The sequence below is a fragment of the Saccostrea echinata genome, unplaced genomic scaffold, assembly GCF_033153115.1.
Source record: "Saccostrea echinata isolate AGI-Se365-2 ecotype Australia unplaced genomic scaffold, CSIRO_AGI_Sech_v1 ptg000065l, whole genome shotgun sequence".
NCBI classification, from domain to species: Eukaryota; Metazoa; Mollusca; class Bivalvia; order Ostreida; family Ostreidae; genus Saccostrea; species Saccostrea echinata.
The window spans coordinates 2,821,220-2,965,398 of NW_026889814.1; the positions used below are offsets into that span (position 1 = coordinate 2,821,220).

Here is a 144,179-nt window from a genome sequence, read left to right on the forward strand (position 1 = left end):
TTCATCTATATATATATATATATATATATATATATATATATATATATATATATATATATATATATATATATATATATATATATATATATATAAATTCAGCGACAACGAATTATCATCGGAACCTTGGCTAGCAAAGATTGTTTGCTCGTTTGTTTAACGTCCCTTAGAGAATTTTTGACTTATATTGAGAAGCCACCACTTGCCGGTGGAGGGCTGCAAATTTAGACCTGTGCTCGGCACTTACGGCCTCTGAGCAGTGATCGAGGGATCGTTTTCGTGTCAACACCTACTGCGACATGGAACCTCCGATAATACGGTCTCATCCGAAAGACCGGTCTTCGGGTCTCGCTGTGGGATTCGAACCCGTGATGCAAGAATCAACTCCTACTCCGTGACTCTAGAGCAAACGCTGCAACTACTGCGCCACGCAGGTGACAGGCTAGCAAAGAGGATGCATGATTAAATATTCAACGTAACCCAGTTTTTTCTTTTTGGTTCATATGACATAATCTACAGGTAGCATAGATACTCGTATATAAAGAATACCAGTCACGGTTCAGTAACAATAGGACAAAATGGCGATGCAGGTGTTACATGTAGATCCAACACAATATGACAAGTTGGAGAAGGACTTGGAGACTGCCTTACCTGTATCTCTGTGTGTATGTTTGACTGTTGTTTATTATTGTTTTATTTTATAGTCTATAAAAGTTTTGTATCCTTGTGTTCTTTGTTATCACTTACTGAAACTTTATGAATAAATTTTGTTATATCTCCAAACCGTATTGATTTTTTACCATTTAAATTTCCAGATGATGTACTTTTATAGTGCATTCTTGTAAAAATCTTCATTTTTTTCTTTTTTATAAATTAATGCAGTTTGTCAGGCATACTCATAATTTTCGTTGACTGAACACGACCATTCAAGATGATCTTTCAATAATACAATAATTATTATATTACAATCCGTTAATTCTATTGCCAGATACCTACTTGGATGGAAGTGTATTTTTAGACATACATGAATTGTCGTGTTTTTTAAGGCTTACAATCACTTCAAATTGCTGAAGAGAGGACTACTGACAGATAAATCTGTCCTGGTGGACAGCTGGCCAGATTTTTCTGCTGCTGTTTTCGTTGATAGCAAAGTACCAATTTTGTTTGTTTGTATTTTGTATTTCTGTTTTCTTTTCTGTCTTCTTTTCTGTTTTCTTTCTTCTTTTTTTTTTTTTTTTTTTTTTTTTTTTTTTTTTTTTTTTTTTTTTTTTGGCTGTATTTTTTCGCTTTTTTTTTTTTTTTACAGAAAAATAAGACTGTGCAATTGGCTATCATTTTCTGTAAAGGACCATCTTTCTGTCAATACCTAGAAAACCTGTTGCGCCATGCTTCCACGGCGATAGCATCTCCTTTAGTCATTGCAGGTGAATAGAGCCAATAAACAATTAAAAATGAATGGAGCCAATAAACAACTAAAACTCTGAGAACAAGATATTAATACACCGGTGCATGACAATTTATTTAGATAATTTCATTTTATTACACTACTGTTTTTTGTGAATACATCTAAAAAATTAAACAACTGCAATCTCGTCAATATGAATGATAAATTTCACACTTTCATGGCTTAATAGAGCAACAAGATTCCTTTTGTTTTAAGTATAAAGTATTCAAGATTTACATGGGTATCATTTGTCATCAATATGCAAGCTAAGCCTTTCCTTTGTATTATACTTCATTCAAAATTGTTTGAATGAAACAAAAAGAAAAGTTCTAAACATATTATTTCTTTTACAATTGAGGTACGTGTAAAGTGTAAGTGTTTTTATTATAACAAAAATGGGTCATATTTATTGAATAAAGAGAGCAATAGCTGTCCAGACAATTGTTGTTTCAGGTTGTACTCCGGATGTGAAGAATGCCTTGATAGACTTATTCAAATCGACAGAGTCTACTCCAGTCCAGAGCGGAGGCGGTGTTGATTTTGTTTTTACATTGCCACCTGATAAGATTCTTCCACTGTAAGTATTTATTTCAATTTCCTCTAAGTAAATTAAAGTTTAATTATTGAGTACCAGGTATGCTAATTATAAACTTAAGATTCATTATATTTATTATAAAGATTCATTATTATCGTACATATGTTTTTTTTTTTATTATTTTAATCAAAACTAAATTTAATTGGTATCTTTTTATCACATGTTTTATAACATAAGAAAGATTCCAGATGGATTCAAGCTATCCCATTTACGACAAGATCACGTGGAATATATACGCAATTCATGGCGCTGTAAAGATAAATTTGAACTTTATGGTGACCTCAGACAATGGATACGTCATCAAATTGATAATTTGCCAACAGTCTGTATTGAAACCGAGGATGGACGTCCTGTTGCCTGGGAGTTTCAGCAGGAATACGGTGGAGTCGGTATGTTACATGTAGAGTCAGACTACAGAAGACTCAAACTGGGAAGTGTTGTCACAAGGAAGCTGGCTGAGAAATTGTTAAACGATGGACAATTAGTTTTTTGTTTTGTTGGTGTAACAAATCAAGCATCTATTACTTTTCATGAGAATAATGGTTACGTATATTTGCCATTCAAACATTCTTTTGTATATTACAAATTGTAGTTTTTTTTAATTCTAAATTTGTAAAATTATTCATGTTCAACATTAAAACGATATAGATAGAAAAAAACTTTAAAGCATAAAGTCATTCACAGCTGTCTGTCTGTCTGTGTTTTTTTTTCATAATGCTACTCCTCCTACATTTTTGGTGTGATTTCAATAAAACTTGGCACACCAGAAGACTACACGGAGATACATAATTCTGTTTATTGTTTTCTGATTTTGATGAGGGTCTTACCATGGTTACTAAAACAGAAATCTCTGTGAAATTCTTTCAAAAGGCTACTCCTTTAACAGTTTTAGTCTGATTGCAATAAATCTTGTCACAAAAAGAGACTTTCAAGTGCAAGTGCTACTTTTCTCTTCCTTTGCTATAGGTACAAACCAGTGAAGCTACAGTCTCGTCAGTTAGATTTTTTTTATTCAGTTAAATTTAGATGTAAGCCATCACTTCCGTTTTTACATATTTGAAAGCTTTGCACTAAGTCTTGTTTACAAATATTACGAAAAATATTTCATACATATAAACTGATAAGTGATTAAATTTACTCACATTTTTATACTTATAATGGACCCCACCCATAGAAAAAGAAACTCTATGTTTTTTTGTTTTGTTTTGTTTTGTTTTGTTTTGTTTTTTTGTCCTATGCAGGTCAGTTGAAATGTTGATCATTATATAAATAAATGAAATAGAACAAAATAAAATGATTTGTTCTGATTCTCAATCTGTAGCTTGTTCCAACTGGTTTTATTGTTTTGTGGGTTTTTTTTTAATATTTTTAAAAGTGTCTCTTTTTATCATTAAAATTCACAGCATTGAATTCAAAGAGATCGCATCTTCTCGGGCCTTTTCCGATAATAGTTATTTTCTGAGCTTGCCGGAAAGGTCCGAGGAGATGCCATTGAGTTCAGAGTATGAAACGATGAATCTCTGGGCATAGCAGGTTATTAAACAGTCGAACTTTTCCTCGGGAACTGAATCAGACATCTTTGTTTCTTCCCCAGCATCCCAATCCCAAACAGTATACATAGAGTCGATGTCTCTAATTCATGCGAATACGGTTTACCAAAAGTAAAGTATCGAAAAATTCAATCACACGAAACAAGACAAATTGGTACAATGTGAACATAATGAGAATCCAAAGCAAAACAACTTGAACTGCCTCTGTTAACAGTAATTCTCTTCGTTACAGAAAAATTCTTTTCATTTAGTAAACTTGTACATGTATTTATGTTTGAAAATAACTTTTTCGGTAAGTATCAAAATAAATTATATTTTGAATGTACATGCATATAATTCTTATACATTAATTGTATATTAAAGGTAGAGACCCCCCCCCCCCTTTTCAAAACACACACACACACTTGTATATACCTGTACAAAATGTTATTACAACCATTCCTTTAATTTTTGTTTTAAATTTATCTGTACTTATATAAATTTCATGGACCGGTCTCCCACGTCCCTTAGTGGATTCGAACCCGCGGCACAAGAATTAGCACTTTACTCTGCGACTCTAGGCTAATCGCAGACGCTCAGAGTCTACCACTGCGCCACGCGGGCGCTGTTATATAAATTCCTTGGTGACATAGTGTAGCATAACTTGACCCATCTCTCTCTCTCTCTCTCTCTCTATATATATATATATATATGTATGTATGTATGTGTGTATGTATGTATGTATGTATGTATGTATGTATGTATATTGTGTATCAAACAATATGCTAATCACCAATTACAATGTCCATGTGACATTTCTTTTTTTATGACGATTTTTATACATACCCTATAAGAATTTTATATTGAATAGGTACAAATTCGCCCATTCATAACAAATACGATTTAAAGAATGTCAGGGACCTATATACTAGTTCCCTGAGAATGCAAACAGGTCCGCCATTGCTAACCAGCGGTTAATACACAATATTGATGCTTTATCACATACATGTACTGCATGTATAAGTGGTATCAGTGAGACTCAATTTTAGCGATTTGTCCGTATAAAAAAATCGTTATATTTCTAACAAAAAGTAATGTAAACGAATTTATAAAATAACGCCAAGAAAGATAACTATTACCTCTCGTTCAAAATGCATTTGCGGATATATTCAATTTGATAATGCCCAAACTGAATCCCCCTGTGTTTTTCTGTAAATGTGGAATGACTCATTTATTAATTATAATTGCAACATATTTGAATTTTATCATGCTTCTATTGGAGCACCACAGAGGGAAAACTTGTTCGTCATTGCATAGGATGTAGACACAACACCAGTTTTACCACAGCGACAGATGTTGTATCCATCCGCACATAAAAAGGAAGTTCCTACATCGTGAATTACTCCGCCATTACTACAGGTACCTGTGGGAAACAAGAAGAAATTTATATATATAATTTTATGACGGATTTTATATGTACTTACCAATACATTCACAAATTAATGCGACACAGAGAAATTGATTGTTTTCTGAGAAAAGTCTACTACTAATCATCTCGATAAATTTCACGAAATATCTAAATAAAATTACCACGCAATAATTATTATGCCCAAGAGATTATGCATTACTAACCTTCACAGTAAGGGCATTTGTTGTAGGCGGAGCTTAATTCCTGATCACGTGGACAGGGTGGGGTTTGGCATGTCCACCATTTACAGTAGAACACGCCTTCCGTAAAATCCTGGATGCAGATTTTATCGTCATAGCCAGCTTTGGGGGAGAGATAGGGGTTAGGATCAGAGGGCCCGTACACGTCACAATCGTAAAATCGAGTAATAGCAACTGAAAAATGTTTAAATACATGAGTGATTAACGGCAAATATTCTACTTTAGACGATATTCTGACTTTACATTTTTTATCAAACACACTGATGAAGTGCAAGAAAAAACTTTTTTGTGCTTTAATAGACTTCAAACCAGCGTATGATACTGTTTGAAAAATGGGTGTTTGGAGTAAACTTCTAAATTATTGAATTAAAGGCAAATGCTTCAAAATGCTTCAAGTATATATTACCAACATGTATCAAGGCTTTAAATCACTTGTTAAGATGAATGGCACTACAACTGATTTTTTTTCTTTTGTAATGTCGGAGTCCGGCAAGGGGAAAACTTATCCCCCTTTTTATTTTCTCTGTACATTAATGACCTTGAAAATTACCTTGTTGATAAAAATTTAATTTATTTAAAAAGCCTTACTACTTCTATAGAAAATGAATAATTATTATGCATGTACTTAAAACTTCTTATACTTTTATATGCTGATGATACTGTCATTTTAGCAGAAACTCCTGATGATCTACAGGATGCTTTGAATGAATTTGAATGCTATTGTAGGGAGTGGAAATTGCAAGTTAATACTGACAAGACAAAAATATTAATTTTTTTCAAAAAGTTCTTTATTCAAAAGAGAATTTTACTACAATAACAAGAGTCAAGAAAATGTAAAAAGAATTTAAATATCTTGGATTTTTTTTTCAAGATCTGGTTCCTTTTTAAAAGTCAAGAAATATCTGTGTGACAAAGCCCAAAAAGCAATGTATGGTGTAATCAGAAAAATTAGACAATTCAACCTCCCTGTAACATGTCAATTTGAATTGTTCGATAAAATGGTTGCACCAGTGTTACTCTATGGTTGTGAAATCTGGGGTTTTGAAAACTTAGACATTATTGAGCGTGTTCATTTAAATTTTTGAAACATATATTTTACTTGAAAAGAAGTATTCCAAATTTTATGTATATAGTTTTTGGTGAAACAGGACGCTTTCCATTATCTGTCCTGCTTTATTCCAGGATTGTTTCTTACTGGTGTAAATTAATTAACAGCCCCGGAAACAAAACATCATGTATTTTATATAAATATTTAATCTCTAATTCTGAAATTGGTAAGAATCCATGGATTGATTGTGTGCATCGTATTTTCGATTCTTGTGGACTATCTAATATTTGGAATGGACAGTTCTGTGATAGTCTTGATCAAGATTGGGTTACTACTGTTTTAAAGCAACGATTACAGGATCAATTCATACAAAATGGCATGCTGACATTAATAGTTCATCCAAGGGTTTTGTGTATAATAAACTTTTTAAAATAAATTTGAATGTCAAAAGTATTTAAGTATTTTGCCATTAAAGTTTAAAAAGAATACTTGTAAAATTCCGCACTTCTAATCACCGTCTACCATTTGAGCTGAGAAGATGGGCAGGTATACCATTAAATGAAAGATTATGTATACTTTGTAAAACCAAACACGTTGCTGATGAATTTCATTTTATACTTGAATGCACTGCATTGTCAAACATTAGGAAAAAGTATATTAATGAATACTACTTTACTAGATCAAATATACTTTAATTTTCTCAATTGATGACAAAACAAGATGCTAAGACACTGAAAAAACTCTGTACTTTTATATTAAAAATATATGATTTACATGTAGTTTGTCCTCCATGATTTTTTTCCTCATTTATACCATTATTATATTTATTACAATGTATATGTATTTATCTTTTTTTCTTCTTTTTTTGTCCTCTTTCAATTTCATTTTCTGAATATGTATATCATATACTTGTACCTCTGACCTGAATTTATATGCTGTAAATATTTTTCATTGTCTTCATGTACAGTACCATATATTTACCTGGTTTTGAGTGAAATGAACTTGAACTTGAGAGAACGTGTATAGGTGCATATAGGTTCATGTAGTATTTTTTTTCTCATTTAGTTCTTGATGAAAACAATATTTTAGAATCTTAATAAATCCAAATCTTTATATACTTGCAGTGGAGAAAAATAATATTCGACATTAAAATTGCTTTTGTTAAACTGAAATTTTTCGACAAATAAAGTGTACTTGTATGTAGATATAAAATACGTTTCATTAGATTCTTGTCAAAAAAAAAATCATGAATATTAATTATGCTTTTAATATCTAAAGAAATCAGTCAAACGCGACGACGAATTTAATTAAGAGAAACTTGCTGCAAGACCACGTTTTTCTATCGCATGAAAACTTTCAAATTCTATTATTTCATATCGCATCTGTTTTAATTTTCTAAACAAAGTACTTACAATGCTCTATTATTTGCTCCATACACTACCATATATACACGTGTATGTATGCTTCAAAGTGTATACTTTTCCCGGAGATTGTATTTTATAATTGACTTTATTTCCATTTTAGTCCCTGAGCTCGGATATTCAAATTTTATAATTATTAGAGGCAAGATGCATGTATATGTACATGTAAATCTGCACATCGAGTACTTTTTTTCTGTTGACATACTTTACTGACCATATCGCTTTTTTCTGGATTATACAAAGCCATCAGAGCCTTTGGATCGCTAAAACAGTGTGTTTGTTCCAAATGACTCGAACTAATGTAAAAATCCAATCATTTTTTTTTTCTTTATTCATTGACATTTATATCATTGTCTTTTTAATGAATTATACCTTAGTTAATGTGTTAACAAGACTGAAGTAATAGTTCTGAAGTCACTAGGTTTTCTTTTATCTATAGAAAACTGATACCCCTACCCAACTCAAGCAAAGAATAACAAGAGAAAGAAACAAAACAGAAACACAAGAGATACATAAATGTCTTACCTGATAAATGGCACATCGAAAGCAAAAGTAAAATACACAGATGCTTCATTTCCTGTAAACGAATGAAAATAATTTTAACTAGCGTGATTAGAATTTCAGACTCGTACATTCTATCACTATTCAACAAAAATAAAAGCATTTCTTAAACATATGCTGGGAGGGTTTTTCTCTTTCATTCAAATCTAAGCTTTTGTTTTTTTAAATTATTAACTTCATTTTATTTATCATTCCAAAATGTTTACTTTCTATATTATTTCTTTTCAAAAATTCAAAACCAATTAAAGAAATTAACGTTAAACATTATTTTTTGTCGATTCTGGCAATGCTTAACTCACTTTTATAATGGAAGAATTTTTGTAAAATAGATTTATAGTTGAATACAACTAAATTTGTTATTTACTCAATTATGGATGATCAGCTATATTTCACGAACTTTTTTTAAAATTCTATATTCATTTTTTTTTTAATTTGGGGTTAATATATGTTATAGGTTGTGAAATTAAACGAGACATATTTCTTTTCATTTTCAATTATGTTAAGTTTTATCAAGCACAATAATTATATACAGGTAAGTAGCATTGACGATGAAGCCTTACCTGAGCGTAAAGATGCCAATGCTTCCTCCGTTGTACACAGTGAATAATTCACCGGGTGTTGTTTTCAGTTTTATTGATACCATCTAACCATACAACAGAACAGGTGCGTGATATTCGTTTATGATAACGATGGCATAAATCTTTCTGAAAATTAATTAAAAGACCAATTATCTTTTATTTAATTGGTTTTTGCTAATGGCAAATTAATAAAGTCGTAATATTTTACATAAAGATCAAAATCTTATTGAAGTTTTATGAAAATGTTATTGCATGCAATAACTGCCCCGAGGATGAAATAAAACTAGGCCCGTAGAAAACAAATTCAGTTCGCGTGGGGAGGGAGCACAACTCAATACAAATTGTGGTTTTTGAAACAACCCCCCCCCCCCCAAAAAAAAAAAAATCAACCAACACGAACAGGCATAGTCAAAATGACATTGGATTAATTCTGTACATACATGTTCATTGTAAATATTTAAATTTTTCTTGACAATTAAAAATTAATAAAGTCTTTATATACCTGACATTTGTCTGTTGGTAGTATCTACAACATTTTTTTCACCAGAGAGTAGGTTTCCAAAAGTACACTAAAATTTTGTTTCCGTTCTGATTCCAGAACTGTAGAGAGCGGGTATAAATATACTTACATGCATGTAATTTAAGTTTTATCGCTTATTCCTAATACATTTACATTTGCATTTTATTTAATAGACAGTCCATCTCTAGACCTGTTATATTTTTTATTAATTTGCTGTTCCCAACACATTAGGGGTACTAGCTTTTAGATTGACTAATTTAACTTCTATCACAGTGACTAAAATACCCCGGCCAGCCCCCGGTGGGCAGTAACTGAACAATCTGAACAAGAGAAAGGAAGAGAGGTTGAAAGATGTCCACAAGATTATCCATCACCGAGTGGAATCTGGTTTTTTGTATATTTTCTTAAAATCCATTCTTTTTCTGTATATTCAATAAAGAAACTTTTCCGGATAAGTACATGATGCAGTGTATAATACAGAATTAGAATTACGTTTTCACATTTTTATCTTTAAATACAGAAGAGTTCTAGTTCGAATTTCTTCAAACCTTACCTTCAACCTGAGTTACTAGTGAAAATATTAACCCCTTCTCATGGATTTTGTTCCTGAGCGAGAAGGTGTTGTTAAAGATGAGAAGACAGGTAATATATTGGAACCTTTTTTGTAAAAAAAAGAAATGTATATGTGTGCATAACTTGAATTTTATCATTCTTTCATGGTTATCAGTGGTTATAGATAAACGAATAGCTTTGGCTTTGAGTCGGATGCTGCGCTACCGATTAGATGGAATAATGTTGATAATTATTTGCAATATGTGTGCTCATTTTATAAAGGAAAGCAATGATACGCCTAAATATACATAATTAAAGAAGTTTTATGTACTCGTCATAGTTCTTAAGTACAACTGATCCAAAGGCTCGCGTCTTATTTTTTTTTAATGGTCTGTGGCGGTTGGACGGTTCGATCGCCGGTGGCCAGATAGCTCAGTTGCTAAAACACCTGACTGGAGATTCAGGGGGCCAGGTTACGAATCCTGGTCTGAACCATCTCATTTTTTCCTTGCCTGTTAATTTTGTGCCACGCCATGCCCTGGAAGTGACATGAGAAAGACCTGCCAAGGAAGAGCCTGGGTTTGTCTTTGGGGTCCCAGACCTTTAAGGAGGGAGGATGGTCAGACGGATTTGATCGCTGTTGGCCAGATAGCTCATTTGGCAGAACACCTGACTAGTGATTCAGGGGGTCTGGGTTCAAATCATGGTCTGGTCTGTCACATTTTTACTCCTTTCCTGTTACATTTGAACCTCGGACAAGCAAGTCTAGGCACTCTATCGCTCAAGACAACCTTAACACACAGGCTTGTAGCTAGAAAACTGTGCATCTCATAGTACATGTACATGTAATATTAATAATAATAAGCACCGGTACCTGGCTAAATGTCCCCGTTTTGATTAACAGGAATCGCTGGCTCGAAATTCCTCTAGAGTAATGCACACAATAACACTGTTTTGAGTTATGTTCTGATTAAATTGTGGTTGTTTATTCAAATTATATAGTCCTTGTACTTTTCTGGGTTGTTAAGCAGAGGATGCTCTGTATATACACTGTAGCTCAAATGTAAACAGAAGTTTCGTGATGGAACGTAATTGCTTTACAAATGGCTATTATCCAAGGTATTCCAAATGTTGAGTATGTAATGAAAAATCAGAAGTGTTCCAAATGTAAACATGAAACGATCTCTTGAGCAAGCACCAATTTCAAGTTCATTTAGAAAGAGACCTAAATGAGTAAATCTGAGGGTATAAGGCTTCATCATGTTCTTGAAGCAAATATATTTATTATAAAATAAACTTTCATTCATGAAATTGAACAGACTTGATGAAACAGCAATGTAATTTGACAGATGACAGGAAACCTGGGTAGGCTACTGAAATAACTCACTCTAAGATCTTCTAAAAACAATTTGTATGTAATATGATTAGGTATCAAACCCAAATTTGTCTCGTCATAATTTCTAAATGTTGGCTTGCTTCAACAACTGTCAAATCAGTTAATTTATAATTGTGAAAGTGTATAGAACTAGAACTTTTTCAATAAAATTTTTGACAGGCTCAATATTTTAATTTATTTCTAGCTAGTATATAATCCAAAAAAAAGTCTATAGTATATGATTGAGCCATCTGTAAGTCTGCATAGGGCTTACTAGCCTCAGCTTTCTAATTATTAAATAATTAAATCTGTCACATATTTAAATATCGTTCAACCTACATTAATAAATCATGTCGCTTTTATCAATTTTGTTGACTTTATTTGCTTTGAATTTTCACATAAGGGGGACAGCTTTTATAGTAATAATCCTCTAGTCTTCCAGATGATCCCAGAATGCAAAAATTTGCACTTTTTTTTACAAAATTTTCTGGAAGGGGGGGGGGGTGCCCCCAGACCCCCCCCCCCCCTTAGGTTTTTCTTGCCCGTGGCACTTCAGTCTTGGTTGGATCCACCTCACATTTTCAATTCAACTGCCCAATTTTTTATATTGAAAACCCTGCATAGTACCATGCACATATTGATTTCTGTGTTTAAGAAAATTACTTTTAATTACCAGTACAGTAAATATGATGACTTCAACTTTTCTATCGTAAATTTACCTTAATTGAGTAGAGGTAATATCGAGTGCAGCGAGCTCGAAAGCAAAGACTGGGTAAAGAGAAAATTAAGACTGTACACATTGATCCAAGTGATTTTTCTCCCTAATTAACCTCTGGACCCACAATCCTTTGCAAAATGCATCTTGCAGCAAATTACGTTCTCGTGGTTACAACTAACGTACACAAATAAAATTGATTCAAACTAACTGTACTTTAGAGGAAATTGCAGATTAGATTGTATATTGAATGCTCTTTGATAAAAAAAAATTGCACTTTTAAGACTCTGATCTGGAAATATACAATTGACCTATGATGTAGTATTCAAAATGTCTTGCGGTTTGAAGGAGGGGATCTAATTTAACTTAAGATAAAAATGAATAGGCATCCAGTAGCTAGCCCCAACAGTCGCACTGTCAACATATCTGGCATTATCACTGAAATATATGAGGTTTATGTCTCCCAGTTGATTGGATAGGCAAGAAAATGTTGTTGTTTTTTGTAAGAGCATATTCTAAAATGAAGCAGACTACTGACAAATATATTGATGAATCAAGGTTATCTTTAATGTTGTTTAACGTCAACATTTCCCAATATCAATGGTTAATTCATTGACCTTGTTTGATGCAATCTGTCATTAGATTGTATGTTTACTGACATCTTTCTTACATTAATTGTTAGGCCATTTTTTTCATACTGGATTGTCTATGGATTTCTCTGTTTACTTGATCATGCAAAGGGGGCACACGGTGGTTATGACCAATCTTTAGGAGATGTTTACTCCTCCATTGCACCAGATCCCACCTCTACCTCTGATGTTTTCAGAATTGATGTGTTTCTTGGATTTGAGAGTTTAGGGGGCCTGGGTATAAATTTTGATCCATGGTTTTTTCTCCCTACTTGTTTTACACATTAAAATTGCTAATCATTTGACTAAGAAAAAAATAATTGATTTTGTATTGAAACCAATGCAAACAGTGTCTTCAGGAAACTCAGACACATCTGACAAGTTTATCAGTTTACCAGCTGGATAGAAAAAAATCTTTGATACACATCAATTCTAATCAAAACTGGTGAAAATCTATCAGTGCCTTTGGATTCAGCTCTTTCTTATAAGAATATGCAAATATCTGTTACATTTTCAGATATATCTTGTGTACAGTAAAACAGATGTATAAACATGGCCAGCATTGTTGTCCATGATGTTCAATCTATATTTCATATGCATTCTTCATTGTACATGAGAGTCAACCTTTATTAATTCTGAAGTACAGACTTAGTCTAAAGTGATGGAAAATTTATTACATGTATTATGCAGTGATGATTCTGTTCCGATATTAAGCGGAATTCCGCTAATTTGAATCCAAAAATCCGACATGAACCAGTTTTCTGATGTTTTTGGTACTTTCTAATTTTGCATCGATCCTGGTCCGTTTCTGTCCGGGGGTAGTTTATTCAGGTATTCGTTTATTCAAGTTGTTTAGTCCATGTTTTGTTCTAGTCTGCATCATTCAGACATTTGGTTTTATCTCTAAGTAAGGTAAACACAAGCGTAAGGATGATTCAAACTTCCTTACAATGGCGTGGCTGTTTATTCAGCCAGGTTAGGATGTAACAGTTGTTGAACAAACTGTCAAAATTCAATACTTGTCACTCATTTAAGCATTTTCAGGACTCCATAAAGCCCTTATTTTGGCACCCCCTCCACCTCAAAAAAATTTAAGACATTTTGGCCAATTCATAGAATCATCACTGATTATGATCCTTACTGAATGTTGATCATGCCTTTCTACATGTATGTCCTATCTCACTTAGTTTTTTTTTCTATTTCAGGTGAGCTTTATATCCCTGCCACACGTCGACCTGATGGAACATGGAGAAAGCCCAGAAAAGTTAAAGATGGATATGTTCCCCAGGAGGAAGTTCCTGTGTAAGTTCTATATAGCCTGTGTAAATTCTGTATAGCCTGTGTAAGTCCTTTATAGCCTGTATAATTCCTGTATAGCCTGTGTAAGTTCTGTTTAGCCTGTGTAAGTTCTGTATACCTGTTTAAGTCCTGTATAGCCTGTGTCAGTTCTGTATACCCTGTGTAAGTTCTGTATACCCTGTGTAAGTCTAGCCTGTGTAAGTCCTGTATAGCTAGCCTGTGTAAATTCTGTATAGCCTGTGTAAATTCTGTATAGCCTGTGTCAGTTCTGTATAGCCTGTGTAAGTTCTGTATACCTGTTTAAGTCCTGTATAGCCTGTGTGAGTCCTGTTTAGCCTGTGTGAGTCCTGTATAGCCTGTGTAAGTCCTGTATAGCCTGTATAAGTCCTGTATAGCCTGTGTAAGTTCTGTATAGCCTGTGTAAGTTCTGTATAGCCTGTGTAAGTCCTGTATAGCCTGTATAAGTCCTGTTTAGCCTGTGTAAGTTCTGTATACCCTGTGTCAGTTCTGTATACCCTCTGTCAGTTCTGTATACCTGTGTAAGTCCTTTATAGCCTCTGTAAGTTAGAACTGTATACTATGGTGTTCCGTTGGCGCCACTCGCACCTTCTCACACTAGCCTTCAGGGCGAAGATGCGAGATAGCGAAGTTGCGAAGGAGAAAGTGCGAAGTTGCGAAGGTGAAGAAGCGAAAGTGTGAAGATGCGACGGCAAAGCGTGAAGATGTGAAGGCGAGGGTGCGAAGGTGAAGGAGCGATACTAATATCGCACTTTTGCCTTTGCAACTTTGCACTTTCGCCTTGCAACTTCGCACTTTCACCTTCGCATTTTACTTATGTGGAGCTCTTTATCGTTATGAGTTAATTTAAGTGGGCTCTTGGGTGTTATTGGTACGCATGTACTAGATTAGTGTGACGGCACCAAAATGGATGGTGAGACTAAAACAGTTGTAAAAGTTAGGCCGTCCTGCTTATTATCAATTAATCATTAAAAATTCATTAATATTTTACAGGGTTATCTGACATATCTTTTAACATGTTAACCAGTGTACAACTAGGCTTGAACATTATCATGATTATGTAACTCTATTTTAAAACGTAATGCCCACTTTATATTTTGTTGTGATACTGTTTCAAACATTTCACTTTTTTAAAAAAAAAATTCCATTTATATGAGGGTTTGAGATATTGCTGTTGAACCCAAATTTTATAGCAAAGTTTCAATCTTTGACCCTTTTACATTGTGTACATACCTCCCCCCCCCCCTTTATTTTTTTTTTTTTTTTAGAAATATCCCTCATATTCAATATAATATTAGTGCTGGAAATAACAAAGTTCAACAGTTTTTAAGTTCAGGCAAATTTCAAATAAAAATTTTATGTTAACTTTGCAGCTTTATGTACTGTTTTAATTCTTGGTGAACCTTTGAATACAAATTTTGTTGTACACAGTATATTATTAAATTTCAACAAATGTTATTATTTTATGGGAAGCAAGTTTTATTGCTTATTATTTTTATTTTTGGACATTTTGTAGATATGAAAATCGGGGAGTGCAGTGGATGAAGAGTCGACCAACCCTGCCACCCGGTCTAAACCCAGATGATGTGGAGGCAACAAAAAAATCCGATAGCCAACCCATGTCAAAGTCTGCTAAAAAGAATGCCAAGCGGAAAGAAAAGAAAAAACAGCAGCAGGAATCTGGCACAGCAGGGAGGGGGGAAAGTGTGGATAACGTAACTCAGACTCTGGCAGCTTCTAAAATTTCTGAAGATTCTCAGAAGCAGGCCCCACCAAGTGATAAAGCAGCTATAGAAAAGAAACTTAGGAACTTGAGAAAGAAATTAAAACAAGTGGATGACTTAAAAGCTAAAATTGACTCAGGTGAACTAAAAAGTCCTGAAAAAGAGCAGCTTGCAAAGGTAGCAAAGAGACAAGAATTAGTGGATGAGATTGAAGACTTGGAGTTAGATTTAGAAGACTGATTCTGCAGTGAACATAGTGATTGTAAATTTTATCAAAATGAATTTCAACATGTACATGTTGTAGGTAAATTTAAAGTACATGTATAAATAAGACTTTATGAATTAATTATGGAACATTTTCTCAAAGGTCCATCATGTTTTTTTTTTTTAAATTTACTTGTATTAAGTTACAAAAAATATTGTGCATTCAATTTTCATTCATAAATTGTTTTATAATATGAAGCATTTTGAAAAATAAATAGGCTACATTAATTTTACAGCATTTAGATTATCTTTATTTGGAAAGAAGAAACATATTTCTAATACATGTATAAGTCATACATGTAAGTTAATAGATCTAGAGTTCATTATTATATTAAATTTATGAGTAGAGTTGGCATTTCAAAGTCAAATACTATGAATACATCAGAATTTGAATATGCAAGACTCTAAACAAATGAAACTGCAACATACGTGTATACGTATTTTACCGACAATTTCTAAGATGCAATGCAAAGATCGCGTAACTTTATGACTTTATTCTGTACATACTAGTATTTGATTTAAAAAAATAGTGCTGGTATTGGTATATGTACCAACAGAGGAACAATTATTATGAAGATCTTTTAAAGTGTTATACCTTAAAAAGATTTAGTATGATGGGGGAAAAAGTTTAGCAAAAATACATGTGATGGAATACAAAATTCTCTTAGTCCAAAGGCAACATTTTGACTTCCCAATAATATTCGAGGAACAGTCTCTTTGAACAGTGACTTCCTTTTTAATATATTTTCTTTTCTTCTTCTTTTTATCTCAATGCATGTATATTTTTTTCGTGTTTAGAATTATTTTAAAGCTGCCAATCTTAAAGAAAATGTAAGATATTGTAATTGGTTTCATTGTGTGCGCTGTGGTGTAAAAATAGAACATAAAATTATATAATTTTTGAGTGGGGATTTTTGAGATCTGTACTATGAAGAGAATGCATGATTCAAATTTTATGAACATTTAAAAGGTTAATTGAAATAGTTTTAAGAATTGAAATATTTTAAACAAGGAAAATTTATCCATGAGTTGTACATGTATATAATTGTAAAGTTGTAAGTATGATAAAATCTAAGAGAAAATTTAAAAAATCGATAAATGACGTCATCATATTTGACCTTTAGTATCAAGATATAATCTTGACATTCAGGTTTCTACTGTTTATAAAAGAATCAAAAGTTACCCTTCATTATTAGAAGTTAAATGTCACATATGTGAAATAAACACATTGGACATTTCCGATGTTTAGAATGTCATAATTTGGCAAATACCTATCAAAGTCTATGATATTTTGTTCAAAACATCATTTAGTTATAACATTATTAAGATTTTATTTATTTATTTAGCGTGTTGAGAAGATAGAATCTAAATCTGATTTAGCAGGTGTTTTGTAAGTACTACGTTAAAACTTCAATGACGTAACTCATTGTTATTTGTTAATATGTTAACTTTTCAACCAGCACTAGTCGTATATATAAAGTTCCAACTGTGAACCAATTGGATATTCAAACATCCAACTGCCTATTGGTTGGATATTCAAATAACAAACCGCATAAAACACATAGTCAAGCAATGAATAAATAGAGATAACTTGTTTTAAAAAAATGTTTTTCCAATGCACTAAAACGGTGAAGACAACAAACAGTGATCGATCTAAAAAAAAAAAAAAAGTACAAACGATAAATCTGTGTCAGAACCCCCGGAAATTCCAGAGGTGGGATCAGGTGTCTAGGAGGAGTAAACATCCTCTGTCAACCTGACACACCCGCCGGAGCCCTGTGTATTGATCAGGTAGACGGAATAGTCCGTAGTCAAATTAAGTATTAAAACGAAGGCCCTAAAAATTGGTATGAAATATAAGTTTTAGGTTATATTTTCTAACGAGGTCGTTATAACGACCATGGAATTTACGAAATGCTGACTTAAAAAGGGTTTTGAAATCACTGTAACATCAAATTATCGTCAGTAGCCAACCTCGATTTAGATTGATCGTACTCAGAGCATGCACTTGAGTATCGAAATTTTTAAGTTTATTCTTATCGAGGAAGCAGTTGTCTATGATACCAAAAAGCCAACTTTTTAATTTATCGTGAGGAATGGTTGTGTAAAGTGTAGAAAAGGCATACCGGTACATGTACGTTTTGTTGTTACTTTCTTTTTAAACATTCTGTGATTTTAAGTTTTCCAAAAGTTCTATGTAGTTTTTGAGAATCCACATTTTGCTTTACATCACTTCTAGAAGATACTGTAGCACAGTACCTCTGAGGTTTCTCCTTTACAACATTTAGTATTTTGTGAAGAGTAAAGGTAGGGATTTGGTAGAGCATTTGCTGGATCCCGAAATATATCCTTTTTTTGTTGGGTATTTTATGAAGTTTAGGAATCCAGTATAGGTAGGGTAGATCGCAGTCAGCTTTGTTGACTGGAATGTTAAAAGTATTTAAGATTGAAATGTGATTTTGAAGTATATCATCCTTAAAAAGTGAACTGTGAGTATAAGTAGGATTTCCAGATGTAGAATTAAAATAAAGTTCTTCTAAACTACCGTTATAAAAATGAGCCTTACAAATAGAGACGGTATTGTTACAGACTAACTGTCTTCTGGAACCATAATAAAATATTTACTGCTTAAAAAAATATTAAGAAAAGATTTAACGCCGCGGTTTATGAAATCCAAAACGGGGTGGGAGGAGGGGGGACTGAACCCTAGCTCATAATTTTAAGCTGACGCGTCGGTTGGCAATGGTTTTCCTTGGGGTGTCAATTTCAACTGTTACCCTCCAAAACAGGCACCATTTATATAATATATGGCGTGACCGGTAGGCAGGGGATGCTCACTCCTCCATGGCACCTGATTCCACCTCTGATGTTTTAGAGGTCTGTGTTTGCTCTGCTCCAAAATATGTATTGTGTAATGGACTTTTAAACTTGAATATTGTTTGTTATCTCCATATATTTCTTTATATTACAAGAGAGCGATCACATTAGGTGATGAAGTACTCTGTCCTTAGTTTAAAATGTATTTATTCATTACAAATGAAATGGATTGAACAGCAGGCATAATGCCTATAATCGTTCTCTCCATAGGTCAAGGTACATATAACAATTATTGGTACATTTAACATTGAAAACAGTATGTAAAATAGATCATTAATTGGTACTTATATAAGGTGAATCCAGAGAAAGAGAGAGTAAAATAAAGAGAAAAAAACATAATAAAGTACATTTAACATTGAAAAGCAGTATATAAAATAAACCATTAATTGGTACATGTATAAAGTGAATCTGTCCTTGGTTATACATACTGACACCTACTTCTAAGAAGACGTTGCGACACCTTGATTGGTTGCAACCCATTTCTTTGATCGATGTGGACGTTGCCTAGACTGTCTTCTTAGGTTGTCACCTACTTTTTAGGTCACCTGAGTCGCTCAGGTGACCTATTGCTATCCGTTCTCGTCTGTCGGCGTGCGTCGTGTGTTAACATTTGAACATTTTTAGTTTCTTCTCTGAAACCGCTTAACCAATTTCAACCAAATTTGGCATATAGCATCTATGGGTGAAGGGAAACAAAAATTGTGAATTTCATGGTCCCTGCCCCCCTGGGGCCTGAGGGGTGGGGCTAAAACCACGAAAAATAATGCAATCTTTAAAAATCGTCTTCTTTACTCCTGGACATCAAGCAGTCAAACTGTTGGCATTATTGTAATAAGCATTGAGCCCTCTACCAAAATTGTGAAATTCATGGCCCCAGGGTCAGGGGTTCTGGCCCCAGGGTGGGACTATATAGATCATATAGTGAAAGTGCATTATTTCTTTGAAAATCTTCTTTTCTGCTCCTGGGTATTAAATAAAGTAACTAAGTACATAGTTATGAAGAGCAAGAGTGCCTCTTCCAAAATTGTGAAATTCAGGGCCCCAGGGTCAGGGGTTCTGGTGTTAGGACAGGGCTCTATTGATTATATAGTGAAATGCATTAATTCTTTGAAAATCTTCTTCTCTGCTCCTGGGTATTAAATAAAGTAACTAAGTACATAGTTATGAAGAGCAAGAGTGCCTCTTCCAAAATTGTGAAATTCATGGCCCCAGGGTCAGGGGTTCTGGTGTTAGGGCGGGGCTCTATTGATTATATAGTGAAAATGCATTGATTCTTTGAAAATCTTCTTCTCTGCTACTGGAGATTATTTAAACAAACTAAGTGCATGGTTATGATGCATAAGGATGCCTTTTCAAAAATTATGAATTTCATGGCCCCAGGGTTAGGGGTTCTGGTGTTAGGGCGGGGCTCTATTGATTATATAGTGAAAATGCATTATTCTTTGAAAATCTTCTTCTCTGCTCCTGGAGATTATTTAAACAAACTAAGTGCATGATTATGATAGGCACGGATGCCTCTTCCAAAATTTTTAAATATATGGCCTCAGTTTTTGGGGCTCTTGAGGAGGGGGGGGGGCTCTATTGATTATATAGTGAAAAAGCATTAATTCTATTAATTAATCATTAATTAATCCTGTCTGCTCCTTAGTATTGAGCTGATAAATAAATTGCTTAGCGATGATGAAAATGGGAGCTTCGAACAGAATTTTTAAATCTTGTGGTCCTAGGGTCAGGGGTTCTGGCATAACGAGGGGGGGAGGGACTTTTGATAATATAGAGGAAAAGAAGTGTTAATTCTTTGAAGTCCATTGTTATGATGATGAGGGTAACTCTTCCAAATTTGTTAATTTCTTGATCCTTGGTCTTGGGTTCTGGTGTTAGGGTAAGGCTTTGTTGAATCTGTAGTGAAAATACATTGTACCTGTGATATTCTTCTCTGCTTCTGGGCATATCGGAAGCAAACTGAGTAAAAGTTTAAATGATATAAGTAAGCGTATTTCTAACAGATTTTTGAATATCTGGACCATTTGTCTAAGCATTCTGGTCCTGGGCAGGGCTCTATTAATTTGTATTCTACTGAGAGAAGTTAATCCCGTTTTCCATTCACCTTTGATAATTAATCACTGTAAATAATGTATTTGAAAGGTTAATAAGATAATTATGCAAGAATGTTTATCGTATAATTCAAAAAGTACTTTCTTAGTTTTAATAATCAGGTAGACCTGTAAGTAATAGATAAATAAAAATGAGACAAAAATAACTTATCTTATTAAAAGTTCTTCAAAGACCATAAGAGAGGTCAATGCTAGAGGTGTTAATATGGGTTTAAAAATAGTACAGAAGCACTAATAGTTTGTTAATAGTCTGCATGGTGATAGTGTTAAGTGGGGACAGATAAGAACTTAATTTATGAGTTGATACTGAATACTTGACTAATTATTTTGTTGATCCTGATCTTCCTACTTCTCTTGCTTTAGGGCAACAAAGCTTCATCTATCAGTGTATTTAACTTCTAAATTGTTGTATTATACTCAGGTGACCGTTAAGGCCCTTGGGCCTCTTGTTAAAAATCAAAATGGAGATTGCTTAAGCTCAGAAGTTTTCAACTACTGCCAACTATTTAAGTTTTTAGGCAGATGTCTTATTCATCACAAAATGCTGGTCTTTTGTAGAGTGTGAATGTTTGAAAGTATTTGTGTACTCGTGTGTGTATGAAGAGAACAATAATCTTTTCATTTGATGATTACAAGGATATCTCAAACTTCTTTAAACTATACCAGTATATGATCTTTTAATTTTTTTTTTTTTGGGGGGGGGGGGCTGTCGAAAAAATGTGGAGATCAAGCATATGAAGCCAAAGTATCTGATGTTGAGCAAAATACTCTCATCATTATTATTATTATATTTTCAAAAGTGAGGCACTTATGTAATTACATACCAAGCTATCTAAATTAGGATAGCTTTCATTATGCCTTTATTACATGAGAAACATGTTCTCAGAGTGCACGAATTCATAACACATTCCGCAAATAAAAAAATGTTTCCTGCCTTAAACAACCAAAGTACCTAATAGACTTAATCATACGACTTATTGAATGTTTCATCCTCTTTAATTTCTTGTATAGGTTGTGGATTTTCTACATGTATTTATTTTTGTCATAGGCCTATGAGGAATTGGTCACAGTTACACGCTAAATGTGAAAAAAATTGTGTTGAAAAAAATTATCATCGATTTCAGAAAATTTAAATTATATCCCTTGATCTTCTGGTGTTAAGAATGATTAGACACGTACAGTGTTGTAAAGTCATTTCCCCCCTCCCACCTTCTTTCGGTGTGTCTTTTTCCGGAATACTGGCTGAAATACATGTAGGTGCCCCCCCCCCCCCACTTCCAACCCAAACACACGGTACGCTAGCTGTTGAAAATACCTCTTTTTATTAAAATTTCCACCAGGGAGAAGTCCCACACATATAGTTTTCCCGCTCCCCCCCCCCCCCCGGTTAAGTTTATGACAAAAGAATTCTTTGCAATAATTTTGATATTTGAAGAAACATTTAATATATCTAGTTTAAATAATGAAAAATTATATACATGTATTTCTAATGATAAAATCAATTCAATATTGTTTATTTAGTTATAATATAAAGTAAAACTAGTAAATCAAAGATGTGTAATTTTCCGAGTACGATTCCCTTCTAATAGGGTATTTTAAAGTTATATCGTATTGTTTTGTCCTATTAACCACATGTATATTTTAGCCAGATTTTTTTTTCAATCCATAGAACCGGTCAAGGTAGCCTAGTGGTAGGGCGCTCGCTTCGTGATCAGGAGGCCCGGGTACGATTCTCGTTTGTCGCACTGCGTCAAACCTAAGATGTTAACATAGATAGTGACTGTTCCTTCGCCACGCGCCCGGCACTAGAAGTGAAAGTCAACGATCTTTCGAATGAGACCTTATAAACCGAGGCACCGTGTCACGGTACACTGTGTAGGCATTGGCACGATAAAGGTATCACACCGGTAATTGTTTTCACTATGTAATTCTATATAGAATAAAAAATCATTAAAAATCAGGTATTCGAATTCATGAAAAAATATTTAGCAGGAAGTGTTAAACGTTACCAGTCACATCAGCTGACACCAAAAAATAGGGTACCTACACGGCATTTTCTGATTTTTTCCATCCGCAAACAGGAATACCCTCAAAACCACGTGTATTCAATGTGTTTATAAACATCCTGTGTGCACCCCAGGAAGTGGCCTCCTATGCCCCGAAAGAAATAGTTCCTGTCAAAAACCTTTAATATTTTACAAAGTACATAAAATATCCTAAGCACAGATACCAAAAATGTAAAAATAGAATAAGGGAAATTAAAAAATTTCTCACAATAAAAAAAAATATTTCTTTATTATGTATGGAACTACAATTGCCGGTGTGATACCTTGAAGAACCATCTCTGCTCAATGGCCCTGAGTGCCAAGTAAAGGTCTAAATTTGAAGCCCTTCACTGATATATGGTGACGTCTCTACATGAGTGAAAAATTCTCGAATGGGACGTAAAACAACATACAATCAATCAATCAAATCTGTAAATCGAATTGACTTTAATCAAATCAATTATCCAGAATATTTTTCTCGTTCCGATCTATTGCTGATTTACTGGATATTCTTTTTTCAACTAAAATACACAGTAGTTTACAAACTCCACTGAACATACAAATTTTAATATCAGGATAGGTATTTGCAAATTGAGTAGAAGCTGTGATAGATATTTTTTTCTTTTATGTCAGCGCAAATCGTCACTGAGGTTGGGAAATTTAGAGGAAAAATTTCCACAGAATTTAAATCCATTTTGATTGGGTTTTTTTTTTTTCATATTAATTTTTTGTAAGCCAGATAAAACAAGTGATGTACAAAATTAAAAATCTGTTTTTAATTATGTCAATAAATATAGGGGATTGATTACTGTAATAAAGGACTTAGAAACTAAAATAACCTTATTAGACATTTCTCTAGCATGATTAAGAATAAGTTTTATTACAATCTATTAACTAAAGAAGGATATAGTATAATTGTAGATGTATAAAAGTAGGTCATAACGATACATGTATCTATCTGGATGTTGCCATGTTCATTAATACACTACGTGTTCAGGAATATTTGGAGCCAAAATCTGCAATATGTAATACCCTATATCTTAAAAAAGTATAGACAGTTTTTCCGGGAGGAAGAACCACACTGTACTATGTAGGAAAATTTGCGCTACAACTCTGGAACCGCTTTCTGACACCTCATAGATTTCATTTGGCTTTTTCGTCTTCTGCGTTTAAATTCTTCAATCTGTTTTCTTTTTTCTCTTTTGAAAAATCCACACTGTATTAAAAAAAACAAGCAATAATAAATAATCGTTCAATATTGTCATGTTTATTTAATTTTTTCACAAAAATCGGAAGCAAACAGAATTAAACAGATATATTAAACTCTAAAACATCTTTCAGAAATCAAGAAATATTTCACATTAACAGCAGTCTCTGTTTTTAAAATAATGCATTACACTGTGATTTTATTCCAAGAAATGAGAATATATTTTTTTTTTGGGGGGGGGGGGGGATAACAGTTTATAATTAAAAGAACAACATAATTCAGTCCACATCTTGAGAAATAGTGTTATTTGAAATACCAATCTTTTAAATTCAATAAATGTCTTCATGTACATGTACAGTGTACATGTATATGTATCCATTTTAAAAAAAAACATACCTTCCACAAGATAGCTACCAACAGCATGATTAATATTAAGCTTCCAGAAGAGCCCAGAATTATAACTATTAGGTCTACGTTCTCAACATCCAGGGAAAAGGAATTTTGAGGAATAATGGCAACATAAATCTGTAAAAATAATAGTCAAATAAAAATAAATAACAACCAATAAATGCAATTCGTATTGAAAATTCAAAAAAATAATTTAAAAGTGATTATTAACGATGATTGTTTTTTTTTTTTTTTTTTTTTTTTTTTTTTTTTTTTTTTTTTTTTTTTTTTTTTTGGTTGAAAAATTCGTTTCAACAATTTGAAATACAAATGTCAGCTGCAAATAAACGTATAACCAACGATAAGTTTATATACAATCATTTAAATTAAAAATGCGGCGTATATAAAGTATGAACTAAAAGAAAGAGCCATATAACAGTTATAGATATACATTTGTGACTATAAAGTTTTTTGTATAGACAGGGCTATAGAAACCATTATAATTTTGCAAGTATATATCGTTATATTTAAAACAGTTTTACATGGGATATAAAAACAGTTGAAAACACTTCAAATCTTTCAGTAAACATTATCCTTAAGATCGATGCTAATAAAATGTTGTAAACTTTGAATTTACTAGGTGGAGATTAAACACCCAATTTTACGATAATGCCCCCAAAACCTAATTCGAGATCATTAATATACCGCCCGTCAATCAGGAAAAAAACAATAGCTACTGATCATGATTTGATTGACAGGCCAGCTACCCGTGCCACCTGATTATCTGAGTTACCTGGCCACGCGTAAAACGCTTTCATGTACCGCTTGAATAGTCGCTTTCACTTTGTATGTATACACTCTTGTAAGAAAAAAATCAAATCGCTGTAATATTGTTTGGTAATTGTATTTCAAAGTAATTGAGAGTAGATAATTAAAAATTGACTTTATGATTTATTTTTTTCAATCTCCATTGCATTTGCAGTGGTGAATACTTTGGACACGATTGTTAGCCATAAAAATAAATAATATTCTGGCTATGGTACATGTCGGATTGTCCACACGATAAATGAATTCTCTTTATTTCAATATTTTCACTTATTGGATGATGATTTCTTTTACTGACAATAAAAAATATTGATATGATTGCTTTGTAGTTTTCACTTGTGATTTTATTTTACTTTTTTTTTCTTAAAAAAAAGAAGAACAAGATATTTCTATATATTTTTTTCTTCAAAAGATATCGATGAAAACGTTAATTAACCAATTTTATATTAAAATATAAAAAAGCATTTACAATAGTTTCTCTCAAAATTAGACAAAAACGCGTAATGTTGATTACCAAAGACAGACTTCCTGTGTACTACAATGTGTATAGGGATTTTTGACATCTTAAGTATTGGGGCTCTCCAGGTAATTAAAACCAGTACTACTAAGACCACTCCCTCTCCTCTGGTAACGGTAAAAAAAATCGGTCTTTAATGCAAAATTTACAACATGAAAACATTATGTTGTAAATTTGGCATTTACCTTCACCCAGTAAATTCAAAATATACAACATTATACAACAAGATAAAACAATAAAGTAACATGAAGTTTAGTCTTTGTTTTTACCTCTTCCGATACGTTGTTACTCAACACCAATGGTACACTTAATCTCTTGTTTTGGATCACTCGACCACGTGTGACAAAAGTATAAAAAGATTTTCCCTGAATGAATATAAAAAATAATTTAAAAAAAACATTTAGGTACTTAATCTGTTCAATAAAAAAAAGGAAAGAGTTATTGTTAAGTTTTGTCCTTGGACAAAGGAAACTTCTACTTACCAAAAAAGTGGACGACGAGAAAAAAGAGCTCCATGGGCCACAACGCTCACCTGAGCAACTATTATACAAGAGCAACTATGGCCCTTCTGTTCTTTATCAGCAGATTCGTTTTCTTACATATTCATATGTAAAACTTTGATAACTTTTTACGGGCCCACCCTACCCAAGGAGTGATGATTTGAACAAATTTCAATCTGCAAACTAAGGATGATTTCATATAAATATGACTAATCTTGACTTTGCTGCTCTTGTGAAAAAGATTTTAAAAAGATTTTTCTAATATATTCCTATGTATAACTTGTACCTCGTTGTGGCCTCGGCCTACCCCCATGGGTCATGAATTATACAAACCTGAATCTACACTACCTAAAGTTGCTTCTATATTAATATGACTAATAATGGATTTACTGTTCTTGAGATGATTTTAAAACGTTTTTCCTATATATTTCTGTGTAAAACTTAAACCCCCTGTTGTGGCCCAACCCTACCCCAGTCATGATACGAGCAAACTTGAACCTACACTACCTGAGGATGCTTCTATATTAATATGACTAATCATGACTTTGCTGTTCTAGACAAAATTTGTAAAGAATTTTTCCTTTATATTCCTATGTAAAATTTAGACCCCTGTCGTGGCCCTGACCTACCTCGGGTGTCATGATGTGAACAAACTTGAACCTACATTACCTGAGGATGCTTCTGTATCAATATGACTTACAATGTCTTTGCTGTTCTTGAGAAGATGAATTCTAAAGATTTCCCTGTCTATTCCTGTGTAAAACTTTGACCCTCTGTTGTGGCTTCGTCTTACCCCTTAGGACCAAGTTTAAAATAATTAATCTATGCTATCTGAGGATGCTTTCATTGATTCTTAATTATCTCCCCTTGAAAGAGAGCATGACACTTTCTGTGAACAACCTTGAAACCCCTTTACCCAAGGATGCTTCGTGGCAAATTTGGTTGAAATTGGCTCTGTGGTTCTGGAGAAGAAGTCGAAAATGTGAAAAGGTTACAGACAACACAAGACACACGACAGACAGACTGACACCGGGCATTTTTTGTCAGAAAAACTCATTTGAGCCTCGGCCCAGTTTAGCTAAAAAAAGTATTCTACCTTTTCTAAATCGGGTAGATCGTTCAAGAGGATATTAAAGGGTAAGCTGAACGTTCTGCTATCACTGTCCTCAGGCTTGACCATATTCAGAGTACAATCCACTACTGCACACATGTATGGTCCAACAATATTGTCACAAAACTAAAAGAAGATAATGTTTTTTTTTTCTTAACAGATTCTATTCCAATCATGGTTTCGTATATCTAAGCATGGGTTTTGATTGAATGATAAATATTCTTAATGAAAACAATGTAAAATATCTACACAATAATAATAAGTGTTGTTTAACATTGTGTACATGAATACACATTCTACTCTTTGATATAGACTAATTTTTAAAGTGAATATACATAAACGAAATACTTAAGATTCCTAATTTTTCGCGAGTAATTTTTATCGCAAAATGAATATTTTACGTCAATTTCGAAAAGAGTAATTTGCGAGTGAACGGTTGATCAAGAGATTTTACATTGATTTCAGTACCATAAAAATAAAAGCGAGTAACTTTATTTTTGCGATTGGTGCTTTTCGCGAAACTACGCGATAATTAATTCCTCGCATATACTTAGGAATTTACTGTACATATGTATAGCTACAGTATTTCATTTTTTAGGAGCAGTAGAAGTAGTTGGAGTCGTAGTAGTCGTATAAATTTTTAAATGTTGAAAAGTTTGTTGTTTTTTTTTTTAAATTCACATCGCACACAAGGAAGTTCAATGTGACTGCTAATGCAGAAATCACGTGGTAAGCAACAGACATTGATAAGTATCTGCCTGCTTTTCTGGAAAAAATCGTTATCATAGGAGGAGTTTTAATTTACAACTTACGATATATTGCGCGCTCTCCAGTAATCCCATGATTGGCTGAACATCTTTGGGTATAAATTTTATGTCGGAATTGTTGTACAGGAAAACGCTGCTTCCGTTTCCGCTGAGAGGGTACTGATTGGTAGTATTAAAGTTAACGCGCGGATAGTATGAAGCTTTGCAATGGACATTTTCGTGGTTGCTTTGTACCTTTGTAAAAGAAAAATATACAAGAACTTTTGAAATTTTTTTTAGAAATACATATGATACATAGTTTTTTAATGCAATATCCTGAATTCTGATGTAAAATTATGATGTGAATTCTTTAACAATTGATGTTTGTAAACAAAAAACGTTGTAATCATGTAGATCCGAATTTCTGAGAGTTTTGAAAATGAAGAATATGAAAGCCTAATTTGAATCATTTTAGTGCCTAGGCAGAGGTGAGGGCAATGGTGGTCAAACGTGATATCAAAAACATGAGGACCAAATGTTTTAACGGTCACCTGAGTATAATACAATCCTGTAAAGTATCCATGAAATGACATTATAATAATAACATAATTAAACAAATTAAATTGATAGATAAGATAACTCTCTTTTAAGTCAGTATGGCCATTAAAACAACAGATGCACTAATGAGCTTTTGACTGATGTTGAGATGAAAATATGATGCTCAAAATCAACGGATATAGAAAGGTCAGTGATCAATAATATGGTTAGACTGGTAACCAGCAACAACTAAGAAAGTTGACTTATTTACTTGTCTGTATTTGCCAGTGCTTACTATTCTTTATCACTATCATAAAACTTCACGCAATAGTATAAAACGAGAGCCTTAACGGGCAGTATTCACATTGTATACCCAGCTAAACCCCTATATCATTTGCATCTCTTGGTCTTTGAATAATATTTTATATACAAATATATATAAGATATTTTCGTCTAATATTTATTCGTCGATTCACCTATCAAATACATAATAGTGATTTATTATCATAGGTGAAAAACAAAGGAAACAATTCCCTTTAAGCAACGATAAATAATTCAATACATATTGGTAACAGGCTCCCACGATAACACTAGAACCCCTAAATTAGTTTCAAAATTTTGGGAAAAAAATCTTGCTCATCATAACTATGCATTAGTTTGTTTGCTAAATATACAGGAGGAGAGAGGAAGATATTTAAAGAATATATGCAGTTGGACTATATGATCCTATAGCCCAACCTTAACACCAGAACCCCGGGTCCCGGGGGATTAGATTTTACAGTTTTGATAGAGGGTTTTATGCTTATTATAATAATGCCAACAATTCGAATATTTGATGCATTCCCAGAAGTAAAGACGGTTTTTTTTAAAGATTGCATTAATTTTTTATTGCTATGGCTCCACCCTTAGGCCCAAGGGTGGCAGAGACCATAAAATTCATAACTTTTGTTCTCATTTATCCATTGTTGTTATACACAAAAGTGGTTGAAATGGTTCAGTGGTTCAAGAGAAGTTTGAAACGATCAAATATAAAAGCAGGACGGACGACAATGCAATCTACGAAAACAGACAGTAATACATGTAGGTCACCCGAAAGACTCAGATGACCTTAAAATGAATGGAGAGATGACACTTTTATTGTTTATATTCCTTATACATTTGTACCCTGACATCGCCTTCTTTGATGAAGATTTTGTCTTTGGTCCTGACAGGAATAAAGAACTGAAGATCCACCTTCTCTATAACACAAGGTCCTTCGTTGAGGAGTCGGTAAGTGTTTGAAAACTGTATATCATTGTTGACTGGCGTAATCTCTTCTTCCAATGCAGACCTTAGCAGGTAACATTACGAAAAAATCGTTTCATCAATCAAATTTTGCTGAAGAGATATTTCAAGGTTTTGAAAAAAAAAAATTCTTCATTACTTAACATGTACTAGCAGTCGCTTGGAGAGATACTTGAAATATTTAAAGCTGAAGAAGTTTTCGTGAAACATTCTTTAAACTAGATTTCTCCACTGAATTCATCTAATTATATTTTTCTATTGCAAATCGTATATAAATAATCAAAATAATTTTACATGTGCAGATTTATTCCAGCAAAAGAAGCAACTGCAACAGCTCTAAACACTGTGTTATCTCCTGGGTAAACGTTGTCAGTTCTGGCTGTCGCATTGAAAACAAGACTTTGTGTAGTTATATAACCGGAAGCCAACTCCAATAGATATTTGGAAATTTCAAAGTAGACGTCTAGTTCTCCTTTCATACGTTGATAAAAAGGATTTTCGATCTCACATTCTATCGAATTATTGTTTTTCATCTCCATACAATACATTTTTACAGAAGCTTGACTTATTTTTATTGTATTGAATATTACCAGCGCAGGGTAGTTAATTGTGAGTGAAGTTTTGAAGGACGGTTCACCGGAGTTTTTCAAAAGTATTTTCATTTGTAAGATGGTGTCATTCCCGATGAGAAGTCTTTTCTTGTCCAAAGTCACATGAAGACTCAGATTTGGTTGACACGTTCCATCTTCTGATTCACAACCAGTGTCAAAGTGTGCCTGAATAAAGATTTTAAGCGGAAATTTTGGTATTTTTAGCGAGGGTGTTGAGATCGCAAAAAAAAAAATGAATATCACTAACAATTCATACCACATCGAAGTTAACCGTTATCTTTCTAGGCATCACGAAATCGCTAAAATTACTTCTCGCTAAAATTAACTGCCGTTTATTTAGGAAAAATCGCCAAAGGACAAGGTATGGTAACGTCCGAATTTGGCCCCTTATTTGATGTAAAAATCAGAAGACAGTAAAAACTGTGATAGTTTGTAATTAAGAACTTAAAATGCTTGTTTTAAAACCAGCACTACTTTTGATTCAAAGCTTACACGGAGGTCACAAGAGGGTGCAAAAGTAGAACATTTTCCCGAATTTCTTCAATTCTGGTGGAATTTTGTCAAATTTGAGATACTTTTCACTTCGGAAAACATAGAGCACAAGCTTGCCTATCTGAGATTTTTATACATAAGATGCATCTGATACTAGTGTATGAAAAAAAATAATTTGGTAGATAGGCTAGCTTGTGCTCTATGTTTTCTGAAACAAAATGTGCTGTAAACTCTTTTTTTAAAAATTGTTTCCATTTTAAGACATAAATGATTATACTTCTCTAAGAAAGGTGTCTGAGATAAATTTTAATAAGTAGACTTATTATTCATCCTTCTGAATATATTTTTTTTCATAAAAATCAAAACAGTTTATCTACAATACTAGACAATCATTTTTTAAAAAAAATTACTAGTACGCAATTACCTTTCCATAGAAGGTTGGAGTCACGTCCCTTTTCAGAATAGCTCTTACTTTCCCGGGCTTTGTAGAATTACTTATTTCGTAATCAGCCTTTAGAACTATCGGTTTCTCCATGACTTGGAAAAATCTTCTGTCAATGACCTTTTAAAATTCATATTAATAAATACTTATTGATTAAATATGTAACCTACTTTTCTGTGGGAGAAAGAAATATTTTGAAAAGTCAATTCTGCTCAAGTTAAATAAAGAACTGAAAGCAAAAACACAACCGCTTCTTCATATTATTACATGTAACAATGATATAATGTTCTGTTATTTAGCTGTAATAAAAATTAAGTTAACTTACCGGCACCCATAACTCTAAATTATAACAATGAGGTTTATTTGAAAATACGATGAAGTTGGAAACTCTTTCTCCCCATTGTGTACCATTTCTGTTAATTACTGCCCTTTTCCTTGTTTCGTTTGCATCAATAGTAATTGTAAAATCAATTTCTAAATAGGAAAACAGTGTCATTAGTAATTCAAACCTTATATTAATATAGTGCAAAAAAAAAATCAGGAATGATTCTGAAGATCAACATTGTGATAATGAACGAAAATTGTTGCTTTTATTTTCGATCTCTGAGAAAACTTCTGAATCAGTATGTAAAAATGTAAAAATCTATTGAATACCTCATCAATTAAAGATAGACAAAGATACCCACGACTTTGAAATGGTAGAGTTCAATTTATTCATATAATTAAAAAGAAAAAACAATCAAGTGTATGAAACATATGAAGATAATGAACAGTATTAAAACTCAAAAGTCCATTAAACAATACAAATTTTGGAGCAGAGCGAACACGGACCTCCAAAAATCATCAGAGGTGGATCAGTTGCCATGGAGAGGAAAATGCAAGTTCATTAATACCTGTACAAAGCACAAGTTCTAAAATTGTACCTAATGTTTTTCCCTGTTACTTGTTGAATCATTACAAACAATCATGACAAGGAGCACACGGCGGGTGTGACCGGGCGGCAGGGGATGCTCACTCCTCCATGGCACCTGATCCCACCTCTGATGTTTGGGGGTCCGTGTTTGCTCTGCTCCTATTTTGTATTACTTGATGGACTTTTGAGCCTGAATACTGTTCGTTATCTCCTTATATCTAAATCCTTAAAATACTCATAGTGAATTCATCTCGTAATATTTCTATGATTGAATGCGCTGGGTGCGAAGTAATTTGAAAAACAGACTGAATTTAGTAAATTACTACGTAAAGAATGTGAGAGATTATAAGCAAGTCGAGTGTCTCTCAAGAATACAACTGCTGGTAAACCCAGGAAATACAGTTACGAGGGATGTTAGAAAAGTATGCGGACACGGTGATTTACAGGAAAAATATTGTGTGCTTTAAAAAATGACACGTGTTTGATTAGTAAACATTTTTATCTTTCACTGGTAAGTATCCAAAAGTTGGGTCAATTTAGAATTATTTTGAAAATATACAATGTTATTTACTTTAGGGTCACAGGATTCACGGAGCAGCCAAATTAAAGTTTTTGATGTTAGGTGGCGTGACAACCTGATTCCAACCCGTCAATTTTCGAAATGATTTTAAATATCCTTCATTTCTACACACTAAGTCTTATTTTTTCCCACTTTTAAATGGATAGATAGATAGATAGATAGATAGATAGATGAGAGAGAGAGATAATGTTATTTTTTTCAAATATGTCTTTTTGTGGCTTTTCGGATGACAGTTAGATCCTAAAATATTGTCTCCTTGCACAGTTTATTGTTATACCTTTAAAAATAAGTTTCTATATAAATCTACACTTAAAAAAAGTCTAACATTTCCAATGTTTTACTGAGCGGGCATAAAAAAATATGTTTGCCCGCAGAGCAAGATATTGGACCTGTCAGCGAGATATTGGACCGCTGTGGGGGGTATTTTACGTCACGCTTAATTTGCAGTTTCGGCGGAATTATACGACACGAGTCCGTTTGTATTCGACAGTTACGAAACTGACCGAGTTAAATCCGCATTACGGATAATTGAAATTAACATTCAAATTTTGTCATCTGCATCGCAATCATGGAAGGAAATGGAAGGTTTGCTTCATATAATGACGAAGAAATTGAAAAACATAAAGGAAAACCGGGATAGCAGCAATACGAAAAATGTGGTGAAAGTGGCTGAAAGAATTTTGTCGGAATACCTAGCCCACAAGTACGAATCCACCGTTGAAATTTTTTTAAATGGAAAAAGCAGGAACGAAGCTGCCGAATTTCTGAAAAAGTTTTATTGTGAAGTTCGAAAAAGAGATGGGACAATATATGCGAGATCTACAATGATAGCAATGCGATTTTGATTACATGCAGAGAGTTTTTTAAAATCTTACAAGTGGGACATCATAAATGACAGTGATTTTAAAGGCGCTAACGACATGTTCAGTGCTTTTTTGGTGAAAATAAAGAAGGAAGGTATCCAAACAGAACATAAAACACCGATTTCTGATGCCGATATGAAAAAACTAATGTATTTGATACAACTACACCCAGAACTTTACAACAAAAGGTATTTTTTGAAATCATGATGTTTTTTTTTTTTTTTTTTGCAATCGGGGACGAGAGAATCTACGCAATATGAAACCAACGGATTTCCAAATTCGTGCAGATTCGGAGGGGAGGAGATATGTCGGAAGCAATGTGTCCAGGCTTACTAAAAATCATCGTGAAGCTATAGGAGACCATGACAATACGGCTGCTAGAATGTAAAAAACCCGGTAAGTTTTTTTTTAACTTGGGTTGGAACTGTATCAGAGGCTCCTATAATTCTTAACGGTAAATTTGAAATAAACTGATAAAACCTACCCACTCTTTATGAAAACATGTAAATATATAACTTGTGTTTTTGTACAAAAAAAGGGGGGGGGGGTAATCTAGGGCTTTTTTATAAAACAAAAAATCAGGTGCCTGTGACTTTATTCAACCATGTATATTTTCATTATAAAAACAGTTAATTGAGGCATTGTTTAATTACAGGTAATCCAGCATGTCCCGTCAGCAGTTTTAAGAAGTACATATCGAAGCTAAATCCAGCGTGTGAGTTTCTCTGGCAGAGACCTAAAAAAAATGTGGCGGATCAAGCAGGAGTCTGGTATGACAACATGGTTGTGGGAAAAAATACCCTGGGCTGTATGATGGCGACAATAAGTAAAGATGCCAACTTATATTTTGTTTATACTAATCATTGCACCAGGGCCACGTGTATTATCTTATTTGACGAGAGCGGATATGAGGGTAGACAAATCTTCGGAATATCTAAACATAAGTCAGAGACGAGTCTTAAGCATTATTCTTCACATCTCAGTGAAAATAAGATCCATGGCATGTCCAACGCTTTGTCCGAAAAAATTCTTCCCCAGACTGTGGCCGTCACATAGAAAACAACACTCACTGAGCAGACACTTCGGAAGAATCTGTGTTAAGTTTGAGTGACCTTGATTTATTAGAAATACCAATGCTGTCTACAAACCTCGATTCCCCATATGAGAAAAATGCTCAAAAACAAGACTTTAATTCGTGCAACTTCAACCAGTGTACCATTGTCTTTAACAAATACACAAACTAAATTAGTTTCATTATGTGTTCATAATTCTGAGTACTTTTTTCACCTGTTTAAAATAAAGTTTAATGGCAAATAAATTGTGTTTTATTTATTAAATATGTTATGATAAAAAGTGAAAGGCATAACAAAACATTTATTGACTGGTTTCTCGGGCAAAATGCGTTTTGTCGGACCCTCGAAACAAACTGTTGCCGGAGGCCGTTAGGCCTCAGGCAACAGTTTGGTTCTTGGGTCCGACAAAACGCATGTTGCCCTCGAACCCAGTCAATAAATGTATAATGTTCAGATATGCATGTAAACAATGCGAAATCCATAAAAACAATGTCTGGACTATAAGCATGGTATCGCAAGATTTGATTGACAAAAATTGGCATATACACAAAAAAAATTGCCAATCCTTCCACCCTTAAAACGCAGCTATTTGAACACTTTCCAGATACGTGTAGGCAATCACCAGCAGCATATACAATACCATTTAGTCTCTTTGGACATATTCCTGCCCGTATGCATGATTTTTAAACAGTTCGGTGTTTCTAGATGTTCAATGATCTTGCCACTCTTGATTTTCTTTTTATACATTGATAATCTATAATTAGCGATTGCTACTCCACAGTCATTGCTTCTCCAATTCAATTTAAATTTTCACCAAATGATGTTTGATAAATAAAGTAGCGACAGAAAAAATATAGCACATCTTTATGCTCTAAAACAGTTATATTTTTGATTTCAAAAAATTGTCTATTTATGAAAAAATGCAAAAATGTGACTTGTTCCATAAATCATATTTTGTCATAATGATATAGCTGCATATATTTTTTTTAAAATCGGAAAACATCAAATATTTGTATATTTATTGGAAAATATTTATATTTGTTATCTGCAGAGTCTTATTGTGGATAGCGCGCTCACATACCAGTATCCACAATTCCCTCCCCGGTGAAATTGAAACATAGAGACACAGAGAAACAGGGATTGTAATCACGACCATAACTGCAAGATGTACCGCTAGCGTTTAGGGGTATGCGGTCGGGGTTTGTTGTAATTTCACAATTGACATCAATAATGTTCCTGGATCTTAGTATTATAGCTGTGTCTGATCTGTATGCTCCTACAGCAAAATCTGAAATCATAATGTAATACAAAATATTGTATATGTATTAATTTAATTTCATTATGACATAATTAAATGTCAGATATAAAATATCTTTTAGAATTTAATTAAAATAACTAAAGACTAAGTAAAATAAAACTTGAACGAACCTAAATATATGTACGTATACTTACATAGTTAGGTTTACGATATGAATTAATAAATAAATGTACAATAATGTATTTTTTAGCATATGTTACATGTATATACAATAAATTTTACTTTTTTGGCATCAAGCATACGTCCTTCAAATGTTTAAAACACAGGCTTACCCTTCGTTTAAAATATGTCTTTATTACAAGTTAAACATATGCTTAAAGTTTATATATGTCTTCAACATAATTATGTTGTCCGTTATTAGAATGTTTTGAACATACTATGCAATTGTACCTATAGACGTATACAATAATTATACTTCTTTTTTTTTTTTTAATTTTTCCACAAACCTTTACCATTAAACATATTGTCATCTAAATCCTTTGCTGTTCTTGATATGTACCATCCAAATCCTTGAAGAACTGGCTTTATATTGGATCCTAATATTTTCTGTGAATACAAGCCTTCCAATTGAGTGTTTCCTCCATTGAAAATGTAAACAGCCCCCTCTTTATTTTCGAATGGCGCTCCAATAGCTATATCTGAAGAACAATTAAAAGTCAAAACGGTAATCATCAAAACTTAACATCTGAAAGAGCAAGGTTCACTTAGTGTTTTGTTCTGTAAATTTCAAAACGGTTAAGTTTCGTATAAAGCACTGCCTCTGATCCACAAATTGCAATTTTATGACAGGAATGTTTCTGAATATCATAAAATCATATATTTTATGGATGGAAGGATGCGTTTAATTTTTATATTGTGATGAAGATAGGTAAATACAGTCATCTATTTTCTGCAAAATGCAGGAACATTGTAATTTCACAAAGCCTGTCTTCCAAAAGCTGGACTTTCAAATGAAATTGAAAACACTAAATCTCTACTTATATTCATATGATGTTTGAAATGGGAAAAACATAAAAGTTGTAAGTCATTTAAAGAGAAATTTTATACATAAAATGGACCTATCTCATTCTGCAACAAGATTTGTTTGTAGATCACTGAGACCCTCGTATGGCAAATTAAAGCGAAGCTAGGTTAAACTTTCTCAAAAGCAAAAAAATATGTTGGTACCCAAAGTAAGGTTTTGTCTCGAAGAATATACCTGTGAAATATGAAAGCCCTAGCAGCAACCATTGAAAAGATATGGAAAAGGTTATAATTTTTCAAAAGCAGGTCAAACTCCTAGGTCAAGGTCAAGGAGCTAGAATTGTTGGTATCCAAAGGAAGGCCTTGTCACAGGGAATACACATGTGATGTATGAAATCCGTAGCCCCAACTGTTCAAAAGTTATGGCAAAGGTTAAAGTTTTCCAAAAGTAGGCCAAACTTCAAGGTCAAGGCTAAAGGGTCAAAGTTGTTAGTATCTAAAGAAAGGTCTTGTCAAAATGATTACATATGTAAAGTATGAAAGCCCTACTACCAACTGATCAAAAATTATGGCCAGGGTTACAGTTTTTCAAAAGTAGGTCAAACTCCTAGGTCAGGGTCAAAGTTGTTGGTATCCTAATGAAGGTCTTGTCACGAGGATTACACATTTGAAGTATGAAAGCCCTATAGTATCAACTGTTCAAAAGTTATGGCCAAGGTTAAAGTTTGGTAAAATTTTGCAAAATTGGGTCAAATTCCGAGGTCAAGGTCAAAAGATCGCATATGATGGAAAGAAAGGTCTTTCGAAAAGGAAAACACATGTGAAATATGAAAGCCATAGCTCTGACCAATCAAAAGTTATAAGCAAGGTTAAAGTTTTTGCGAACAAACAGACAGCTAGACGGACAGACGGACAGGGCAAAAACTTTATGTCCCCGAATCTTCGATTACAGGGGCATAATAATGCAATGAAGAAGAAAATCGAATCAGCTTCACTGAATTTGAAAGGCTTCTTTATATATTGCTGATTAAGGTAGTTACACCTGTGAAATTAATTTTAACTCATTTGTTCCAAAACATGCCAGAGAAAAGAATAAAATCACTCTAATGTCAATAATCAATTATCTTTGGAAGGAAAAATATAAACTATGACATATATTTATCCTTCTCTGTGAAAAAAAAGAGACATCTTATGTATTGAACATTCTCAAGTCTACATTTACAATGTTATCATGTCATCTTCATACGATATAACCGTCTGTTATTAGATAGAATGTAACCATTGATTGCTTTGTAGTAGAGACCTGATATTTTGACATTTGTATAAGGAATCTCCATGCTTTATGTACAGTAAAGGTCAAGGTCATATTTAGAGAATAAAGGTCAAATATTGTAAGGTTATCTAGTTTTATAAAAAAAAAATTGCATTGAATTTTTTTTTAATCTCCAAAAATCTGAAAGATATGGCTTAATTTTCCTCATTTTGACACATTTTAATCTTTTTTCCATTTCAATCATTCTCTTGATTTTTTGCTTAATTTGAATTATACGTCGATTTTCTTTTAAGGGATCTTTTAAAAGTCTAGCATATTTACATGTAAATTTGCGATTCCTGAGCTACATATGTTCTATTTTTACGCTTCATACTACACATCAACAACAAAATTTCAAACAATTTGAATTTAGGGAGAGTTTTGGCCTATCTATTTTGTCTTTCCTTAAATACTGCACATGTTAACTTCTGGAGAAAAAAAAAGGTTTATAGGAGGAACAGTATTGATATGGTTTAGATCACCATGACACAGCTATCCTAGAATAAATTCCATGAAGGCTTACAACTAAATGTAATAGCAAAGCCTTATCTTTTGATCTTACATCTTACAGTTCTTTTCAATCATTGTTTCTACAACCTACCTCTCGGATATTTTATGGGTCTATACAGTACTCTCTCTAGATCCTTGTGGAAACAGAGACGAAGTACAACATGCCAAAAAATATGAAATTATTACTATACTGTGTCAAATACCAACACTTAGCACACTAGATAAAATATTGTAGAAACGATTGTTTTAATGGATAGAAGGTGTTTAGGATTACCATAAACATATATAAGACACAGAGCTTAACTTGCAGACATACCATTATATCCATCCCTGTTTATGTCACCAACATTAGCAATTGCAGTCCCGAATCTTGAGAATGGAGAAAATGAACCATGTAGTTCTTGTGGCTTGTTATCAATGACCTGAAAGAATTACAGTTTATGACCTTACTCTGAAATACTCTTCACCAAAATATATGAATTAAAAGGGAATACATGTATTTTAATCTTCAGCTTCGAAATCGAGGTCCGAATTTTTTCTTTGGGAAGGGGGGGGGGAGCTTCAGCAAACAAGCAGAAAAAGCCGTTATTATTGATGGACAGATGGGGTTAATTATTTTTAATTTCTATTGTATATTATATTGTCCTTTGGAGGAAGGGGGCATACGATTCTTCTGGCTCGTTTTCTTCGGGTCTGATATTACTAAAATTTAAGAAAAAAATATTCCACCTAGCCTTAACATAACCTTATTAATTTTTATAATAATTGCTAAATTTATTACAGTAACTTCATTTAAGATTAATTTTAGAGCACAAGAGATATACCATAAATATAGGAGAAATTGAACATGTTTTTAGTGTTGCCTTACAAACGCTGTTCCTGTGCCGTAATATATGTAAACGGCTCCAATATCATTGATCACTTGTTCTCCTTGGTCGTGTACAGAAAACCAATTTGGTGCCGCGACCAGGATTTCATCATTATTATCACCATTTACATCAGCAATACAGAGTGTCTGACCAAATCCACCTCCAGCCTTATAAAGATATACTTCTAGCAAGAGTGTGTAGAAAGTGACATTTTTTAAAATTTAAATTTTTATACATAAATTCTTTTCCATTAAATATTAATATGGAATCATGTACAACCTGAATTCCCTCAACCTGTTTGACTTGAATTGGACGTTCGCCAATTTTGAATATGGAGAACTGAAATATGAAGATAGAGACTTACAACAATTGTATTATAAAAATATATTATCTACATCTACGCTATGTACTACGTTTATAAAACAGAGACAATAGGAGCCATTTAGAGGGAAAACGTCCCCAAAATGTAAATAAAAACAAGACACTGTTTGAAATATATCAAATGATTATCAAATGCTTAGATTATAATTAAGTATGTCCTGGAGTAAACTGTGTCTTTGACAGCTTACGGCGCCAATATTTCCGTTTTTGTTGCCGAATCCAGGAGCGCCCACCACGAAATGGGGTGAGTTATCCCCTAAATTTCCAGTTGCAATACTATATCCTGAAAAGTTAATTACTAAAATTAATAAGGCAGACAGTCAGAATTGAGTATCTATAATTTGAATAATTTCATACAAGAAAATCATTTTTTTTCAAATACTTCTTGAGGAACAATAACCTAAATTTCACTCTTTACTGGAGAGATATAAATGTATATGTATAATTATGAATTTTTTGGAGAAAAATACTTACCGAATAATGACCCAGTTAAGTAAGTGTCCTGCAGATCTTCTGATTTTTCCACTTCAAGTTTAAAGGTTTTAACTCTAGACAATGTACCATCAAGTCTACCCACAATGCCTCCTAAAATACATTTATGCCAAATAGAGAGGGCTTATTTTCGGGCTCTTGCTATATGAAACAGTGATTTTGTATTGTATGTGATGAAACTATTTTCATTGATTCTTCTAAATTTATCTATAAGCGTTTTATTCCCTAGAAATCGTGCATGATTGTCATGTTTAAATTTGATTATTTTCTGCCCCCCCCCCCCCCATCTTCTACCATAACAAAACATATTGTTTCTCCTGCTTCTGTCAGATATTCAAATGTATAACGTATTTCCGATAAATGGCCAACTTAGTGCCAGCTAGGGCTTGAACCATGGCTTCTGGGGACATGATTTTTTTTCTAATTTTTATAAAGGGCCTATACTGCCCATTATAATCAGGTTAAAAGTTTCGCTGTTTGATGTCCATAAGTGAAAAAACAAAGAATTTTCAATATGTTACTAAGCGCCGCCATACAGCTCAAATCCTGTACCCAGAGGCCAAGAAGTTAATAAATAACTTTTGTTATGATTATAATCATGATAACAATTTGCCCGCTACAAGTAAAGAGGATTTGCAGCTTGTAATGTATTGTCAATATTTGATCATCTTAGTCCCAGCCTGGGACCTGATTCCATTTGTCAAGAATTCCACAGTTCCGCTAGAGCGCTAAATCTTTATCATAATAAAGTCTCCCTACTAAAAGTTCATGAATAGAGAAGAAGCTTTTTCAAAGATTTTACGTATTTTTAAGACAAGTAAAGCCCCATCCTAAGGCCAAGTTCCTGGCCCCAAATGTCGCACATTTCACGATTTTTAGTAAAATGTGATGAACTCAATATAACCTTGCAATCAGTCTGCATTTTTTTTCAATATATTTTTCAATATATGACCAATGAAAGACCCCCTCTGGCATTGACCTGAAAAAGGGGGCCATGGATTACTCAATTTTGGTACAGGGTTCATGGCTCATTATAAGCGTGATGAGTTTGCCTTCTTGAATTCAGGAGTAAAGGAGACAACTTTTGAAATTGATGGTCTTATCCACAACCCTCAAGACCCTAGGGGCACAAGCACAATTAAACTCAAAAGGTGTGTTCCCTGTGACCTATAAATGCCAAAATATACAAACATTTCCTGCTACTGGCAAATCCATTCTTGAGAATTAAGAAGATAAAATGTTCAAAAGTTTGTGCATGATGCAAAGCTCGGCGCATGACAACGGATAAAAACACCCCAGTAACTCAATGTAGGTCACCAGATTAACTCATGTGACCTACAAAATGTATATACAGAGACATGCAACAGCAATTTTAATATCCCATTTTCTCTGTCTTAGACAAATTACTAGTATATTTAAGATATTTGAAGAAAAGTTCTGATTTTATTTATATTGAAGAACGTACAAATGTAAAGAAGCCTTACCTGTTGCTCTTTCTCCAAGATTGGGAGAACCATATAGGGTTTCAAAAACAGGACTCTTTGAATACAAAGCAGAGTTAAAATCGTTTGGTGACATTTCTCTTTTGTTTCTCCAATACGTTTTAGAAATGAAGAGTCGCAAACCATTCATATGAAAAATACACATTTTAGTTATGTATTTTTTTTTTCTTTCTTTATTAACATAGCTAATGAAACTGCGGCAAAGCAAAGTACATCGAGCCCGGTAATCTTTCTTGAGTAAGGTCCTCACCTTACCGAGCAAACGAGGCCGATTAAAAAATGTATTTAGGGAGACTCAATATATACATGGATCGCATACTGAAGAAAATTAATTCTATCTAATGGTAATTTTAAGCAGTTAGAATGGCCGGCCCTAAATTCTCAAATAGCATAAACAGATATTTATTGTGAATGATACAAATTTTTTTACAATAAAAGTAGTCTTAACATTTCTATTAAACCAATTAGAATAGAGTTATTGAATACATTATAGACATGTATTATCACATTGATCAAGTTATTTCTGCATGTTCATATGTCTATGAATGAAATATGAAGATAACGAACAGTATTCAATCTCGAAAGTCCAATGAAACGATACAAATGTGGAGCAGAGCAAACATGGATCTTAAAATTTAGAGGTTGAATCAGGTGCCGTGGAGGAGTGAGCAACCCTTGCAGACCAGTCACACCCACCGTCATGATCGGAAAAAAACCGAAAAAATCCGTAGACATTTTCCCTGAAGACATATGGAAATTACAGGTACACTATGTTGATGGTATGTCCAGAACTGCTTTAATTTTGTGTCTATATTTGGTTTTATCTTGTGTTAGCCGCGAATGCATATGAATAACGACATTTAAAAATATTAAAGCCTAAGATGGAGGTAGAAGAAAAACTTCAAATAAAAGTTCATGAATAAAAATCTGAAAATATTTGAGTAACATGTATAAGATTTGTTACTTACCTGGATATCGGCAAGAGAGAATCCTGTAAGCGGCGCTCCGTAGTCACCTGAATATAATCTTCGCCTGATCTCGGATAATTCCGGATAATTCATAAGATCGGATCTATTTTTTAATAGGAAACAATTTCCGCTGATTTGGTGTATGAAGTAATGTATTTTTTTCCATTTTGGTGCGCAAATCTATAATTTTTAGAGTGGAATTGGTTTAAAAGTGAACATATGTACATTATTATCTATTTATTCAATTAAACCAAACACTTTTTTGAGAATCTCTCTAATTACCTTGATTGCTTTAGTCGTGTCCTCTGGTACAAGAATACTGGCCCCTAAAAGTTGTTGTTTTTCCTCAAATACGTCCTGTGACTCGTTTGCGTGAAGTTCTATAACAAGGGATTTGAGAGATAGAGAGAACATTTGTATACAAGAAACAGATTGCTGAATTTTACAATCATATTCAATGTTTATGCAAATTATATTCTGAGAACAAAGAAATACTGTATGAAGAAAGAAAGTACATGTAGTTCAAGAACTCACGCAATTCTTAATTGCTGTGAACATACTACACACCTGGAGTCCTTAATTTAGACAAAACTGTACAAGTGGTCTTAGAATAGAAATCAACCTGGCATGCATAAACATTTCCAGGATAGGGAATTTCCGGTCTGTCGGTGAAATTGTCTTTTGTAGCACCAACAAGGACCCTGGAATAAATAGCACTATTTGTTTCATATAGCTAGGAAAACTCTCTCTGTGTGTGTGTGTGTGTGTGTGTGTGGTTTGGGGGGGGGGGGGATAAATTGTTAACCTGCCATCCGATTGAGAGTGGTACGATAGGCGTTTAATCGCCTTTGCATACGAATCAGTTTCGAATGATGTAATAAACCTAGGGCGTTTTTACAGTGACAGTCCCAACCAATCACATTCTACCCCTCCAACTTTTCAAAGAAATATATAATTTATCATTGGAAAATATTATCCTCAAGTGCATTTTCCTTCCTTAGTCTTTGTCTAAAATCATCAGTGATTTTACAACGTATATTGAAAAAATCCTGCAAATTAATGCGCGTAAATTATTATCGACCTTTTTTGCACTAAAATTTTCATATTTAGGGTATTAAAAATCTAAACAGGCAATAAAATATTTTCTTGAATCAACCTTTTTATGACTTAAATGCTAATCGGTTGAAAGTATCGTGTAGTTTAAAATAACGAAAGAAAAAGTTGGGGTCAGTGATGTACATTTTGAAGTATTGGTTAAAATATGCTATTTTCAGGAGAAAAAATAGGTTGTATCTTATCTCATTCAATATATCTTCATTTTCTGTGAAAGTTTGTTGAATGAATGTGTAAAATTTGTTCTAAAAATATTAATCAAAACCTATAAATAATATTCCTATCATTTAATAAAGAAAAAATATGTAGGGCTAAAGTTCAAAGACATGTGTAGACTTGAAGACATTTCATCTATATATCCTTCCACTACAAGAAAAAATACCCAATAAATCTTGTTTTTTTTTTTTTTTTTTTTTTTTTTTTGAGTCGTCTTCTGATTTAATATTGTAAAATTTGCATTGTTTAATTCTAATAATTCAAGGAGTTTAGGATTTAAAATAACTCAGAACCTTTTGAAAATCTCTGGAGGGGGGAAACAGACTTTAATATAACATACCAGTACCAATAAGTTATGAGACAAACATTGATTTGTACTAAATATTTTTGAAGTTGGAGGTTCTGACCAAACTTTACTTAAAAGTTTATGAGTGATATACCTTAATTAAAGCCCCAGGTAATTAAGACCCCCATCAGATATTTTCTTCTGCATTAACACATGTCTTTGGCAATATATTTGCTAACAGCTGGTTAATCCCAACAAAGACGCAATTTTTAGCACAAAATTGAATGTTTTGATTTTTGTAAAATTAGTGTGATAACAAGTTAAGAGCCATTCTCTGTAACGACTTGAACTTTTATATAGGAGCTGTGGCACGCATAGTCTCAGAATTTCTCCAAACTCTCTATGATAAAAGTCTTTGATACTGTAAACTCAAATCAGGCAGAAAATGGTTGCTACGTGTCATGGTTACCATGGCAACATGTCCTAAAGTTTGAAAAATGGCATTTTTCAACATGTTCAGAGTCCCACAGTTAACGTTTGCAGCAACGCAAACAACTGGCAATGATTGTTTCTGAAAGTTGAAGGCCTGATGTCTTAAATGCATGATAAACATGTTTGGTAAATCAACCATTACATTCGTTACTATGGAAACAAAGTATTCAAATGTAATAATTTTGCCCATTTAATTTTATAAAATCATACACTTAAGAATAAAACAAATTATAGGTTGAAATGCAAGCAAATAATAGACAAAAGATCCTTGTAACATATACCAAGGAAGAAATATGATATTTCTTATAGGATGGCAATGGTTGCCATGGTTTTAATACCAAGAAGGGATTTTAAATTTACTCTCTTAGTGTTTAAATCTTATCCTGTCTCTTTAAAAAGCATATTTTTATATAACTAATGATCAATTTTTAAAGACGTTCATGTGACTCTAATTTTCACATTTCAAAAAATTCAAATTCAATTCTTTAAATAGTGCGTTGCTATGGAAATAAGCCGAAAAAAATATGCATAAAAATCGGAAAAATATTCTGTTTCCTTGGATACGTACTCTTGTATGTAGATTCCCAAAACTCTTATGATTGATAATTATGAACAACTAAGCTGACTTTCAATTTTGACTGCCACCCAATCTCTAACTGGATGCAAAAAATGTGGCACATAGGGTTTAATATTGATATAAAATTAACAAAATCGAACATTTTTCCTTCTTGGTTACCATAGCAACAGTGTTGTATTTTTTAACAAACGTTATCAATATATGATATTCAACTTTAGTTCTTTCAGATAAGTACTATTCAAGGTGAGTCAAATAATATGTTTCTTGAATAAAAAGTAAGTAAATTCCTAAGGCAGCAAAAAAATATCACTTTAAACAACTGGTACATTGTTTCCATGGTTACACTGCAAAGTAACAATTAATCCCAATTTTTCTTAGGTTGTCGGTGTTGCAAGGTCCTAAGGATGTATATGTGCCAATCATGAATTTTATTGTTTTTCCTGAAAATAGTAGCATTAACCCAATCTTAGCAACATATTTTGCATGGTTACACTGTGTTACCATGGCAACCATGAAAGTTATTTTTAGAATAATATTGCCAATACCTAATTACTTAAGGTCAAATATTTTTATTGCTTTTTCTTAGATTGTTGATTGAGTTTGATCATTAAACACCTATCATTAGTGAATATTGAGCGTTTTCCTGCATTTTTCAGCATCTAAAATGTATTCCAAATGTACCCATGGTTACCACTTACTTAGAGATAAATTCTAGATAGTTTCTTTATAGCATAAGTGGCAACAAGGTGTCAGGTATTTGTGAGAATGGTTTGTTTGTTTTTCTTAGTCTCTATTAAGGCTTAATAAAGATTCAAAGTAGCTGAAAATCTCAATTTTTCCAACTTTTCTGGCTGTTACCATGGCAACCAAGACACATAGCAACGAAATTTTATTTGATATATGTTTCTGGTGTCAAGTTGTAATAATGGGCAAAGTTTCGTCAAAATCGGTGACCATGCGTGGCAAAGAAGTTTAAGTGGTTACAGAGAATCGCTATTAATTTAACATTAAACTGGGCATGTAGGATTCAGTGAAATAAACATACACCTAGTATTCGATTAATTGCCGAGATCATGCTGTTTCGAATCAGGAACACATCTCTCTGATTTTGTTGAACAATTATAAAAATGAACAGGAAATCGTTTCGTTTCTTTATCCAACATTTCTGCTACTTTTCCTTGTACTGACAATTTCTACGTAAAATTTAATGGAATGTCTCAATAATACCAAAAGTATATGCGTGTATGTTTAAATAAGTTGCTTAACCACCCTTGGAACGACGTAAATGGTCTTAAATACACAGAGCTTTTAAGAAATTCTTTAATAATACTTGTATGGAAGCAAAATGACGCAAATGTGCAGATGATTTAGCAAGTAATAGTACACATGTTTTACTATTGGTAGGAAGATAAAGGGAAAGGTAGACGTGCTTTTCGATCAAAGATTGGCGATCAATTTATACTTTTTATCAATGAAGGGCGCAACCTCAACGCTTAATGATTCAAATTTGTTTGTATATTTAGCGGTTGATCATGAAACGTGGTGAAGTTTCGAACAGTAATCATAATTAAAGTCCACTTAAACAGTACATTTTATGAGCAAAGAAAAGATGGATCTCTAAAAACAGAGGTGGAATCATGTGCCATGGAGGAGGGAGCTTCCCCTATCGACCGGTCACACCCGCTGTGTTTTCTTTGTCATGATCGGGTAAACGTAAAAATCCGTGAAGTGTTTAGTGTGAAAATCATGCCTTAACAATTTTTATGAGACTTCAGTCAACATTTGACTTAAAGATACATTGTATTTGCAAACAAGGCCATTGTATCGACCATTGAATTTGCAAAATATTGATTTAAACCATGTTGTTGATATCTTGCATATTAACTTATTTGTCAGTAGCCTCTCTTGTTTTAGACATTGTTCAAACGTAGAATATGAACCTGCGTATCGAATCAACTGGGAGACATAAACCCCATATGCAGGTGATAATGTTAAATTGCTTAAAAAATAAGCGACAATAACGAAAGAAAACTTAAAGTTTTCACGTTTATCTTAAAGTTAAGTTGTACTTTGCCATCAATGTCTTTTCCTAGTGAAACATCCAAATACGAAATATATTTGTCTATTTGGTGTCTAACATTTCAAGTTAAATGGGATATATTAAATTAATATAGAATTGAAATGAATATTGTTTATTTTTAAGACGTCGATCTATCAAAATATCGAATAGATGACCAAAACAAAGGACTTCATCTTTTCGTATAGAAGTTTTTGATTAAGAATACAAAAGCAGATCTGCTTAAAATGGGGCACAAATAATACCCGTGGAAATTCCAACAGAATGTTGGAAGACCTGGTCTTCAAAGATGCTTAGACATTGTCAATGATAAACTCATGCATCTTTTAAATGCCTCTTTATATCTTTTGGTATTAACTTCGTAATACTTATGTGTAGAATCTGTGTATAAAGTTACTTAACAAAATAAGATAACCAATGACAAGGTGCTTAAAACCTGTTCCATTTTAATATAGGAAGCAGCTATGTATGATGGCATGCGTCTTTAATTTTTCGTGAGGAATGTTTGTATTAAGTCTTAAAAGTCGTACTGTATTAATGATATTAATTTTGGTAAAATATAATGTGATCTCAAATTTTCTTAAAGTCTCTAAAAAGATTTTAACTATTCACATCTGATAAACAGCGCTCCTTGATCACAGCTGTTAGCTTTTTTTCACGAGAACTAAAGAAAGAGGCTTGTAAAACCATTTACTATAGAATCTGTTATGTGTCTTTGTGAGAGTTTTTATACATGAAGTTTTGGAATCCAGTAGAGATATCATAATTCGATTTCAATTTAATTGTTGGGAATTTAAGAGTATTTAAAAAGGAAATATGGTTTTGAAAATTTTTAGCCTTAGAAAGGGAACTCTAAGTTGGATTACCCTTAGCAAAATTGAAATGTTCTTCTAAAAGGTAATTGTTATAATGATCCTTACAAACAAAGACTATGTTGTTATCTGTTTTGTTAGCTGGGACAAGTACATGTACATATTAATCGTGTAATCCATCTAATTCCTTTTTCTATTCTGCGCAGGTAGGTTGAGGATGCCCATGAAATATACGCCTTAATATATTCAGAGAAAATGAATACAATTTTAAATATTTTTTTTAACAGCATTAGTTTTGACGAATGTGAATTATGGTGTTTGCACTTGTATATATGGGGTCTCTGCTGAGTTCGGCCAAAGCGAAATCGCTTACGTCAGCTGTTTGTCACGTGACAGGTTTAAAATTAGAACATGTATGTACTACTACAAAGATCGCTATCAAATTTATTCTGTTTTGTTTGAGACAAATTCCTTAACATGAAAAGTGCTGGGAGCAACTCCCTTCTGCTCGGGAATTGTGTAAAATTTAGCCGTCTTTCTATAAACTCCCGACACAAATGTAATACGCACTGGAATAATATTACATTACGGATTATATAAACAAGAACAGAGAAACTGCATGTCAAACTAAGAAATGACGTCATCTCAGTAAGTACAGCGAGGTCAAGCTGGCTTTCATTCTACATTCGCTCTGTGATATTATGGCAAGATAAGTAGCACATCCATATATCTTTATAATATTTTTGAGAAGCGAAAGTATTTGAGTGTGTTTTAAGAAGAACATAGAGTATTTATTCATTGAGATTCATTTATATTGTTTTAACGTTACGTCACAATAGCTTTCCCGAATCTCTGCATAGGCTGATGTAAATATGGGAGTCCTTAACCTAGCTGCGTGGAGACAGAAGGATAGATGATTTTCATATTTCCCTTCATAGTTGACCCATCGCCTGGTGTAATCTTCGACAGAATTCATAATACTTAAATTTTGCTGCCAATTGAATGATTGGAGTTCCCTAGAGTCTGACGTAATGCGAAAAGAAGTACCTTTTCGAGATGTATAATATTACATACATGTGAGACAATGAATCTGTTGAAGATTATAAAAATGACAACAAAACAGGTATACAATTATTCTTATTCTTCAATAAGATTTATATATTTATATTTTATAAACGATAGAGAGAGTGTGTCACTTGCTTACACTTATACTTGTTGATAATATCAAAATCAATCATTACACTAGTATTTATTTGAATAATGGGTTTGTTTTAATAGTTGTTTATTATATGTTACATAACGAAAACTATTGAAATAATTATTTCAATAGTGGTGGTTATTTCAGTAGTGTTTGTAATGTTGTAATGTTGTGTTATTTTTGAAATGCATTTTCTACCACTATTAAAATATTTATTTCATGAGTGAATAATTATTTTATAAATGGCTGCAACCTGGTTTTGGTTTTGAAATGCGTTCTCAACCTTAGTCGTTATTTCAAAGGCATTTGCAACACAGATTGCTTTTTATTATCAATTTAAGAAATATAACTGATTTCTTCTTCATGTCATAATAGGGTGTACATGTGGTACTTGTTGGCACAGGTAAGAGGAAAAATTAAAACACAAAACTTCAAATGATAATGCAAAACTGACATGACATCTTTTTCTCAGAATGTCTTCACATGAATTTGAGCATGCGCATGCCAGTGGAAAAGACTACCTAGTTAGTAAACGTATTTGCTAGCGCTCGAGAGCGCTATAAAGAATGATATCCGGGGCAAAATTTTGGGCACGACCAGCTTAGTGAGGCCAGGCCAGATTTTATAATATGCCCTTCTGTAATGCAATCGAATCACAGACATATTTTTATCTAACCAACGCATGTACTAGAATTAGTGCAAACATCTGTGGAGTTTTATATTGATTTCGGTCTGCAAGGGTGAATTCTCTGCATATTTTTTTTTTTAACGAGAAGCATTTGATAGCATGCTACAGTGTATGATGAATAATAAACAAAGTCAACAAAACGGTTTCAACACCATTACTAAAGTTTGCTATAAAACTGGCTTAAAAAATACCTTATTATTTCGTCGGTGAAATGTTTTTTAATCTGATAATGAATTTCGGACATGTCGATTGATGAAATACAACTGTTTGTCTAAAAACTTTTTATTCTGACAAATTGTTTATCTTTCAAATATTTTTGCTTTCCATATAAGCTTGTTCTGAATTTAAACAAAACACTAACGCCAGACATTAATAACATCTTTAACCTTCTTGCATAATAATTTCTATGAAAATAAACCTTGTAATGTTCAGGCAAATGCTACATTCGAACATCGAATCTAATAAAACATCAAAACACGGTTGGGGAAATCAAAAGTTTAAAGTCTTATTTTTATTTTAACTCACAAAACGTTGAACGCCGAGGAAGTGCTCCCCCCCCCCCCCCTTTCAAAGAAATTTGCATTTACGAAAGCCGGATAGGCTCATTTTTCAATATAAAAAAAATAATTTAACTCATCATAACGAGATAATAATCTCGTAATAACGAGATAATAACTCGTTATAACGAGATAATTTTCTCGTTTTAACGAGTAAAATATTTTTTTATCTTGTCAAAAATGAGCCTATTCGTCTTTCATACTTTTTCATGTTTTAAATCAGGGAAAAATGTTGTGAGAATTATTCAATATTGGTGAGTTATGACATCAAGAAAATGGCACAAAATTCAAAATGTCAACGACTATGAAAGAAAACACATGTACTGTGTTTCACGCTGATATTGTGATTGAAAAATATCAAAGGCAGGTGTGCTTAAACTTGATCTTTTGATATAATGTGAAAAATGATCATATCAATGCAATATGTGAATATTGTACTTGAACAACTTTGCTCTAGGAAAAAATTGAAAACGTTGTTAATTTTTCTTCATTTTGTAAAAAAGCAAATCCCAATGGTTTATGGTGTCACAGAGACAAAGAAGTGTCGATTATTTTTTTCAATTCATTTTATAAATAGTTTCTTAATTCAGATTTTTTTTAAAATACAATTTATGCAATTATGCAAATTTACAGGAGAATTTCAAAACTTTCCTAATATGGGGACAGGAACATCCCGTATACCGTATATAGTTCTTTGCCGTATAAGACTTATTCGAATACATTACAAATTAGAGTACATTGTAAATGAAAAAGGTGAAGATAACGAACAGAGATCGATCTAAAAAAAAATCTACAAACAATACAAATCTGTGAAAAGGGCATAAAACACGAATCCCCGGAACTTCCAGAGGTGGATTCAGTTGCCTAGGAGGAGTAAGCATGCCCTGTTGACCGGTCACACCCGGCGTAAACAATTGATTAACAGAAAGAGATTTAAAATTTCCTTAGTAAGAGGTACTTGTTTACATAAAACCCAGATCTAATAAGACTTAGCTTTATATTCTGTTGATAAATGAAATATTTCATTTCCTTTAATCTAAACTTTTCTTAAGGGATAAAATTGGGCACATCAAATTAATTACACGTATATTGCAAAAAAAGAAGAATCCATATTCTGGAAGTTTTTCTTACCATTTTTTTGATTCCACGACAATTTCAGCTGTCACGCCAAAATAAGATCCAGGTTTTCCATGAAAAATCAAAGGGTGTTCTGTATCTATATTATAACATGTCACACGTTTAAGCAAGGAAATAACTACCGTGAACCACACACAAGCACTTCTCACTGAATATCTGTTATGAAAATGAGATGATATAATCCCATTCATTTTGCAATTTCTGACTTTTTTCACATTTCATATACCCGTAAGTGGATAACCGTTTTAAGATAACGTCTCGAAAAAAATCGGTTAAATGTGAGAAGGATAAAGGAGGATAAATTTGTATAGGATACATCCGTGCAGCTATAAAGCTGTTCGTATACGTGATATATGTTCTGCCGTTTTAATGGACGGTTCTGTAGTGGGAAACATCAATGATTGTTGACTTGCGTACAGTGCAAATCTCATAATCAGTTAGGAAGACTATGACTGTTATAAAGAGTTTTAATGGTGAAAAGACTGAAGATATTATTTACACAGCAGAATTTCATTTTAAAATTTCGCTCCTGCCCGTGGTAGTAAAGCTAGTATTTAATAGACCCGCCATTTTTCAGAACCTGCATTGAAGTTTTTACAAAGCAAATCGATAAATTATATAAATAAACAAGAGGCCCAAGGGCCTTAATAGTCACCTGAGTATTATACAACCCTGATATCAATAATCAATGATATGACAGTTTAATAATTACTTGTATATATTAAAACAAAATACAATGATAGATGAAGATATGCTGCTCAAAAACAACAGAAATAGAAAAATCAGCTGGGGATGGACTAAATAGATAATATGATAATCAGTAAACACTACTCAAAAGTAGATGTATTTACTTGCCTATAATATGTATATACTATCAACATCACCAAATTTAGTGCCTGAGCATGATAAACAATTATATAAACACTGTGAAATTATTATGCCACGGGGGCTCTCTTGCTCTTTGAAATACAAATAAGATGTTTTTTTTTTAATTTCTATTCATCTATTATTTACAAATCTACCTGGCCATTAAAAACTAAATGATACTTTTTACATTATACCTTTAAAAAACATTACAATCTAAATACACTAGTACTGTAGGTACATTTTGTATTAAACATAAGACATTCTCGTATGATTCTTCTATTTGGTTGACCAATCATTAACATTATTTACAGTTTTTAAATAACATAGGTGAGTAAAAAAAGGATTAACTACTCTCCAAATAAAATACAATTTTTCATAATGATTAATATAGATATGCTTAGCACTACAACCCCTAACTCAGTGATCAAGGATTTCACAAATCTGGCAAATCAACCTTGCTCAATAATCTGCTAATTACTAGGAGCAGAGAAGGATTTTCAAAGAAAATAATGAATAATCATTATATGATCAATAGAGCCCAGTCCTAACATCAGAACTCCTGGCCAAGGGGCCATGATTTTCAAAATTTTGAAGAGGAACCCATGCACACCAAATCATGCACTCTTAATTTGCCTGCTAAATCCCTAGAAGAAGAGCAGAAGATTTTAAAGGAATTATATATTTTCACTATATGATCAATAGAGCCCCGCCGTAACACAATACCCCTGTCTTCGGGGCCATATATTCCAGAATTTTGGAAGAAGAACCCTTACTCATCATGATAATGCCCTTTTATTAGTTTATTTGCTAAAATAACCCATAGCATACATGTAGAAGAAGCTTTTCAAAGAATTAATGCATTTTCGCTATATAATCAATAGAGTCTCGTCTTAACACCAGAGCCCTGATCGATGGGCCATGAATTTCACAATTCTGGAAGAGGAATCCTTGTTTATCATAAAAAAAATCACAGTTAATCTGCTTAATCCTTAGGAGCAGAAAATATTTTGAAGATATTAATGCATTTTCACTCCAGAATCAATAGAGCCCCGCCATAAAACCAGAACCCCTGACCCTGTAGCAATGAATTTCAGTTTTGGAAGAAGCACTGTTACTCATTATTACAATGGACTTAGTTTATCTGTTTTATACCGAGGAGCAGAGGAGAAGAATCTAACATAATTGATGCATTTTCTCTATAAAGTCAATAAAGCCACGCCTAACACCAGAGCCCCTGAAACAGGGGCCATGAATTTCATTATTTTGGTAGAAGAACTCTTGCTCATCATGATAATGCACTTAGTTCATATGCTAAACCTAGGAGGAGAGAAGAAAAATTTCAAAGAATTAATGAATTTTCATTATATAATATATAGAACCCCTCCCTAACAAAACCCCAGGTCCAGGGGCCATGAATTTCACAATTTAAGAAGAAGCACTCTTACTAATTATATCCATAAACTAAGTTTTCTTCAAAATCTACAGGGGTAGAAAAAAGTTTTTTAAAGAATTTGTGCATTTTCACTATACGATCAATAGAACCCACCCTAAATCCAAAACCACTGATCCTGGGGCCAAGAATTTTAGTAGAGGGCTCAATGCTTATTACAATCATTCCAAAAGTCATGCTGTTTGATGTCCAGAAGTAAAGAAGAAGATTTATGTTTTAGCCCCACCAGGCCCCATTGGGGTAAGGATCATGAAATTAATATATTTTGTTCCCCTTTTCTTATGAATGCTATGTGCCAAAATTGGTTGAAATTGGTTGAGGGGTTCCAGAGAAGAAGCTGAAAATGTCTAAATGTTAACAGACGACTGCCGACGAACGACGCACGACGTGACTGACTCAGGTGACCTACAAAAGCTGTAGTTGACAAGGGCTGACGAATCCAGCGGCCTTTCAGGTAAGGGATACATGTACATATCGTAATTTTGATTTAATCTCTAATTAATCTAATCCAACTGTATTCTTGGAATTAAGAAAAAAAGAACAGCTTTATCTGATTTAGCTTAATTTGAGAGACGTAAAATAATACACAATCAATCAATCGGGTATTTGAAAACTTTAGAAGCTTTGCTACATTCGAAAATTCCGAAAGTCGGATAGGCTCATTTTTTAAAAAAAAATTTAAAAAACTATAAAAACAAATGTTTAAAATCGTGAGTTAAAAATTCAAAACGATTAGGTTGGCTGATATTTTTATGACCGTAACAGGTATTAACTAGAGGGGGGTTTAATTTATGATAAGCAGTGTAGTTGAGCTTTAATCTGAGCATTGTACTTTGATACGCATGTAAACTGTATACATTATACAACTAATGAATTAAGTATAAATCTCTTGTCGATTAGGTTATGAAATACACTGTATATTGTTAGTTGTTTTGGACCTTTAATTATTGTCAATCACATAAACATCAGGCATATAGTATCAGGGAGGGGTCATTTTACCCATTAAAAACCAAATATATACAATGAAGATCACTTTAATCATCACATACATCATTTTACAACACATATCCTTTATTTTGTATAGACGCTCGGACATTGAACCACATTAAAAGGAAAAGTTCCATAATTAATCAAGGCGCTTTACTATATGTACATGTAACAAGATATTTTCGATAATATATTTGCATGTCTTTTTTATTAGTTAGTCCATTAGTCATTATTCAATAGTCCACTACGTTTATTCTTTTTTGTGTCCTAGCATGTCCCCTTCTTTTCTTAGGCCGTTCGACCACTTTCTCAGATATTCCCTCCTCCTCCTGCTATGTCTTCCTCCTAGGACGTGTATCCACTTCCTCAGACGTTCCCTCCTCCTCCTCATATTATGTCCTCTTTTCCTCCTCCTAAGAGGCTTTTCTACTCCATGAACGTTTTGTATACTTTCTTGTATGTTCTTTTTCATCCCTCTCCCAACTGACCTTAAATTATACATACAGTTATCCGAATTGTCTCCACATATTACATGTACCATAAAAGTTAAAGACCTGTGATTGGTTAGATTTTTGTTGAAAATTTGACTTCATTGTGAAGACTTGTATGGGGCTATTTTTAGAGAGTATAAAGGGAAATAAAAAAAATACATTTCTCGGACCTTAAATACTAATCATATTGATTTCCTTTTATACTAATGTTTTATGAAATGATTAAACTTCATTCTTCAAAGAAAACAGGGCTGAATGCAACAAAAATGACAATTCCATTTACAACCGTAAAAAGTTGCCGAAGTGAGGCAAAGATGGAGATGTTTGAGAGCACCACAAGGTAATCCAAGACCCAACAAAGCCAGACAAAGAAGGAAACAGCCGAAAAAGACTTCACCATTGTAAGTTCAGGGCAGTGCATGAGAGTGTAAAGGCCCTTGACGTTATGTGAAATATAAAAGATAGAGGCAAAGTCAACAATAAGCATGCAACTCAGGGGTATTCCTATGGTGTACAGACTCATGTTAATGGAGGAAATCTCACAACGTGAAAGGGAATATCCAAGAAAAGAATCATTTTCATAATCATTTATGATAAATGCGTTAAATGTGACGAAAAGGAAACAGAGCGTAGAATTTATGGCAGCATGAGAAGCGAACCGTGATAGTCTCATCTTGATCCGAACACCAGACATCATTAACATATGGATTGCACGAGCTAGATCAACACAAACAACGCTAGACCAACCCGCGACAAGAAGGACAAGGAAATGTATCGCCATTCCAAATACAGCACAGACAATCTCGCCTAGAAAAACTAGTCTAGTCAAAATGAGGAAAAAATTCAAGGCAAAGTAGGAGAATGACTGACCCATTTGACAGAGAATGAGAGGTGTCCATTCTTCTATCAAGAAAACGGTGGATATCGAATGCAGTAAACAAGCTAATAGAGAGATTAAGAGACAAATGATGAAAACTGTTTCACTTCTTGTGCCTTCTTTAACACCAATATAAGTATTTCTAATCGCTTGTAAGTACTGATGTACGCACACCCCAATGAACTGCATATTGTCCGACACTCTGACGTATGAATGGGTAACACAGGCGTCATACTCTTTGAAACAAAACAAGAGTTTATTATGGAGTATATACATCCTTGAAGTCTCCACGAGAACTCTGGGGCATGCCTGCCATTTTGCCAATGAAAATGTGAGAGTGCGAGAATTGGAACATCGCAAACAGCGTTCATTTGGGAATTGTATCATAGAGAACGGGTTCAGAAATCGAGGAGAATTGATATAAGCGGTCATGTTTGGATGGAAGGCTGTGTACATACTGTAATTCAAGCCTGTGGCGTTGGTTTGTACTCGATGCAAGTTGTATAAATGTTCCATCATAAAATGAATTCGATGCGGATGAGACACCTTATACCATATTGATATTGGCTGACATTTTGTCCATTGCGTCCTTTTAATTGGAAAACGTTGGTCAGTTTCACAAATGCCGCAAACATATTCATGGCTCTTAATTGAAGTTTCTTTCGTAAAGTTGATGTAGTGTTCGGGGTTTGTGCAGGTAAAGGTGTTAAGTACGTATGTTGCTTCGTTAGCCTCATTTATCTCAGCCTCACACTTTGGTCCAACTTGTCTGAATCCATGTTCGCATACAGTCTTTAGGCACGATTTCTAAAGTGATGAAAATGTGAAACTCAGTGACTAAAGAAAATGACAATATATTTGCATTGATATTATTTGACTTCATCTCCTATAATTGTATATTGTCCCTATAGCGTGCTCTTCTTTGATTAGTATTTACACAGAATCAGATATGTAACATACTCTCTCTCTCTCTCTCTCTCTCTCTCTCTCTCTCTCTGTTTGTGTGTGTGTTCCAAGTGAGGCATAGGCAAGTGTTCGAACCTTGTTAGAAAAATAAATTAATTAATATAGGATATCATTGTCTTAATAGTTACCTGCTTTGGATCATAAATCTCGCCAGGATCGCATTTTTCACTGTATTTATGATTAAATTGTTTAAGATTCTGAGATTTAAAACGCACATTAACGGAACTTTTATCTGTGGTCTCTGCATATTCCTGGATTTCCTTTGGACACTCATAGCTAAGTGTATGGTACGGACGCTGTGTGTTGCAGATGGCACAGTAAACATTCTTGTAAAGTTTATTGCAATCGGTAAATACGGATATGAAATCAACATTTTGACACGCTTTCAAGGTGATTTGATCGTAGGTAGTCCAAAGACCAGAAACATTGCAGGTTGATATATATTCAGAATAACAGTTTTGGGTGATATTTTTTACGGACTTCGAAGGTTCAAAAATAACATCAAAATCAGAGTTGTTCTGCATGAACAATTTATAAAACTCTTCATCAGACTTTTCATTATTAGTGAAGCCAGCAAGCTCATCTAGTTGAGTCTTCAGAAACATTTTCCAGCCGGAAGAATATTGTCTGTTTTCGCCATTACACACTGCGCAATATATATTCCTGTAAGTTACATTAGAGACATAGGAAGTTATAGGTCTGTGAAGGGAAATGTCTGCTGTCACGATGGGAGCTTGCAGAGTACATTTGTTGTAAATTTCATTTTTAGTATAATTTGATGGACATGACGTCATCATCCAAAACTTCGTCACCTGCTTAGTCCTACTTCTGATTCTTTTTATTTCCGAAGCAGAACACGTTAATGAAGAATTCTTCAATCTTTCTCCAGAGTCCACTTCAATCATTGATCGGATATTCTCTATGTATTTTGATGGACAACAATTATACGTCTTGAAACAATCATCGCTGCAACTGCAGTTGGTGCACGCTTGTTTCTTGGAAATACTGACGTTATTTCTTATCTCCTTTCCAAGACACATGTCCTGATTTGGACAGAAGATCATGTAATCCCTCATCAATGTGAGCAGATCATCGTCCTGGATAAAGGAGAGTTTACTATTGACCAAGTTAATGCTATCGAGGGAAATCAATGGAATGCTGGTGTTAAAAACATCCGGGCTCTCAGTGACAGGTACACTTGCCCCCGTTGGATGTACATTTGTTGTTTGTAGGCGAACGGAAACAATTACCTGATTGACGAAACTCATAGAATTAGTTCTGAAGTGTTTGTATCTTTCATACACAATAAGAGCTACATACTATCAGACGCCGTTTTGGTATTGCCATTTAGTGGTATCACCTATTTGAATAGGTGATATCACCTATATTTATTTCGAATAGGTGATATCATTTTTTTGAATAAATCATATCACCTATTCGAAATAAACAGAATATTTATTTCGAATAGGTGATATCACCTATTCGTTTTGAATTGGCGATATGACTTATTTGAATGAAATATATCACCTTTTTACATTTCTTATAACATTAGATAATGAATGATCACCTCTTTAAGACAATCTAGCTTCAATTAAGAGTAAAGGATGAAATTTTAAAAGGCTCTCGAAGAACAATTTTATTTTCTTAGCATTGGTTCAAAAATGATGAGATTAATTTCGTAACTCTTAAACAAACTTTTGTAAAAAGATTATAAATGATTTTCTGGACTTGTTGAACTCTACTATTTTGGCATTGACTGATCAAAATAACTGAATATTCTCTGTAAAATCTCCCATTTGGTACAAAGGGGTGCACTGCTCTTGTGATTTATGTATACAAAAAGATTCCATAGAACAACCTGATTTTACATATAAAAAACTAGATTTCGATTGACCCTCAGCTAATTCGGGCTGCCCTATTCCCCTGTGCTATAGAGTGACACAGTTTAAAGCACCATGTGTTATCGATCCCTGTGAAGTTATATATATATATATATATATATATATATATATATATATATATATATATATATATATATATATATATATATATATATATATATATATATATATATATATATATACTAGATGAAATCCCGCGCAAGCGCGGGGAATTGAATTTATAACACTACCGACAGAAAATATATTGTAGTTTCTACTGACAGCCTACAGGCTTATAGAAGGAAAAAATACTTTGTTCAAAATCACACAGGAAGTAAATGTACGTCTCCACCCCCCACCCCCTTTTTGTAAAAACTTAAAAAAATAACAATTTCATTTAATTGACGTTTATTGTGAAACCTGTTATATACATGTAATGTTATGGATATTGTACTTCAGATGCTCTTATTTCACCTCCGCCAAGGATAAAAGGAGCGAATGCACATTTTACCGATAAATTGATGGGGGGGGGGGGGTAAAAATCACAGGTACTTGGGTCTTGGTTTATAAATATGTATGTACCTTATTGATATGCAAAAAATGTACTCTACCTTTTTTACATATCAATAATGTACCCGGTACATACATATTTATATACCAAGACCCAAGTACCTGTGTAAAAATAGCTGCTTAACGCCCTATGAATAGGCCAAGTATTTGACACAAAAGTCTGTATTCAGAAAAAAACTGAAATGTATTGATTAAAGCACAGAATTTTACAGCTTTAATTATATTTGAACAATATCTTATTCATTAATTTTCTCTTTTCATGTAAGCAAGTTTATTACGAAGTACAAATTGTACTTTGGGTTCGTTGCCAGGATGCTCTCAGTAAGGAAAATACAAATTTTACCGATAAAGTTACAAATTTTACCGATAAATTTTAGAAAAACCTACTACATATATGTAATAGTCTTTCGATATATAAATATATTCACAACTTATAGTGTTATCAATGATTTACCATTATTTCAATGACCATTCACACAAAAGCTCTTTTTTTATTTTCATGCAGCTATAATCGCCTTGTTTTTCTTTTTAACTTCGGGCTCGATGCTATCTGATGTTCTAGAAGCTTCCGTCAATATTAAGATCGGCGAATGACGAAAATAATTTGCACATTTCCCTTTTTAATCGGTTATCACAACTTATTTCTTTTATATCATTTAAATCAAGTTTTGATTGAATAATAAAGTGATGACGTTTTATGAAATAAATAAACGATTGCTTGTTGTCAGTTTCATTAAAAACTGCCAGTAACTTAGATCCGCCAACCGGAAACGCCACCGTACTCACGTTTTTGCTATTTCATGGCTGTTTATGGAAAATAAAAGTAGACTTTTAATTTAATGTACGACACTTACTTTGCGAGTGAAATCTAAATATAGTTTACGGACATCATCTTGTATATAGTGTATTGTTAGAGGAGTAAGTAAGAACTCTGATGCACCCGTTTCGGAGTTTATTTGCAAAATTTATTAATTTATAAGTATAGATATATATATTACTTGTAGTCAGTTTTGCCATATTTATTGATACTTTTTCCCTATTTTTATTTTTTATGTACAAAGAGATTGAAATGTTAACTTCCTGTATAAAGTAAAGGTATGTAGTACAGGTAGACAGTCTTCGGAGAAGTTATTATTTCATACATAGATTGAATAGGTGATTCACCTATTCGAATAAATGATATCACCTATTGAAATCAAATAGGTGATATCACCTATTGGAATAGGTGATATAATCTATTCGAATTAGTGATATCACCTATTTGATTTCAGTAGGGGAAATCACTTTTTCGAATAGGTGATATCACATTTTTAAATCAAATATGATATCACCAGTTCGAATAGGTGATATCACTTAATTATAATGGCTGTCAACACCAAAAACGACTTCTTATATTAACATACTTTTTTATACACTAAGAACATTAAAATACATGTATATATTGTTTTGGCTCAATTTCATAAAAAAAATTAATTACAATGTACCCTATGAAACTGTACATTCAAAATAAATTTGTCTTTTCTTTTCTCTTGTAATATTCATTTGCGTTCCTTGACTTTCGCGTCAAAACAGCTCTTAAATCTACTAACCACACCAATTCTGAAAGGCGCTAATTTTATGATAAAGATGAGTGAAATTAACATCATTGTATGAAGAGAGACAATTAAAGCTAAGCTAAATAGGACCGCCTTTGAGGATAAAGAAAATGCAAAAAAGTACTCACTGTTAAGAAGGGAATTAAATTCATGATTAACACCTCAAATTTGTATTGAGAGACGTGGATTTCTTATATACCCGTTTTCATACAGCCAAGGAAAATCCTACTGTATATGTCAAAATATGAATGGAGAGTATTATTCTCCAATTTTATTTTTGAACTCAAATCAGATACTTCTCCTAAGGTGGTCATCCACATTCCGGTGTTGAATGTCACTTGAAATACAATAAGCAAAATCAGCAAAGGTGTGGAGACAGATTATGTTCTTCTTTTAATTATTAACTTGTATAACTAAATAGCTAATTTTTGTTATTTACTTTTATTGACGTTATCGACTGAAATTACATCCGACATGAAACTTATAGTTTTGATAAAATATCAAAGGATCAGCTAGATTCTGCCAAGAATTATATATGTATGTCTTCTATCACAGTATACGATTGTGCAATTAGTCGATGATTAACTAAATCCTACAAACATCTTGTTCAACGTGAAATGTAACACCTGAAAATAAGATAGAGAGCTCTGCATGATTATCAATAACATCTAAAACAACACGCATTAATTGGACCTCCATTTTATCTAATATCACCAGGAGCAGTGAGACGTATAGGAAAATGCAGTACCAATCTTCAGCACTCCAGATAAGTTTTAAGCAGATACTCTGTAGTGTATTTACTCCCTGAATTTCAAACCAATGCAGGTTTTGCTTCTCGCCAAAAAGCTAAAGGAGTATTTTGTTAATTTATTCGCTGTTTTGTCATTTTAGTATATTTACTCTTTATTGGCTAGAAATCAATGTGAATTTGAACTTAAATTTTCAGATCGGTAAAATATTTTTTAAAGAAAAAAATTACAGGGATAGTTCCTGTTTTTAGTAAAATCAAATTAAAAATGTCAACAAGTTCATATATCTTCATTTTATTTACCTGAAAACGTTTGATTTCTGTGAAGAGAATGACCATAAAGTAGGCAAAGTTATTACACGCACACATAAACACTCTATGATAATTATTCTAGTATTTAGTAGTAGACGAATCTTGAATTGCCAATACCATTTTTTTAGCTTTTATGTGACTAATGTAACTGTGCCTACCGCATGGCTCTTCTTTTCAAAGATTTTGAGTTAAATTTTTCTTCCAAATGGACCTAGCTTTTCGCCATCACTGGAATGGTCATATTTTTTTCAAACGCTTTATCATTTTATCATAAATAAAATTTCAATGTATAAAGCACTCAGCTTACCTCAATTCACGCTATAAGATATATGTATAAGATATGTAGTAATTGTATTATTCGATCCATCGTACGCATTACTTGCTAAGTGTAATGCATATTTACTATTACCAACGGTATTTATGTACGCTCAATTTTAATTTTTAATGTGTGTTTTGTAAAACTCATTGCATTTTTCTGCAAATGCGCACCTTATCTGGAGCTCAGTCGAATTATAATCATGATATACTTCCCAAGATATTCTAGTCTTCAAAATCATTAATGTACAAATAGATGAAAAATGTATATTTCATTCAGAGGTAAGACAATTAAATCAAGTATGCCATGTATGATTTCTAGATAAATTTTCTTAGTAGAAAATGGTAAAAAACATTATTCCAGAGCGTTTTCTTTGAAAACGTAAATGACATCAATTCTGAGGAGGGGGGTACTCCATGTTATTTGGAGTTAGATACCATGTTTTATTATTATACTATGAGAAATCAGAGATAAGTGCTTGTGGCATGGGCGTATACATGATCATCCCATCTCGCAGGTTGTACAGGCACGTTGTATACTGGCTTTCTGGTGTAGTTTAACCGCTCCCGCACTATGGAACAACGCGAGATGTGATTGACTGAAATGTTTGTCTGTTTGTTTATTTACTGTTTAACGTCCCTCTCAAGAATTTTTCACTCATATGGAGACGCCACCACTTGCCGGTGGAGAGCTGCAAATTTTGACCTATACTCGGCACTTAGGGCCATTGAGCAGTGAGGAGATTTTTTTCGTGCCAGCACCTACTGCGCCACGGGACCTCGGTTTATACGGTCTCATCCGAAGGACCGGTCTCCACGTCCTACAGTGGGATTCGAACCTGCGACGTAAGGATCAACTCCTTACTCTAGAGCGAACGCTATAACTAATGCGCAACGCGGGCGACTTGACTTAAATGAAAACTACATGTATGCGTTTAATAACGGGAATCACTTTACATTTTCCAAAGACTAACTAGGTACATTTACAGTCCCTGAAACGTTTTACTTTCCCACTTGAACGGTGAGCGAACGGTGAACGAACGCTGAACGAACGCAGAGTGAACGGTGAGTGAACGATGTGTGAACGCTGAACGCAACTTGGTGAACGATGTGTGAACGGTGAACGGTGAGCGAACGCAGAACGCGAACGGAGCGCGAACGCGAGCACAAAGTGAACGGTGAACGCAAGATGAACGATTTATTCGGAATGCCTCTGATCTTTTCCTTGCATTGAAACTATTCTATTGTATTCTAATGCCTGGTGCTAAAAAATAAATAATAAATAAATAAACAAATCAATGAAAATTGTCCTAAGAAAGATGATACATGCACATTAAGCAAATTTTTTAATTTAAGTTGATTACAATATTTTCTGCACATATGTACGATATTTAAATTCAACTTTTAATAACACGATTTTTATCGCTGTAAAACATTGTAATTGTTACCGAACGCTGTAGTATGAAAGTTAAAATTAATCTAGTTGTAAAATAAATATGTTTATTCTTATTTGATAAATAAAACCATTACAAATAATGTGAATTTTAGAAGAGAAAACTACGGACTTATAGAATGAATTGCAACGGTTGTAATAACCATACATATATTTCCGTGTCAAGGCGATTCTGTGTAAAATAATGAGAAATTTTTTTTACAAAGGTATGTGGACGTTTATTGCATAAATAAACTAGTATTTTAAAATTTTGATGCAGTAATATATTTATGTGTCAGTTTTATTTTTTTATGATGATTTATTGAGTATACTTCTACATGTATCTGTAGACATTTCCCGGTTGTGATTATACTCGAACAAGATGATACAAAGAGGCATTCATATTATTTGTTATGGATTAAATTTTCACAATTTGATATTTAAGTAATATGCTGTCATAGTTTTTATTAAACAGACAAATGAGAGAGAGAGAGAGAGAGAGAGAGAGAGAGAGAGATTTTTTAGCCCCCCTTTCCTCAAATGTGTGTACCTATATCAAACAAAGATTCTAAAAAAAAAATTCTAAATATATCAGGCAGTGAAAGTAACCATTTTTTATCAACAGATCCATTTGTTTTACAGTCATAATCGGTTTTTATTTTCCTGCTTCAAGTTCACACGAAGTCCACGTGCTTGACCTGTCAATCAAAATCATTCGACACTGTGCAGGTGTGAAAGTCTCGTCACACCGAAGGCAAAATGTTAGTATTTCCAAGAAGTTTTAACATTTTTTCTTATCATTTCTAGATCTGTTTCCAACATTTCTAAAAAAAAAAAAAAAAAAAAAGGTAATAAATGAATAAAATACATTGGGAATAAACACTTGGAATGATTAAGCCGCTTGAATTTGAAACATGCTCCTTGCTAATTTAAAATATCATCGCCGGCACATGTATATTTTGAACTACTATTGTTTAATGATTTTGTTTAGATGCATGTTTGTTTTGAGACTGAAATTTTTGTGCTACAAAACACATTAACTTCTTTTTAATAGGTAATTAAGATATACTGGGAATACTAACTACATGTAAATAACCGATTTAGGGGAAGGGGGGGGGGGGCTCTTAATCATGTCGAATGGCAAACATAGAATCACCTTGGTTATATTTATGATAATCATGTTATAAAGGTATGTCTCTACCTCTAATTAAAGACTTTATATATGTAAAGAAGAAAAAAAAATTCTATAATGTATTTCATTTTAAACAGATATTTTTTTTTAAACCACACTATCAATTAAATTCCCACTAAAGATATTTAATTAACTGGATATCCGCAGTATTGTTTATAATTCTCAGAACTAGTTCTTACATGTATTTCTGTATTATTTAAAAAAAAATGTGTTAGAAATAAATATTGTCGTATTTTTGCTGCAGTTGGTAAATTAATTGACTTGATTATTATCTATCCATTAACGATTTGTCGTCTTTAACATAACGACAAAATGTTGCAGTGCTAGTATCTGTATTTTGACCGTATTTAAATTTAATTTTTCAGCATCATTCTACATAGGTACATACACTGTACATGTATTTATAACAACATTTATTTTCCAGATAAATTTAATAAATAACCTTAGAGCTAAGTTAGGATAATAAATATAAATATTGTAGATAATTTTTTTTCCCAAGAAATAATGATTCTTTAAACACGATATGTTAATTATTAAATTCATAACCTGTAAATCCTTACTTAAAAAAGATAAGTCCTTTCACTTCGGAGTTCCGAATGACAATAAAGACTGAACGATAAGTGAACGCTGAACGCAAGGTGAACGCAAATTGAACGAACGAAGAGCGAACGCTGAACGCTTTGTGAAAGGTGAACGTGAGCGCACGGTGAACGCTGAACGCAAAACTGTGAACGGAGAGCGAACGGTGAACGCACGGTGAACGAACGGTGAACGCACGCTGAACGAACGGTGAGCGAACGGAAAAATGGGAAAGTAGAACGTTTCAGAGACTGTACGTTAATGAAGAAATCACTACGTCAACATCTGATCAATTCTATGCCACTAAAGTAATGAAACAGAGTAAAAAGCAGATTATTGAAAGCTGACGAGACATGAGCTGGAAATTCTTGATTATCAATTTTAGCATTGTGTTTATGAATATGATGTATTATATGATGTATGAATTATGATGTATGAAATATATGTGTATGAAACTCTCTTAACTGAAATGAATTCATATAAAGATAAGATAAATACACTAAAACTTGTCTTTTCCGGATGTTGTGTATGCCGAAATCTTGCATCATACGATATAAATATTAAGTTTCTTTCAGTAAATTCAACAAATGTTTTATTGTCTAATCTGGCACATTTCTACGGAACCAGTGATGTCCGAATTTGACGAGTTTTACTTTAGAAACCTTGAATGCTGTTTCAGGTCCATAATTCCTCTTTGATGTTCGTTTATAGATGCCTTCTTGAATCTTGCACAATCTTAAAAAATTCTTTGACTTTCCAGAAAGCCTGAAATGTCATCTCTTTGGCTTCATTAATATCACAGAATAAACAGTGGAATGTAACATTTTTTTCTCAGCTATTACAGGCAGAAGAATCGTATTTTAAGGAAAGGGGGGGGCGGTGTTAGAAAAAAAACCCTTAAAATTTACTAAAAATAATCTTGCATTTTACTAGAAAAAAAGGGGAGTGTCCAAACTCGAAAATCATATTTTGTGGATGTGGAGGGAAGCTTTACTCTTTCTGATTTTTTTCGAAAAACACATTTATTTGGGGAGGATATGACTATACTGCAACAAAAAGTGTGGCGAAAGGGGAGGGGCTTTCAGTGAACGTTTGCGTCAGTAAAAGGTTATGTTTAAATAAATTGGAAGGGGGGGGGGGGCTCATGATGACACGTGCCTGTAATATTTAATCTATGTGAAAAAATATTTTATTCAAAGTTTTCATTTTTTTTGGTACAATGTATCTAAAAAAATGTAACAACCAAGCAGTATTGGTAAAATGCGTAAACAATTGTTGTACAAGAAAATGGATAAAACCTCATCGTTCACTTTGCATTGACTCAATTTCACAGCCGCTTTCTCTGACAGCAGCCAGAAGTTTTTAAGCGGTAACTTAAATTAGTCCGGCCCACAATTGATTTCTAAAGATATTCCTTAATCTTATTCTCCTAATTGACTTGGCCATCGAGCCACTGGGGATATAAACGGGAAATGAACTACTCTTACATCAAACCCTTCTACTGTTCAGATTCAACTTTTAATGCTTTATATAATGTAAGTACATGCACATGCTACTGACAAAATATTGCATAGAAGAATGAAAAAAATGCCATCAATGAAATTTGCAATGCACATAGAGCCTATACTTTTAAATATATGGTTTATCCAAAGAAATAACGCTTAAATAGAGATAAGTAATAAAATCTATACGTTATCAGCTAAAAGGTCATAGGAGACAATTACCTGAACATATTGAGTTACATACGGGAATAAGTTCATCTGAGCTGGTAAGATAAGACTGGAATTGTTTTTTGGATTTTTTACGCAAGATAGCTACAGCACAGTCGATGAAAATTACTCAGTCGTGAAAATTCATTCTGACTAACGTTGCTTATCTCCCTTAGCATATGACGTCAGTAAGGCCCAGTCGCTGTTCAAAGCTATGCAATGTTTACAAACTGTCATATCATTTTGCAGCTTAATCTTAAAGAATATCATAACCATGGCAAAAACCTTGTATAAATATACGATCTTCAAACAGGCTAGTATTCCTTTTTAAAAATTCCATTGCATATTTGCTTTTTATCAGTCAAAACGTGATCATTTTCATCGTTTGACACTTCGATCTATTGAGAGAAAGCGATCGGAAGAGAGAAAGAAGGGAGAGTGAGAATGAATTCAGTTTTCATAACCAGGGCAGTTGTTTTAATGAAATCATTTATTTACAACCTAGTTTTACTTTCGCACAGAGTCCAACACTGTCAATATGACACTTTTCTTGACAAACGATCCGTACCTGCTGTGTAGTATCACATGGCTTTTAAAAAAAAACAAGGAAAAAATTCTTGTGTTACTGTTTTATACAATTTAATCAATTCTTATCATTTGACACTGACTTTATATCTTACTCATGTACAACATCACCGCCAATACCCATGGCCGTAGGAACGCCCAATAATTTTGCCGATATATAAAAGACTATAGAAAATATAGCTACTATATGCTTGTGCCCCCTCAATAATAACGTCTGATGACCTTTTTTTTTTTTGCTCGTCAGGAAGTTTTTGGTAGTGCCCCCTCAACTGTCAACTGAAAATGTATGGCTGTGCCCCCCCCCCCCCCCAACTGAATTAATTGCTTCCTACGGGCCTGTTACATACCGAGTATTTAAAAAATCGATTTTGTCGAATCAAACCGTGACTGCACAAAGTATCGGCATCGTAACGATCTTATTTGTTCTGGGCTCAACATTTCTTCTTTATATATAATACGATCATGCCATAAACTCAGGGATTCTATTGCTATATCGTTTTTACAGCAGTATGTGTGTTTCGGATCGGGGAATAAGAAACTTCAAAGACACTGACATTTTCAGTGGTTCGCGCTTATCATGGACTTCAATACCACTGGCCCCCGTATTTATTTTGGGTTCACGTTAGGGATATTTCCCACATACGTGTCATATATCTTTCTTTAACAGAATATTATAGACTTAATCAAAATTTTTATTCTAAGCAGAAAAGGTCACTTTTAATAAATTGCTCTATTCTATGTTGCATTATGCAATTTTTCTTGGAATAAAAAACGACTTAATAACTTTTTTGAATGACGATGAAATCCTCTTGGTATATCGTATATGTGTATTAAACAGGGAAATATTTTTTTTTTGTTTCTAAAGGTTTGATGTAGAGTAAGTAATCGAAAAAGCTCCAGTTTTGAGTTGCCGTGCCTTATTAACGACTCGCTCAAACTGAATTAATTGAACTACGAAATCAGATAACTCACCTGAAAACATAGACACATTTAAATTTACAAAAATAGCTTAAATTAACTAGATAAAATATAGTAGAAATACATTAGTCTAATGCTCTGTTCACATCAGTGGGCTCTTGTGACGTCATAAATCCACAAATTCAAGAACGATAAGCGGGTAAGAAAAGTAACAAGTGGAAAAGTTTTCACCTTTATTTTTCAGTAGAACAAAGGCCAAAAAATATTATTACTCGCAATTTAACATTCTTACATATATAGCTTTAGGTTTAAAAAGTGAAATCATTGTGTTAAAAATCGTTTCCTATGACCTATGGCATTTACAAATTATCTGATAAAACAGTCCCAATTTACCAACCTTGATTTTAAGGCTGTTCCAAGAAACAATCATTTTATATAATACTTTTGGTTTTACTTCAAGAATAGGGGAAGTGATTTGATGACTTTTTTGCCATTAACTATGCAACAATACAATTTAAAATTACTTTTAAAAAAATGAATGCAATTGTTTAATTTATATATCCTTAAAATGTGAGTCAGGTAATTATAAGGAAATTGCGTCTTTTAAGCAGGGGTAACAAAATTGTATTTCTGCCAATTATCTATTAAAGAAAAAAAAGAATACTGCAGACTTGCGTGAAAATACTAACGATGATTCTTTGTGATCTTTCATCCAATGCCTGTAGTTTCTTAAATCAAAGACATTTCTGTCTTTGCTTAACTTGTATTTTAATTTTTAAAATTTATTTCCTCGAAATACATTCGCTGAATACAATGTAAGATTTGTTTTAATTTTAAAATGGCAGCAAGTTATCAAATGACTAAAGTACACATAAAAGTAAAGTTTTCGCCATCAATTCATATCAGTTGTATTTATGCATTTAATGCGGATATTTATGTAAATGTTTTCGCTTTGATGCCGTTTTTACTATAAATTCTTCGATCCAAGCCTTGGCTGATCTATTGGATGCCATGATACACACGCGCTGCATTACCATCATTTACGCAAAAGCCTAGATGACTACATGTATTTTGAAGACCCACCACCACTAAGGAGTCCTGACTGTCTGACTTTTTGTGATTTTTTTGCATTTTTTATTAAGATGGCCTGTTCTGTTTGATAATAAGACAGGTCGCCCAGTTTTTGAGCAGTTTTGTTTACATCTATATATTTAGAAATCGCGTCATCATCAAATCACATAGCTTATCAATGGTCACTCGGAGCTCCTCGGGTGGCTCGTGCCTCGCACACTTTGTATGGAGCGTAGTGGAGTCGACCGAGGATCGCCGATTGATCAATGGCAGCTTACACTGGGACTTCACATCCGGATTTCAAACGTAATGTGTCATCTCGAGAGTGAGATGACAAAGAAGAAGTTTGTCTACAAAAGCTACAACATCCCGGGATCATGAAACAGACTTAAAGATAAATAACAGAAACAAACAAGATGTCTTTGTGAAACACTGATGCCCCCGTATGGCAACTTATAGCGAAAGTTAAACTTTCTCAAATGCAAATCAAATATGTTTAGTACCCAAAGTTAGGTCTTGTCAAGGGAAATATTCCCGTGAAATATGAAAGCCCTAGCAGCAACCATTGGAAAGATATGGAAAATATTAATGTTTTTCAAAAGTAAGTCAAACATCAAGGTCAAGGTCAAATGTTCAAAATGGTGCCCAAGGAAAGGACACCTCTGAAGTAATAAACATGTGAAATATGAAAGCCCTAACACAAACCGTTCAAAATATATGGCCAAGGTTAAAGTTTATCAAAAGTAGGTCAAACTCCAAGGTGAAGGTCAAAGGGCTATAATTGTTGTTATCTAAAGGAAAGTCTTGTCACAAGGATTACACTTGTGAAGAATGAAAGCCCTAGCATCAACTGTTCAAAAGTAATGGCCAAGGTTTTCCAAAAGTTTTCCAAAAGTAGGTCAAACTCCAAGGTCAAGGTCAAAGGGTCAAAGTTGTTGGTATCCAAAGGAAGACCTTGTCATAAGGATTACATATGTGAAGTATGAAAGCCCTAGCACCAAATGTTCAAAAGTTATGGCCAAGGTTAAAGTTTTTCAAAAGTAGGTCAAACTTGTAGGTCAAGGTCAAAGTGTCAAAGTTGTTAATATCCAAAAAAGGTCTTGTCACAAGGATTACATATGTGATGTATGAAAGTCCTAGCTCTAACCGTTCAAAGGCTATGGCCAAGGTTAAAGTTTTTTAAAAGCAGGTCAAACTCCTAGATCAAGGTCAAAGGGTCAAAGTTGTTGGACTCCAGAGAAAAGGCCTTGTCACAAGGATTACACATGTGAAGTATGAAAGCCCTAGCACCAACTGTTCAAAAGTGATGGCCAAGGCTAAAGTTGGTTAAAGTTTTTTAAAAGTAGGTCAAACTCCAAGGTCGAGGTCAAAAGGTTAAATATGATGGTACCCAAAGAAAGGTCTTGTCACAGGAAATACGCATGAGAAATATGAAAGTCATAGGTCTAACCAATCAAAAGTTATGAGCAATGTTAAAGTTTTTGCGGACAAACAAACCGATAAACAGACAAACAGACAGAGAGACGGACGGACGGGGCAAAAACTATATTCCCCCGAATCTTCGATACGGGGGCATAAAAAATTGATGCATGGATTGATATGGTTTTTTTTATTATTTATTTTGATTAAAAATGACATGCAATAATAAATTCCTAAAATATGAAGAAATCGTAGGATTTCTTTGGTGTTCAAATAGACGATTTTTTGTCATTTTCTTTATAAATCTATTCAACTTTTTGCATACATAATATGACATTATTAAAAGATCGTACAAATCTCCACTTTATTTGCTCTCGCACATATTATTCAAGCTATCTATGCATGTATGAACATAAACCCATTAGATATATTGCTGACTTAAGAAAAAAGTTTGTGTTATTTATCCTTTATATGTCAAAATTTCGAATATTTGTAAGATGAATAGTAATTATCAACTGAAACTCTTAATCTGCAGACGATAGCAGTTTGATGATGCAATGTTGAATAGAATTTTCATTCTGGACAGTTTGACTTCTAAATCAGTTCAGCGCAATAAACGGACTTTGACTAATTCTTACGATTTTTCATGATCCTGGCGCCAGGTGATTTTTTTTAAGTTAAGTGTCTTCTTTTTTATTTCAGAAATACCTCATACCATTGTATTTGATTGTCTTTGTAAGTATAGGTAGCTTTTATCTGATAGAAGTGAATAAAATACTTTGAAGACCTTCTGGTTTCGTTTAGAGTTAAAAGCCTAAAACAAATACACATAATGCACGTTATGCACATGTCAATTACGAACATCCTATCTTTTTATGTAGACCGTTAGAGAAAGGTATTTTTATCACCAATATTAAAATTTTTGAAAGGAAGTCCAAACATCAAGGTCATGGGGCCAAAAATCATAGTACATTTTGGAAAAGTCTTGTCATGAGTTATGCACATGTCAATTATGATTATGAACACCCTACCTTTTCTCATTCAAAAGTTATCACTAATATTAATTTTTTCACGTCAAAACAGCTCTTAAATCTACTAACCACACCAATTCTGAAAGGCGCTAATTTTATGATAAAGATGAGTGAAATTAACATCATTCTAGAAGAAGAGAGAAAATTAAAGCTAAGTTAAATAGGACCGCCTTTGAGGGTAAAGAAAATGCAAAAAAAGTACTCACTGTTAAGAAGGGAATTAAATTCATGATTAACACCTCAAATTTGTATTGAGAGACGTGGATTTCTTATATACCCGTTTTCATACAGCCAAGGAAAATCCTACTGTATATGTCAAAATATGAATGGAGAGTATTATTCTCCAATTTAATTTTTAAACTCAAAACAGATACTTCTCCTAAGGTAGTCATCCGCATTCCGGTGTTGAATGTCACTTGAAATACAATAAGCAAAATCAGCAAAGGTGTGGAGACAGATTGTGTTCTTCTTTTAATTATTAACTTGTATAACTAATTAGCTAATTTTTGTTATTCACTTTTATTGACGTTATCGACTGAAATTACATCCGACATGAAACTTATAGTTTTGATAAAGTATCAAAGGATCAGCTAGATTCTGCCAAGAATTATATATTTATATCTGCTATCACAGTATACGATTGTGCAATTAGTCGATAATTAGCTAAATCCTGAAAAGATCTTTTTCAACGTGAAATGTAACACCTAAAAAAAAAAATCAAGAACTCTGCATGATTATCAATAACATCTAAAACAACACGCATTAAGTGGTCCTCCATTTTATTTAATATCACCAGGAGCAGTGAGACGTATAAGAAAATGCAGTACCAATCTTCAGCACTCCAGATAAGGTTTAAGCAGATACTCTGTAGTGTATTTACTCCCTGATTTTCAAACCAATGCAGGTTTTGCTTCTCGCCAAAAAGCTAAAGGAGTATTTTGTTAATTTATTCGCTGTTTTGTCATTTTAGTATATTTACTCTTTATTGGCTAGAAATCATTTTATTTAGACCGTTAGAGAAAGGTTTTTTTTATCACCAATATTAAAATTTTTGAAAGGAAGGGCAAACGCCAAGGTCATGGGGCCAAAAATCATAGTACATTTGGAAAAGTCTTGTCATAAGTTATGCACATGTCAATGTCAATTATGATTATGAACACCCTACCTTTCTCATTCAAAAGTTATCAATAATGTTAATTTTTTTAAAGTCAAAGTCAAGGTCACGAGGTCAGTCACGAGGAATAGTGGTAGGACGCTCGCTTTGTGATCGGGGGGGGGGGGGGGGGGGGGCGGGTTCGATTCTCGTTCGCCGCGCCGTGTCAAACCTAAGACGTAAACATATGTAGTGATTATTTCTTTACGAAGCGCCCGGCCTAAGAAGTGAAAGTCACGGATCTCTCAGATGAGACCTTAGACGTGTCAAGGTAGGAGTTGGCACGATGAGGAAAACCCTCACTGCTCAATGGCTCTGAGTGAAGCCCTTCATCGTTATATGGTGACGTCTCTATAAGAGTGAAAAATTCTTGTTAAGATGTCTTTAATTATAAGTAAGTATGATTTCAGCAACATGATTGAAATTAGATAGTCAATTCTGAAGATAGAAAAGTAAGATTTTTTTCTACCATGTCATTAAAAATGAAGAACTTTATCAAAACCATGCTTGAAAATAGACAGCAGAATGTATTACTTTTTATTTAAATTAAGTACTGAATTTTTATGTTCTTATATCATAGCGCAATACTCTGATGAATCTATCTCTTAAGATGTAACCTTTAAAAAATTGATTGATTGATATATGTTATTTTACTTCCCATTCGAGAATTTTTCACTCATATAGAGACGTCACAATATACCGCGGTGAAGGGCTTCAAATTTGGACCTATACTCGGCACTCAGGGCCAATGAGCAGTGAAGGTTCTTTATCGTGCCGACGCCTACCGTGTCACGGGACCTCGGTTTTTATTAGTTTTAGTTTTCTTTTAATACCGGTATATAAAATTAGAAAAACGAGAAATAATATCAGATTATCTGATTCATACTCAATGATGATTACACCCAGCTTGAAAATTGAGTTACATGAACTTTAATTTTACACAACAGCTTTATTCCTGGTATATTCTTAAGGTTCTCCAAGCCTATTTCACCCGACCGCTAAAGAACGTGACACCTACCTATATTTTGCAACAATTTTAGTCCTTTTTTTGTTTATTTATCATTATTTCAGTATACAAAATTTGTTGTCGTCATATGTCTGCCAAAATATGGTTTGGTAATATTTTTCTAAGAAATAAACTGAGAAGAAAGTAACAAGTAACCCTTTCCATTACAGTTTTTAAGTTGAATAACGGGTTTGATCAACCGACTAAAATTTTTCTTTACAAAACTATACCGTTATTCGTAATTTTCAAAGTGAAGATAACAAACAGTGATTGATCTCAGGATTCTTAAAAACAATACAAATTTGTGAACAGGGCATAAAACGAGGACCCCCTGAGACTTCAGAGATTGAATCAGGTGCCTAGTGGAGGAGTACGCATCCCCTGTAGACAATTCACATCCGCCTTGAGCCCTAGGTATTGGTCAGGTAGACGGAATAATTCAGTATAAAACAAAGGCCTAGCAATGGTATGAAAATACCAGTCATAATATTATCCAATGATTGGTTGTATTTGCAAACGGTGTCATTACAATGACCATAAAATTTTCGAAATGCTGACTTTAACTGAGGTTGTTGAAATTCCTGTGACATCTACTTATTTCTTAGTTGCCTGCCTCTGAGAGCCTGCTATTGCGTATTAAATACATTGGCAGACATTAACACCAAATGCATGTGATAATGAAATATTACTACATAAATAAGAAAAGTTGACTTTTCAGCGCTTTATATACAACCATTGCACACGATAAATTAAAGACCAGGATATTTGAAATTATAGAAAACTGCTTCTTAATACATGTAAGACTAGAACTCGCAAATTTCCAAATCTTCTCATAGTCATCTACATGTACAAACTTACTTAGCAAAAACCATTCTGATTCTACACACAAGTACTATAAAGTTGATATTAAAAAGATGTTGTTTGAGTTCCTCATTATCATCTATTTGGTCTTTGGAGATCAGGCTTTCCAACAATTCGTTGGAATACCTATGGAAACTAATTATGCCCCATTATTAGCAGACTTGTTTTTGTACTCTTATGAAGAGTATTTACTCAGCAACTATAACATGAAAAGAAGTATCTTGCTGTGGTCTACACTTCGACCATTAGATATATGGATGACTTTTAGCAATTAACAATACAGATTTTCTTTCATACATTGATTCGATTATCCAATTGAACTCGAAATAAAAGAGATTTCACGGAGTCTTGCATATCAGCTTCATATCTGGTTATTGTACTATAGAAAGATATTGATGGCAAACTAACAACAAAACTTTTTGAAAAACGTGATTTCTTCAACTTTTCTATCAACTTCCCTTATTTATGTAGCAATAAAACATTGTTTTATTGGACTTTTCAGCTAATTTAAAGTCCGTTGTCTTCATATTTCGTGGAAAGTTGAAGTAACCTCGTTTGTTTTACAGTTTAGTTGTTAGTTGGCCATTATTGTCTATAGTCAGTAAAGCATTCAAATAAAACAGATGTGGCAGACTCTGTGGTGTCTTTTATTTCGAGTTCACTTGGATATATTGAGACAACCAATGAATGAAAATAACTATAGATAATTGATGAAACTTCGTCGATATATCTAAATGTGTAGTTGAAAGCCGCAGCAAGATTGTTTCTTGTTTTCATGTACAAGTTTTTGAATAAATTCTGCTTCATAGGAAATATTAGGAATATAAAAACAGCTCCGTAATAAAGGAGCAAAATTAATGCCCATTTTCCCATTTCTTTAAGGCACTGTCTCAAAAAGACTACATAGATTTCATTTAAAAATAAATTTATTGCAATTATTATATACAATGGGATTAGGCAAAAGTTCTTAAAAATTAACCGGCCCTCTCCCATACATAGATATTGTCAATGAGGAACTCCAGCATCTTTTTAACAAACCTCAGTGTACTTTATATAGTATCAGAATGACTCTAACGAAAGTAATTTGAAACCTATCACAAGATAGCAAAATTTCCGAGTTCCATTTTTCTTGAAGAAACAGTTGTCTATGATATCAAACAACTTAATCTTTAATTAATCGTAGGAAATGGCTGTATAGAGTGCTTAAGAATCACATGTTTTCATGTTAGTGACTTTGGAAAAAAATTGTAAATTTAAATTTTCTAAAAGTTTGTATGGGTTTTTGAAAATCCACATTTGATTTACATCACTTCTTGAATATGCTATATTACAGCTACTGAATTTTCTCCTTCAAAGCAGTTTATATTTTTTATGAGTAAAAATAGGGCTTGGTAGAGTATTTGCTACAACCTGCTCATATCATTGTTTGTAAGGGTTTTTATAAAGTTTATGAATCCAGTATAGGAAGGGTATAACGAATTTACTTTCGTTGACTGGAATGTTTAAAGCATTAAACTTAAGACGTGATTTTGAGAGAATTTCATACTTAGAAAGTGAACAGATTTTCAGAAGTAGAATTTAAACCAAGTCCTTCTAGCAAATCGTTTTTTAGATGTCCTTCAGATGTGTAGGTAAACCAAAGCTATGCTGATGTTTTAGAGTTCTATCTTCAAGAAATTTAAAATGAGCACTTTATCATATGTAAAAATATTTATTCTGTTTAAGTGTGAAGTTTCATTCCATGTGATTTAATAGAATTCATGTAATTTAATTTTAAAATCAACACTTTTTGTGACCACGGAGCAAACTCAACAACACAGTAACGTCAAAAACATACCGACATGAGGTTCTCAAAAATACTCCCCCTATACATTTCACGCAGTATTGCCCAATACCAGTGCACTCATTAAAAACGTTTCTCTATCACTTGAAATCTGTTTTGCTAACAATTGTTCCAGTAGAATCATTTTGTTTGTCAATTTTATATTTTTTTCATTGCATAAGTGTGCTTTCACAAGATCTGCAACTGTGAAGCCCCAAACTCTAAGCATGACGTTACTAACTTTTCAGTGTTTTGATAAGATTTTTACAGATAATCCGTTTTCTCACAGATCACCATCGTCTAAGAAGTCTAGTCTATCATTCAAATACTGCTTGTACCATGTATAAACACATACATTGCTAGTTTTTGACGTATTTCCTACTTCCTCCGACATTTTCAGAGTTTTTCTTTTCTTTTCCTCGAGATTTCCAGAGTGCAACACAAATTGTATGGTCAATTGCTTCTACGTGACTCTCTACGACGTCATCTTTTTACAAAATTATAACTTCAGACATTATTTAGTGTCCTGATTGTAAATTACAAAATTTTGACCTGCTCTGTGATCCGATTTTCGCATTTTTAAGTCTAAATAAGTTTGAAATAAACCACGATATGTAAATTTTTTATACACAACATTTGAATTTAATGTTGAAATATTTTTTTTCCAAATTTGGATATAATATGACGTTAAGTAAAAAAGATATGACGGTAGTCCAAGAACTTTCCGAACAACCCTCGTATATACAGCTGTATAATCGATGCAGAAAAATATCGACAAAATTTTGTCTCGATTTCAGAAAAAAAAAAAAATAAATAAACCAATGCAAAACTTTCCGGTACACAGTAAGCTGTATATCAAAATAGACATCTGAAAGGGGGAAGATGATAAAGCTGGGTCCTGTAGATGGTCATTCTAGTACTTCTGAATAACTTTTGTCATAGATGACCATGAAATAAGATATACCGTGTACTGAACAACAATTAACTTACAAGTATTTTTGGAATGCTATTGGTTTGCTGATTTTTGTCCGATTTTATTATTACTATTTTAGAAGAAATTCCAAATTCTGAAACTGAAAAATATAATAGTAGATACATGTAAATATAAATCATATATAACAACTTCCAAATCGAACGTAAGACAAAACGCTGTAGTTGGGGGTCAATTTTCAACGCGTTGATGTCATAAGTGCCAAGAAAACAATTGCCAAGCTGTTGAAAAATGACCCCGGGCGTAAATTGCACGACTTTTGATCTCAATTTTCAACGCTGAAAAGCCACCCACAGTTCACATTCAACGTCGAAAAATGAACCTCCGGTCAATTTTCAACCCGGGACAAAATTCTTCGTTACACCGGCTTCCTGGGAAGGGGGGGGGGGGGTTCCATCTTCCAGGAACCGAAATAGTCAGATATATTTAAGTAAATTGAAAGCCCCATTCTTAAACATCTTTATATCCTGACGTATTAAATGGAATCATGATCTCCGTGGGGTCATTCCAAACCCCTGATACTGGAAATGATCAAATACCTCGAAATCAAAGGAAAGATTAACCCTTAAGCCAAATATAGTTGTTCCTTGTGTGATGATGCATTAAATGGTATAGTTCATGACAATGGTGGTCATTCCCACTACCAGAAACTGAAAATGATCGAATATTTTGAAAACAATTAAAAGCCTCTTGCCTAAACCATAATTATGTATTCTTATTCCTTCTGCCAACATTCACTTAATGAATTACAGTAAGTCATTTAATTGCCCATTACTACGAAAGCCTATAAGTATCACATGAAAAAAATGATTTTCAGTAATTAAAAGATAATTTTCCCGTAATTACGAGATAGTTGGTTGTTGTTTTTTTTTTTCCATTTTACTTGATACTAATAGGCTGTTGTACATTACAGATATGCTTTGTCACTTTACGTTGTATAACAGGAACGCCTTCCTAAGGTCTGTTTTACACGAAACAGTAGAAACTTATACCATAACTGTGTGAACACTGTAATTAAAAACTGTTTCTGAAATGTAATCGAACTCATTTTTACTCGATTATAAAATTTCTACAACAAAAATACAAGTCACTGAAGGTTATCAGGTGTGACGTAATGAAATACAAGGCAGCCAACAGTTAACCTGATTAATAAGAAGAACTCTTCTTCGCGTTTATAAACCTACTGACCTTCTATACTTGTACATGCCTATTAAAATGTGTTTAGACATTGAGAAAATTGCATCGCTAAAAGACGTTTGTATATATTTCTTTTCCAAGAACTAAGTGATGTACTATATATATATATATATATATATATATATATATATATATATATATATATATATATATATATATATATATATATATATATATATATATATATATAAAGTTCTGATTCCTTTGGACGATAAACCGACTGGGAAAAACACTTTTTTTCTTATTTCTTTTTTTTTTTATGAAGGACAAATTATCAACTTAAGTAAAAAAAGCGAAAATTTTGCCAAAGGATATTAAGCATCCGCTTTGTAATCAGAACGTGAAAAATTTATATAAGGAATCAACAAATTTTTACTTTTTTTAAACACCCTATTTGCGTTCGCTGCCTGAATTTCGTTGAAATTCTAGATCTTCTGAAAACGCATTCCAAAATCAAAACAGAAAATCATTTTTCTCTGTTTTAGGCAGTTTGCCCTCAGGTATTGACAAAATCTAACAAAAAAAAAAAGCCCAGTTAAATCTAAAAAAAAAAAAAAAAAAAAAAAAAAAAAAAAAAAAAAAAAAAAAAAAACAGTTTTCTAAGATATTTGTTCATAAGATTGTGAAAAATCAGCATTTTTCTAATGGTAGTGTCACAAATAAACTGAAATGTAAATATTTGGAGGAACTATCACTACTAAGTCAGAAACTTACTGACATTCCCATTTTTTACTGACAAACTTAGATAATTACTGGAAATGTGCTGCCTTTACTGCAAAACTTAGAAAATTACTGACCTTTTTACTGCCGGTGCTGATAAACTTAGAAAAGTGCTGACAATCTTAGTCGGTGATGATAAACTTAGACAATTACTTACCCGTATTACTGTCCCTGCTGAAAAACATAGAAAAGTGCTGACATTTACTGATAAGTACTGGCCCTATTGTTCTTTCTCTAGGGGAGGCTGCAGTGGTTTGAAAATATTTGTGTGTTAATAACTTTTACTTTAGAAAAAGTCTTATTTTAATTTTTGAAATAAAGTTTCAATTCCCAGACAATTTTTTTAACTAATAATTTTGTAATTGGTATATGTAAAATAATTCATAACGAATACGATATACAATTAAATTTTTGTGAATCAAGTTTAAATAAATGTGTTGAATAATTACACCTTATCCCTATCCCTGTTCAATCTTAAGAAATGAATTTCATCAATTTTTTTCCTTCGCAGACGGGTGCTAAATATACCCGTCTTTACGGTATAGTTTGCATTATTTCCTGTTTTCTTCGATCGGAAATACATGTTTCAATTGTATTTTTTATCAACAGGACAGACACTTCTTGTTGAAAGAAATCTTAATCTACTAAGACTTGAATAATTTACTGATAGGTAATTTTCTAAATGTTCTTTGACATCTGTACAAATCATATTCTACTAGCGCTGTTTGGGATATCCGGTTTCAATTGATCATAAGTGAGTTCCCTACTGAACGAGAGTAAATATCTGGAACTTCAAAATATAAACTGTGCCTTGTTAATTTTGTCACTAAAAACATTATATCTAAGAAAACAGTTTATCAATTAAAATATTAGTGAACATATATCCCAAGTTCCACGAAAAACATGACCACTTGGTACAATGTAAGTTCGTAATCATTATTATTAGTATTTATATATTTATTCATTTGTTTCAGTTTTGATTGATATTTTATCACAGTGACTTTCTTCTTTATAAGACTACGATTTTGCACTGTAGGCCCCCACCATCTCGAGCTGATGTCTCTCTCTCTCCAAAAAAAGTCAATATTGATCCAGGCGAAGTGAAAACAATGTAGATAGTTTGAAATATAGTATAACTCTGAAAATTAGTTTTTATTGTTATGATCTTGTTGCCTGTAAATTGTTCTCGAATAATTATTCTTTAATTGTTTACTAAATGTTTAGAAAATGTGCCTGGAATTATTCTTAGGTGTTTTTTTAGTTGATAACCAAAATTTACATGAATGCAATCGACAACACATTCATTATTGTTCTCTCATGCACTTTACCCTCCCTTAAAATGTACATCGCACACTATCCCGACTTAACAGAACATATTAGGAAGAAAAGCCTGATATCCATATTTTTGCAATATTTTAGGATTCCCCCTTTTAATTTATTTAATTTTTTCGCTAAATTTTTGCAGCTAAATCTGAAAAGATCGTGTCTTTCCCGAATTGGATTTTCACATTTTATTTTTAATTAATCATCCATTTAATTTATATAATAAAAATCTAGTAGTATTTTTTTTTTTGAATATTTTATTTCATTCTAAATAAAGGGTGAGAGATTGTAGATTGCGTATGTATTTGTTGAATTGCTCAAAATTGTGCTGAAGACCAGAGAAGTCTATTTGTTTCCGTAATGTTGCGTAACTAACTTCCTGTGATATCCGGCGAGTGCCCCTCTGTATAATTCAGCAGTGACACCTATTGTCTTATTTTCGCTACCGTACACACTCGGATCGCCTCAGGCGATTTCTTCTATACACGGGTGCTTCACAGAGTTTCCGATTGTGTGTTCAATAATTCTGTAATTCTGCCGGTTATCAGCTAACACACTTAAATCATTTTGGACGAATAATTAGCACAGTATTACTGTAACATCAAATTGGTTTACATACTGAACAAAGTTCCCGACCACACTATGAAAAGATTTATTTATTTATTTTTTTGATGAATTGGCGTTGAGCTTGATAAAACCTTTGCTGGTAATTCATTAAATAAATCTACGGAAAATGATTTTTTTAATAATTACAATAGATAAAAGAAATTAATTTCTAATACACAAACTTTAAAAAAAAATCATACAGATAGAGGGTATGAAGATCATCAGTTACACATGTAAATACGATTTGATTTGAACATTTTGTCATTTAATACACAATATCTAATTAGAGACATAAATATTTATATGTTTGCATGATCTAATGCATAGTGCATCTTTGTGTAAACTAACAAAATGTGCACACCTCAGAGCGACATCAAAACCTTACCATTCAATCAAGCGAGAACGTATCAAAATAATGCTATCGATTTTATTCACATATCAATCGTTCGCACAAAATAAAAAATTACATACTATGATTGTTTCTGGCTCAAAATTTTCACAGATCTCGAAAATTTATGTACTAATTAAACCCAACAGTATTATTTTAACATTCAAGCATGTTTGCTATATCTTAAGAAATCGGCTACTGTTACATTATAATACGTCTTTATTAAAGATCGCACGTGTGCCCCCCCCCCCCCATTTAAATTTTATAGGAAAATGGGTATGAAGTTTTAGCAACATTCTATATAAGAGAATGGCTATCATAATGGATTTCTAGCAACATTTTATTTCAAGATGCTGCATCAACAAATAAACTTTTGAAAATATAAAAATAGAAATTCAAGGAGTATTTTACTTAACTTGAAAAGCAAGAATTGTCTATACATATGTATCATTTTGAATCCAAATTAAGTTAAAATATACGAACAAACGATATTTTGTCTCAAACCGCCGAATTTATTTATTTTTTAGATAGCTCATAAATTTATTTATTTTATCACTTAATATCAAATGAATTGCCGTGCATTACAAATCATTACAGTAATAATAAACCCTAAAAAAACACACTCATGTAGGGATTTAGAAATCCCAGATATGGAAATCAACTAAAAGATGTACATGTATTTTATTCAAAAGAATAGAATGGACAGTAACTAACTAATCAATGAATATCAAGGATCGAAGAATATCAATACAACCCCGTAGCCAAAAAAAGTAAACTGTCCAAACTTTAAAAAACAAAAACAAAAAAAAATCCTATTTCGGGGGGAGGGGTTCCTAATTTTTTAGAATGTTTTCTTTATTTCTTTCTTTCAAATGCTGGAATTTGGATATGTTTGACTGTACAGCACACAAAAGGAGGGGAGGGCAGCGTCCACATAAAAATTTACATATGAAAACTACACCAAAAGACTATTCTCAGAAAAGCCCCCCTTCCCTGGCCCCACCGCATACTCTGGGTACTCGTATAGGAGCTTTTAAAAAAATATCATTGGGGCATAGTTATAAAATCATTTTTAAAAAAAATCAAATAAATCCTCTTTAAGATTAAAAGAAATAAATTGAATACCTCCGCAGTTTCCCCAAGAGCGAGAACAATAGGGACAGTACTTATCAGTAAATGTCAGCACTTGTCTAAGTTTTTCAGCAGGGACAGTAAAACGGGTCAGTAATTGTCTAAGTTTATCAGCACCGACTAAGATTGTCAGCACTTTTCTAAGTTTATCAGCACCGGCAGGAAAAAGGTCAGTAATTGTCTAAGTTTTGCAGTAAAGGCAGCACATTTCAAGTAATTATCTAACTTTGTCAGTAAAAAATGGGAATGTCAGTAAGTTTCTGACTTAGTAGTGATAGTTCCTCCAAATATTTACATTTCAGTTTATTTGTGACACTACCATTAGAAAAATGCTGATTTTTCACAATCTTATGAACAAATATCTTAGAAAACTGTTTTTTTTTTTTTTTTGTTTTGTTTTTTAGATTTAACTGGGCTTTTTTTTTTTGTTAGATTTTGTCAATACCTGAGGGCAAACTGCCTAAAACAGAGAAAAATGATTAGACTAGCTAGACTTTACGGGGTAAATTTCTCCCGAAAGAAAATCACTGATTCACATCTTAAAGATAGCAAAAACCTACAGGGAAAATTTTCTCTTAAAATGAGATTGAAACAGTGTACCTACAGTAATTCAAGACAAAAGCAATCATCTTTTAGATAGCAAGACTTTACGGGGTAAATTTCCCCCCAAAGAATATCGTTGATACAGTATTCACTACTCTTATAAAAAGTGAACATGACACTTTGAAAATCGCAGAACTCTACACTGTAAATTTCCTTTAAAAAATGACATTGATTCAGTTTATGAACAGTGTTTGAAAGCAAAAGCAACCATCTTGAAGATAGCAAGACTTTACGGGTTAAATTTTCCCCCAAAGAAAATCACTAATACAGTATTTATGATTCGCAAACATCGTGAAGATGGCAACAATCTTCAGAGTAATTTTTCTCTCAAAAATGATATTGATACAGTTTCTACACAGTATTTCTAAGCAAAACACCAATCTTGTAGATAGCAAGATTTTACGGGGTAATCCCCCCCCCCCCCATCCAAAGAATATCACTAGCTGATACAGTATTTACTACTCTTATAAAAGCGACCATTACACTTTGAAAATTGCAGAACATTACAGGGTAAATTTCCTCTCAAAATTGACATTGTTTTAGTTTATATACAGCGTTTGAAAGCAAATGAAACCGTCTTGATGATAGCAACACTTTACGGGGTAAATTTCCCCCAAAGAAAATCACTAATACAATATTTATGATTCGCAAACATCGTGAAGATGGCAACAATCAATTTTTCTCTCAAAAAATGACATTGATGCAGTTTATACACGGTATTTCAAAGCAGAAACACCCATACTTTAGATAGCAAGACTTTACGGGGTAAATCCCCCCCTCCAAAGAATACCACTCATACAGAATTTATGCTTCACAAAATCTTGGCGGTAACAAAAATCTACAGGGTAAATTTCCTCTTAAAATAATTATTAATACAGTTTATCTTATACGTAGAAAAAGCGAACATCTCCATTTGAAAATCGCAGAACTCTACGGGGTAAATTTCCTCTCAGAGATGAAATTGATACAGTTTATATACAGTAATCAAAAGCAAAAACACTCATCGTTTAGATCGCAAGACTTTACGGGGTACATTTCCCCCCAAAGAAAATAACTGATATAGTTTTTATGATGCACAACAACTTAAAGATAGCAAAAATCTTCAGGGTAAACTGCCTCTCAAAAATAACATCGATACAGTTTCCATATATTAATTCAAAGCAAAAGAACCAATCTTTTACAAAGTAAGACTCTACGGGGTAAATTTCCCCCCAAAGAAGGTATCAGAATTCACGACTCCTTTAAAAAGCGAACATTACACTTTGAAAATTGCAGAACATTACAGGGTAAATTTCCTCTCAAAATTGACATTGATTTAGTTTATATACAGCGTTTGAAAGCAAATGAAACCATCTTGATGATAGCAAGACTTTACGGGGTAAATTTCCCCCAAAGAAAATCACTAATACAATATTTATGATTCGCAAACATCGTGAAGATGGCAACAATCTACGGGGTAATTTTCTCTCAAAAATGACATTGATGCAGTTTATACACGGCATTTAAAAGCAAAAACACGCATATTTTAGATAGCGAGACTTTACGGGGTAAACTTCCCCCGAAAGAAGGTATAACTGATACAGTATACACTACTCATATACAAAGCGAACAGTACACTATGAAAATCGCAGAACTCTACAGGGTAAATTTCCTATCTCAAAAATGGCATTGATTCAGTTTATATACATTTTTGAAAGCAAAGACAACCATCTTGATGATAGCAAGACTTTACGGGGTAAATTTCCCCCCAAAGAAAATCACTGATACAGTATTTGCAAACATCTATAAGATGGCAACAATCTATAAGGTAATATTCTTCTTAAAAATGACATTGATATAGTTTATATACAGTATTTCAAAGCAAAAACACCCATCTTTAAGATAGCAAGACTTTACGGGTTAAATTTCCCCCAAAGAATATCACTGATACAGAATTTATGCTTTGCAATATCTTGGAGGTAGTAAAAATTTAAATTTCCCCTAAAAAATTACTGATAGGTTTACATCATACTTAGAAAAAACAAACATTAAACTTTGAAAATAGCAAGTATGTACGGGGTAAATCCCTCCCTCCCAAAGAGTATCAATAATACAGTTTATCTTATTCAAAGCATGAACAAACACTGCAACTCGATGATAGCAAGACTTTACGGGGTAAATCCCCCCCCCCCCCACAAAGAATATTACTGATGCAGTTTATATAATGCACAGAATAAAACAAATATTACTTTTTTGAAAAAAAGCAGAACTTCTCAGGGTAAATTTCATCTCATAAAATAAACTAATTCTGTATATATTGTTTACAGAAAAAGCATACATTACATCTTGATGACAAAAAGACTCGGGGTAAATTTCATATCAAAGAATATTAATAATATATTATTTTTATATTACAAACGATACTTTTATCTAAATATCATGCTAGCTGGAAAAGCTAAATATTTAAGTTAACATAATATTAAACCTTCTAAACATAGAAAAACATACAAAAACATAAAAAACCTCTGACATCTTTCTTTCTCTGTTAAAGGTATAAGATTACTTTGTGTCCCGTTACACTTTCTTTATTGAAACAGCGTCTTCCTTTACTATCTTTGACCGAAGTTCCACTACTATGCTTTTCTCTTGGCTGATACAATAGACAGATTGTAGAGTGCATTTTCCAAAGGAAATCTGGCAACCATGTTCTGAACCAATCCATAGTCAACCTATGGATGAGAATTTTAAGTCTCATAAACTTCAATTTTCCAAGGCCTTAGGCATTTATATATGATTTCATGACAGATATGACTGGTTTGATATTGCGCACTAGAGTAGATCAGCAGGTGCCTGCTCCAAATATTTGTAAAACAGTCTTTCTGTTTATATTGCATGGAAATTGCATTCATCTAAAGATCCCCCAACACACACTCATATACACACATACATTTATACATGTTTTTGAGAATAATGCTCATTCTTGATATGGGTCTACATAAGATAATCAAAAAAGTTAAATGCACTTATTACTATAGTATTGTATTTGTATTAAACATGTATTACTGATGCCTTCTAGGTTCATCATGGACGTTTTTTAAGGGGAAGTGAGAGAGGTAACTGATAGCATATGCAGATAGTTTTACTGCAACCTAAATGTTGGTTAAGGTTTAACATTTCAGTTTCAGTTATTTCATGTAATAAAGAAAGCAACTAAGTTCCGAAATCCTTATCCTGCGCAATGGAATTGTAGATCTGAGGAACGAACTCAAATGCAGATACTGCCTGAAAAATACATATATCGTGACATATATAAAATTGTATATTTATCTTGCTTGCTCAAGATTTGGATTTGAATTTGTAGTTCAGTTCCAGCACAAAGCAGTCACTTTTGTATCGAATCGTCCATAAAAGTACACTTTTGAAACATTCTTAAAGTACTTGCGTCCAAAAAACTGAGAGTTCATCTAGCTTGGTTTCCTTTCCCTTATTTGCGTAGTGTTCTCTGTGACCTTTGGCATGGATGAGCCGGGGAACAAGGCAAATCATTCGGATCACGCTCGCCCTTTTCCGTAACCGATAAAAAGTTATTTGTGGTTACGGAAATGGCCGAGTATTTACGATTGAAGGCAAATGAACACCGGCCATATCAATACGGCCAATAATATTTAAATTCCAAACTCACTATTCATCATGTAATGTATATTACAGGGAACGGACACATTGCTTTCAAGGAAAATGAGTGAATTTATCAATGGATGGTTGCGAGAAAAATTTTTAGGTGATCTGTTTCTCATCACTTTAATGTGTACTCTTCCACTGTGTGAATTCCAAATGTTAATCAACCCTTTTATTGGATAGCATTGCGGTTATGTCATAAATCTGACCTAAGTTAAAATTATTTCTACATTTTCTCATCATCCATGCGGTTATGTTAAGGCTGTCCGAAGGCTTAATATGCATTTGAAATACACTATTATATTTTGAGCTAGATTTTGATTTCAATTTGTAATCTATGTATACATGTGCAGTAAATTTGTAAAGAGAGTTTAATAACGTATTGAGAAAAAGTATATTTGTGATGTCACATGACAGGCATCACGTGACGGACACTTATGAAATTTCCTAATTGTTGCACAAAAATCCCATCGGCACAAGTGAAAAACAAAATTATTGAGAATAGTTTGTTACATAAATCAATTAAACGTATTCTTAGGTACATATAAAATGCTGGGGGCAAGTCTGTGTTTTACTTCTTAAGAAAATATTTCACGACAAATTCAACTTACCCACATACAAGGGGGCATTTTCCATTCTTCATCGCAATTTATACAAAATAGGATAAATTACATACGATCCCCCAGCAAAATTCCGTTAGAAGACATACTTCTTTAGTAGATTCACATACAACATGTTCAGTTTTTCTTTATTAATCACTTGTGCCAGTCTAATATATGCATGATTTATGAATTCTAACTCTGTCTACGGAAGTGTAAGGGGGAGCGTTTCATATTCATTTTTTGTTATAATTCTCTATACGTACATTATCAGAAAGAAAAAGGAATTACGATATTGTATGGCAAATAATCACCATCATAACAGCACAAAGAAACTTTATACAACAATTCAGACACCTGAGTTAAATATCAACGTCGAAATAAAATCTACATGCCATGGGAAGGAATGTAAAAGTTATGACACTTTCCCCGTCGTGACTGCTCAAGTTTGTAGTGACTTGACGTCATATTCTGTTATGACGTCATATCTTGGTAGTTCAGAGAAGTACCAGCGGCTGGTACACAGTGATATTTACCGGACAGCCTTATCCTAGCTGCGCATGTCTTGATCTATAAAAAGCACGGGTTGCCCTCCTTAAAACTTGGTGACATTTTACATATACTCTACTACAGTTGCATAAGCATCATCTATTCATGTGGCAGTTATTATTACTTTGCTAAATATGTGGTTTCAAAGATGTGAAATAATTATGAATAGTTATTCTTTTTCCAGTTGATCTTTCTACTTTTACACAACCTTAGGTTGAAAAAGAGAGAAAAAATTTAGCTAATGAAAAGCAATATTCATAGAACGTATTATTGACTTTGAAACTCTAATATATTGTACATCATTTTAAAAATTAAAGAAAAGAATATCCACCTTCTAATTGCTTTCAATATGCCGTTGTCTACCTTTCCTAGCTGTATTCTTTGCGGTGTATCGGATGTCAAGTGCAAAAATTAATGAAAGAATGATAGACAAAAAAATTAAACATAAGATTTTTTAATGTACCATAATTACAATGACAAAATCTATCTACTTCTGTTGTTTTTATTTTTCTCGTTTACATGTCTTTTTCCGAAATTATAACACGTTATATTTTGTATACATGTATATGACTTTGTGTATATGTACAGATTAAGAGAAATGTACATGTTTAAAAGAAAAAAAATAAAACTACAGGTTTTCATGGTAGAGGCCGTACCATTATTTTAAACAGGCTCATATCGGCAATCGTACATTTGATAAGTAGAAAGAAGAAAAAAGGAATTCCCCGAGTGTTTTTCGAGTATTAATCTCATCTAACTTCTTATGATAAAATTTTTTGTGATTAATTTTAATAATTGAATATTTGAACACTGCACATATAGGCAGAATTATTTATGAAAATTTTCAAAGAACAGAATTGTTATTTAGCAGACATTTTCGACAATCGATTATGCTGGAAATGTCCGAGATGATTGCGATTGTCATAGTCAAGGTCATTCTATTTTAGTTCAAAAACCTATCCTTTACAATGACTTTCTCTATTCCACGTTACACAAAACAACCCCGCGCAGCCGAGTATAGATGGCTATCAGATTTTCAACTCATTAGTTCACGATTAGTAGCAATGTGTGCTCAGCATGTATGCTTTAGGTACTCAAAGGCAATGATATCGCATTGCCCATATCCTGCAGAAGTCGCCATGCAATTCAGTCAATTAATTAGAAGAAAAAAATTCATTCAAACTCTATTACTTAGCATGGTATTACAAGATATAAAGAAATACACAAAGAATGCTCCAAGAACTTTTGTATTGTTCAAGATTTGGTCTTGAAATTGTAATTGTTCCATTCAGCACAAAACAGTCACTTTTGTCATGTTTTGTATCGAATCGTAATAAAAATACACTTTTGAAACACTCCTTATATACGTGTGTTCAGAAAACTGAGAGGTCATCTAGCCTGGTTTCCTTTCCATAATTTGCTTTGTGTTCTCTGTGACCTTGGCGTGGATGAGCCAAGGAACAAGAAAAACGGACGCAGCGCATATCAATACGACCAATAATATTTAAATTCCCAACGCACAATCCATCAAGTACGAATGTATGGTATATTACAGGGAAACGAACAAAATCAACTGTTTTAACAGAAAAATTAAAATAAACACATTGCTTTAAAGAAAATTATTGAACATATTGAATTGAGATGATCTCTCCCTCATCATTTTACTGTTTACTTTCCCGCTGCGTGAAGTCCTGTTTATTCAACCCGGGCTTGTATTGGATAGCATTGCGGCTGTGTCATAAATCTGACCTTAGTTGGTCTGTTAATTCTAAATTTTCTCAGCAACTAAATCTGTTATCTATCAAACCTAAGAGATTTTGGAAGAAATTCTGTGGATTTTCTCCGGTGTAGCTTTAGACTGAATTTAATCAAAGTGCAATTAACGCTAATCTTTATATTACCTATGAGAGTTTTGCGAGACAAATGATGTCAGCAGTGTTGAGGGAAGGATCCAAAACTTTTACAGATTTTAAAAATTAAAGCTTTAAAACTTAATTTTCAGAGAACAATTTGAGGCCCTATTTTTTTTTTTTTTTTGGGGGGGGGGGGGGGGCATGACTTCAATATCCTACGCGCTCAATAATAATAATGAATTTAAAATGAAACATATAATTATAAGAAATAAACGAGTTAACAATAAACAAAGTAAAACAAAAAGGAAATTAAAATAAATGTTCGAATCTGTAACCCTTAATTTGATGGTAGGCTACTTATTTTACCCATTTCATTGACCACGCAAGTAGTGCCAATTGAAAACACACTTTTTTCCCCTTAAATATGTCTAAGGATGTATACTGGGTTGATTGGGCTCATTTTAGGGCATAGATAGGAAGGAGAGTGTGTTGGGAAAAGAATTGATATTGAAATTTAAAATATTGAGAAATGTTGCCTTTGAATGCTTAGTGGGAAGGGTGTAAATAGGTCATATTTACCTTCTTCTCGAGGGGTAAGTGAAATATGCATCGTATGGGGTACATGTAACTCGCTGTGTCCTAGAGGGACTTGCACACTATGGATTCTCCTTAGATTCAGAAATATTTAAAGGCTATAATAAAAAAAACGCGCTAAATTCCAAGAAAAATTTAATTAATTCTAAACATGCTAAATAAAATTGAAATAAAGTCCACATGCAAAAATGTAGAAGAATGCGTGGTAGCAAAATAATTAATCATATCAAAGGAAATAAATGTTAAATTATCAATGGCATCCGAAGAAAAAAATTGTAAAAGTATTTTTTTTCTTAGATCCACCTCTCCAAGATTCTGCCATCAATTGTCTCGAATCACTCTTAGGGGAATATAAGTGATTAGCGTTAATAGCAATTGTATTGAGTTCAGCCCACAACTAAATCGGACGGGATTTCTTGTGATGCACAAGCTGCCCTCTTTGAATTTGTTGATTTTTTAAGGTCGTTGAATTTCATTCCATTATACTAAGTTACTTGTTTTACATGTACTCTACTGCAATCGCATATGCATAATTCATTCATGTGGCAGTAATTATTGCACTGTTGAAAATGTGTTTTTTTTTTTTCAAGATGTAACAAAAATCATGAACAGTTATTCTTTTCCTAAGAAAGTTCATCTATCTATACTGCTACTCCTTTAAGTTATAAAAAAAAAATTAAATTAAAAAAAATAGCTATTGAAAAGGCAATACTGATAGAAGCTTATTCCGAACTTTAAAAAAAAATGAATTTATGAGTACAAGATTTTTAACATTAATAAAAACTATGCATTCTTTATGTATTTTTTATATCTTTTAATATCATACTAAGCAATAGAGTGTAAAAGAATTTTTTTTATTCTAATTAATTGCATGGCGACTTCTGCAGGATGGGCAATGCGGTATCATTCCCTTTGAGTACCTAAAGCATACATGCTGAGCACACATTGCTACTAATCGTGAACTAATGAGTTGAAAATCTGATAGCCATCTATACTCGGCTGCGCGGGGTTGTTTTGTGTAACGTGGAATAGAGAAAGTCATTGTAAAGGATAGGTTTTTGAACTAAAATAGAATGACCTTGACTATGACAATCGCAATCATCTCGGACATTTCCAGCATAATCGATTGTCGAAAATGTCTGCTAAATAACAATTCTGTTCTTTGAAAATTTTCATAAATAATTCTGCCTATATGTGCAGTGTTCAAATATTCAATTATTAAAATTAATCACAAAAAATTTTATCATAAGAAGTTAGATGAGATTAATACTCGAAAAACACTCGGGGAATTCCTTTTTTCTTCTTTCTACTTATCAAATGTACGATTGCCGATATGAGCCTGTTTAAAATAATGGTACGGCCTCTACCATGAAAACCTGTAGTTTTATTTTTTTTCTTTTAAACATGTACATTTCTCTTAATCTGTACATATACACAAAGTCATATACATGTATACAAAATATAACGTGTTATAATTTCGGAAAAAGACATGTAAACGAGAAAAATAAAAACAACAGAAGTAGATAGATTTTGTCATTGTAATTATGGTACATTAAAAAATCTTATGTTTAATTTTTTTGTCTATCATTCTTTCATTAATTTTTGCACTTGACATCCGATACACCGCAAAGAATACAGCTAGGAAAGGTAGACAACGGCATATTGAAAGCAATTAGAAGGTGGATATTCTTTTCTTTAATTTTTAAAATGATGTACAATATATTAGAGTTTCAAATTCAATAATACGTTCTATGAATATTGCTTTTCATTAGCTAAATTTTTTCTCTCTTTTTCAACCTAAGGTTGTGTAAAAGTAGAAAGATCAACTGCTGAGCACACATTGCTACTAATCGTGAACTAATGAGTTGAAAATCTGATAGCCATCTATACTCGGCTGCGCGGGGTTGTTTTGTGTAACGTGGAATAGAGAAAGTCATTGTAAAGGATAGGTTTTTGAACTAAAATAGAATGACCTTGACTATGACAATCGCAATCATCTCGGACATTTCCAGCATAATCGATTGTCGAAAATGTCTGCTAAATAACAATTCTGTTCTTTGAAAATTTTCATAAATAATTCTGCCTATATGTGCAGTGTTCAAATATTCAATTATTAAAATTAATCACAAAAAATTTTATCATAAGAAGTTAGATGAGATTAACACTCGAAAAACACTCGGGGAATTCCTTTTTTCTTCTTTCTACTTATCAAATGTACGATTGCCGATATGAGCCTGTTTAAAATAATGGTACGGCCTCTACCATGTATACCTGTAGTTTTTTTTTTTTTATACATGTACATTTTTCTTTATCTGTACATATACACATGTACATGTATACAAAATATAACGGGTTATAATTTCGAAAAAAAAAGACATGTAAACGAGAAAAATAAAAACAACAGAAGTAGATAGATTTTGTCATTGTAATTATGGTACATGACAAAATCTTATGTTTTAATTTTTATGTCTATTATCCTTTCATTAATTTTTGCACTTGACATCCGATACTCCGCAAAGAATATAGCTAGGAAAGGTAGACAACGGCATATTGAAAGCAATTAGAAGGTGGATATTTTTTTCTTTAATTTTTAAAATGATGTACAATATATTCGAGTTTCAAATTCAATAATACGTTCTATGAATATTGCTTTTCAATAGCTATTTTTTTCTCTCTCTCTCTTTTTCAACCTAAGGTTGTGTCAGTGTAGAAAGATCAACTGAAAAAGGAATAACTGTTCATAATTTTTTCACATCTTTGAAACCACATATTTAGTAAAGTAATAATAACTGCCACATGAATAGATGATGCATATGCAAGTGCAGTAGAGTATATGTAAAGTGTCACCAAGTTTTAAGGAGGGCAACCCGTGCTTTTTATAGATCAAGACATGGATGCTGAGAAAATGTAGAATTATTTTAACTTAGGTCAGATTTATGACATGACCGTAATGCTATCCAATAAGAGGGTTGATTAACATCTGGAATTCACGCAGCGGAAGAGTAAACAGTAAAGTGATGAGAAACAGATCACCTAAATTTTTTTCATGCGACAACCCATTGATAAATTCACTCATTTTCCTTGAAAGCAATGTGTCCGTTCCCTGTATTATACACTGCATGAAGAATAGTGAGTTTGGAATTTAAATATGATTGACCGTATTGATATGGCCGGCGTTCATTTGCCTTGTTCTCTGGCTCATCCATGCCAAAGGTCACAGAGAACACTAAGCAAATTAGGGAAAGGAAACCAAGCTAGATGACCTCTCAGTTTTGTGGACGCAAGTACTTTGAAGAATGTTTCAAAAGAGAACTTTTATGGACGATTCGATACAAAAGAGACTGCTTTGTGTTGGATCTGAACTACAAATTCAAGTCCAAATCTTGAACAAGCAAGGTAAATATACAATTTTATATATGTCCCGATATACCTCGTATGTATTTTTAGGCAGTATCTGCATTTGAATTCGTTCCTGATCTACAATTCCATTCCGCAGCATAAGGATTTCGGAACTTGCTTGGTTGCTTTTTTTATTACGTGAAATAACTGAAGCTGAAATGTTAAACTTTAACCAACATTTAGGTTGCAGTAAAACTATGGAAAATTGAAGTTTATGAGACAATTTTTCATCCATAGGTCGACTATGGATTGGTTCAGAACATGGTTGCCAGATTTCCTTTGGAAAATGCACTCTACAATCTGTCTATTGTATCAGCCAAGAGAAAAGCATAGTAGTGGAACTTCGGTCAAAGATAGTAAAGGAGGACGCTGTTTCAATAAAGAAAGTGTAACGGGACACAAAGTAATCTTATACCTTTAACAGAGAAAGAAAGATGTCAGAGGTTTTTTTTTATGTTTTTGTATGTTTTTCTATGTTAAGAAGATTTTATATTATGTTAACTTAAATATTTAGCTTTTCCAGCTAGCATGGTATTTAGATAAAAGTATCGTTTGTAATATAAAAATAATATATTATTAATATTCTTTGATATGAAATTTACCCGAGTCTTTTTGTCATCAAGATGTAATGTATGCTTTTTCTGTAAACAATATATACAGAATTAGTTTATTTTATGAGAGGAAATTTACCTTGAAAAGTTCTGCTTTTCTCAAAAAATATTATTTGTTTTATTCTGTGCATTACATAAACTGCATCAGTGATATTCTTTGTGGGGAGGGGGGGGGGAGATTTACCCCGTAAAGTCTTGCTATCATCGAGTTGCAGTGTTTGTTCATGCTTTGAATAATATAAACTTTGGGAATGAGGGATTTACCCCGTACATACTTGCTATTTTCAAAGTTTAATGTTGCTTTTTCTAAGTATGATGTAAACTGTATCAGTAATATATTTTAAAGGAAATTTACCCCTAAAATTTTTACTACCTCCAAGATATTTCAGAGCATAAATTCCGTATCACTGATTTTCTTTGGGGGGAAATTTACCCCGTAAAGTCTTGCTATCTTAAAGATGGGTGTTTTTGCTTTGAAATACTGTATATAAACTATATCAATGTCATTTTTAAGAGGAAAATTACCTTATAGGTTGTTGCCATCTTATTGATGTTTGCGAATCAAAAATACTGTATTAGTGATTTTCGTTGGGGGAAAATTTACCCCGTAAAGTCTTGCTATCATCAAGATGGTTGCTTTTGCTTTCAAACACTGTATATAACCTGAATCAATGTCACTTTTGAGAGGAAATTTACCCTGTAGAGTTCTGCAATGTTCAAAGTGTAATATTCGCTTTTATAAGAGTAGTTTATACTGTATAAGCTAGGGATATTCTTTGGAGGGGGGGGGGGGGGAATTTACTCCGTAATACTTGCTATCTACAAGATTGGTGTTTTGCTTAGAAATACTGTGTATAAACTGTATCAATATCATTTTTGAGAGAAAAATTACTCTGTAGATTGTTGCCATCTTCACGATGTTTGCGAATCATAAATATTGTATTAGAGATTTTCTTTGGGGGGAAATTTACCCCGTAAAGTCTTGCTATCATCAAGATGGTTGCTTTTGCTTTCAAACACTGTATATAACCTGAATCAATGTCATATTTTTGAGAGGAAATTTACCCTGTAGAGTTCTGCGATTTTCAAATTTTAATGTTCGCTTTTTATAAGAGTAGTGAATACTGTATCATTGATATTCTTTGGGGGAGAGTTTACCCCGTAAAGTCTTGCTATCTAAAAGATGGTTGCTTTTGTTTTGAATTACTGTAGATACGCTGTTTCAATGTTATTTTTGAGAGGAAATTTACCCTGTAGGTTTTTGCTATCTTTAAGATGTGAATCAGTGATTTCCTTTCGGGGGAAATTTACCCCGTAAAGTCTTGCTAAATTGTCAATAGTTTCTCCAATTATTTACATTTCCGTTTATTTGTGTCACTAAATCGTGATTCCATTAGAAAAATGCTGATTTTTCACAATCTTATGAATAAATGTCTTATAAAACTGTGTTTTTTGTTAGATTTTGTCAATACCTGAGGGCAAAATGTCTAAAACAGAAAAAAAGATTTTCTGTTTTGATTTTGGAATGCGTTTGAAATACCTTGCAGACAGACAGACATACAGCTAGACATACTGACAGACGGACACACTGACAGACAGACACTGTATAACAATTTCTTTCAGTATCATATGTGTAGTGTTTTTGGCCCGGATTTGGGTTAGGTATACTTTAAAGGTGGCAGAATAGACTTCTAACTTTGCAATACCTTTTTAATGAAATAAAATGCTTGATATTGAGATTTACACATCACACAATTAGGAATATATATAACATTAAATACTTATTTTTGCCTGAAGGGTTCCCAGTCTTAGCAGTGTCTACCGCGACACAAGACCTAATTTTTAATATAGTCATGTTTCAATGATCATATTATTTTCCTCAGTTGACGACAAACTGTTTAGTTGAGTTGTCTGGACTTAACCTGAAAATATTTGTAACTAATAATAATTTCAAGGAAAATTTTTTGAGAAATATATCTTTTATCATGCGTAGACGTTTTACCTCTTGTAGTGGAGACAGTTAAATTTGTGAGTTTTTTTTCTATTGAATTTACTACAGACAAGGGAAATAGCTCTTCAAAGTGAACATAAAACTTGTCAGCAATTTCAAAATAAATCTTTGTAAGTGCCCAGGATGAGGGAAGAGGGTACAAGTATCAATGCTTCAGCTATTTTTTATAATATTCAGTGACAGGTCCAAAGTTATCGCCATATAAAAAAAAATTCCATTTCCAAAGCGATGAGCAAAAATATTCTTTTTTCGGGAGGGGGGATATCTTTCATATTGGAAAATAAAGTGAGCAAACATGATTAAAATAGATTAAAAAAAGATATGAAAGACATGAATGTAAGACTAATACATTGTAGAGACACACTAAATATACATATATAATGCATTTGCTAGCAATGAATGTTCCTAAGCAATATTTCTTTCTCTATTGTATCTAATGCATATTTGATCAATAAATGAAAAATACAGCAAAGTAGCTACTGCATGTACTAAGTATTAACCCTATCATGACATGAACTTTTTCAATTTATGAGGATTTAGCGTTAAAAATGATTAAAAAAGGCAGAACAAAAGCATGTACAACATTACATAATGACAATGCAAGATTTATAAATAAGTTTGTATATATCCATGGATGGGAGAAAGAAAATACTTGCGCCACCATCATTGGAATTGCCGGAATAACTGTAGCCATGAGAAAACACCGCAAAATCCTGAATGCTCGGAGCTTCCATGTCCTTCCAGTCTCTGTATTTATCGATTTTGTTTTGTCTATATTAGAGTTCTCAGGATGAAAATTTTCACCAGCTAATTTTGACGATGCTGTATTTCCAGACTGAACTAGGCTGTCTTGTTGGTTTAATGGTATGTCGAGATTTGAATCCGTTTGAGTTCGTACAGGAGCTTTCTGGTTCGAAAATCGTAATAGACTCTCATGAATTGGTTTTCTCTTTTGCTGTGAAGAGTACGTAATGGGGTCCGTGGATCTAAAATGTAAAACGCTCGTCTGGGTTGGTTGCACTGCTATGGTTGTAACACTTGTTTCTGTTTTCTTCTCTCTAGAAGGTCCTGTGAATTGATCGATGGAAGACAAAGCGCTTGTTTGAGGTTGATTCCCGGTTTTTTGAATCTTATTTTTGCGTTCTTGACTGATTTTATTAACGTTTCTGGAGATTGTATGTGGGTCAGCATTTGTTAATCCGGGGGAAATTAATGATTTTATTTTTTTAGCAATGTAAACATAGAGTGCAGATATGAGAATAATTTCAATAGAAAATAGTGTCCTACAAACACTATAATAATATATCAAATTTACATTAACCCCAAACAGTTCTCTTGGTAGACAAACCTTGGAATCTTTCCGTGCGTATAAAAGAAACAAGGGGAGAAATATCAAGCTGGAAACACCCAAGGAACATCCAAGAAATATCAACCTTGTTTTCTCTTTAGTCATTATGGTAAACGTTCGACGTAATGTCATTTTTAAAGCACAATAGCGCTCTACACATACGTAAAGAAGGTGGTTATAAACATTGTGTCGACAGATAGTACACAAAAATATGATTACTGTGCATGTATATTCACCACAATTTTTGTAAAACAATGAAAATATATAGAGAACGTCAAATAGAATCTCGCCGAGTGAAATGATAAGAAACACCAAATACTGACTGCGCACGCGTAGAGTTTTGTCTTTCGCCAAAATGATACAAGCAGCAATGTTAAGTAGAGTTGAAATGCATAAAATGAGTCTTGTGATGATAGAAATTAGATGCACTTTCTCTTTGAACGGATCCACAAAAGACAAATTTGTAGATGTCAATGAAAAATCCATGTTCATAACTTAAGATTAGACACAATATGTTTAGCGTGAGATCTGCATTGTACATCAGTCTCTCTAAGCCCAGAGTAGGTGGAGACTATAGAATCTATCGTTTATATATACAGCCACACCCACAGCTTTTACACTGTTATATATTTTTTTGTCTTCCTTATTCAGGACTGGGTATTCCATATATATCAGTTATCTGGTGTAATAAATTCTGTGTTTTAATGGGATAAAACACGATGAAATATATGAATAGTTTGCTGAAATAGTATGACAACGATACCATGTATTAACCAGAAGAAAAGGATAACAGAATTGAAGCATAGTTTGGAACATACACAATAATTTTAACATAAAAAAGAATGACATATATAAATATGTCGAAGAATAAGACTGCACTTTAATATCGTCTTGGGGAAATTTAGCATTACAACAAGGTGTTAAACTGTGCGCATACTTGAACATTTTAACCAGTACATGAAAATGATCACGACAGACCATGCAGTGATCATCTGACCTAGAAGACAACGGAGAAAGAAAGATATGATTATAAAGACGGCTGATGACAGCATCGGGGACATTTGTCAGTTAATTGTGTGAGCTTAATCATAACTTTTGAGCACTCAGCTCAATTATGTACATTAATCATATTTAGTCTTTATGAAAAGTATAGTATAAAGTACATGTCTATCTATAAGTGAGAAACATTAAGTTTAAAAAGTGAAAGTAAATTCGATTTAATGTGACGGTCGGGACTACCTTGAAAGATGCACATCCTTGTGTAGAAATTATTAAGTGGTCCTAATTTGCATCACCTGTTACCCTTCAGAAATCTGCCTTTATACTTATATATAATTACTTGTACAATTGCAAATATATATACAATGTAAAAAAAATGAGGATTAATTAAGGATTTTTTTAGTGTTGTGAGTGTTAATTGTGTAAATCACACACACTTGTCACGTAGGCTCATTTCCTGAAAATTATTCCAATGTGCAAGATTGTGTGATGTACACACCATTAACACTTACAAAACTGAAAAAAAAAACATTCTAATTTTTACATTTAAGGTATTTTCTATCCTGCTGTGATGTCATAGGTTTTTGCAAAAAGTGTTATTAATTTAAATTCATAGCCAATAGAAAAATATCTTTTGAAAAAATGCTTTTTAATTGGTGTAATGAAAAATATTGAGTATAGAAGAATTTTAAAAAAAGTTTATTTTTTTATTTATTCAATTATTCAATGTGTTAAATTTGTTGTTAGGGGCAATAACTCATTCTCAGGTATCTTCATTCTTGCATTTGCTTTATTATACTTCTAATGTAAAATGATTTCCCTGATATTCACCATTCAAACATATGTATAAAGTAGCAATTATTTTGGAACTTTCAGCATCAGAATTATGTATTTGAACCAGTTTTTACATAATTTTTGTGTCGCCTGCAGAGCAGAGCGGCACTTAGGGATCACTTTACCCGGCGTCTGTCTAGCTGTCTGTCTGTCCGTCTAGCTGTCTGTCTGTCCATCTGTCACACTCTATATCTCAAGAACTGTAAAAGGTATGGATTTGATATTTTGCACATATATTGCTTGGCAATATGATTTTTAGCTAACCTGAGCTGAAAGCTCAAGTGAGCTTTTCTGATCACATTTTGTCTGTAGTCCGTCTGTCCGTCCGTCTGTCTGTAAACTTTTCACATTTTCGACTTCTTCTCCAGAACCACTTGGCCAATTTCAACCAAACTTGCCACAAAGCATCCTTGGGTGAAGGGAATTCAAGTTTGTTCAAATGAAGGACCACGCCCTCTTTCAAGGGGAGATAATAAAGAATTAGTGAAAAATTAATAGTATATTTCAAAAATCTTCTTCTCAAGAACCACAGGGCCAGGGAAGATGAAACTCATGTGGAAGCATCCTCAGCTAGTGTAGATTCAATTTTGTTCAAATCATGACCCACGGGGGTAGGGCGGGGCCAAAATGGAGGATCAAAGTTTAACATAGAAATATATAGGAAAAACCTTTAAAAATCTTCTTCTCAAGAACAGCAGAGCCATGATGAGTCATATTGACATGGAAGCATCCTCAGGTAGTGTAGATTCAATTTTGTTCAAATCATGACCCACGGGGGTAGGGCGGGGCCACAATGGAGGATCAAAGTTTAACATAGAAATATATAGGAAAAACCTTTAAAAATCTTCTTCTCAAGAACAGCAGAGCCATGATGAGTCATTTATATGGAAGCATCCTCAGGTAGTGTAGATTCAATTTTGTTCAAATCATGACTCCCGGGGGCAGGGCGGGGCCACAATGGAGGATCAAAGTTTTACATAGAAATACACTTAACAAAACTTCTAAGTGTTCACTCTAATAAATTTATTAATTTAAAAACTACATGATAGAATGGTATGATATTTTGAAATTATTATAACCAATGAGTCTTCTCAACAATTGTCGAAAGAAAATCAATTATCACCGATGAAAACCAATGTCCCGTGACGAAGCTTAAAAACAATAAATCTGTACTTTGCGGCACGTGTTTTGTGTAATCAGCTTCTTTTTGTGACCATTATCAATTTTTAACAACTGGTTTAACTAAAAAACACAAAACATGGGCAAAATGACCATTGAGGAAGGAGGGAAAGCCGTTGGAATGTTGATATCTGGATCATCCTTACGACACGTTTCACTCACTTTTATTTTAGTGTTTATTTGTCCTTCATATTACTTTTAAAAATTAACAACCTGAATAAAAATCCATTTGAACACATTTTTCTATAGGTTGTGAGTCATTTTTATCGCCAATTTATCACAATTTAAAAGCTTTGGACAAAATTTAATCCAACCGGAAGTGACCAGGATCTTCGTCTGAGGCCAAGGTGTTGCGTCACAACCAAGATAAAAGATTGTTACATGGTCCTGAACCACTTTAGAAACATTTAAATCAACAACATCAATGGTACGAAAATGGCAACAAATTGGTGCTCATGGCAGTCCAGTATCTTTTCAAACAGTCTGAATTATCCTTAAAGAGGTACACTTAAGTGAGAGAGGCCCAAGGAGGGTCTTAGTGTTAGCTTCTGTGTGATGCAATGGCCTGCCAAATCCCCAGCTCTGAATCTAATTGAACACATTTGGGACTTTGAAAGGGAATGTCAAAGCCCCCCCCCCTCCTTTACACAATTTCAACGGTTTAGAAAGATCCATGCAGTAGGTGTGGCAGCAGATAGGCAAACCTTCTGTTCAGGGGTACATAGGATCCATGAGAAAAGGATGTCTTGCAGTAATTAGAGCGAGTGGTGGTCTTACGCCATAGAGATTATTTTATGTGAATTTTCATTTTGAGGGTTCTTCATGTCCTTGACACTTCCTTTAAAGTCTGACGAGATACTTACATGAAATTTACGCAACATCGAACTGAAATAAGCATCATTAATCATGAATTAAAGAAATTATGTATTGTATGCATTTGTTCTTTATAACTTAAAAAATGTTAGGTGAACACTTAGAAGTTTGGTTCAGTGTATATAGGAAAAATCTTTAAAAATCTTCTTCTCAAGAACAGCAAAGCCATGATTAGTCATTTATATGGAAGCATCCTCAGATAGTGTAGATTCAAATTTGATCAAATCATGACCCCTGGGGGGTTGGGTGGGGCCCAATGGGGGATCAAAAGTTTTACATAAGAATATATAGAAAAAAATATTTCTTCTCAAGAACAGAAAAGCTATGTTTAGTCATATTGATATGGAATTATCCTCAGGTAGTGTAGATTCAAGTTTGTTTAAATGATGACCCTTTGGATAGGGAGGAGCCAGAATGGGGGATCAAATTTTTACAAAGGAATATTTGGGAATTTTTTTAAAAATCTTCTCAAGTACAACAAAGCCATTTGTTATATTGACATGGAAGCATCATCAGGTAGTTTAAAATTCAAGCCCCCTCCCCCCCCCCCCCCAGTAATCTTTTCAGTACTGAACTGATTTGTGCTTTTGCCTAGCCAATGTGCTCAGGTGAGCGATGTGGCCCATGGGCCTCTTGTTGTAAATTACCCTGGTTACCGACCTCGTGACCCCTGATCTTTGACCTACTTTTCAAAATAGTTCATAGTGCCAAAATACAGAATATTTTTGACATTTAAGAGGTAAGTCTATGCTATTCAGCATGTGCACTGTTTGTCATAAGACATTATGAAAAATACCAATGTTACAATCTATTTGACTTTGACCTTTGACCTACTTTGCAAAAATTACCCAGGGGAGTTTAATTTAACTTATGACCTCTGAGTTTTAATAGGCAGGATTTTGATAATTAGGAATTGTACATGTTTATGATCTCATGCTACTGTACTTTGAAACTGTATAATGTTCAGTTACCACTCAAACTTATATTTAAATACTATGAAAATACATCGGGATCAGTATTCCACAATGGATCGTGTAGACTGTCAATTGCAGTAAAGACAGACTGAAATCTCTTTTGAAGAATTGTTGAAAACATATTGACCTCATGATACAGTACTTTGAAACTGTATCACATTCTGTTACTACACAAAATACATCGAGATTGGTATTCCACAATTTTTTTTATATATATATTTTGTTCTTTAAGACTGATTGAATGGAGTAGTAGAAAACCAAACATAATATATATACAATCGTCGATAGATTGAAAATATTTAAAAAGTTAGGACTATTTGTCACTGCAGACGGCGGTGGATCTGCGTTTGCGGGGGGGGGGGATAGCTGCGGGGGGGGGGGGTCTCTCCCTGACTGCCGAAATAAAACTTAATTAGAGAGAATGATCGGTTATGCTCTCCCTTGAAATACGATATTATTGTCTTATGAGTCGTTTATAATGTTGCTTGTCTAGTTTCTCACTCATCTTTCTTGACAATGAAGTAGATATTTAGTTTCCTTTTTGTCCCCCGCTTTCACTGAAAATGGGGGACATTAATTTCGTCCGTCCGTTTGTATTTCTGTCTGTCTGTAACACTTTCGTTTCCGCGCGATATCTTTGCCTTTGAGCTTTCGCAATGAAATTTTGCATAGCAACTCCCTTTGGCCTAAAAAAGAACCCTATTGATTTTTAGGTCAAAAGGTCAAGGTCATAAATTCATAAATTTTGTCTGTTTTAACACTTTCGTTTCCGCGCAATATCTCGAGAAGCCTTTGAGCTTTTGCAATGAAATTTTATATATCAATTCCCTGTGGCCTAAGGAAGATCCCTATTGATTTAAAGTCAAAAGGTCAAGGTCTAAATTCACACATTCTGTCTGTGTGTAACACTTTCGTTTCCAGGCGAGAAGCTTTTGAGCTTTTGCAGTGAAATTTTATACCATAACTCCCTATGGCCTCTCTCGCCCCTCTCAAATGTCCTGCCCCGGTTTTTTTAGTTGTATTAAAAGTCGCGTGGCACTATTTTTAGCACAGGAGCATGTGGAGAGTTATTACATATAATACAGGTTGTCGGCGGACTTTATATTCTAATTACATCTATTTGTACTGTTTTGTAAAGGTTAGATTAGAAACCGTGTAACTATTGTGCAAAATTTTGACAATATCGAACGTGAATATAAACATGTATATGTGACCTAATGTTTACATTTAATTTCCTTCATAAGCAAGCGCCTCGTTGTTCTAGGGGTATGATTCTTGCTTAGTAAAAGAGAAAAAAAAATCTTGCTTAATAGCATATGAGAGGTCCCGGGTTCAAATCTGAGACGATCTCGTGATTTTTTTTTTATTTATTTATTTATTTTTTTTATTTTTTTTATTTATTTTTTTTTTTTGAAAGTTTTTTTTTCGATTTACTAAATGATAGTATTCATTATTCAACATATAAAATGAAGAAGTTACGACGTCTGGCATGTACAAACTTCTCATAAAATCATTATTACAGTGTGATAAATATTTCATATAAAAAGAATCTTCTGTGCACATATTAAAGAATAAGCAATCAAATCTATATATCCATGCTGGAATTCTTTATTTGCTACATGTATACATTTAATAATTCTGCAAATCCGGGGGGGGGGGGGGTTCCAATCCCACCCCAAGCGAGGGACACAAATTCTCTGAATTAGCTTGTTTGTACCCTGATCGGTACATAAGATTTTTTTTTTTTTTTTTTTTTCCATTTTTCTTTTTCACAAAAATTTTGTATAAAAATTAAAATCCTAAACCCTCCATATGTTGAAGGTCAGATATTTTGTTTCTTGGAAAACAGCCAGTAGTCTTCGAGAAGCAGATAAGACAGAAATTCTGACAAAATTATTACATAAGCAAACCGACAAGAGTAATCTGTTTTCCCTTAAAAGTTAACAAGAACATAGCTCCATCAAAAATCATCGAAGCGGAATTCAATGCACACATGGTCTGCATTCAAAATCTAAAGTCGGTCTATAGACAAAATTTCCAGTTATTGTCCTGGAATGAAAAACTTTAAATCAAAATAATGCGTTATCTTCAGAGAAATAAGAGAATTTCAAATTATTTACAAGAAATTGTTATGATAGACATGCAGAATGTGTTTGCACTAGCATTACTCTGCAGAGGATAAAACGTACGCTCAACTACAGTTCCTTCACCGTTTACTTTGCGCTGGCGTTTGCGCTCCGTTCACAGTTCACTAACTCTACATCAAGTTAAGTTCAGCGTTCACACACCATTCACTCACCGTTAGCTCTGCGTTCGTTCACGAAAGTTGAACGTTTCAGGGACTATAGGACCTCAGATCAACCGCAAATACATGTGTAGTTTGTCATTTTGCGTAGTAATAAATTACTATATGAACTCTTCAGGCATTAGAGGCACAAAAGTTAATTCATCTTTATCAGTACCAGAAGGACAAGTAGAGCTTTTTCAAAAAGCTTACCGTCTTTAGCAACAACCTTAAACTATCAAAATTCTTGAAAATTTCTTGGCTTTGTATTTCTTCATTAGTGTTTTCTGACATAAGCCCTACCAAGTGAAAGGTTAACAGATGCTCGGCTGTCTCCGTAGACTTCAACTCTGCTGCCGAGATCATTTGGCAAACCTCGGCTGACTCCGACTAGATGAGGCGCGAATCGGCCGAGGTTTGCCGAGTTCTGCAGAAATTAGAAAGACAGTGCAAAACAAAGGGAAAAAGAATACATACAAGCTGTAAAGCTTGCATGAAATAAAGATCAATTCTGTTAACAATGAAAATTTAGATTTTTTTTTTTTTTTTTTTTTTTTTTTTTGGTGGTGGTAATTACTATATAAAAAAAAAACTAGCATGTTATTTCGAATTGTTTACTGCCAAATCCCACTGTTCGTTTTGTCAATTTTTTTTTACGATTGAACATCTTTAAAAATTGTTAAGTCGTACAAAATTAGATCTTCAAAAATTATCTCCCTTGCCTTGAACAGCTTTTCAACCAATGAAATAATTGAAAATTTCTCATCATGCAATTTCTACCAATCACAAAAGAGCGGAAGTGCATAGTCTGAAGACTATAAAATACTTCAAGTCTATACCGTCTTCCAAGGAAGACGGTAATAAACGTACGATCAACTAGGACCTCGGGTCAGTGTAAAATTAATATATTGTTCGTGGTTTGTGCAGGTAAAAGTGTTAAGTACGTATGTTGCTTCATTGGCCTCATTTATTTCAGCCTCACACTCCAACTTGTCTGAAACCATTCTTTCAAACAATCTTCAAATACGACCTTTAAAATGAAAATTTGAATCTCAGAGTCTAAAGGAATAACAATATAACTGCATTGATATTATTTGATTTTGTCACCTATAGTTGTATATTGTTCCCATAGTATTCTTTTCTTTTATGAGTATTATCACAATAGAATCAGATATGTAACATACTTCTCTATCTATCTCTCTTTCTCTCTCTCTCTCTCTCTCTCTCTCTCTCTCTCTCTCTCTCTCTCTCTCTCTCTGTGTGTGTGTGTGTGTGTGTGTGTGTGTTCCAAGTGAGTTATAGGCAATGGTTCGAACCTTGTTAGCAAAATATAATTAATATAGGAAATCATTGTCTTTAGAGTTACCTTCTTTGGACCGTTAATCTCACCAGGATCGCATTTTTGCTGTATTTATGATTAAATTGTTTAAGATTCTGAGATGAAAAACGCATACTAACGGAACTTTTGTCTGTGGTCTCTGCATATTCCTAGATTTCCTTTGGACACTCATAGCTAAGTGTACGTGTTGCAGATAGCACAGTAAACATTCTTGTAAAGTTTATTACGATCGGTAAACACGGATATGAAATCAACGTTTTGACACGCTTTCATGGTGATTTGATCGTAGGTAGCCAAAAGACCAGAAACATTGCAGGTTGATATATATTCAGAATAACAGTTTTGGGTGATTTTTTACGGACTTCGAAGGTTCAAAAACAACATCAAAACCAGAACTGTTCTATATGAACAATTTATAAAGCTCTTCATCAGCCTTTTTAATATTAGTGAAGCCAACAAGCTCGAGTCTTCAGGAACATTTTCCAACCGGAAGAACATTCTCTCTTTCCGCCATTACACACTGCACAATATATATTCCTGTAAGTTAAGTTAGAGACATACAATGTAGGAAGTTAAAAGTCTGTGAAGAGAAATGTCTGCTGTCACGAGAGGAGTTTGCTGAGTACATTTGTTGTAAATTTCATTTTTAGGATAATTTGATGGGCACGACGTCATCATCCAATACTTCGTCGCCTGCTTAGTTAAGGTCTTCCGTCTTCACGGAAGACCTTACAGTGATTCTATTGTTTCTTAAGGTCTTCCGTCTTCACGGAAGACCTTATAGTGATTCTGCGACTACTTCTTATTATTATTTTTCCGCCCATATAATTTTGTGCACGCGATTTCTCGAAGACTACTGGATGGATTTTAATGAAATTTGCAGAAACAATGTGTTGAAACCTGAAGTTATTTTATCCGACAGAATTTTTAGAAATTCACTTCCAGTGCCAAGTTACGGACCATTTTCTGAATTTAAAAAGATATTTTGTCCGCGGATAATCTCAAGAACGGTAAAAGATATCAATGTGAAACTTTCAGGGATTATAGATCGTGATAAATACTAACCAGGACGTGACCTTTTGTTCATCGTCAATACTTCCGGTCGTTACCGAATGCAAATTTAAAATGTCAATTTTTTAAAACTTTTTTTGTTTTTCAATATTTTTCTTTGATATCAGTAAGTTTATAGAGGCACTTTTGGAAAGGTTCAAGATATAATTTGCTTTAAAATTGATAAATTCAAACTCTAGTTATTCACATTTTAAAATTTGAAGCGGGGACCAAATCGGCGGCTGTCTCCGTAAACGCAGGTCCGAGTTTACGGAGAAAGCCGAGCGTCTGGTTGAATGAAACTACCATAAGGATCAATGAAATGTGAAGGCACTGTTTGATAAGCAATCAATATTTTAAGAAATTATTACGTGGCAAATGCATGCAGAGCTTGTGTCATATAACATGAATAGAAAACGACAAAAATTAGAAAAAAAATTAGGGAGAATGTTTAATGAAGATTATATTAATATTCCTATATAGATGCAGGTTACAGAACATAAAAGGTATCAGATTCCTTGACCGTTGTATGGCAAGACGTGTTTTGTAGCAAAACATATTCCAGTCTTTTCATGAATGTGTTACTGATTGGAATAGTCCACTTTTGGGGTAAATAGGAATATTAAACATGTAGAAAAACTTAGCGAATTGATTGCTTTAGTGTTACTTGCCCATATACGATATGTTATATGTACAGTGTGATAAATATACATTCTTAAGCTCAAAAATCAGACTATAAGAACACACTTTTAAAATTTCGTTGAAGCTATCACATACACTCACATTCCAAAGAAAAGGCGCTAAGATTTACTCATGACGTTTGGCGCGAAATAATGTATCGTGGCCCACCTTTTCTAGGAGACAAATTGACTGATACAGTAGTGTAGAAGTACAGAAAAAGATTACACGGACATGTCTGTATTTGGAATTGTATAGAATAAAAAGTTGAATGCATAAAGAATGAAGGAAGTAAACACAATAGTTTTTAATACTTTTCACCAGTAACAGATTATGTCTTCTGCTAACAGTTATTGTTAAAACTCAAGTAACAAATTCGAATGTAAATCTACTAGTACTCTATAATTCCGCACAATGGAAAAAAAATTAACCTGCCTGACACTCGTTACTTCAGGCAATGAGTGCAAGATAAACATCGATGATGGCTGGTGCATTGCGCTAGTGTAGTGGTTTCAATATTACAATTCACGCAGGCGTTCTTGTTTAATCCCAACTATATCTGAATTATTTTTTTTTGCTTAATTTATGTTTTCATCTTTATCAATGACGTTGAGCGTTTTTTTTTCTTTTTGAAAATTCTGTGCTCTTTTCATTTCTTTTATAAATAAAAGATCTTTTTAAAGACCAATATTAAATTCTTAAGTGTCTTTACTACGAGCAGATATAGATGTAATTTTACGTGGAAAGAATATCATATCTAAGGATGGTTATTCGGACGGAAGACCTCTCGTTGCTCGCAACGAGTATCTAGTTCTACTTTGATTCCTTTTATTTCCGATGCAGAGCACATCAATGAAGAATTCTTCAATCTTTCACCAGAGTCCATTTCAATCACTGATCGGAAATTATTGAAGGACAGCAATTATATGTTTTGGAACAATCATCGCTACAATTGCAGTTGGTGCACGCTTGTTTCTTGGAAATATTGACGTCATTTCTTGTTTTCTCTCCAAGACACATATCTTGATTTGGACAGAAGATCATGTGATCCCTCATCAGTGTGAGCAGATCGTCGTCCTGAATCCAGGAGAGTTTACTGTTGACCAAGTCAATGCTCTCGATGGAAATCAACGACATGCTTGTGTTTACCACATCTGAGCTATCGATAACTGGTATATTTTCCGTCGTTGGATGTACATCAGGGCTCTCAGTGACTGGGACATTTGCCACCTTTGGATGTACATCCGGGATTTCAGTGACTGTAATATTTTCCGCCGTTCAATGTGCATCCGGGCTCTCGGTGACTTGGGCATTTACCACCGTTTGATGTACATCCGGGCTTTCAGTGACTAGAACTTTTGCCACCGTTGAATGTACATCCGGGCTCTCATTGATTTGTACCTTTGCCGCCGATGAATGTACATTCGGGCTCTCAGTGACTTGTACATTTGCAGTCGTTGGATGTATATCTGTTGTTGTTTGTTGGCGTACACATCCGCTTAACTGATTTTAAAAAAAACCTCATAGAATTAGTCCTGGAGTGTTTTTCTCTTCCAACTCATACACAAAACACATAAACACTTACAATAAGATTGCTTTCAATAGCTTTAATTTTCGATACTTTAACTTCTAACAGTTTTAGCTTAATTCTGAAAGACTTACAGACAGATGATACTAACATTTTTTTTTTCAAAAACCATGAAAATATCAACTAAGTCATTTCTATATAAGTAAAATAAATAAGTATAAACACATAAATATAAATTTTTCATAATGTCACGTAAAATGATTTAAAAAATTGTATAGATTTATAAGAGGAAATTTGAATTTTTAGCATCATAGAAAGTCAACAATTTCTTAATATCTTGGAAATTTGATATTTGCATAACAAGCAAAATAGGTCTAAAAATAAATACCAATCCAGGCATCCATTTTTTTGTTTCATCCTTAATTAAATATTTTCTTATATACTCCATGAATGAAATGATCTAAAGAGAGAGTTGCTTAATATGCACTTGCATACGCTCTTTTGTCCAATCACCATTGATTGAATTCATATTTTGAATGACATTTGTAGTTTTCTTTCTCTATCATAGACAGGGAAAATTATTGATCAATCGAATTAAACATACCGACAGAAAAGTTAATCAAATGATATGAATACTTTTAATACATTGATTTGTAAGTGTGCCAAACAGACCCCCATCCACTCCTTTGGAAAATATAGAGATATAAAAAAGAAAAGTATCACTCACTGTCAAGAAGGGAATAGAAATTCATTTTTGTTCTTAATCAGTGTTTGTTTAACACCTCCAATTTTTACTGAGATATATGGGTTCCTCATTTTTTGCTTTCTCATATCCAACGAAATCGAATGCCCCGCAGTCAAGTCAATATATGATTGGAGAGTATCTATAATTCTATTCTAAGCTGAAATCAGATACTTAAGGTGGTCACCCTCCTTCCAGTAGTGAATGTCGCTTTACAAAAAATAAACCAAATCAGCGAAGGTGTGGTGCCTGATTGTGTTCAACTTTTAATTATCACCTTGTATGACGAATGATTTATTTTTTTGTAATTCATCTTTATTAACGTTATCGACTGAAATTACATCCGACATGAAACATAGATTTGATAAAATATGGAAAGATCAGCTAGAACCAGCCGAGAATTATATGTATGTCTTCTATTATTTACTTTTAGACTCGGTAATTAGCCAGAAATCTGATCTTGTGAAAACGTCTCATTTAATGTAAAATATCAAACTTGAAATTAAGACAGCTAACTCTACGAGGTCATCAATAACATTCTAAACAACACGCATTAAGTGGCCTTCATATTAGCAGGAGCTAGGAAATGTATACGAAAGAGCAGTAACGACTATAACATCATTCCAGAAATAATTTACCCTTAGAATCAATACAATATAATGTACAGGTTACAAGGAACATTTAAGTGTAAAATGTTGGACACGTCATTCACAGTCCACATTCTTATTTCTTTCAGAAAATATGGTAGGCGAACATGGTCATCCAAACTAGCAAGCTGTAAATGTATGTTGTCTTTGATTTTATTGGTTCTGATGCCGAGAACAGTAAGGTATGTGTTTGACTTTTTTTTTGTTTGTCAAAACTATATATGTGCATATGATACCATGTAACACCTTACCTTGTATAAATACATAGTAAATACGAGGGGCATTTGAAAAGTTCTGAGAACTGCTTGCAAAAATATTAACCATTTCACGGAAGTTAATAAGTTTGATACCATTGAAAAGAGCTGGAAAATTTGCACTTATATTTACGTAATTTTCTTACATTTATGACGTAATAACTCCAAAAATGACGTCAGAATCTCGAATGTTTGGCATACTGAAAAGTCGCGTTTTTTGTCAACATGAGAGGATTGAAAAAGTGCTGTCAAAGGCTTATTTGAAAGGATATTTCAAAGAAAATTTGCATGGAGGTAGAGTAAGACTGTAAGAATGGTACGGTAAACCAGCAATTCCATATTTTTTTTTTGTTTTTTTGTTTTTTTTTTTTTTTTTTTTGCTTGATTAATAAGCACGGTAATGTTATCATAGGCATTCATAAAAGATTTATATATATATATATATATATATATCAAAGCTGGATTTTCAGTCAATTACAATGTATATAGCTCTCCACTATATTAAAAAAAGATATTCTATATAAAACTGGTGTGTAACAATGCTGTTTTCCACAAATGTATCTTGAGTATAAGGACCCTTACCGTCTACGAATAAGACGTACAAAAGTCTTCCCCCGGACTTCTTTTGTGCGTATTTTTTCATATTATTTCAACTTCGGCGATCCAAAACTCACTATTCCTTTTGACTTTCGACTCAAAAAAATTCATCTGAATTCCATTACCATGTACAATCTTATTTATTCTCCATGATTTAAAAAATTCGAACATATCGAGTTACAGTGGGGTCAGAACTACACCGGCGCCATTTTGGTTTTTACGAGAAAATATAGGACACCATTAGCTTAACCTCTCTTGAGCTTTAATCGTTCCCGCAAAATTGGTTAAAACACCTGACGAATTAATGCCAGCAAACTCTGTAACACCGTCCACTATTCTCCTGTGACTGTCAACTTTGTGATTTTCTCACAGCAACGTCTTTTTTACCCAATATTTTGCTTGAGATTCGATAATAACATGCTATGTTTGACACACTCTTAAACCATCTCAGAACTATAGGAGCCCCTGAATATAACTTCTTATGATAGACCGTAGTCTATGTAAACATTTTTACAACTGGCAGTTGTGTCCGTTAGCGTGCATCCGAGTAATGAACAAAACTGGACTTTAAAATTTTATTTCACTGAAATTGTGTCTTTTGTTACGTCATTTTTTATGGTCAGTATGCTAGACATTCGAGATTCTGACGTCATTTTCGGAGTTATTACGTAATAAAAATTACAAAGTGACGTCACAATATGTGTATATTTTTGTGATCTGTCCAATGGTATCAAATTCAGTAACTTCCGTTAAATGGTTAATATTTTATCAAACAGTTCTCAGAACTTCTCAAATGCCCCTCGTACTTTAATCAAGTGATAACGGTGTACACGTCTGTTTATGAACAATCAGATGCCATTTATGTCCTAAAGCAAAACAGCAAATTGAAAATCATCGAAAAACATTTAAAGCAGCTGACAAGATACATGTATCGGCCCCCCTCCCCCCCCCCCCTTTAAGCAATGTTTTACGGAATAGATCAACTCGAGCATTTGCGATCAGAAACTACATAGAAAACTTACATAGAAACTTTACTCATGTTTTTGAGGTCTTTAATTATGTTCCCCAAACCAAATTTGGGAACATATTGTTTTTACTTTCTTTTTTAAAATTTCTTTTCCGGTTCTTTAATATTTTTTTGTCCGCGAGTATTCTCGGAAACTAAATGAAACTAGATTGAGATGAAACTTTTTAGGGTTAATAGGCATGATGTGTAGCTGTGCGGAACGAAAGTCATTTTGCGCGCAAATGCATGTGCGTGCTCGCGGATGCGATGAGTGAAATGACTGATATACTTATACTTATACTGATATAGCCATAACTTTTAATATTTCTTGATGGATTGCTTTGAAACTCAGAACATAAAGATACATTAGTACATGTAGTCAATACAAGATGACATGGTCAAATTAGCATGAACCCACGCGTATGCACATGCGCTTCACTTTGATTGGCTGATACAAAAATCTGAATAACTTCTTTGTTATTTGACAAAATACATGTACTTTGAGATTTAAAATATAATTTTTCATTATAAGGTTCTACAACATGTTATATGGGAAATTTCTTGAAAACACGCGCATGTATGTGCGCTGCAATCTGATTGGCTGAAACTTAAAATGGCTACATCTCCCTTGGTTTTCAACAAAAAGAATATACATTATAATATAGATTGGCACATTGGGCTCCTACATTGTGATACTATCAAAATTGAATACAAAATCGCACGTGTCTTGAATTCTGATATGCTAATACTTAAATGGCTATATATCTTTTATTTTTAAATGTAATTCTTTGACATTTAAAACAAATGTATATATTCTGCGACTCTATAAGAAAATTTATGTGAAAAATGTAGAAAACCGGTGCAAGCACATGCGCTGAAATTTGATTGGCTAATACCCATATGGCTATATCGGAGTAGTTTTCCGATAAAACACCCTGAAAATAAAGTCTCTATCTATATTACAAAAGTATTGCTTAATTCAATAAAGATTGTAACAGTAGGGAATGGGGCATCATAAGGGATTGGATATCCGTTTTGGGAACATCTGTACCGGTTCACTTTACAATTAGCACTATTTCCTGTTATATTTTTGTTAAGAAAGAGCAAGGGCCACTTAGGGCCTTTTTTGGCCCTGTAAATTTCTGAAAAATTAAAACTGCATAGTTTTAGTCGACAAGGCAATAAATATCACTTGAAAACTTGGTGTCTGAATTTCTACTAAAAATGACGTAATTTTCTTGATAGTCAATGCATTATGACGTCATGAATTGCGTCAATATTCACATATCCCGAATATTTCTTCAAAAATGGCCAAAATATGATGCTATTTTTCAATATTTCGTATACAGCACAACCTCCGATCAAAAATGTGCAAATATATTACGAAAGAACTGCTTATTAAGATTATAAAATATATTTTAATTTTTGGATCGAGGGGTGTGCTTATATTTTAATTCTTTGTTGAAGGTTCTCAAATTTACCTGTTTTCTGCAAAATTCAAGAACATTGCAATTTCACACAACCTGTTTTCGAGTACCTGAACTCTTTAGAGGAAACTTTTGTATACAAACTGAAAGCGCCAAGTCTCTACTTTATATTGATGTTGAGAAAGGGACATAGTGTGTTAGTGGATAAATTGGTTTATCTACAGGGCCATTTTATGCATAAGGTGAACCTAGCTCTTTATGTCTTCTTGAATCTTGAGCAATCCCATAAAGTCAAAGATAAGTTAGTTTCAAAGGGCAACCAAGTAAAGTGAATTCGATTGCTTTGCTACGATATAAACAGACTATCTGATACTGGCGAAAATGACTAAATAAATTGTATCCTCTATGTTTCGTTTCGAGTTAAATAAAATTAAAAGCTCTAGAGGGTCCCCGTCATATCAGTTTACCTATATGTCTTTTGGGAATTGATTAAAATCTGAATTTTTGTTAGGCAAATATGAATGAGCTAGTCATGTCAGGTAACATAAAGGATATCGATTTTTTTAAGGTTTTTAAATTCTGTTGAAAACTTTACCTCCAATATCTTATTCAGTGTGCATTATTTGCATAAGTGAATGCACCAAGTGGGAGTTAAGTCAATAAACGTTTACAAGCATGAACTGTTGGGCTGTTATCTAAGACACATTGATTCAATAGACAAGGTACATTGAAAGTTAGACTTAGGAGTCTGTATTCTGCGTAGTTTCCTTCTTTGACCAAATAGAATGTGATTAGACAGTGCACATCTATACTTATGCGGACAGAATGGCATCATCTTCACAGGAACCTGAAGTTAACTGCAGTGATTTCACAAAATGCGCAATATGTTTTGAACAATTTAAAACACCAAGGTATCTTCCCTGTTCACACTCCTTTTGTCACGAATGTTTATCAACCCACATCGTATCTACGTGTAATTCTAAAGAAGATCCTGTTGGATTCCGTTGCCCATTGTGTCGAAACTTCATCCCAGTTGAAAATTTTTTAAATGGACCAATCAACTGGGCAAGAGAATTTCCTGTAAATGAAATTCTGAGCGAAGTATCTAAAAATCAAGAAAAAGAAAATCATTGCGATACCTGCAAACGAGATGATGAAGAGCAAGAGGCCAGTAGATATTGTTTGATATGCAAAGAAAAGCTTTGTGATATGTGTGCAAAATACCACAGGCGAATTTTGTTGACCAAAGACCACGAAGTTATATCTTTAGAAGACTTAAAGTTGTCACCTGTGGAAATCAAAGACAAAGAACATTGCTTTAAACATGCAGAGAGAAAAATAGAATTCCTTTGTAAAGATCATTTTGTACCGTGTTGCACAATGTGCATTTGTGTAGAACATAGGAAATGTAGCAAAATAGGAACTATCAAGGAGGCTGCGGAGAAAGTAAGAAATGGGGAGTTTGACAATCTCGTAAAAGAAGTTATAAAACTGGAAGACGAATTAAAGGGCATAAAAAGTAAACAAGAGGAAAACATTACACAACTAGAAGCCAACACCGAAGAGGTGTTTAAACTCACTGAATCTTTGTTTTCCAAAGTCCAAAATCACATCGAACGGTTGAAAAATGATTACCTTAACAATCTGTCGTCAAAAGCTAAAGAACATAAAGAGGCATTAAGAAGAAATGCAGAATCTAACAGCGAGAGAATTACGTATCTGAAAGAGGTTGTAAACTCACTTGAAAGCCTGAAAGACGAGTTGAATGAAGCTACGTATGTTGCAGAATTTCATAAAAGTAGTCAGAAATACAAAAAATTAAAAGAGAATCAGACTAAAAACAGAGCTATGCTATTTAAGTTGGCATCTTCTTTTGAAAGTAAGATAATAGAGATTGAAAAAGTCAAAATATTTGGTGACTTTTACTTTACCGCGGACTATATTCATGCTCAAAAAAATATCAAGACAACGAAACCTGCAACATGTGACTGGACGGGTCTTCCGAAAAAACCTCCCCCAAAACTCCACAGATGAAAAAAGTTTACGGATCTTGTGGATCTTTATCATAAAAATAAAATTCCGAAATTCACGTGAATTGTAAGGTCAAAGACACTACTGTTATATACATATACAAGGATATAGTTGTTGCATTTATGCTTTTTTGCATTTAATGACGAAACATTATTACATTGCTTTTAAATATACGAGGGGCCATCAAAGAGTAAGTTTCACGAATGCCATAAAAATTTAAACCGCTTAGGGTATGAATATTTGCATATTTATTTAACATCATCTTCTCTGTATACATAAAATAAAAATCATGCATTTTATCTTTGAATGAATTGCCATTGTTTTCCTATGCGACGCTATGACCAAAAGGTGCAATTTCAAAATACGACTTATTTCTACCGATAGTCTCGCGCATTCAAATCTTTTGATATGAGCATTTGTCATCCAATAATACGTAAATACACTCATGTAATGTGACACAATTGTTCCATAATTGTTTTCAGTTTTTATCTCATTCTGTCAATTTTGTAAATTTTTTTTCTTAAATTCAATATAGAATTCTTTAATGAATTAGGGTAAAAAATGAGGTGGGATGAATGGAGGGTGCATTTGCCCCGCTATCTCTAAAGGTTCAATTTGGAAAAACCTGGCAAAGACCAAGGAGAATGTTAAAAAGGTCAAAGAGAGAGAAACACTGTCAAATTACCTGTTAAGAAAAAGGTGAAGATAGCGATCAGAGATTGATCTAAAAAAACAACTTTGTGAACATGGCATAAAACACGCAACCGGAAATTCCAGAGGTAGGATCAGGTGCCTAAGAGAAGAAAGCACCCCCTGTCGACCGGTCACACCTGCCGTGAGAATTATGTATTTATCATGTAGACGGAATATTTTGTAGTCAAATTTAGTATAAAAACAAACGCCTAACGATTGCTATGAAATGTATCAGTCAAAATACTCAATATTAGGTTATATTTCATTACAAGGTCATTATAATGACCATAAATTTTACTAAATGCTGAATTTAACGAGGTTGTTGAAATCCGTGTAAAATTAACTTATCTGTCAGTATCTGTCAGTAGCATGCATTTAAGTATCGAATACGTTGGAAAACATTAACACCATATGCAGCTGATAGGGGAATATTACTATATAAATAAGGAAAGCTGAGGATGAAAAAGCTGAAATCATCTCGTTTGTCAAACAATTTAGTTGTTAGACCCTTATCGGCAACGCTATAGTGAGTATTTAACATCCAAATATGAAACAGATGTGACAGACTTTGAGGTGACTAAGTTCGACTTCACCGATATATTGACGTACATTTAAGCAATATGAGCTGGAACTTTGATGTCGGAAATTTTTGTTGCAAATTTGTTATTAAATATGTCAATGACAAAAAAGGAACATTTATAAACTTCTGAGGTTTATATTTGCGACGGAAAAACTATTTATAAGCTTTGATAGAAGCAAAATTTCATTATTGTCGTCCAGTACAATACCGATTTCTTATAAAATACTATACATGTACATTCTTCAAAAATCTTTCGTCTGAAACAATTTAATACTTTATTTTAGTGTAATTGATCATAAAGGTGTAAGTTACATACAGATTTTTCATAACAGCACATTTTAACAGCAAATTATCAACTTATCAAACTAAAATTGTCAAAACTGCTTTGTTGTTCTACGACCCTTATGAATTTGTAAGTACAAACTACATAGTATTAATTTCATTAAACTCGTCATCTAACTACTAGTATTTCATAATACGTCGTTTTTACATGAAGCCAATAGGGAAATTTTAAAAGGGCCAACAATGTAACAAATTATAAATATATTTTCTGTAAGTTATTGCAGTAAAATATTGTCGATGTCATAGCAAATCTTCAGAGACAGAAATAAATGAGTCTCGTTGAATCTTTGTTTCGATAACTCCTTTATTATAAACTTAATGTGGTTGTCGATAAGTGGTGAAATAAATTGACTGGTATATTTTCCATAAGTGTTTGTCATAAATGTTTTGCATGTTTAGCTTAACTGAGCCACAAGTTCAAGTGAGTTTTCTGTTCAAAGTTTGTCAGGCATGGCCTCCCTGTGCGTCTGTGTATTTGTCGAACCAGAATTTTTATTTGTATGTCAAGCGTAAAGCATAAATTTGCTTATCCAGAATTACTGAACCCATTTCAACCAAACTTGTCGCATCGCAAAGTATCCAAGGTCGGAGTGAATACACCATTTTAAAAATGAAGGGCAATGCACTTCATCAAAAAAATATGGTTGAGTCACTTAAAAATCTTCACAAGAACTTTAGTGCAAGAAAAGAAGATATTTATCTGAAAGCATCGTTGGATACCGTGGAATTTAATCTGCTCCTGCTTCTACATGAAATATATGGAGATAACGAACATAATTCAAGCTCAAAAGTCCATTAAACAATACAAATTTTGGAGCAGAGCAAACACGGACCTCTAAATCATCAGAGGTGTGATGAGGTGCCATGGAGGAGTGAGCATCCCCTGCCGACCGGTCACACCCGCCGAGTGCTCCTTGTCAAGATCGGGAAATAAGGGATATACGTTGACAATTCAGAGTGTAAATAATGGCCTAACAATTATTATAAAAAATATAAGTCAGCATTTGACTTAATGATAAATTGTATTTGCTGACAAGGTCATTGTATCGACCATAGAACTTACATGTACAATATGTACATGTAGCCGTGGTTGCATTAGACAATATTCGCGTTTTCGCGATCATGAATACAAAAACAGGTCTGCTACACCCTTTGACCTTATTTAAATTCAATTCTTTAATAATTTGTCATTCTTCCTGAATTTAAACAGACATGCATAACTAGGTCATTTTTATTTCTAAATGTAGATTATTATCTATGTGTTTATAAGTTTGAAAATCGAACACTAGTACATGTACATATTAATGACTTACATTTGTACTGTCTTAATGTAAACAAAAAAAATAACATTTAAACAAATTATTTTTGTTCCAATGATCATTTAGGTACCACGCCAAAAAGACAATGGTAATTTTTTGCAAAAGTAAACATGACAATAGCACAATGCAGTCCAGAATGCCATTTTATGATAAATTCAATCTTCTTAATCAATGAATGTCAGTGAGAAAACAAAACGAGACAAAGTTTTTTTCTACATGTACGTGTCATGTCCTTTTTAAACCTTGAATATCTCCAATATCTTATTTGGCATGTTTAATACGCAGCATTAACTGACACGGGTTAACTTTAAATCAGGACGCTGTGAATGCACCTGGATTTTTAAAATAATAAACGTTTATGTAATGGATATATGCCGAATACTGTTCTATATGTAAAATTATCAGACTGTTTAAGGCCCGTTAGGGCCGAAAACAGTCTGATAATTTTACATATAGAATTGTATGAGGCATATATCTTACTTAAAACATTGCCATTTAAATGTCCAAAAGTTACCTGAAGGAGTCCGATAACAACACAATGGGAGTTTAGGCATCTATAGTTTTCTATCTGAAACCATTAAAAGAGAAAGCGGGTTTTTTTTTTCTTTAGACAGTAAAAACAGTGAGTGAACTCTTTTGTTTCATTCATTCATTCGTTTAGTGTAGAGGAACTATCGAGTGTTTCGGTGACGAAGGAATTTTTTTATGATTCGGAATATTTTTTTATTAAGTGCGTTTGACATTGATGCAGACACAGTGTTGGATGATATCATCATGATGCATGGAAAGTAAAAATATGGGGGTTTATTTAAAGTTTTTAGTTGGGTGCTGTTATGAAAATCTCGGGTTTAAAAGTGCGGCCATCGGCGAACAAACCTCGTTAAATGACGAGATTCAAAGATTCTTTATAAGAAATGGATTAAAATTCGCTTATTTACAGTACTGTTTCGAAAACGCTTAACAAAAAACCCAATGGAAAGTGTTACTTTTAAGGAGGGTTAAAACTCGATTTTCCTCTTCATGGATTTGCATGGTATTTTGTAGCAACTTAATTTCCTTGCGTTTGCTTTCCCTGAATTTGTTTTTTCTCCAAACTTTTTTTCTGGACATAATAAACCTTGATTTCACTCTACATGTTGTTTTTTAAATACTGTCCGATTTTGTTATCACTGCCGTCCGATAATATATTATTGGACTGGTAATTATTATTATCGGACGGCTACAGGTAATTTTTTAGATTGCAAGAACCCAAAAGGGTTACATTATTGATAATATATATTACATATTAGAATTCAAACATAAGAAAAAGGTGATTCGACCCCAGATTTAAAAAGAAAAAATGGAAGGGGGCATTTTTATGTATCAGTCGAAAACGATATATTTAAAAACAGCTTATAGAGGCAAAAGGGTTACATTATTGATGACATATAGTACATATTAGAATTCAAAAATAGGAAAAGGGTGACTCGACCCCAGATTTGAAAAGAAAAAAATGGAAGGGGGGGCGGTTAATTCCCCAAGTGCCTGTGTAAGTAACGGTTTACAATGCTGTTATCTTCAGATTTTATTCGCTACTTTGCTTTCCATGTCCAACCAGTCGAATTAATGTTATATACATTGAGCGTCTTTTGACCCCCCCCCCCCCCAAAAAAAAAGAAAGATTTGCCTGTTGATTACGTCATGATCAGATAAAATTAATTTTTAGATTCTCGTCCAATTTACCCCTCTAAAAAATGTCTCGTTCGTTTGGTTTTTTTTTTCTATTCTTATACGTAAAATCATAAAATCAAGTTCAGATTTTTTTTTTAGTTATCCCCTGTCTGTATGTAAAAATAAATAAAAAAATTTTTTTTAATATATACTGAAAATACAATGTATTTAGCCGGGACGATATTTGGCTGAAATTCATTCATTAAGAAGTTATCGTAGCTATGAGCGCATTAAATATTGCTGAAAATTCTAAATAAAAACATTTCATATGTATACTTGAATAAGAGGATAACCGTTTTCCGCCAGCACGCTGAAAAAATGCACAGCCAAATGTAGGATACTTATCTACGAAAAAGAAAACAAAACAAAAAGAAAAGAAACGGTAAGAAAACAACACATAAAGAAAATACATTGAAAGAAAGAAACTAAAGGACTGATTGTCGTTTTACGTCCCTTGAGATAATTTTCACTAATATGAGACGTACAAAGAATATTAGAAGAGACACCTGTCTAATAATCATTTCATTGCTATTGAATTATTATGAAACGATTCGTGGGTCATATGAAAGCAGATAGACGTGAATTATAAATATTTTAATTTGTTTTTCTGCTCTGTATACCGGATCGATATTCACGACGTCAAGCTTGACGTCGCGATATTTTATGACGTAGTTCTTAAAAATGTTAAATTTTGCGATATAAAAGCAATTATCCACATTTAAATTACGAGAAAACAAACCCGAAGACATATTAATTTTTTCACATAGATTTATTTCAAATCAATTCTATTTTAAGATACCAAAGGGGGAACAATTTCGTCTGCACCATTTAAAAGTTAATGATATTTTTTGAGAAAAAATCTTGCCTGAAAACGAGCCGAAATCGACGTTTTTCCTATATAATTCAATACAATAACGTTGAAAAAGTTACTACAACAATGGCATCTTTGGGATTTAATTACATAAAAACGATGCAGACGAATTTTATAAAATTTTCAGAGAATGTTAAACAAAGGTATAGGAATCATATAACTTTTTTTCATGGTATGTTTACGGACACTTTGAAAAGGCCTGCAAACCCGCGACCTACGTTAAATCTGATGGATCGATATATTTTAAATGCATAACTTTAACGCGTTCATTGTAGGCGTAGACAACTTACAAGTATTACTTTTTTGTGGTATTTTCCGTCTTAAATTAAAACAAATACGATCAGGTGGACAGGTGTAAATCTCTTCGTGGTCGACTGGTATGGCATCATCATCTAAGGTACTTACATGTAATATATACTGCAGTGATTTTACAAAATGCTCGATATGCTTTGAACAAAACACCGAGGTATCTCCCTTGTTCACACTCATTTTGTCATGAATGTTTGTCAACCCATATTGTGTCTTCATGCAGTTCTAAATATAATCCTGTTGGATTCCGTTGCTGACTGTGTCGAGACTTTGTCCTTTTTCGAACGAACCAGTTAACTGGGCTAGCGAATTCCCGATCAACGAAATTCTCAGTGGAGTTTCCATAAGTCAAGAAATAGAAAAAAAATTGTGATAAACATGTACCTGCAAACGATCGAGTTGAGGAAGAGCAGGAAGCCAGTAAATATCGTTTGATGTGCAAAGAGAGGCTTTGTGATTTATGTGCTAAATATCATAGGAAAATTTTGTTGACAAAGGACCACAAAGTTATATCGTTAAAAGAGTTTAAAATGTCTCCTGTGAAATTCAGCTACATTAAAAAATGTTTCAAGCATGCAGAGAGAAAAACAGAATTTCTTTTTAGTGATCATTCGGTACCATGCTGTACAATGTGCATCTTTGGCGAACATCGGAAATGTGACAGAACTAAAACCGTAGAAGAAGCTGCTGACAGGATACGTACATGTAAGAAGGAGTTTGTCAATATCTTAGAAGAAATAAAGAATTTGGAACAAGAGTTGTTGGGCATAAAAAAAGAAGAAGAGGAAAGCATTTCAGAACTAGAGACAAATTTGGAAAAAATATTTGAGCTCACTGAATCCTTGTATACAAGTATTCAAAATCATATCGAACAGCTAAAAAATGATTATCTTAACAATCTGTCGGCAAAAACTAAAGAACATAAAGAGGTTTTAAGAAGGAATGCAGAATCCAACGGCGATAGAATAACGTATCTGAAACAGGTTACAGAATCACTTGAAAGCCTGAAGGACGAGATGGATGATGCTACATATGTTGCAGAATTCTACAAGACTTAGTGTAGGAAAAAGTACCAAAACATGAAAAAGAATAAAAACAAATCTGTAGTATTTAAATTGATATCTTCTTTTGAGACTAAGATACAAGAATTTAAAAATGTTACAAAATTTGGCCATTTTAACTTTACAGCAAACTTTAAGAATTTTAAAAACTTTCATTTGGTGTAAAAATATAGAGACAGAAAAACTAATGTTTCAGGAATATATGATTCCATATAAATATACAGATACAGATATATGATCCTAAAGAGGAAAAAGGTTCTTAAGTAGACATACTACTGGGATGTGAGAAATCTTGAAGCACTTTACCATTACATGACGTATGATATATACGTGTATTAATGCTTGTATGTAATTTGGACTTGCAGCAATTTATCATCATGATGTATAAACAGTATAAAGATCAATAAAGTTGGCTGTCAATTTATTAATTTATTATATAATTATTATTTTTTTTTAACGGAAAGGTCATTGGGCAAATTAATGAAAGTGCCACAATTATATTCTAAGATCATAAACTTGGACGATGTTTCTTTAATTATATAAAACAAAACTACATGTACTCTATTAAATATGAAAATTCTGTAAAGATTGTAAATAAAGCATAATTTACTTCGACAAATCTTAGCCTTCTAGCTCAGAACAGGACAACATAGGCTGGCCAAGTTGTCAAGTAGGGAAACGTATAACACATCGTTTAAGTAAGGGATGCAAGACGAGGATGGTCTAATATGTCACATACGGGACGAGGTGAAATAATAGACTATCTGAGTTTTGTATCATACATAAATCATTTTTTATCTATGCACCCTTTACATTGGTTATTGTCAAAAGACGATACTGGTGACGGCGACCAAACCAGATGGATGGGGCCCTTAGTGATCTAAGATATTTCTTTTAGAGGAGTGAATAGATTTTGAATAAAAAAAACCTTATTAAACCCTAATCATGTTGTATTTATTGTGGTACTCTATACGCATGCATTAAAAAGAGCTGAGCAACTTCATGGCATTAAGCGATTCTGAGAGTATTCTGAAGGACTCTTTTTGCAGATGAAGATTATAAGTGACCAGTAGGCAAATATTCCAGGAAAGCATCCTTTTTTGTCCCTTTTATACCGAAAGAACCACATCTTTAGGTAAATTAATTTGGAAAGATATATTTAAATTAAATATTACGGAAAAAAATCAAAGTAGTATGGCCTGTATTTACAGATCGAGTTTAAACATGTCTCCATTTCTCTTTTTCTTTCCCCGAATGCAAACATTCTTGAGTGATACACTTTATGTGGATTTATTTCGATGTGTTTTCGGAAAAGACATAGATTCAATATTGAGTGTTAACTCGACAATAAATAATGTGCTTCCATACCGGTCGTTTCACAATCAGTGACCCGATTGTAAATTATAAGGATTTCTGGGATATACTTGCTTTCGGAGTTTCTTTGCTTGAATTGATTTCGAGTTGTTGATTTCTGTATATTTTGAATTGGATTCAATTTAGCTTGAATTGGATTACGAGATGTTGATTTCTATTCTGCTTGAATTGGATTACGAGATGTTGATTTCTATTCTGCTTGAATTGGATTACGAGATGTTGATTTCCATTTTGCTTGAACTGGATTACGAGATGTTGATTTCTATTTTGCTTGAACTGGATTACGAGATGTTGATATCTATATAAAAGCATATTTTTGTCTCTCTGTGGCATTATTCATTCGTTGTATAAAAAGCTATGTGTGAAGTCACACAGTCCAGTATTATTTTGGAGTACAGTATTCGTTACAATACTGTACTCCTGAAGATAATATTGGACTTGGCCAGTACATTCTTTGAAATATTAGACTGTAAAAACAAAAGAATGACGTCACAAAAAAGTTTTTACTTTGTTTATATCAATAACAACGAAGTCCAAATTTATTTTACCCTTGAGAATGTAGTTCTAAATGTGGGTTGTGTACCCATTTCAATTCATCATTGACACTGAATAGAAAAAAATATTGAGAATTCTATTTAAGAAAAGATTATTCATAACAATTATTAAGTTGTTTATTTTTTTTTAAATATTCATATAAAAATATCTAAGGACAAAGGTTGACAAACCGATGTAAAATAATCAAAATTAACAGATTTTGTGGCATTTCTTAATTACTAGCGTTCCTTTCTTTATCCTTCAGTCCATCGATGGTGTTATTAATTAAAAAGTATCAGATGAGAATGTCCAGAATATCTTGTTATGCATGCACACTTTTAATACTAGCTCCTCTTTTCATTTGTCTTCCGGCGGAAAATGCCGCACTGGTAGCATTGAGATGAATCATGATATAATGCTTAATGGAAATTTTATTTTTATTCACTATGGTGATGCCTTAGCACTATTTTCCCAAATTGTAAGACCTGTAAAAATTAAAAAAGGTTGCACATTAAGGTGTTAAATGTTAGATATGTATCTTAATTAAAGAAAACTTAAAAATGGACAAAATCGTTATATTTTGCGAGGTAAGAAATACTTATACCAAATCGTTGTTATTTTTGTTAATTTGTTAATGCATAGGTAAATGAATGTGTGTGCAAGTAGTAGTGATAATTTGAAATACGTTTTTTATAATTAACAATTAATAATTTACTTGATCTGTAGAGGGACTGCAGAATACACCATGATACAGAAAGCTGTGTTACTACCCCCGGGTTTTTCATTGTAAAGGATTCCACAATACCGCCCAGGTTCTACCAGAAAAGTAGGAGCGAGATAGTCCCACTCCCATCCTTCAATGGATCCGTCCCTGCATCGCACAGTGTGATCCCAGTGATCATATAACCACTGGGTTTCCTTTGGTATTAATTCTTCCGGTCCTACCTGAAAGTTAAAATTTGTACGGTATGTTAATGCATGCAGGGTTTTTTTTAGGGGTCGTAGGGGCCTGTAATAGGCCCCATTCCCAATGGTAAAAAGTGTGTGTTTTTCCCAATTTCATCAAAGAAAATTCCCAAAAGATGATTTGAAGCATGACATTAAAGTCAAATAATTCTAAATATTATAGAAAGAATAGCAATTACAAGTTAAACTGATTTTCAATAAGATTTATTGAATGTAAATAAGTCAATAAATGCCTTGCAAGTAAAGAAATGGCTCTTATTTGAATTTTTTCTAGAAAAATGTGAATTATGATATTTTTCCCAATTTTAACTAAATGTCGCTAATTTTTCCCAAATGGAAAGGCCCAGGCCCTTGATTTTAAGACCTTAAAAAACCCCTGGCATGTATTTTCTTTATTATTCTAAACAAGATTTTAACAAGGAATTCAACATAAAAGGATTGGACAGTTGATTGATTGATTGATTGTATATTGTTTAACGTCCGATTCGAGAATATTTCACTTATGTGAGACGTCACCGTATGCCGATGAAGGACTTCAAATTAAGACCTATACTCGGCACTCAGGAGCCATTTGAGCAGTGAGGTTTCTTTAATGTGCTACGCCTACCGTGACACGGGACCTCGGCTTTTTAGGTCTCATCCGAAAGACCCGTGACTTTCACTTCTAGCGCCGGACGCTTGGCGAAGGAACAGTCACTATCTATGTTTACGTCTTAGGTTTGACGCAGCGCGGCGAACGAGGATCAAACCCGGGCCTCCCGATCACGAAGCGAACGCCCTACCAGTAGGCTACCGTGATCGGTTAGGATTGGACAGAAGGCACTACCTATATACATGTAAATCCTCTCCATAATAATTTAAATTAATTTATATTAAAAGTAAATGCACCTTAAAATTGTTGAATCTTGCAGAGGTGTTGAATATACTTGGGAATTTGTCAGGTTCATGATTGATTATGATTGTTTCTTTATTATTCTAGAATATTTTCCTATGACCGGTTTTGAAAGTTTTTTTGAAAGGGGGGGGGGGGGAGGTATCAGGTTAAAGACTTAGTGGAGTTATTGTCTGAATTCTGTGTAAGGTATACATACCAGAATCAAAGAGAATTCTGGGTAATTAAGGTATACATACCAGAATCAAAGAGAATTCTGGGTAAGGTATACATACTTACCAGATATAATCGAAATCCTATACAAGCTCAATACATAGCCAAAATTCTGGGCAAGATGTACCATACCAAGAATTATCTAAGTCCTTAACAAAACCTTAATCATACCAGAATCCTATAAAACGCTTACCATTCCCCCAATAATTTAAATCCTAGACAAGAATTATCATACCCAAAATAATCTTTATTCTACACGAACTCCAAACCTACCCGAAATAACCTAAATCCTAGACAGGCATCGTCAGAATTCCAGTCTTTAAGCACTTTGAAACGAATCACTTGTTTGAGTTCATCTGAAAGTATAAAATTCAACATACAAAACTTGGAGACCTTTAATTAGTATTACTGAACAATCTACATCTGATGACCAAAACATGCTGCAGTTCTCCATACCTCCTTCTGGCACCGAGATGTCAACCTGGGGATTCAGATCAAAGTCTCTGTCGTAGATGAACCCTCCCTGGAGACCCTCTGACCAACGCCCCCAAATCTCCTCACAGCAGTCTATTGAAAGTCAAATTAACAATTTTTTGATCAAATAATTCAAGAGTCTAATAAGCTAAGCCAGGTTGTGGTGGGCAAAATTTTGGCTTAAAGCAATATGAGCTGCATTTTTGAGAATTTTATTTTGCTGTTAAAATGTGCTGTTATGATAAATCTGTATGTAACTTAAACATTTATGATCAATTAGACTAAAATAATGTATTAAATTGTTTCAGAAGAAAGGTTTCTGTACAATGGAATGTACTGTATTATATGAGAAATCAATATTGGGCGACAATATTGTAATTTTGCTTCAATCAAAGCTTATAAATACCGGTAGTTCTTCCAATATGAACAAGAGACGTTTCTAAACGTTTTTTTTTTTTCTGTCAATGAAATAGTTGATTACAATTTTGCCTAAAAAATTTCCAACATCAAAGTTGCAGCTCATTTTGCTTTAACGTCTCTTCGTGAAAATCTCACTCAGTTGGAATGAGGACGTTTCATGCCTGGTTAGTATTAAGACTTGGAATGAGGAAGTTTCATGCCTGGTTAGTATTAAGACTTAGAATGAGGAAGTTTCATGCCTGGTTAGTATTAAGACTTGGAAGGAGGAAGTTTCATGCCTGGTTAGTATTAAGACTTGGAATGAGGAAGTTTCATGCCTGGTTAGTATTAAGACTTGGAAGGAGGAAGTTTCATGCCTGGTTAGTATTAAGACTTGGAATGAGGAAGTTTCATGCCTGGTTAGTATTAAGACTTGTGTATCAGATACCAAGCAATCATGATCGATCAAATATACTTTTTTTATGAATACTGTTGCTTGGTTTGGATTGTCTACTTGAATCAAATGTATATTTTTTTAACAGAAATATGTCAATATAATCTCACCAAGTGTACATTTCAGATCTTTAAGATTTAAGGGTTTGTCCTCTTTCAGAAGTAGCAACGGTTCAGTTGAAGGAACCCATCTATAATGTCAGAAGTACACTCAAAAGCTTATACAAAAAGGTAAAAAAAATCATTTTTCTTTACATGTACTTGAATTATTTTCAATTAAAAAAATGTTTTGGGAGAAATATGCATCATCTCAAACCACAGGTTTTTAATCATCTCCCACTCTTAGAAACCAATTACAATATCTGTATTCTGCCAATATGTACCTCCAACGACCTATCAGAAAAATAACATGATAGCAGAATTATGGTCATATACAATCATAAAATACATACTGAATATACTTCAACGGAAATGTGGTATAAATCCTCAGTAGAAAGTGCCTCTCTGTTTTCATTTTGGCTGTGTGAGGGAGGATCATGTATTTTCCCGGTTTTAGTTTGAATGTCCTCAGAATCTGCTGGAACCCTTGCTCAAACGTTTCCCCTATCTCCTCAATCAACATCCCCTGCTTCTGTTGTCTAGCCTGTTGTACAGCATAAGGGATTAGTTTGACGAGGAGCTATCTGTGTGTATCCGACTAAATACTGTAAATTCACACTTTCGTGGGGTCAAAATTTTGCGACTTGTGGTAAAATAGTAATTCGAAGAGATTTAGTTTCATGGTTAGAATATAAACATGACACGGGCACTTGTTTCTGTAATAATTCTTTTTTATTTTTACCCATAGCATAATAATAACCACGGTATCTAACTCCGAATTACATGGAGTATCCCCTCCCTAGAATCGCAATCATTTACACTTTCAGAGGAGATCACAATGACAAACTATTTACACCCATTCTCTTCTACGATAATCTATCTACACAACCATTTATGACATGCTTGTCTTTATTTTCTTTTATCTCCGTACACAGCGTCAAATCTCTGCTCGCCGACGGAAAAATTCGTCTCACACCATGAAGTGGTATGTACTAATCTCGGTTAGAGAGCTGATTTATAAAATTTGGGGTATAAAAATTCAATTCCAATGTTTAAATATGGCACTGAATAAATAAAATTTGTTTACATTTTATTTTCCATATAAACATTACGATATTTTTCTGATGTAATTTTAGAAACAGATTTTTTAGTCAATCAAAATCCCTGATAGTATTCCGCCAGCTAGCAGAGATTAGTACATACTGCAAGACATGATTATTCTGTACTAATGTGTTTTGTTTTTTTTTTCATTTTTCGTGGAGAACATGAATGGATGGGTCTCTTCATACAACCAAAACAGCGATAAACAAACCCTCGAAAATAAGTGATTTCACAAACGGTGTGTTCATTTTCATTACTACTGTAGATACTATGAGAACATTCATGTATAACGAAGTATTATAATACAGTGTAGTACCTTAAATACCCTTAGTGTGATGGGGATTCTGTCTTCTAGTCTGTCTTTACAGAGCTGGAGGAGGGAGATTCCTACCACCATCGGTGTCTGCTCCTTACTGAATCCTGTCAAAGGAGAATTCTCTTTGTTTTAATTTTTTGAAGGAGAGATTTTGCTACAGGGTTTGAAGATTAGACTTGCTACAGGGTTTGAAGATTAGACTTGCTACAAGGTTTGAAGATGGGACTTTACTAGAAGATGTCACATGTTCATGATTTCGTGCAAAGGTTTGAATGAGACTCTATGATAAAACTTGAAATAAATCTTGGAGAGAACGATTATAGGCATCATGCCTGCTGTTCAGTCAATCTCATGTAGCAATGAATTAAACATTTTCAAAACGAAAAAAGATTAAAGTTGAAGACTGGATGCATTCTTTCTAATGCAAAAAAATAATAAAATCATTGAAGCATCAACATCATTGATATCTTACCCCGACTTGGAATGGTAAAACAAAATTTCGGATTATCCAGAATTTTCTTACTGCCAGCAGCCGTTACCCCGTACCATTCCCCAAACACATGTGTACAATATTCTACAATTCCAAATTTTACTCCGATACACTGCATAGGTAAATTATGAACTAATTGTTTTAATTGCTTTCATTGTTTAAATGGAAAATTGAGAATGATCAAAATAATATGGTTATTTAATAAACCTTAAGTTGAGAAAAGTTACATGCATTTGCTGTGGCATATAGCAAACAACAGAAATAAAGAGATTGTCTTAAATTCGAATATCCCCCTGCATCAGTACATACTGTCCTGTACAAACTTGTACATGATCCTACCTACGGATACCTTAGCGTTCCTTCATATTTTTTTAAATACAGATAATAATTTTTTATAGCTTTGCACATACGTCTTATATGAAACTTATCAAACGATAATTATTAGAGATTGACAAGAAATTTGACGAATGTTTATTTTTTTTTTTCTTTGCTTTGACTTACTAAGGCGTATAAATTGGTTTATATCTTGGTCGACCACTGGAGTTATAGAACACACACAGACACACTCCATGTACGCAATGAAGTCCCGGAACGCCATGATGAACTCGTTATCACAAATTGCCCTCTGCATGATGTCACTTTCTGGGGGTAACGAAGCCCACTCACTTCCGCTAATGGAATATATAAAGAAGTAAATGAATAATGGCAAGAATAAGCACTAAAGAATGGATAGAGTTAGATTGATTGATTGATTGATTGTATGCTGTTTAACGTCCCATTCGAGAATTTTTCACTCATATAGAGACGTCACCATATACCGGTGAAGGGCTTCAAATTTTTACCTTTACTCGGCACTCAGGGCCATTGAGCAGTGAGGGATCTTTATCGTGCCAACGCCTGCTGTGACACGGGGCCTCGGTTTTTAAGGTCTCATCCGAAGGACCCGCAACTTTCACTTCAAAGTGCCGAGCGCAAGGCGAAGGAACAGTTGCTACCAATTTTTTATCGACTTAGATCAGTCGCAGCCGAGTTTCGAACTCACGACCTCCCGATCACGGAGCGAGCGCTCTACCGACTGAGCTACCGTGAACGGTGGATCGAGTTAGAAGAAAAAAATATTGGTGCAATAGTGCACCATGTTCTGGAGATTGGGGCTTTGAAAATAAGCATTGCCAACAAAATATGTATAAATTTGTTCTACAAACACGGTAGCATCAAATGCTGATATTACGTTTAAGAAATTTTTAGCAAGTAATATTGAATATATATTATATCTGCCATTATAAGATTGCAAAAGACGTCTTACTTTTCATTCCATGGACCTTTCCAGAGCGTATATCCCAAAGGATCACGCATGCGTAGAAGATGAATTTCTTTGCCTTTTTGCGTATGAACCTTCAAAATGTAATATTTCTGAATTCAGTATGAATGAAATAATGACCAGGTTTGCCAATAAAAATCCTAACTTAAAAGCAAAATTTAATGCCCATGTGCTGATTAAAGAAAAATTTTTCCTTTAAAATGTAACTTTGAAATAAAATTAATCATTTTACGGTCTCTTTAGCTTTCAATAGCAACTAATGTCTGTACATAGGACGTACATACTTGATAAGTTTCCACGATAGTGAACGTATCACCAGCGGTTAACCCATAAACCCCGTCATGCTTTCTCTGAAAAGTAGGGAAAAATCTAAAGCCACAATTTTATCATAGTATCATAAATGCTTCAATTAATATAGTAGATCATGCATCTGTTTTTTGTTAACTAAATAAATGTCTAACATCACATGCATACAATGTCATGTAGCTTACATGAATCTAAAATATCATCCTTGATTTATATTCTATCGTTTCAACACACTAATCCCCGTAATTTCAACACCCCTACATGTATATTTAACTATTATATGTCAATTTAAAAGCTTTTATTCAAAATGTAATTTTGTCCCCCTTGTAGAGTACAATTTTGATAATTTATTACAATTGTAATAAAAATTTTATAATCAAAGTAGATGTAATGTATACTTATTAACTGTATAATTATGAAATTTTAAGACGAGATACATTTTTTTTTCCAGATCCTTAGATAAAAAATTCCACTTTTATGTAATTTTACTCGACATTGTTATCGACAAAGTAGTCAGGATATCAATTTATGGAGACAGCATCCAACAGCCCCCCCCCCCCCTTCATCTGGAGGATGCACACAAGGATCTCTACTTAGACGGAACATACACCATATGACAAAACATCCAACATACATGTCCCTGGTCCATACCCCTTCAGGATCTCTACGTACAGACACAGAACAACCAATATGTGCCCCCCCCCCCCCCCGGAGGGCCATTCTCCTTCAGGATCTCTACTTACAGACACAGAACATCCAACATGTGCCCCTTGGGCGATGCCCCGCCGGATCTTGTAGTAGATGTCCCCGGGCTTTAGTCGAGTTTTCTCCAGATTGATTGCATCATACACTCCTCCTGTCAGACTTAGGTAGGTGTCATGTATATACCCGTATTCAATACTCGTGTAGCCACCCCAGAATCTACAGAAAAAATCTCATGCACTTTATTTCTAATTTTATTCATTTTATCAGGAATTACAAATCAATCATAAATTTTAAATATATTTCTTGATTAAGAAATGAACGTTTTAATTTTGTGTATTTCTAAAATTTAAGGTAACAAATTCAATATTAAGGACAGACGATACGTTCCTCAATAATATATAATTTTTTCTAAGATTTTGTCATTGGAGCATTGCTACTTTAACACGTTTACTCGCAAAAATTGAGGTACCTTACCAGGCATTTGTGGAAGATACCAGAGGATGATGTTTCCTATAAAATCCTTTTGGAAAAAAAAACTTCATATTCCAATATCACATTTTTAATGTTTCAAGTTTTTTTTTAGACAATTAGAAACCAGTTAAGAAATCAGAAGGTAATTAAAATTCTGAATATTTTAATCAATACGAAGATACTAAGTATACAAAACACCTATTTGATGAACGTATCTTCTGACCTTAACGTAAAAATCAAAACAATAGAATAATGTCAAGATTGCGATCTCGGAAATTATATGTTTAATTATTTTTTAATGACCTTCTATTTCGTATTAATATTATACTAGCTAATACAACATCAATACCTCATAATTAAACATACCTTGCCCATGCCTTTTCTAGGAACGTCAACCACAGTTCATCCTTGTCGTGGCAATAGGATAGGAGACGTATACCCCCGCTGTTGGAGACACAGGGGACCGAATCGTCAACGTAAATGTCAACCCAGCGTCCGAACCTCCATACTCTGCAGTGGACAACGCCCACATAGATTTCCTCCTTTTTGTAAATCACTCGGGTTTTATCGTTGGGTATCAGCTGTTGGTTAAACATTTACAATCCCGATGAAGTATACAAGCAAAAACTGATGACACAATAGAATTATTAAAGTGCCCTCAAATCAATATTTTTTTTATATACCTGTAGCTTTAAAATCATCAATCACTACATAGCAAAATGCTTGATATTCCTATGACAAAATGCATTTAATACAATGTACCAGGATATACCATCCAATTCAGATCGTATTTTGGGTGAAGCTACCCTCTTTTTTGTATACTTGTCACCTCACCCCCTCTTTTTTTTTAACAATAAAACTTTGGGTAAACTTGATTTGGTTTATATCAGCTAGTAAGACTAAAATACAATAGCATAAATCATATGGTAATCTATAGAAATGCTATAAAACTTAATATAACAGAAGCCTTATACGTGTTTGATGATATCTGTCCGTGGCGTCAGTTTTTCGATGACATTGAGGAAGTAGGTAGTATCAAGTTCCCCTTGATTTAAATCCGGGCTTTCAGGATCCCGACAGAGTAGCATTGAGTGAACTCCTTTTATCTATAGAAAAGAATAGGGAAAAGGGGGAAAAAATCGACCAATTCAACTTTCAGATTTTCAAATTTGAAAATTAAGGTTTAAAAAATAATCTATAGGATCACTAATTCTGTAAAAAAAAAAAAAATACCAGCAATTAAAATATAACAATGTTTATTCTGAAAATTATAGAGAATTACAAAAATGTGTTTCCGAATTACAAATAAACTCACACTCAACGAAAACGTGTGATGACAGCTACAAATTCACTACATGTTTACCTCAGCCCGAAAAGATTGACAATCTTTGGGAGGGGGGAGATTTGTGTCCGTCCATAACTGGGTGCATTTGGGAGGGATCTGGCCATGAAAACGATCTGATGTTTCACGGAAATCCCAGAAGCTTTCGTAAACCCCTAAGAAGTTAAGGGTGTAGGGGTCGGCAACGCGGACAAAAAGGGCGCCATCATCCTTGCTTCCTCCGCATCCCATTATTAATAGTCATTGTCTCCTATGTGATTTTGTCTGTGGATTAAATAAAAAAAATAGCATTATTCAATACTAATACAGAGAGAGAGAGAGAGAGAGAGAGATTACCCGTATTTACACCTGACTGGATTAGTCAAGAGCTAGAGTAAAGTCTACAAATGTCTCTTATTAAACACAATGCGAGAGAGAGAGGGGGGGGGGGATTGGAGAGGGAATGAAAAAGACGAACAGTTCATTTTACTTTTAATTTATTTCACAAAATCTGGCTGGATTAGTCGATTGACAGCTAGCGAGATATACATGTATATAGGTACGTATCCTCTCCACACAGACATCGCTAAATGTATAGGAGAGAGAGAGAGAGAGAGAGAGTTTAGGCTTTTAGTGAATTACTTAATATATTGGAGCAGAGAGTGTATCTAATATAATTTCTAACAGAAATATTTACACCTGAAGACTAACCTGAATGCATTTTCCTTCGGTTTAAATTCACACATAACATTATTTCCATAGAGTGACCAAAGATTTAAGATCAAGAAGGCGGATTATAACCCGCAGTACAACGGATTTAGTATTTAACAGAAAAACCTGGGACGGAATAACGTAAATATTTTGCGCACATGTTCTATCGGTGCAGTATTGGGGCTTTAAAAAAATCACAAACACCCATTGTAAACTTGATCACAGTTATGCGCTTGTTGAAGTAGGCGTTCCTTTCCCAAACACTCGGCAACTTAGCTTTGTTACGTACTTCAGAAAAAGATTGAAAATTCGTTGATAGTATGTACTTTCACGAGGTGGTGACATGCTTTTACTCTCGTCTCCCCAAACAGTTAAACAGTAAAACCAAAGTGTATCAAAGATAAGTTGTTTGTAAGAACAACGCGAAGATTATCTATGGAAATGTCCTAGAGTTTTCGCGCATTATTCTGCCATGTCTGTCTATACTATTCGCAGAAGGATAAAACGTAGGCTCATCTAGGACCTAAGACCACCCTATTCCTGATGATGCTTATTAAATCCAGGCCCGTGTACGTAGCAACCCTAGGGATGCCTCCACCCCCACCTCAATAATTTTGCATATATGTTTTTGCAATATGTTTGATGATCTTTTTTATGTCGGAAATTTAAGTTGGGTAGGTTGTGCCCCTTTCTTAACCGATATTGCTTCCTCATCATCTGAAATCTCATGTTCATGATAAATCACACCTTATTTCCTTTCTACACCCCCTTTCTCCAAGGATAATGATACAATGACCCCCCCCCCCCGGCCAACTGGACGATTTTGATCAAAATATTAAATTGGTGCCATAATTTTCTATTAAAATATATAATCAATTCAGACAAAAACCTCGGGAAGGAATGCCTATAAAGAATATTTCAATAACATGTATATTGAAATTATAACTAAATAAAAAGCAAATGTAAATGTTTTAACTTTTAATTTGTCATCATAAAAATGATTTAGTACTGTAAAATGTTCATAAATTTTTAGTTTAACGTACAGGTGAGATACCTGAAAAGCATTTTCACTTAAAAATATTTTTCAATATAAAATTGTCAATAAATACAAGATAAAATTTTTAAACTTACATTTTGTATATTGATCTTTAATGAACTTGTATAATGTTTTTTTTTTTCTTTTACTTTGTAAGTTGCAACATATCATGAAAAAAAAATACAGGTTCTACTGTATATGATACATGATATGATACATATACAATGATGCTACTTAGATTAGGCCCTTACACACATGCTTTTGATGAATGTGTATCTCATACATACAAGAGGCCCACGGGCCTTAACAGTCACCTGAGTATAATACCACACTGTAACGATCAATGAATGGCAATGTAATAATTAAATAAGAACACAAATTTAACTAATTGATAATTATGTTGCTCAAATACAAGTATTATAAGGGGTCAGCAATCTAGTTAGTTGGGTAATCAGCAACAACCCAGAGAGTAGATTTATTTACTTGCCTGTATGTGCCAGTGCTAGCTGTCATAATCACCAAACTTAAACATGGTAAATCCAGCACACTCCCTGCACCATTGGCCTCTCTTAGTCTTTAAAAACCATTTAATGTACGGATATACAGTATTTTTATCTCATTTCTATTCTCTCAAACTAAAGTTTAAAATAGTCCTACGTTCCATAGAGCCTTGCTGAACAAAAAATCTCTGACCCATGTAGGGGTCAAGAATTTCACAGATCAGGTAAAACGACCCTTGCTCATTACAACTTTGTACTCTTTTTGCTTTCTAGATGCTCACATGGAACCATTAATTTCAATTCCAATACCTGTATATGATCAATAAAATCCTGCCTTAATACTGGAACCCCTGGTCAAGGGGACCATGAATTTCACAATTTTGGAAGAGACACCCTTACTCATTATATGCATGTAATTGTGCACTTTGTTTGTCTGCTAAAAACCCTGGAGCAGAGAAGATTTCAAAGAATTAATGCATTTTTCACTAAATGGTGAATACAGTCCTTCTTTAACACAGGAACCTCTGATCCAGCGGTCAGGAATTTAATTATTTTGAGAGAGGCACCATTACTCATCATAACCATGCACTTAGTTTGTCTGCTGAATATTACATGTAATGCACCTTCACCATATGTTCAGTAGAGTCCCACCTTAACACCAGAATCCCTGTTTCTGGGGCAATGAATTTCAAAATTTTGGAAAAGGCATCCTTACTTATAGGTATAAAGTTTTGCTGCTAAATATACTGTGGGAGAGAAGAGGATTTTCAAAGAAGCACATGCTTTTTTCAATATGAGATCAATAGAGCCCCACCTTAACACTAGAACCCCTCACCTTGAGGACAAGAAATTCACAATTTTGGTAAAAGACTCATTGCTTATTATCATCATGCCAACAGGTTGACTGCTTGATGTCCAGGAGTAAAGAAGATTTTTGAGGATTGCATTAACTTTGATGGTTTTGGCCCAACCCCTCAGGCACCAGAAAGGCAAATACCATGAAATTCATAATTTTTGTTTCCCTTTTTCCATAAAAGCTACACACCAAAATTGATTGAAATTGGTTCAGTGGTTCAAAAGAAGAAGTTGTAAAGTTCAAATGACAATGGACGATGACGGGTGAAAACAGATAGCGATAAGTCACCTGAGTGACAGGTGACTTGAAAAATATGACATTGTGTGTTATCAAGATATCAGTCTTTCAAAACAAAAAACACAAATAAACAAACACACGGTATACAAGTAAAATATTTTACATATCATTCACAGGATAACCAGATGGCACATGTATACATACACTTTTTTGTATATGTAATCTATTGTTAAATCTTGGGGGGGGGGTTCTGAAAAAAAAAATTAATAATAGGAAAGAAAAAACATTATTTGGAACTAAATGTTTGCTAGAACTAACAAGAAGTCTGTGAGCCAATGCTCACTAATAATACCCCCGTTCTGATGTGAATACACAAGTTAAGTTACGGACAAACACAGTGATAATCAGGAAATTGACATTGGATTAGTAAAAAATGAATCCCAACATATGGCATGCCTAAACAAACATTGTGTTAAGATTTCAAGCACCTGCGATAAGTAGTTGCTGAGAAAACTGCAACCAAAATTTGTTATGTATGGTACAGACAGATGCAGGGATAAACAGGAAGTTGACATCAGATTTGTACCAAAATGAATCCCATTTTATGGCATGCCTAAACAAGATTGTGCTAAAATTGCAAGCATCTGCAATGAGTAGTTGCAGAGAAAACTTCGACCAAAATTTGTTATGTATGGTATGGACAGACGCACGGATAAACAGGAAGTTTACATCCGATTTGTACAAAAAATGAATCCCACCATATGGCATGGCATGCCTAAACAAAGATTGTGCTAAAATTTCAAGCATCTACGATGAGTAGTTGCTAAGAAAACTACACAAAAATTTGTTATATATGATACAGACAGACACACGAATAAACAGGAAGTTGACATCGGATTTGTACAAAAATGATGAATCCCAACATATGGCATGCCTAAACAAAGAGTGTGTTAAAATGTCAAGCACTTGGGGTGAGTAGTTGCTGAGAAAACTGCGACCAAAGTTTGTTATGTATGGTTCGGTTAGACACACAAATAAACAGGAAATTGACAACGGATTAGTACAAAAATGAATCCCACCATATGGCATGCCTAAACAAAGAGTGTGTTAAAATTTCAAGCATCTGCGATGAGTAGTTGCTGAGAAAACTGCGACCAAAGTTTGCTATGTATGGTAGGGACAGACGCACGGATAAACAGGAAGTTGACATCAGATTTGTACAAAAATGAATCCCACCATATGGCATGCCTAAACAAAGATTGTCCTAGAATTTCAAGCATCTGCGATGAGTACTTGTTGAGAAAACTACGACCAAAATTTGTTATGTATGATACGGACAGACGCACGGAAAAACAGGAAGTTGACATCGAATTCGTACAAAAATGAATCCCACCATATGGCATGCCTAGACAAACATTGTGCTAAAATTTCAAGCATTTGCAATGAGTAGTTGCTGAGAAAACTGCGACCAAAATTTGTTACGGACAGACAGACAGACGGACAGACAGACAGACAAACAAGGGTAAAACAGTATACCCCCCTCTCCTTCGGAGCGGGGGTATAATGACATATAAAGTCAAATTTAAAAAAAAAAATCACAGCACAGCTATTAACATAATGGCTTCACAGCCATACAAAAAAAAAATCACAGCACAGCTATTAACATAATGGCTTCACAGCCATACAAAAAAAAATCACAGCACTGCTACTTACATAACCGCTTGAGGGACATAAAAAAAATCATACACTTAAAACAACTTATAAAAAGCTTAACATCTAACATTTCTACACATTGTGCACAGGATTAATAAAACTGAACAAAAAAGGAAGAGCTGCCAAAAGTGTGAAATAATATACTACACAACTGGTACTTTGAGTGACTAATAGCTTTGTTAATTAATTATATCATTTACAATCATTTTAAATTTATTTGTCATAATACTCCAAGGACAGCTAGTATCACTTTGTCATATTAATATTTGTAATTCATTACATTGCATTTGTAATTCATTACATTGAAATGTATTTGTCATTCATTATATCCAATAAATATTTCACACATTTTCAAAATACTTCTTACAAAATGTGACCACATGTGAATTATATACATGCATTTATTACATGCCTGTTTAATATAAACATATTTTATTGTAGGCATATAATATGAAAGATGTTTTTCTAACCATTGTTTATCTAAATTAAAAATACAAGTTAAAAAGACTAAAAAATTGAACTAAAGGTACTGTAAGCGAGCTCATGAAATAATACCCCCTACAGAAGTTTTTATAAAGTGCCTAGTCAAATTTGTAAATGTGACCTGAACTTACCAAAAAGACCTAGGCTTGGTTAAGAAAAAAGACAAATCCTCTGTTCATGGCTAATCTTTTAGTGAAATATGGACATCCAATGATTCTCCATTAGAAAATTATTGACCTGTCATAAATTTTACACTTTTTATACCAGTGACCTTGAACGTGCTGAAATTACTTTGCATCAATGTCATGACACACCCTCAGGTCATCAATAATCTTTGTACCAAGTATGAGCTTCCAATGATCCTCCATTGCTAAGTTATAGCCCCTTCAAGAATTTTATTTTTTCAGAGACCGTTAACTTGCCAAAAAGTTCTTTGATCAAGGTCTTGACAAACCCTCAGGACATAAACAATCTCTGCACCGAGTTTGATCTTCCAAAGATTCTCAATTACTAGGTTATAGCCTGGACAAAATTTTTTAAACTTTTTCCAACAGTGACCTTGAACTTGCCAGAATGACCTTGGGTCAGAGTTACAACACATCCTGGGGTCATATGCAATCTCTGTACCAAGGAGGAGCTTCCAACAATTCTCCATTACAAAGTTTTAGCCCAGAGGATTGCACGGACAGGAGTACAAGGGGATTCATATAAAAATGTTCAAATCATTACATATCACAGCTGTCATATAAATAATCTTGATCTTTGCCTTTGACAAAATGACTCCAAAATACATATATGTGCATGCATTGGGTTTTTTTTCTATTGCATCCATCACTATGTACATGCAGTATATATTATATCTTAATTTAGACTAACTGATAGGTACTCAAGCTATTACATCACATATAAAATGTTCACAGATTAACATTGTGAAATACAAGTCATGTAACAGGGTATATCCATATCATGATGCAGGGTGCAAAAAAAAATCTGAAGTCTGTATATCTTAAAATCAGTATGGCACAATATTTTCTTATCACTCTATCACAAGAATTAATATTTTCAAAGTTAAAATACAGTCAATTAACTTTAAAATGTGTTATCTCAAAGTTGATGGGACTGAGAAAAAAACTACCTGAAGGTTTCGGTTATTGCATGAGGGTTAAGTTCATAAAGAAAATGTAGATGGTACTTCTAACTTCAACTAATATGTATCTTTGGTATTTGAGAAATTGATGTTTGAGATACCAAATTTTATATACATTTACTAATTCCTTTTGACCCCAACCTTTAAACTTGCATATCCCCTTTGGATATATTGGGTTTGATGATTAGCTGGTGAAAAATAAATGAAGGATTCTACAACAATGATAAAATAGAGAGTTAAAAACCAGATATTTAAAAAATATCAAACAAATATAAATTAACATAAAACAAACATCTAATGTATGTAAATTCACTAGGTGAATAAATGATAAAAAGATGTGAAAGAACTATGTGTATCAATCGATCAGCATACATTTTGATGTTATTGTACACACACATGTAACTTTGTCCAAAATACAGAGACGTATGAATCAAAGCTCCATATAATCTGGCAGGATAAATTTAAGGAGAAACGGTTTATAAATGTTGCTACTGTTCAGGATAATAATCCTCAGGATCCATTAATTTCTTTTTGATGATTGAGTCATACAAGAATTCCTCCGAAACTATCGGAATCTGAAAACGAAGAAACCAATTCAGTAGACTTAAGCTTAGTATGATCGACACATTATGGCGCCAATGAGTCTGGGGCACTTATAAATTAGTAAATATACATAATATCTAATACGGGGGTACATACATCTTAACAATAAATAACCTTGAAATATAAAAAAAATTACATTTTTGTCCATTGCCTTCATGAATTTGTTGGTAGTACCCTCCACGGATCCCA

General features: G+C 33.4%; 7 protein-coding genes, 1 long non-coding RNA gene and 1 pseudogene across 8 annotated transcripts in view; 5 read left to right on the forward strand and 4 right to left on the reverse strand.

Annotated features, from left to right (window-relative positions):
- The first annotated feature begins 581 nt into the window (after positions 1-581).
- LOC133176080 (glycine N-acyltransferase-like) lies at positions 582-2,660 on the forward strand. Its single transcript, XM_061311249.1, has 5 exons — positions 582-662; positions 1,044-1,148; positions 1,304-1,421; positions 1,895-2,018; positions 2,214-2,660. Exons 1-5 carry the CDS (start codon positions 582-584, stop codon positions 2,626-2,628), a joined length of 843 nt encoding a protein of 280 aa, XP_061167233.1. The 3' UTR covers positions 2,629-2,660.
- A 2,162-nt stretch (positions 2,661-4,822) lies between these two features.
- Positions 4,823-8,293, reverse strand: LOC133176086 (uncharacterized). Its single transcript, XM_061311258.1, has 3 exons — positions 8,228-8,293; positions 5,198-5,407; positions 4,823-4,988 (listed from the first exon to the last, which is right to left on the reverse strand). Exons 1-3 carry the CDS (start codon positions 8,274-8,276, stop codon positions 4,831-4,833), a joined length of 417 nt encoding a protein of 138 aa, XP_061167242.1. The 5' UTR covers positions 8,277-8,293; the 3' UTR covers positions 4,823-4,830.
- A 1,599-nt stretch (positions 8,294-9,892) lies between these two features.
- LOC133176025 (partner of Y14 and mago-like) lies at positions 9,893-16,065 on the forward strand. The gene is made up of 3 exons (XM_061311200.1): positions 9,893-10,003; positions 13,838-13,934; positions 15,466-16,065. Exons 1-3 carry the CDS (start codon positions 9,955-9,957, stop codon positions 15,911-15,913), a joined length of 594 nt encoding a protein of 197 aa, XP_061167184.1. The 5' UTR covers positions 9,893-9,954; the 3' UTR covers positions 15,914-16,065.
- Positions 16,066-23,776: 7,711 nt separating this feature from the next.
- LOC133176020 (integrin alpha-9-like) lies at positions 23,777-52,767 on the reverse strand. The gene is made up of 21 exons (XM_061311196.1): positions 52,524-52,767; positions 43,944-44,077; positions 43,659-43,756; positions 43,377-43,556; positions 42,391-42,445; positions 40,889-40,999; positions 40,603-40,697; positions 40,313-40,372; positions 40,033-40,200; positions 39,481-39,586; positions 36,832-37,017; positions 36,143-36,349; positions 31,958-32,106; positions 31,615-31,752; positions 30,382-30,863; positions 29,968-30,133; positions 28,333-28,521; positions 27,506-27,646; positions 26,179-26,274; positions 24,577-24,705; positions 23,777-24,189 (listed from the first exon to the last, which is right to left on the reverse strand). Exons 1-21 carry the CDS (start codon positions 52,718-52,720, stop codon positions 24,079-24,081), a joined length of 3,198 nt encoding a protein of 1,065 aa, XP_061167180.1. The 5' UTR covers positions 52,721-52,767; the 3' UTR covers positions 23,777-24,078.
- A 64,411-nt stretch (positions 52,768-117,178) lies between these two features.
- Positions 117,179-118,387, forward strand: LOC133176072 (E3 ubiquitin-protein ligase TRIM45-like). Its single transcript, XM_061311242.1, has one exon. The coding sequence runs from the start codon at positions 117,179-117,181 to the stop codon at positions 118,385-118,387; it is 1,209 nt and encodes a 402-aa protein (XP_061167226.1).
- A 5,891-nt stretch (positions 118,388-124,278) lies between these two features.
- Positions 124,279-125,266, forward strand: LOC133176073 (E3 ubiquitin-protein ligase TRIM56-like; annotated as a pseudogene).
- A 2,330-nt stretch (positions 125,267-127,596) lies between these two features.
- Positions 127,597-136,980, reverse strand: LOC133176032 (calpain-A-like). The gene is made up of 15 exons (XM_061311207.1): positions 136,747-136,980; positions 136,358-136,489; positions 135,750-135,964; positions 134,951-135,128; positions 134,186-134,251; positions 133,887-133,975; positions 133,082-133,251; positions 132,563-132,664; positions 132,091-132,194; positions 131,027-131,217; positions 130,686-130,765; positions 129,705-129,815; positions 129,518-129,604; positions 127,893-128,118; positions 127,597-127,662 (listed from the first exon to the last, which is right to left on the reverse strand). Exons 1-15 carry the CDS (start codon positions 136,954-136,956, stop codon positions 127,641-127,643), a joined length of 1,983 nt encoding a protein of 660 aa, XP_061167191.1. The 5' UTR covers positions 136,957-136,980; the 3' UTR covers positions 127,597-127,640.
- On the forward strand, positions 134,741-136,258 carry LOC133176033 (uncharacterized). The gene is made up of 2 exons (XR_009719374.1): positions 134,741-135,076; positions 135,770-136,258. It is a non-coding gene; the product is annotated as an uncharacterized LOC133176033 (long non-coding RNA).
- A 6,788-nt stretch (positions 136,981-143,768) lies between the features above and the next one.
- LOC133176014 (uncharacterized) overlaps positions 143,769-144,179 on the reverse strand; it is a 10,177-nt gene continuing 9,766 nt past the window's right edge. The window contains exons 9-10 of the mRNA XM_061311188.1: positions 144,127-144,179; positions 143,769-143,962 (exon numbers count right to left, since the gene is read on the reverse strand). The exon at positions 144,127-144,179 is cut by the window's right edge and continues 36 nt beyond it. Of these exons, the coding sequence (XP_061167172.1) occupies positions 143,876-143,962; positions 144,127-144,179 (140 nt within the window). The 3' untranslated portion in view covers positions 143,769-143,875. The remainder of the gene's footprint in view (positions 143,963-144,126) is intronic.

Coding starts and splice junctions, on each gene's coding strand:
- LOC133176080 (XM_061311249.1), top strand. CDS start 582: ATGCAGGTGTTACATGTAGATCCAACACAATATGACAAGTTGGAGAAG. Junction 663..1,043: donor CCTTACCTGTATCTCTGTGT/GTATGTTTGACT, acceptor GTGTTTTTTAAG/GCTTACAATCACTTCAAATT. Junction 2,019..2,213: donor CCTGATAAGATTCTTCCACT/GTAAGTATTTAT, acceptor TTATAACATAAG/AAAGATTCCAGATGGATTCA.
- LOC133176086 (XM_061311258.1), bottom strand. CDS start 8,276: ATGAAGCATCTGTGTATTTTACTTTTGCTTTCGATGTGCCATTTATCA. Junction 5,408..8,227: donor TTCGATGTGCCATTTATCAG/GTAAGACATTTA, acceptor AACATTTTTCAG/TTGCTATTACTCGATTTTAC. Junction 4,989..5,197: donor CAAATGCCCTTACTGTGAAG/GTTAGTAATGCA, acceptor TGTTTCCCACAG/GTACCTGTAGTAATGGCGGA.
- LOC133176025 (XM_061311200.1), top strand. CDS start 9,955: ATGGATTTTGTTCCTGAGCGAGAAGGTGTTGTTAAAGATGAGAAGACA. Junction 10,004..13,837: donor TGTTAAAGATGAGAAGACAG/GTAATATATTGG, acceptor TTTCTATTTCAG/GTGAGCTTTATATCCCTGCC. Junction 13,935..15,465: donor CCCCAGGAGGAAGTTCCTGT/GTAAGTTCTATA, acceptor GACATTTTGTAG/ATATGAAAATCGGGGAGTGC.
- LOC133176020 (XM_061311196.1), bottom strand. CDS start 52,720: ATGAATGGGATTATATCATCTCATTTTCATAACAGATATTCAGTGAGA. Junction 40,698..40,888: donor CTTAACTGGGTCATTATTCG/GTAAGTATTTTT, acceptor TTAACTTTTCAG/GATATAGTATTGCAACTGGA. Junction 31,753..31,957: donor ATTTAGAGTTATGGGTGCCG/GTAAGTTAACTT, acceptor GAATTTTAAAAG/GTCATTGACAGAAGATTTTT.
- LOC133176072 (XM_061311242.1), top strand. CDS start 117,179: ATGGCATCATCTTCACAGGAACCTGAAGTTAACTGCAGTGATTTCACA.
- LOC133176032 (XM_061311207.1), bottom strand. CDS start 136,956: ATGGGATGCGGAGGAAGCAAGGATGATGGCGCCCTTTTTGTCCGCGTT. Junction 133,252..133,886: donor AAAGGTCCATGGAATGAAAA/GTAAGACGTCTT, acceptor ATATTCCATTAG/CGGAAGTGAGTGGGCTTCGT. Junction 127,663..127,892: donor GCAGTCCCTCTACAGATCAA/GTAAATTATTAA, acceptor TAATTTTTACAG/GTCTTACAATTTGGGAAAAT.